The sequence below is a fragment of the Athene cunicularia genome (assembly GCF_003259725.1).
Source record: "Athene cunicularia isolate RWA chromosome 1 unlocalized genomic scaffold, athCun1 chr1_part1, whole genome shotgun sequence".
NCBI classification, from domain to species: Eukaryota; Metazoa; Chordata; class Aves; order Strigiformes; family Strigidae; genus Athene; species Athene cunicularia.
In genome coordinates, this window is record NW_020799091.1 from 91,380,853 (window position 1) to 91,503,110 (window position 122,258).

Sequence of the window (122,258 nt, forward strand, 5' to 3'; positions counted from 1 at the left end):
CCGGGTGAGGAGGGCCGGGTGGCTCCCCGCAGCGCTGCACCCAGCTTTGCCTCCCTGGTTCTCGTTTCCCTTCGCACCGAACGCCATTACTGAGGTGGAGTGATTGGAGCCGTGTAGGCCCGGGCGACGCCTGGAAATAAGGCCCTGCCGAGGCGCTTTTCCTACAGTCTCAATGAAAACCGCCAGCACCAGCTCGTTCACGCCCGCTGTAAACATTATTAACACGTAGGCCCCTCCTCTAGTCTCGGCTTCCAGCAGCTCTATTTCGATGCTCAAAAAGCGTTTGTCGCTTTTTGCATCGTCTTCCTCTAGTTCACCCTGCCCCTTCGCCTCGAAGTTATGTCTCAGGGCTTGTCTGCTGCGATTTATTTTAGGCGATACAACCCGCTCCCCTTGTCCAGGGTGTGCAGCAGGGGCAGTTGCATGCGGTTTGGCCACGTTTATTCTCTGTTATTGTCCTCAAGAAAACGGAGGATTTCACCATTATGGATGGGTTATCGGGGTTGGTGATCACTCTTACTAACGTGTGCTGTCCCACCTTGTGCAGCATTGTTTGTATACAGAGAGCACAAGACTTTGAAAATTATTTATTTTGTTCTTAAGTGACTGTTCTCATAGAAGCATCCAAAAATGTGGAGGTGCTTTTTAAGATGCCATGTTTCATTTTCAGGTTGCTCCCTCGGAAGTCCAGTTATTTTGAAGATGTACAGTAACACCTAACATACAACCCTACAGGAAAAAAAAATTGAGAAATGAATTGTTCTAATTAAATGTTCAAAGGACTCCGAGGCTCACTGTGGACGTACTGTGTCTGTCTCGGCTGTCTTCATGTTCTCTGTGCAACTTGATTCATATTAACAGTTCTGCAGTTGTATTTGTATCGCTGGAGGTTTGAATCGGCCCAAAGACCCTCTGAAGTCACAGGCTCAAAGCTAGCGCAGGGCCCACTTTTGCTGACCTAGTTGCAGAACTGGGGCCTGTATTTTTAAAAAGTTGTTGAATTTAGATATTAATATGCAGTGTTAAGTATACTAGTGGCAACACTTGTTGTGACAGATGGACTAGATAACCTGTGTTTTTCAGCAAGCTTCTCAAATGCCTGACAAATGGATACTAAAATTGTGATGTTTAGGAAGGGACTATTGATGAGTATTTGGAGCGTTGAACTTTATTGATTATGGACTTCAAATGGTGTCTCTAGTAAGTAGGATTTAGGGGCAACTGAAATCTGTAGACAGCTAACTTTATTCTTGATATTTTAAGGTTTTACTTTGGGAAATTGGCAGGGCTCTCCACCATAAATATTTCTGATCAAGTAACATGTTTATTTCAGCAAAATCTTAAGTCATGCATGAGGGTGTTGGGGTTTTTTGTTTTTAATAATGCTTTCGATTCTTTGAGTTGAAGTAATGTTTACTCTGAACCAACAAAGTACAGTAGCTAATACCAAGAATTTTTTGGGAAGCATATAAAACACAGGTATTGATTATTCTGTTGCAATACACTGGACAAGGGTGATACTTAATGATAGCTTTGAATGAAAAACAGTCATAAAGCTGCAGTGGATGAGACTCAAGTTTCAGCATGTTTTTTTTGAGGGAGGGGGAATTGGCTAAAAATAAATGTAAAATTATATCACAGTAAGTTTTTTCTCTCGCTCCAATACCTTTTTTACTTTTGTGTAGGTTTTCTTAATGGTATTTCTTTTGGGTAGCCTCTTGTCTTAATCTTTCCAGACTGCTCCTTCGAGTTTTGCAGAATTTGCCCTTGTGGTGATACATCTGCCCATTGAATTGACAGAAAGACTACATCTGAAGGGTGGTAATCAATAAGGATAGTGGTAGGAAAACTGTTTACTCTTTGTGTATCTGTGGAATGCTGTCACCCTTACATAAACATTTTATTTCCCACATTGTGCTGCTTTTGTACTCAGACCAGTACAACTACTCTCTGTTCTAAATGCATGCTTTTTAGGTTTGTGCATTTTATTAGTATTCTGGAATTCTTACAAGTGAGACTGAGGATAAACAAAAATAGTAAATTAGTGTCCATTCAACAAAATTAAATAGACTTTTAAGAAAGTAAAGGTACCTGTAATACCTTTGTTCCAAGACATCCTATATTTGAAGTGGAAATTAGTTTAGGACTTCCAATATGAATACAACTTTGGGTAATAATGAATAGGAATCCAGTTACCAGTTTGAAGAAATTACTTTTAAATGGCTTTAAAGTTATGTTTCTATCAGGTGTATATTGAAAATACATTGTTTCATGGGAAATACTTCAGTCTTTTTTGTTCTGGCTTAGAAATAGGTTTGGAACTTATTTCAGGTATTTGAATGGCAAGCACTTTTGTGTTAGGCAGTACTCTTGAGTTTTTTGGTGTTTTTTTTTTTTTTTTATGTCCCCAGAAATACTGTTTTATATCTCCAGAGAGATCTAAAAACTCTAGGCATATTTTGAAAACATCCTGAGCAGGATAGCCTCCTTTGTGAAGTAAATGAATCAAAGGCGTCTCTTACTGTTGTTCCCTTAACGTGTTATTTATTTAAAAAAAAACCCAAACAAACCAAACCTGGCAAAACCCTCAAAACTATTACACTTTAATTCTTTTTCTTGTAATCATAAACACTGTTGAATCAAACCAGTAGTCTTTGTTTATCCAGCACTTGCAGAGACCGGTGTGAAGTGGTTGTCTGAAGATATAAGAAACTTTGCTGGGTTTTCTGTTCACTTGAAAGGCTGTACATATGAAGGCTTTTGTGTCCTTTAGAAAATTGTTTCCTGGATGTTAGCATTAGCACTAATATGAACAGTGGACACAGTTTCTCTTGTTCAAGTATCTTAAGTTTTCTTGTAACATGAATGTGTCTCCTCTTGATACTGCAACTGCATCCAGTTTTATTATCTATATCACCCTGGTTTAAAACAGAATTCAAAATTTAAAGCTGTACTTTAGGGTATGTTTTGGGAACATACCCAATATACCCAATAGCTTGATAAGATCTATCTTCTGTTGTAATACCTTGCCTTTCGCACAATGCTGTGTGCTGTTGCTGTGGACTTGTCTTATACACAGTGTTTGTGGAGTATAAATACGTGAGTTTGAGTTTTTTTTTACATAGCTGAGTTTTATTATGCATACTATCTCCCTGACACAAACCTAATGAAAAAGAATTAAAAATTAAGCTACATTGCTATACCTGCCCTTTACCATCAGTGTAGAATGTTCAGCACAACCTCTGTTTTGTCCTGTTTTTCTGAAGAGGTTCTTATTATGCGGTATTGTTCATCAGTAGTGATGAATGTCAGTTGCTTAGCTATCTTGCCAAGTAGTTGTTAAGTTTAGGAAGAGCAGTTTGGTAAACCTTCATATTACAGAATGGAAGTTAAAAGAAACAGTCTTTCCCTAGCAGAGACAAGGGATGGAAACAAGGTCTTTGATTAAGCATATGCTTGCATGCAGTGAGACTTGGATTTTTCTACCTGGGAAGTTTGAGCTACTTGAGATTAATGTGTTTGAAAAATGTCACTGTGTTTTTCTTATATTAAATGTAGTTTTTTGTTCTCTTATTAATGTAGTAACGTTTTAAAGTTCTCACACAGTTATAATGAATTACAATTTCATAATGAGTAACCTTTTTAAAATAGTTATGTTGTATTGGCTGTCTCTGTTATGCTTAAGGCTGTAACATGCCTTGAGAATATGTTTAAGAGTTTCCCTCTGCACTTCATGACAGAGCCGGGTTTTGACTTGGATCTTCTTGTTTAGAGTCTTGAATGGACAGTGGCAGAAAGCTGTTCTGTCATGACTTTGCACCCTCAAAATGTCAACTGCTGCATTTTTGAGACATTACAGTGTCTGCTTGAGCCCATTGGTGCTTTGAGCACTTTTTGTAGATCTGGTTTGGTAAAATCATTTAAAACACTGAGTGTTGGTAAGGTTACAAGAGAGCTGTTAATAACTTTCCCACGATAGAGAAGTGAAGTAAGTAAGGTCTCGAAGTAGGCAGTTGTGACTTAGTGTAAGATCTTTCTGCCGCCTTTTTTTTTGTTGTTTGTTTGTTAAGGGAGCCTTAACAGCACAGCCAGTTCGTTTTGCATTTTCTGTTGTGAATTTTCTGGTATTTGCTGCATTTTATAAGAAGCCATTAGTTACTCATTTTATTTCAGAGCTGAATTCAATCTGCTTGTGATATCAAAGCTTTTTGGTTGCCAGCTATTGATGTGTTTTAAAATAAAAATTAAAATGGTGGGAATAAAACTCCTATGGATACATGTATATTCAGACTTGCTTTCTAAAGGAAACATTACTGATGGTTTTCTTAAAGGATTAGTTAGTATTAACTGCGAGAATGACTTGCCTTTGGTTAATTTATCTGGTGTTAGTACACCTCCAAAAGAGATCTATGAGATGTAGATTTAAGATCTAGTCATGTTTCAGATGCTACTATTTTCAACTTTTTTTCATGAAGTTAAAATGAAGTAATTATGCTCTAGAAGTAATATATGGCTATCAGGAATGTTACTGTGGGAAACTTTTATTTATAGCATCCTCGATCTGCTTAGAAAACCAGTATGTAACCCTGTTTTGAGATTTGTTTTTCTTGCGCATGTAACTAACAAAAGAAAAATGTGATTTTCTTGCATGTAGATCTTTGCATGGACATCTCAGCAAATCATACGGTTTGGTAGTTAATGGTTGGCCATGAATTCACTCATAAGAGGGGAATTCCACATTGCATCATTCCTTAAAGATGTATGTCAGTGAATGGAGAACTCTCACAGAAAGAAACGTTTTCCAATATTTTTTAAAGCTGAGATTCAAAAATATGTTGAAGGCAAGACATGAACATGTGACTCCTTAGTGTTTGCTCATGTCCTCTTCTCTTCTCTGCTATGAAGTGTAAACGGCTTCCCTAGTGTGTATATATATATTTTTTAACAGAAGTGTTGTTCAAATGAGTACTTCAAAATAATGAAAAGTACATGGAGGGAATTTCAGGGCTAACTTCATTAAGCTTTCTTGTAAAATACCCAAACTTCAAGTAATGGAAAATTGTTCCTAGAAGAGCCTTTAAGAGAAGTACCACTTTTTTAAACAGCTTAATATCAACATGGAATGGCACAAAAAATGGACATTATAAATTTCATAGGCTTCACTCCTTAAGTCACTTAATTGCTGCTTAACCTTTTCTCTAGCTTCACCAGGACTAAGTGTGGGAGGAGGAAAAGGTATTGTGTTAGGGTGGTCTTAGCTATAATGCTCTGAAATCGTGAAAGAAGAAAAAGGAGATTTAGAACTGTGTTCAGTGAAGAAAAAAACAGTAGTGATGTGTGCCAGGTAGGATTGCTCTGTTATCAAACAGGGTTTTTGCTTGGAGGGGAGTGTCCTTGATAGCAACGTGGTGTGGGATAGTGGTGACAGGCCTGTATTGGCTGTGGGTGAAACTTAAGTTTTCTTGTCCAGAAATGAAAATTGACAGTGAGAGGAAGAAAAGTCTCCTACTTCTCTAATGTAAGATGAGAATAAACATTATTGTCAAAATATACTGGCATCTCAGTAAATGAGCCTTGTATCTTTTAGTGTTTAATTTTTCTGCTGTCTTAGCAGTGAAGTACTTTGGTATGTTATTGAATGTTTCAACAGAAAAAGTCCATGACTTTGAAAGTTAAGAAGAGTGGATCTGCTTAGCTTAATTTTTAGGTGAATAGATGGTGAAAGACCAAAAATTTGATAAACTAAAAACTTAAGCTATAGTTTAAGCTATATTTTATATTACTTTTTGTTTCTAAATTAGAAATATACAATGTTAATTGCTTGGTGATCCGTGACCTTTCCTTTTAATGCATTTTCCAGAATCCTTTAGCTGTTAGGATTTCCATTATTTTTTATTTAAATTGTGACACAAATTTGACTGAGCTTGGAGGTGAAAACTCCAGTGACTTGTTCTACAGTTTCAGGCTCCAGTTTTGCACAGCCCTCCATGTCTTTCAGACAGTGCTTTATTAATCACAGCGGGAACTTAAAATCCCAGGTGTGTTTCCTGACTGCTTATAATTGTGTGTGTGTACTGGGATATATTTTTTAAGATGATGTACTAACTTTTTCCCTAGGTGAGTAGGTGAGGTTTCTTAAGTGCTTTAAAGCTCTATTGCTGTGTCAGAGTTTCTTCATGATAGTTTTGGTAATTAAGACAGGAAGATAACCACCAGATTGCCTGAAAACTCTTTACTGTTCTTATTCTTGTGGCAGTTTAGTTAGATTGCTGTGGTTGACAATTGTAACGTGTCTAGTGAAGATGTAACTTGAAACATGAATTCCCCTTATGACATTTGAGAAGCCATCATTTCCTATCCTTCCATCTTTTAGGAGTGGGAAAACAGATTTTTTTTTTCATAAAATGAAAAGCTTTGAATCAAAATGAAAAGCTTCATTTTCATTGGTGGCAATGGATGCAGCAAGTAGCAGAGCGGTAGTGAAACTTTGCTGGAAGCTGTGTCTTCAGCCATGGAAGAAAACCCCATATGATCAGTATCAGCCTGATTAGCAGGTGTATGACTGAAGTTTTTCACTTACCTGCACCATCCTAAGAATTCTGACTGGATGAAGGAGTATTTGGTAATGTATCGTGTCAGGAATTTGGTTTTTTTGTATCACTTCCCTGATAATGGAGTGAATATTTAGAACCAGTAGCAACTGGTATGGTGCCTGGAGGCAGCTTGCATGAGGATAGTGAATGACCAACATGGTAGTTTAGTTTTGTTGTTGACAAGTAGTAGCTAACATGAGAGTTTTATTTGGAGATTCAAATGCATTGTATTGTTTGATCCTTAGTTGGTACTTGAGAAGATCACCTTTTTCTAAAATGGAAATTGTACATGACACTTGATGGTGTTTTTAATATTTCTGTAGGTGTGAGGATTGCACAGGAAGATTGAGATGTTGTAGAAGTTGTATACATTATCTAGACCAGCAGCAAGTAACTAACAGTTGAGAGCAGAGAATCAAAATCTCTGCTGTGAGAGCTGCTTCACGCTTTTATGTGCTTATACTATACTACACCTAAAATACAGTTTGAGGGATTTTCAGTGTTGATGAACTACTGTGGTTCTTTATGGGTCTGAAAGTACAATAAATAGTAGTAGTTCACGCTTAGAATGAAGACTAACCCTTTAGTTCTACTTCCAATCATTCTAACAGCTAAATTTTAAATGTGAGTTTATCATTGTATGTCATTTAACTTTTAAATTACAGTTGTCCACTAGAATTCTTTATTCCATACCTCTTTAACATAATCAGCTTCTCCAGTGTATTTGATGAATTTAAATTCTTTTTTTTAGGACTTCTGTGTCAGAAATGGCAGGGGGAGAGGGGAGAAGCCTTAACAACCAAATTGACATTTAAACAGTTCTGCTTCAATAGCTTTTCCATCTATAGGAATTATAAAAACATTATTTTTAGGGTACACCTCTGTAGACTGGTACTGTAGGTATAAAAACCCTGCTTCTTTCACAATCTCTGGAAACGTTTGTTTTCTCTTTAGATACTTCTCATGGTTTTAAAGTTGTTTTCCCTTAATGAGAAATGAGGATTTTCTTTGTTTAGATTTTTGTACTTTTCTCTTACTTGCCTGCTTAGTCTGGTGTTACTAGTCTGCTTTAAAGAAACACTGTGGTGAGATTTTATCAATCTGATAAAAGTAGCATCTCTGCATTTACCTTTTTGCTTTTCCTTCCTGAATATCTTCCATTTAATTCATTCTGAGTTTTCTTGTGCCATTTTTCCTTGAAAATGTTACTTATGATTTCAGAATTTTACTGGATATTCCACTTGTCTTCGTGGATATCTTCCGTTAGACTTCTTTTTAATTTCTCATGCTTGTGGGTAGCTAATGCTTCTGGGTAGCATGTTTTATTTCACCAAAAATGGGGAAGTTAGGTGTATACCTTGGGGAGGCTTTCTTGCTGGGAAGAAGGTGTCTTCTTTACAGACAATTTGTCACAGGGTGTGTATAATCGGTTGGTTTTTTTCTTTGCGTTGCTGAATTTGTAAATACGAGATTGATGTTTGAAGTAGCTTATTTTTGTTCAAATTCTTGATAAATGCAAGTGTTTGTTTTTTCTCGGTTATAGGATATATTATTTCATCAAGACTTGGTATATGTAGTATTTCAGAGTGGATTCCTCAGCAGAACTAAAAGCTTGATTTTTAAAATGCTTCTATTACTCATTTTTCAGTTGAGTTATTAGATGGCTCAGTGAAGTTACTTAAAAATTGTGTGTGGTGAAAAGCAAATGATGCAAAGAGCCTTGGAAAAAAATACACAAGTCATGAACTATTTAAGCATTTCACTAGTTAAGGGGGATATTTTCATTTGAGCCATGGGTAATTTAAGAAGATTTCTCTAAATTTACATAGAAGTGGAAAATAGGGAAATACAAGAATGAAACTTGCCATTAAACCAGTGGGTGTTTTTCCCCACTTTAATTATGAACTCTTCTTCTTATTGGATCCTTGACTCAGTCAGTCTGGAAGATGGATGGAATTGGATTGTCATTCAGTATTTTATCTTTGGAATTCATTCTGTAAAGGCATTTATTACATCAGTCTGAACCCATACTGAGTATTCTGTTAATAAACTTGATAGGTGCTTTTCACTCTTAGGCTGTACATTTCCCAAACATTAACATATATTTCTCACATCACTCTGTAAATAAAAAGGCTTGTGTTGTCTTTTGTTTTATTGATGAAGAATTGAGACAGAGGATGTAAACCTCAAAAGTACTACTGTCATAACTTTTCAGTGGATTTTTGTTAGGTGTTCAGGTGTTGCAGACACAGCTTATATTGGCTAAGTTGCTGTTGTGCTCCCTCGCTCTTCCTCTGTTTTGCCTTTATCTCAGTACCCAGAAAAAATGAGAACAGGATGAAGAGATAAATCTGAAAAATCTATGATTACTCCAGCAATGTATATAAACAAGACACAGAGGTAACTTCTCAGGAGTTCAGTATAGTTGCCTTATAACCCAGAAATTTCACTTTGACTTCTGCAGTTCTGTTTCTTTTCTTTTAAGACATCATTTAACTTCTGTAACAAATAAGGTATGGACAATTTTTCTTCCTGGTGCCTCAGTTGATTACTGTTTACTCAAGGGATTTAATTTGATGGAAATGAAATTACAGTAGAAACCAGATTACTCTGAAAATCCCAAATTATGTAGGAGAAAAATGTCAAATTGAGCCTTTGACAAATTTAGAGAGTATGTTCTGTCTGTCTTGTACAGACAGAAAATTCTTTTATATAAAAATTTTTTCTGCTAAAAAGCAGTGAGACATTGACTGTCACAGTGAATACAGCTGCTGTACTCAGTTACTCACACTTGGTAGTCTCCAATTCCAGGTTTTTGACCTGAATTTCCAGATAATGTTTGAATCATGCAGTCTTGTTTACAGTTTCATAATTCTGGCCTTCTTTTGGCGGGGGGGGGGGATCAGCAGAGTTACTGTTTTTTGCCAGCTTCTGTGTTTTATTTTCATCATTTGCATTACTTGCTGTAGCTTTGTCACTAATTTATGTACTTTTGATCAGTTTATTCACAGTGTTACTGCTAATTTGATTTTCTTGACTCATTGTGACCTGTTAAGTATTCCACTGGCTTTATCATAATTTCCAGGACAAAGTGTTTTTTGCCTTCACCTTCTTAAACTTCTCACACTTAGCCTGATTTGCTCCAGCTACGTAGTATTTCTTTCAGGACTGAACTTGTGCTGTTCGTGAAATACATTCCTGGCATTTATCATACGCTAAACAGCTTTCTCCGTGTGCATTTTCCTGTGATACCCATTATGCTTGAGAAAAATTCTGGTCTTTATGACACTTCTGTGTTGTCAAGACTCATCTCAGCTCTAACGTATGTGAACCTTGGTTGCTGTCATAGCTAAATACGCGCTAACTATAAGTATCCATATTCTGTTTCCTTCTTTTTTCCTCATTCAGGGTGCATTTCATGATAGATTTGCACTGATGGTAAAAGAGTTGGTTCTATCCATGGTTATGTATCCTTCCTGCTCCTTATGCCATTGTTAGTGTTCATACGGCATGTGATGCAGCTGAAAACTAAAATTATTCATTCCTTTCCCCCAGTTACCTTTCGGCCAGGTTGGCTTCTTGATCTGGCTGACTGTGTGGTGACACAAGGGTCTAATACTAGTGGTGAGAAGGTGGTTAGGATGAAAGGGAGCAAGATTGCCCTCCTTCTCTTCTTGTGACAGTGGAGACTCACCTGGTTTCAAACAGACTGTGAAGCTATACCTCAGCTAAGGCTTGTCCACGTGCAGAAATACAATGAAACTTCTGTTCTAAAATTTATCAGGATATAATACTCTTACTGGGGAATAAAGATTGTTGTTTCTCACTGAGATTCCAACAGTGGAATAATCAAAGATCCACATACACACTGTGGTGGCAAAACTACCTTATGAGTGTTCTGTCGCTGTCACTTTGTGCTAGTTTAAGCTCTCTCTGTCCCTAAAAAGAAGAGTTACGACATTCCTCTTGTCTCCCTTGGCCTGCTGGTGGATTCAGCTGAAAACTGGTATGTTTATAGTCTATTTTGTGTACCGAAAGGAGGTGCTCTTTAGCAAGATGATTTATGGGGTTTAGCAGTTAACCATTTTCAGTGCAGGGAGATTAGCAGTATTGGATTGGGGTTTTTTTGTGTGGTGGGTTAATTTTTTTGAATCGCATCTTGGTTTTCAGACAGAGCTGCAACAGTTTTTAAACCCATCCTCAGTCCTTAGGATGTGGTAGTAGTTGATGAATTGCCTCTGGCATTTCTCAGTAAAGGAAGTTATGACATGCTTTTTTATAGGTTTTATAGATACAAGAATATTAAGTTTCTGGGACGGTGGAATCACTTTTTGGTTCTGTGGGGGAGTGGCTATAGTGGAAGTAATTCTCCTGTTTCCAACCCTGCTTTGTTCTTAATGTACTTTCTAGGGGCTTCATTACTTGTTCCTAACCAACTTCCTCTGCTGTTTACCTTTTTGCATTTGTATCAAAATGTTATGTTGTCAGAAGGAGCATTAAGACAGAAGACAGAACTGCTGTTCCTGTTGCCACTTCTTATTTCCCCGTAGAGAGGCCAGGATTTTTCAGGAGAGTTGTTATACAAGTTCTCTGGAGCAGATAGAACGTTTTCAGTGACTTCCTGAGCATTCAGTCTGCTTAGGCAGATGGCTTGTATAAGTTTAGTTGGAATGGAGCATGTTTAAGCCAGACAGTCTTAAAAAAAATTTGCTATCCGCTTATAACATCTCTAGTGAGCTTGTGCAAGCTTGATTTTTCAGAGCAAGTATCTTCTGACTGAGATAGTTTAAGGCAACAGGAAATGGCAAAATGTTTACTTGCGGTTATCTAGCATGGAACTGTACAAAAATCTCCAGACTGAGTTAGGCACTTGGTACATTGAAAACTAGTTGGAAGTTGGGGTAAGTTTGTTAAGCAGTTATGAGGAAGCTTATTGAGACATGAATTTTAATGCTGATAGCTTTCTGATGTATTTGAGACATTTTAAATTATGCTTGACAGTGATGGTAGTGTTGAGTTCCTGTGCTTAGTTTGTACTTTCTAATTGAACATTACATGAAAAGCAGAGTTTTAAAAAAAAGATAGATTAATGCTAGTACAGTAATGGGAATACTCAGATTATTTGCATTTAAAACATTTCAGAATATCTAGGCATTTAACAAAGTTAATTTTGTCATGATTCAAGAATGTGAAATGCTTCCAACTTAATATCTGGTTTAGATGCTGTACCATTCTTTAATTATATGCAGTTAACCAAGCAGTAGGTTGTGTTAATTTTATACTTTGAGAGGAACATTTCTATAACGTGTTGATAATGTCACAGGTTATTAGGAGCATAGATTAGTTAATTAAGTAATGATTTTCGGTAATGTTCAACGTAGTTTAGAGAAGCCCTTAAATTCTCCAAATAAAACATGAAGGGTGTCAGAAGGGTCTATCCTGGATTTTGCAGGCTAACTTTAAACTTAGCTCTTCTAACGGACGCTTTATAGTATAATTGTGGTAGTGACATTGGGTACTGCACACTACAGTGATATGTCAGGTGCTGTGTATAAGCATGATTTAACAAAGAATAGCGTGCAAGTAAAATGTAGAAATAACATTGTAGTGATACCCATAATTCATTGGCTGAATGGCTTTAGACATTATTTCAGATATTTATAGTGTTGAGTTTCATAAATCCTTAAATGCAGTATACTATAAATAATTTTATGTTATAAAGCAACAAGTGGAATGAACCTGGGAAATGCCATTATGCTTCCCTTCAAATACATGAGAAAGAATGAAGGTAGCAAAAGCCGTTCAGCACCTACCAGTAGCCTTGTGGAATGCATGAATCTCATCAGAAATAACGGAAACCATGACATATTTATGTATCTCAGGGGGAAGCCAAGGCTAGGGATGCCACTGAATATGAGAAATGATGATTTGGACATTTGTGCAGTTTGGTGGGATCTCCCAAGGGTGGAATGTTGAAGTGTTAAGTTCCCTTTTTTGCTCTGTTCCCCAGGAAGAATGGAAATGATGAATAGTATTAAATTGTTCTAGTATAGCAGATCAAAGAGAGTGTTTTAATTAAACTTGTTTCATTAATTTCTAGGGTTTTTTTATCTGCAGTTAATGTTACCTGTAATTCTTACGGACTAGATGATCACTGTAGGTCCCTTCCAGCTGGAAAATAATTCTACTCTTAAATATTCTGTATTCTGTTCATTGGAGGAGGAGATGGATACTTCATGGTTTTACCCTCATCAATCCTGCCTAAAAAATTGTGCTAAAAAAATCTGGTGTTTGTTTGTGAGCCCTTCAGAAAAAAAACCCCATGACTTCCAAAGCAGTTTCAAAGATCATCAGAGCCAGAGGATAAAGGTTCTTAACAATTATTCAGGGTTTGAGCCCAACTCCCCAAAACAAGTGAGATACCTTGTGGATGCTTTTTGGAATTTACAAAACTCATGTTCTTCTCTAGTTTACTTTAGGACCTGATTTAGAGAGAAATTCTGGAATGTAATGCAACCTAAAATAACTAAAAACTTCCCACATAAATTGCAGAACTAAAGTTCTGGATATGCGTTGATGGTTTCACTGCTACCCTCACAATATCAGATGCAAACCCCAAATCTTTCATGAAGTTAAAAGTCCAAGGATTTGATCATGAAAGAAGAAAGGAATATCCATTCCTAAAGATGGAAAAGGAGCTTCTAAAGTGGTTAAGAAACTGGAGTTTGCTGTTTGGAAGAAAAGTCTGTAGATGCATGAACATTTGTTTATTTTTGTCAACCCAAATGTGAATATTGTAGACTACTTAGGGCAAATCTGAACAAAGTGATAAAAAACTAGTCTTTGCTGCCAAGTGATGTAATGTCCAAACACAAAATCAAGTAGGCTTAAGTTACTGCAAAGTTTAGGATTAAGTGCAGTCATTTTACAAAGATGAAACAAAATTGAGACTGGCAGCTGTTTGCAAACAGAAATTTTGGCCGTGTTTTAATTTGATTTAGGATTCTAAAACCAGGTGCTGCTCAACACAAAACCATAAATGTATCAGACCATTTTGTTATGTTGACGGAGTTGCTTAAAAAGTTACATGTTAACAGAACCAGATTTGTTTTGTTTGTTTTAACATCACCTTTTGGAAGCTAGTATACTTCTTGGGTTGTATGAATTGACTTTCCTTCTGAGTTTTTGCTTTCAAAAAAACTAGACTTTGGTAAAAATGGTGTTTACTGCTCTTTCTCTGGCATGATTGAAGTCCTTTTAAGAGCCTTTTGCTGAAGTGTTTTTTGGCTTTGTTTTTAAATGCTGAAGGCTTATTGGTATTCTTTCCTGTGCATAGATGGTAGTCATATTTTTATACCCTACTATTACTGATTTTGTTTCAAACCTATTAAACCTAGACCTTTCTTTCCATTTAGTTCTGTATTTTGCTTATATTTTATATCTGTTCTCTGCTTTAATTTCAAATGCAAAACAATAACAATATCATGGCTTAGTTCCTCATATGTTGGAAGGTACAACTCGTAAGCCCTTTCAGTTACTTCATTGTTATTTGGTGTCCTGGGGATTGCATTCAGCATCCTCCCTTGTCACTTGGTATGAAGAGTAGTGTTACTGGATATATTATTCTTCATCATTTATACTTTAAAAGTTATGTTTAAATTTTTTTTCTGTGTATGGACATTACTTTTATTTGAAATTGTAGCTATATATAGTTGCTAGTGATATCAGCTGATCTTCTTAGCTCTGTATGCTATTTCAAACAGCCAAGAAAAGTTTCTTGCATGACTAGCCAAAGATTTAGAAAACACACATTTTGGATGTATTGGTTTTGTTCTGCAAGTCTACTGCTTAAAAGCTCTTAACATTAAATATCTTACTATATTTATAACTTTGGGCTTCAGAACTAAAAAGGAAATGCTATGTCATGTGTAGAAAATTGTGTACCTCTTCTCAAAAGTTGTAGGGAAGTCAGGTCTTCAGTGCTTTTTCTGATTTTGTTTATGTGCTTATTGGGAAATTCCTGCTTTTTTGAAAATAAAATGTCAGTTCCAAATACAGTTCCTATAGGACTTGCCTTCTGGCTTCTTGGTTCTTTTTCTCCTCTGATAGGACTAAAAGTTTAAGAGAGTAGAAGTAGCAGTCTTAAAAGGACATCTTTATTCCCTTACTGCAAAGGAATAAGATAAATAGTAGTTGAAAGCTCCAGAACAACTAGGCTGCCTTGGAAGCGGACTGTCTCTGGTGTTCTGTCCTGTGGCTGGTAATTGTAATGGGTTCAGGTATTTGATTCAGCATGTTGCACTCTCACCTCGCTGGGGTAGCGGATTGGTGTGGAGGGTATCTTTATTGCTATTTTTTTATTTTCCTAGATGTAAAAGGCTATAATTTGCAAGTTTCTTATCAGTTCTGTGACCAAAATTATATACTTCCATTAAAAAGACAACAGTCCTGAGATTTATTCTTGCTACAAACATACAGTTGTGGTGTTTGCATGCAGTTGCTTTTCTAGAATAACCCTGCTTCTAGTCATGATTTCCAATATATACGAAGTTTTCTGTATGTCCTTTTTTTCCTAGGTGAATGACCTGACACTTGGATATGTTAGCGCACATTTTATTGTGCCAAGCTTATCAGATGATCCAGATTGCTCTGTGACATGTTCCTATTGTTTATCACCCCATTAGTTTGTGTGCCATGTGCAAAATTCATTAGTAATTTTACAGTTTTGTCTGTATTACTGGTGACATTGAATAGTATGGGATTGAGAATTGATACATGAAGAGTTTGACAAGGAATGTTATTCCTGTTTGTTAAAATTGTGTTAATAATTCTGGTTTTGATCAGTGGAGATTTTTTTTTTAAGCTTGTTTTGTTTACTGCAAATTTAGTCAGACAAGTGTATAAAAATATGGTACAGAAATTCATGTAGTTTCTAATACCTTTCATGTTTATGATAAAGAAGATTATTAAATTGATCTTCTTTATTAGACTGTAGAGAGTTGCATTAGTGGCTCTGAGTTTTACAAAATGCATTTATGTCCAGAGATGGTAGTTTGATTTCTTTTCTCCCTTCCCGCTACTCCTCCCCCCTTCCTTTCTGTGCTATTTTGGACTATATCCTGTTTGTCAAGATCTAGTAGAAGTTACGTATGTAGGTTTCCCTAGATTCTTGATCATACTGTAAAACTATTAAGTACAGCTTATCTGGGTTTTCTGAATTTAGAATACTTAGTATAAGTTTTAATGTATTACATTATAAATGCTGGAAACTGGATTTTTTTATGACATGGATGTATCTTTTGTGTTCAGATTCAGAGCAGAAATATTACCTATTATGGCAGAAGAGGCTGAGATGTATAACATTTATTTAAATTATTTTATTTTATGGTGGTTGCTAAGTAGTTATTATTTTATGGTGGTTGCTAGGATGTTTTAAATGCATTAATTCTGAATGATAATTGTGTGTGTACTAGAAAATACATAATAGATAAAAATGAGGATAATCAGTTAGAATAAATTTGGAGACCATGTATTAAATGAATTGCACAAAGAAAAAACCCCAACAATTTTTGGATACATCATTCTGTTTTGTTAGTATATTGCAATATGTTTATCCAAAATTAAATTCTGGTTTAAGAGTAAGGAAAAATGAGGTTTTATTTTCTACCTGCACGTATACAAACCTGTATGTTCTGAAACAGCTTTGAAGACTCCTGCTAGGAAACTGAACCTGTTGCTATCACCATCCAGTTATTTTCTGAATCACTGCTAGATACTGTTATAACTAATAAAAAAGAAAATTTTCAATGCCAGTACAGAAGTACAGTTTATATCTGTCTGCTCGTATGAAGAATATTAATTGACAAGAACTGTAGTCTATATTGTGCAGATACTCATTCAAAGAAAACATGGAGATGAGTACTGCTGTGTAAACTTAGGTGTCTGGTCTGTTGTTTCTTTCAGACTTTGTAATACCTGTTCTGTACATTTCCAAAGCCTTTCATTCCCCCTTTACAGTGTGCTTCAGCAGCTAGTAGGAAGCCATTTGATACCTCGGTGCTCAGAAATGAAAACATTTCCTCTATTCCCTAGTGTTTTGCTGTAAACATCTATGTCTTACTGAGAAAAGCCTTTGTCACTTAAGTGAAATTAAGCCTGGTTTTTGCTACCTGTAATACTGAGAATGTGTTTCAATTTCTCCCTTTGACTTTTGAGCATCCAATAATAATGCTCTGTAGCAAAAAGACAGAGAGGTCGAGTTTGAAGTAACATTCAAATCATATCAACTGCAAATGTGTGTATTCTTTTTAATCTAGAACATTATTTAAATGTAAACACTGAATCATGATTTGTCCTTGCTTATAGTGCTCAACTGCTACCTGTGAAGGACTGAGGTTGCACTTGGACCTGAAATACCAACTCAGTCCTAATGGGCTGTATTGCCAAGAGCATATTTTTTGTGTTGCAGAAGGGCAGTCTCTTGCATAAATAAACTAGTATAATTGGAAAAAAGTATAGCATTGTGTTGCTGAGCAGCATGAGTTTGAATCTGACTCTCTGAAATAAATGCACATACTAAAGTTCTTGGATCTGTTTTTTGGTTGGGTTTTTTTGTGTTTTTGGGTTTTTTTTCAATTTTAGTTGTGAGAATGTTTCCTTTCGTAGCTTGTTCTCAATACAAGGTGCAAGGAAATCTTGCCCACTTCTTTGCTTGTTCATTCTGAATTCAAGAAAAGGGCTGCATAGTAAGTGAAAGTCATAGTGCAAAACTTTCAGCAATTTTTAAAGTAGATGTTAGCATTTTCCAGATAGAAGTGACTTACAAGCTTACTTTTCTTAGGTTATAGTGCATGCATTTACTGGTGCTTTTTTTATTCACTTGACTTTGTTCTGTTCTTGAAAGTCTGTTTTGTTTTGCTGTTGTGACCAAAATTCTCATCTCCCAGCATAAAACCCCACATTATCTAACTACTTAGTGCCTTGAATAGATTTTCTTAATCAGTTAGAAATGTTTAAAACAAGAATTCGAGTAATAGAATTGCAGGGGCTACAAATTTTATGTCCCCCCTCCTTCTGTCATTGAAATATATTGAATATCATTGAGGATATAGTTTCGTACCAGTTAAACCAGTGTAACTCCTGCTTTGAAAGCTCCTGAGAATGAGTGAATGCTTGTGCTGGGTGAGAGGCCCAGTCTGGCTCAGCGCTTAGTCCATGCCAGTGGCCTGAAACGTATGCCCACAGAGCATGACAGCACGTCTACAGCTCACTAAAGGGAACACTGTTAATTGTCTTAACATTTGCTGGTTTTGTAGGTAAGGCATTGATTGCTTGTTTTATTGGTGCTGTATCTTTGACATTCTTCTCTATTTACTGTCACATGAGCAAAACACTTCTCCGGAGTAGAAACTGAAATTGACTTTTCTGTTTGGTAACCAGAACTAAGTGTATGATCTGAAGACCTGACCTCTTGGTACACTACCTGGGAAAAAGCATCATGTACCTTAAGTAATCAGTGGTACGCTATCTAACTGTTAAATGCCCCAAGAATTACTGCAAATGAATGTCTTTTTCTAAAAGACACTTGTTGCTGCTGTCTTGTTCCCTTTCAGCACCTGACCTTCATCAATCACTGCCTTGAAGTAATACAGTCCTTCGAATAGTGTAAAGGATTACGTTGGGTTTTTTGAAGTCTTTTGGGAAGTTATTCTGTGTGGAAAGAAGTTAATACGTTTTGAATATGTCAGGTTTTGTTGGCTTGATGTGCAGGGCCAAATATTGCATTCTCAGCCTTAGCCTGAATACACTTTGCTTTGGGTAGAACTTCTTGGGCTCCAAGCTTGGCATTTCAATGAGAATTTTATATTGAGACTGCAAAACTTTTGAGGAAAGGGGGTCATCTTTAGCCAGAGAAGACTGAGGAGAGACTGTGCTTCTAATTGCCTGGAAAGGAAATCTGAGAACCTTAAGTTTAAGTTACCTGTTACACCTGAAACAGTTAAATGTAGTCAGATGCTGCTCTTCATCAGTATGTCTCCAGTCAGGTTACATGAGAAACCAGTACCATTGTCCAGTTTTCTGGGGTTTTTTTTGTTTTGTTTTGGTTTGGTTTTTTTTTTGAAAGACTGAGTAGTCCACTTGATTTCGCAGTAACAGAGCTATATTTAAAAAAACCCCAAAAGTAGTCTTTTCTGTCACTAAGCTGCATATGTCTTGGTCTTTGGGTTTGGTTTTTTTTATAGTGATGGGAGAAATATTGAATTCTTTATCCCCATTCTTGAATTATGCCACATAGGAGTATTTTAATTCTCTTAACACAGGGTGTAAATATGACATTTTCATTTCTTTGGGGTTATTTAAGTTAATTTTCCCCAGATCTCCTTCACATTAAGGCTTCAGTCTTTGAATGTCCTCAGAACTTCAAATTTTCAAACAGACCTCTGCATAAGTTCCCCAGTGCTCTAAAATATGAGCAGAAGACAATAGGATCAGGCTGTCACACATGTAGGTTTATAATACAGGTAATATATTTGTAGCTCAAGGAAGAGGGAACATTGCTTAAAACTAGCATTTCTGCCACATTCCTCTAGAGTGTCTTCAGCATAGAGTGTTGCATAGCTGGTGTTTGAAGATCTGAATGAATTTAGATAACTTGTTTGAGACCGTATGGAGTTGAAAGTTGTGGTCACTCTGCTTTGCTGTTGAGCTGACAGTAAGTTCTTTACTGCTTGTCTAAATTCGTGTAAATGGTAGGTAGGTGTAGGTGCGTCTTGTATGAAGTGAAGTCATGTACCGTTAAGTAGGCGTAGTTTAGCTACACTTAGTTTGTACACTAAGCTTTGAAGTTAAACAAAAATAAAAATCCTGAAAGAACTGAATGAAGTATGTTTCAAAACATCCCTCTATTTTGTCATGTGATACTGTGGGCCAATGGAACTGTATGTTTGCATGGATGTTCCCAATGTTCCAGAAACTTATGCTGCCAAGAGTCTTTAATTTCAGATGTATGATGTGGATCAACGAAAAAGGTTACTTGAAGTAACATATTTTTTTAATAAGAGTAGTGTTAGTTCATAACAATTACAGTAACTCAAAATCCATCTTTTACTGTATTACTTAAAAATTTATTGTTTTGAAATAATGTTGGAGCATGGTGCAGTTACGTTCCATGTACGCTCACATCTTTACCTGGAGAACAAATCTAAATTAATTGTCTGTGTAATACAAACTATTTGGAATAACCTTTTCTGTGACTGCTGCTTATCAGGTATTTTTTAAACATTGAAAGTTAGACACTTTCTGCTTTACTGAATAGTAGCTTTATGACAAGTTTTTCATTAATCATTAAATACATTTCAGTTTTAGTGCATGTCAGTGTTAATGAGCAAATTGCTGGGACCACCAGTTTTCTATTCTGATTATATAAAAAATTTTCTCCTTCCTGAAAGACACAAGGCACAGAGAAGAAAGAAAATTATAAATGTGTGTGGGTGTGTATAGATTTTAACTACTGAATTAGGTCAGTGTTACAGTTTTGGGGGAGGTGTTTCTAGATGAGAAGGCGTTTTGATTTTTTAAAAAAAAAAAAAAAAAGGAATAGGGTAGAAGGTTAGATTCCTAAGTCTAGAATTTTTAGACTAGAATTATGTCATAACCCTTGCGATGAGTCAGTACTCATCATTAGGATTTTAAGAATGCAGTTCCCAGAATCCTATATGAAACAGATCTGTGATACCTTTCAACCTAAAATTCCTATTCCTGCAGTTAAGCTTTTTTGCAGTACAGCACTTACAATGAGAAAGCACATAATCTATGAGATCCTGTTAAGATAGAAACGTCATTCTATAAATAATGCTTAGCATAGTTGTATGATTTTTAGAAAGCTCTGTTGTTATATGTTGAATAGACTAGTATCCTGGCATACATTGTTAGCACAAAGGAAAGTGGCATATATCCTCACTTGTATATAATCAGAAAGCTTTAAAAAAAGGAAAAATAGGTCTGTGTCCCTAGATAGGGCTTAGGTAATGCACATGAATAATAAGTTGTATTTTGAGGTCTGCTACTGTCATCTGTCACCTTGCATTTGTTTTTTTCTGAGAGTATATTATAAAAAGCTTAATTTAGGAGAAAGGCTGTATGTATTGAGGTATTTCAGTTATGTTTGTGGAGAGGTGACTTTGAGAAACTCAGATGAAAGCTGTTCTAAAAGTCAACTGTATTAGAAAATTATGTTCCTTGATCATCATCATGCTAAAATGCCATCCTTTGTATTTGCTGTTACATGTTATTCTGTAACAGAGTAATATGTATGTGTTTGTTTCTTATCTGGCACTTAGCAGGAACCTATGTCTGATGTGATTATCTTGGCTTATAAAAGGTGCTTGATTTCTTTTCTTCCCCAGACCAAATTAACCTGTCTGTCACACAGGTGTGAGGTTGCTGGCTGTGGAAGCTGAAGTGAGGCTCAGATGTGCAACTGGATGCTTGAGCCAGGAAGCAGAGGCCCCTCGCAAAGGGCAGTGTCTGTCCAGCGTCCTCTGTGCAATCTGCTGGTGCCCTCTTGGAATGCTACTTGCAGCGGGTGGTGTTTTCTGAATGGGGAGCATGCGGAGTCAAAAAAAACATAGCTGTCTTTTCCTGGCGTTACTAAAATTACGAGGAGTCGGGTGAAGCAAAAGCTGACTTTCACTTATAATAAGGAGATGGCAAAAGCATGGCAAATCAGAATTTTCTCAGTTGGCAGTCAAAAGGAAATGTTAGTGGGATTCATTTGACTCAGTCTTTGTAGCCTCGCATATTGCTTGATTAACAATGGGGTAGTGAATTTGTCATTTAATAGGCATCTGCCTCCATCTTGATGCTGTATCAAAACACCTTTCAAAGCTTTGGGTAAAGGTGATAATTTTTTTTACATGGCTTAGCGTGTTGAATCTAAAATCAAGAATAGTAGAAATGAAATGTATTAAAAAGTTAATATGGAGTCTTCATTAGAATTCAGCTGGATAACAGGCAGTTTGAATTGTTTCCGTTGGGCTGTCTGTATACTCAAAACCAAGGTGTTGCTGCATCAGTTTACATTTGTTAATAAATAATCAAATTAATTATAAATAGGTGTATGTGCCATTCTTGAGCTGAGCCAAACTGTGCCTTAGTGAGTTTTAACTCTAAGAAATTGAAATTTAATAGTCTGAAATAAAGAAGTGATGGGAATTCAAAATTTCATGGTTAATCAGTTCTAGAGACATTAAAGCAGCAGTGTGTTCTCTGTGGGGCATGCAGTTTGCTGTTTTCTCTAAAATGTGAAGGGTTAAATCGGTGGCTGAAAACAGGACTGGTAAACTACTCCTTTCTAATACTCTTTAAAATCCATAAATTGGATGATGATTTGTGCTTACAAGACCACGTTTGTGTAGTCTGTAATTACAAGGAAAATACCTGAGCAGGGATATCCTTGCAGTTCAGAACAGGCAGATACTACAAGAAACAGTTGGAATATTTATTGGAGATGGAGTGGTTTTAGTTAGCTGCAGCATAACTTGAAATTACTTTTGTATCTCTGAAGACATCACACAGATGAGGGTGGGGAGAGAAGTGGTGAACCCACTTCAGAAGTTGGTCTTGTCTTATGCACATGGCCAAGCCAAGGGAACTTCTCTGGAGGCCCTGGAATACACTTTTCTGGGAATGTAATTTAAGTAAAATACATAGAACATTGTGAGTAGAGTCTTAAGCAAGCAGTCACTAAATAGTAAGAAGAAAAAATATACATTAGTCCTTTATGTAAATGTTCTGTATTTACTAATGTACAAAATACTGTATATTTTTGTTATACAGGTTTTGTTTTACTCTGTGAATCTACAAGATTTTGAGTAAGTTGGTTATTTCAGTAGTTTCTTGTATCTCCTAGATATATTGTCACTTGCCTTGAGCAGAAAGGGATTTAACAGGAATGCTTTGCCCAGACCCTTCAGCTAAGTACAGAGGCAAAAATCCAAGGGTAAATTCATACCTAGTATAAGCCAGTCTAACAGGAGAGCTGCAATTTTGTCCTGGCTCTCTGGCTGGGCTTGGGATGAGTACTCTCTGACCTTGCAGTACATCAGTTCAGATAATTAAGTTGAAAAATATACACAGTCTTTGTAAGTTTGGGATTTTGTTGTTGTTGTTGTTGTTGTTGTTTGGCTTGGGTTTTTTTGGTTTTTTAACCAGTTCCCTTTGGTCCTCTGAACTGGCTTACTTTAAGATAGTTCAGCCAAAAGCATTAGAATAAAAAAAGAGATGAGATTGAAGCAGCTTGCACTTAATGTAAGTTATTGTGGAACCACATCTGCCAGTGGTTGCTTCTTTCTGCAGTTTAAGCCAACCTAGATCAGGATTGCTGCTGAAAGGAACAGTTTCACCCTTTTCCCGTTTCTTTACTACCTCATTTCTTGTGCCAGCACAAGTTTTTGTGTGGCCATATTGTGAATCAAACCTCTTAAGGAAGAATGGTGGTTAAGGAAGGTTTATTGTTGTGGTAGTTGGCTTAGGGCTGTTGTAAAGTACAGTGTAAGTTGGCAGAAGTTTGATTACATTGATTTTTGCAGGTACCTAGAAGTCTCAGTTGGGTGGTGCAGGGGAACTGACTGCATTGAACTGCAGTAGACTGCAGTGTGTGTATGTGTATGTGTGTGTATGTATGTGTATATATATGTATGGCAGGAAACTTGCTAATATACCTCGTGATCTTCCTAAACCTCAATAGAAAATACTTAAATACTCAGGAGGACATTACAAAGGGGCACCAATTAAAGGACAGCAAAGATGATCAGAGGGCTGGAGCACCTCCCCTATGAGGATAGGCTGAGAGAGTTAGGGTTGTTCAGCCTGGAGAAGAGAAGGCTCCGGGGAGACCTGATAGTGGCCTTCCAGCACTTAAAGGGGGCCTACAGATGGGGAGGGACTCTATCAGGGAGTGTAGTGATAGGAGGAGGGGCAACAGTTTTTAGCCTGAATATACCCTCTTTCAGTTTGATATAAGGAAGAAATTATTTTTTGTGAGGGTGGTGAGGCACTGGCACAGGTTGCCCAGAGAAGCTGTGGCTGCCCCCTCCCTGGCAGTGTTCAGGGCCAGGTTGGACGGGGCTTTGAGCAACGTGATCTAGTGGAAGGTGTCCCTGCCCATGTCAGGGGGAGGTGTGTGGAACTGGATGATCTTTAAGGTCCTGACTCAAACCATTCTATGATCCTATGAAAGTGTTTGTTTTTAAAACTACGTTTTAAAATTCAGTTTCTTCCTAAAGAAAATTTGAGTTGGTAATGCCTTTGTTCTGGACTTAGCAGGCTTACTAAGCCCTATGAATATGAATTCTGAAGGGTAGGGATGGATTACAATTGACTGTATTCAAAGAATACAGTTTTGTTCAAAAGTGAACATTATTTTAATTACAATATTGGAGATCTCTAAATTTGTTGGTGCTGTTTATTGGAGACGGGGCAGAGGAGTAGTAGTGTATTCAGTCAAAATTTTTATTGTATATGTAATCGCTTGCAAGTTTGCACAATTTAGGAAAGGATTTTGAAGTGTCTTGGAGAAGGATGACAGCATTGAAAATTAATTTGAGACAAAACACAAATATGCATAGTGTTACAGCAGAAATTTCACTCTAACTTGTTAAACTTGACACTTTTGCTGATCGCATCAGGAACTTAGCATTGCCAAATGAATCTTGCTGAAAGCTCATACAGTTCTTTCTACCACCCTACTTGACTTTTGAACTTTCTGAACACTGTTGTTGATTTATGTGGTGCTTGGAAGTCTGACTTGCTTTGGGAAATGACATTTTGTCTTGTGTGGTTATGCAGTGCCTTGTGGTGTAGAGTGGAATTGCTGTTATAACTTAATGCAACTTTTAATTTCTTTATTTAACACAATGAAGTTGGAATACATAGTGATTGCTGAACTGTTGGTATATCAAGATTACAAGATCAACAAATAAATCTGATATCAGGATTTTCTTCATATAATCCACTAAAATAATTGGTGGGGATGTGATGGGCTTTGTAGTAGGCCAGAAAGGCCAGTGGACCCAGGTGCTCATAGGCACATGCTGGAAGAAGGGAATACAGGTCAAATGCCCTGGGTAAATACCAGTGTTCTAACAGAAGCTTGGCAGCAGGGTCTCTACTAGTCTTAGCTGAGGTAGAATCAATCTCTAACTCACTCTCAAACATCTGCAGTTAGACTGTCAAGAGAAGAGTATCAGAAAAGATGACAAATTTGGCTGTCCCTGCTCTTAACCGGGTCATTTCTATGTAGACCTCGATCAGCACCTTGAATTCAAATTGAAAATCTACTGTAGTGATTCATGTGCAACAAACAGCTACATTTTGGATGTGTGTCAGTTTCTCAGTGGTGTAGAGGTAATTATCAGTGAAACTTTTACTTAAAACATTAAAATCATGTTAAATATTTCAGATGTTACCTTCTTCTGATGTCAGTTGTGCTCAATAAAAATGAATACTAAGTCTAAAATAAAAGATTCTTTACAGCAGCATATTTGGTTTTGTAGTGTTCTTCTCCAAGTATAGATTACTTTTATATGCGTGTGTCAGTATAGCATAATGTCTCTTTTTTTTTTTCCTCCCAGGTTATGCAATGGTCTCTGCAAGATGGCATGTTCTTGAGTTGGAGCTTTTTAAAGCAAGCATATGCTGGTACTTCAACTTTACTAAGTGGACTATAATTTCTTCTCTCACAACAACTACATAAGCAGACAAAATTGCAAAGATCTGCCCTGTGTCGAGTATGACAGCCACGACTCGTGGCTCTCCTGTAGGAGGGAATGATAGCCAGGGCCAGGCTCCTGATGGACAGTCCCAGCCTCCCCTCCAGCAGAATCAGGTAAGATATTAATAATCAAGTTGTCTAAAAATAAAGGGGTTAGTTCTTTAGGAATAGTGTTTCTCAATTGAGTTTCTGTATTCCTAGAGATTTCTAGTTAAGTTAGATACTATTTTGTGTGTGTCTGGAAATCCAGAAAGATTGTGAGAGATGAAGGCAGTGCTCTTGGCAAAGTAGATACAGTTAGAGAGCACTACATTGCAAAAGATTGTCCCTTTTCAGGCAGTGGCATAGTTCGTTCAAGCATGTGTATTTTGAATAAGAAGCCTTCTTGGAATAATATCAGAAGCTTCAACAGGAACCTTATTGTAGACTTACCTGCCACAGATTGGTAAAACTACTCTCAGAGTTCAGTTTATGCTCAGTTCTGCAGAAGCACTTTTTGGATAAAATAGCTTACAAGTGGGTATCAGGTCTTTAAGACGAGCTTCACCTAGGTCTCTGTTCATTGTACTAGACTTTCTGAACAGCTTAACATGTTTCTGTTGAACAGGTTGTCCTGTTCAAATGACAAGCACTTTCAAATACTACATCATAATGTGATGATTACTTTTTGCTGGGGAAAAAATACCAGAAAAAGATGCATTTAAACAGTGCAGCCAAACTCATTTAAAAGGAAAGCCACACTTTGTCATTTAATCAGTGTGAAAATGATACTTGTTTTAATGCCATAAGATTTAGTGGTTCCTGAGAATGAATTGTTCATTGGAACATGTGTGGTGGGCTGACCTTGGCTGCCAGGTAAGCACTCACTCCCTCTCCCTTTGGGATGGGTGAGAGAATTGGAAGGGAAAAGTGAGAAAATATATCGGTTGAGATAAAAGGGGGGGGGGGGGGAGAGCGAGTGGTGCAAATGCAGTCACTCACCACCAGCTGATGAATGCCCAGCTAGTCCTCAAGCAAAAGCTACCTTAGAACACACACACACCCTGACCCCCCTTCTGTTGCTGAACATGACACTATATGGTATGGGGTATCTCTTTGGTCAGTTCAGGTCACCTGTTGCTGCTGTGTCCCTTCCCAGCCTCTTGCCCATCCCCAGCCTACTCACTGCTTAGGGGCAAAGTGAGTAACACCAGTCCTTGAATCTGTGCAAGCACTCTTCATCAACAGCCAAAACACTGATTTGTTATCTATACTGTTTTGGTCATGAATCTAAAACCCAGCACCATACAGGATGCTGTGCAGAAAATTTACTTGAGACTTTGAGCCTCTCTTGTCCTCCTAAATCTTGCTGTTCTAATTTACATTTTTATTATTACCAATTCATATTATTTCTGTATACAAATAAGCGTGCATCTACAAAAATGTATTTTGCATTGGCCATCAAAATGGGCTTAACTAATTAAGTTCTTGGAGGTTGGTTAGTAGCCAATTGTAGTAGTGTGTTATTCATTTGTAAGAACCAGAGCATCCATATAGTCTTTTTTTTCACCTTCTAGACAGGTGGTCTGCTGGAAGTAAATATCTATTACAAAAATCCCCACTTTACTCACTGGGAAACAGCCTAATTTTTAAACTGTTAAGATAGAAAGCATATAGCACATTTAATGCTATATTGATTTTTATTAATAAATCTGAAATCAAATGATTTTATTAGATTTTATGATGACAGGTACTTACTTCAAGTGATTCTTTGAAACTATGAAGGAAAAATGCTAAAATAAGTAGCACATAAGTGCAGACAGTATTTAAAGTGTTTTCCAAACCAATTTTAGACTTCTTCACCTGATTCTTCCAATGAGAACTCCCCAGCTACCCCGCCTGATGAGCAGGGCCAAGGAGATGCTCCACCCCAGCTTGAAGATGAGGAGCCTGCATTTCCACACACAGACCTGGCGAAGTTGGATGACATGATCAACAGGTATTTTCACACTTTATTCAGAGAGTGTAGATTATTTGTGAAAATATCTTGATAGTGGAGTTAGTATTCTTGTATGTTTGCTTCACTGGATTTCTTGAAATACTTTTTTTTTTAGTGGGTTAGAGTTGCAGAGAGAGGCTCAAATCATAAAATCAGAGGGTTTTGTGGTGTGGGGTGTTTTTTTTGGGGGGTGGGGTGGTTGTTGTTTTGTTTTGGTTTTTTAAATGGCGTGCTCAGAGCCTTTAAAAATTTATATTCTTACCCTATATTGAAAGCATTATGAAGGGGCAAGGATTCTTGATTTCTAAGAAGCACAATTGAAATATAATGGTATTTGTTTTGGTTTTGTATATAGGCCTCGATGGGTTGTTCCTGTATTGCCGAAAGGGGAATTAGAAGTTCTTCTAGAAGCTGCTATTGACCTGAGTAAAAAAGGTAAACTGAAAAGACAATCATTATTGGGACAGTGTGTAAAGTCTTTCCTCGTTCTTTTGAATACCTGGTGGAGGCTTAAAAATAATGATTTCTGTTACAGTCTCTTGTCTTTCGGGGTGGTATGCATAACATTCATAGATTAGAAATTTTAGAAAGCTATCAGTGTAGTTAGAAATTAGGTGCCTTAGCATGAGTAGGGAAGTTGAATAAGCTCACAGCAATAAAAATCTTGCAATTCCTGTCATACCTGTTTTCTGTATTCACTTTGATATCAGACCTAGTGGGTTTGGTCCTTATAATAGATATTAAAACTCAAAGAACTCTAGGGTTTTTTTAAAAACAAGTTACTATAATCTGGCTTTCCAAATGTCTTGCCATAAATTTTAATTCAAATTTGGTACATACATACTTTTAAGAATATTAGAGAAAAGTTAGAATTTTAAACAGCATGACTTAGACTAATAATTCTACCATATTGTTTGCTGTGTCTGATTTGCTTGGAATTGGGAGGGTTCTGTAGCAGGACTGTGTATGTGTTTGCTGAATTGTACTAGTCAGATTGTCCAGTTTGTCATGTGTTCTGAAAAGTTCTTTTCTCCTGTGAAGTTGCTTTGGTTTCCTGTTCTGGTCAGTATTTATTGCCATGGTATTTCAGTAATAGCGGAAGTCAGATGAAAATATTTTTCTAGGATATCTGCACTTAGCAGCTAGCTGAGTTTTATAGTGACATACAGAGTGCCTGTTCCTTACTTTTGCAGAGCTGGACCAGGACAACTTCATTTCCATGTTAATAAAGGTTATTCTTATGTGGTTTTAAAAATAAAAAGCTGCTTGTATTCATGAATCTGGGTTATCTTGATTATTTTCTCTAAATCTTTTTTGCTTTGGAGCACTCTCTGGAGAAACAAAAGTTACGGGGCACCCTTGTGATCCAAAACAGGATAATGACATGTTGTTGCCAACACTGATTTATCAACCATAGTTGTGCTTGAAGTTGGCTTCTTTGCATATAGCTAGGTCTGGCAGGAATCCTAAGGTGAGTGTAGAATTTTCAAGTTATCGCATCTGTTCAGGGGCAAAAGAAATGCCAACTAATGGAAAGAAAATGCAGCCATCTATGTGTCTGGGCTGTTGGAAGAGTGCAGTAAAAAATTCTATGCTTGTAATTTGTGAGAGAGGAGATGTATGTGCTGCCAGCTGTTAAGTCATCTTTTTAAAAAAAAAACAAAACAAACCGAAACCCAACAAAACGACAAAAAAACCCCTGTCAATGCAATGAAGTAATAAGAGCAGAATGAGACTTTTTGACTACTCCTAACATCAATGTACCTCTCCAAAGCATGAGATTTAGTTGAAAATTCCCAATCTTTTATCTTTTTCTTTTTTTTCCCCCCTCGCTTGTGAAAAGCAGTGAAAATCTATTCATATGTTTATGCACTTTAATTTTTATTAAGTTGTTGGTGTCCAATTCTGAAAAGAGCTTCTGGGTTGCTATCTCATTATTCTTACTCTTGCCATCTAGATGAATTCCTATTTGTGTACGTGTGCAAGGATTATTGGTTAAGGCGAAAACAAGGAAAGCTGTTGGAAGTAGTTGTTCATTAACTGTGTTATCTTTACAGTTACATCCTAGATTTATTTTTTTTTCCTCACTACTGAGGCTACGTGATGTCTAAGAGGGTTCTTTTTAAAATAACTTCCAGTGTTCAAGGAATATGATAGGGCTCTCACTTGGTGTAACTGACACTGTTTTGGTAGCTCAGAACTGGGCGGACACTGTTTCAGAGCTGTGTATATATAGATAAGCAATATAAATGATTCTGTTACGTACATTTCCTAACAGATCAAAAATGTGTTCCATTATCTCAGCAAGATGTAAAATTGGACATCTTGCTACCTGTCCGTGGGCATTTTTTCTTAATCTGAGAAGTTCTGTCTCAGAAGGGAAGAACTGAAATGAGAAACTGAAAAATAACCAGCTGTTGAATGACATATATTTTATATTGCAGTCTGTAACTCATTTAGATAGTGGATCAACAAAACCTAAAAAGAGCCTGCTCATCTTTTTCTGTCAAGCACCATTTTCTAGTGGCTAGGATTCTTAAGTAGCTTTTATTCCTAACATTGCCAGTGGCCATTGGCATTGGCATTCTGGAATGACTCTAGGGCAACTGCTGTCTTTGTGACCCTGTCTATAAAATAAGGGTGATATTTACATCCTTCTAAAATCTTTTCAGGAACTGAAATTGAAAGGGACATAACTGAACTGAATTGAAAGTACTTGTAAGAATTAAATGTCATCGTTGCCACCTTAAAGTGAAGGTAACAAATTTGACAGAGCAGTATGAATCCTGTCTAGATTGCCAGTCGCATTATTCCTGGCAGATGCATTTATTAATGGAAAATTATCTTAATGTGTAGGCATCAGTTATTCTCCATTAAGTAAGCCATGAGACTATCAAATGATAATGTGGTGTTATTTGCTAATACAAGAAAATCTATTTTAAAAATAGTGTTTAATAGCAAGATGGAAGTTTATCTTCACAATAATTCTGTAATACTTATGCAGTGTTTTGAATAATGATATTTGATCCAGAATTAAATGTCATAGTGAGTTGGATGCTGTAAATTTTAAAGTGAAAAAAAAATGGTTTGTTTTAGGTTTTTGTTTTCTAACAGGCTATTTTCCACTCTTTCTTTCAAAATCCCTTCAACAACTCTGCACTGCTCCACTTTTGTGGATTTTATTGCTCCTAACTTTTATGTTCAGCTTTTAATATGCTGACAGAACTTTCCAGTGTGACACACAGAAACAAGATGTAAGGCAACTTTTAGAAATCATGGCTTATTTAAACTGAGATTTCACTGTGCAACTTAAACCTTCAACCTTGATCCCAAATATTTGGTTCTGAGGAATTATATGAAGGCTTACAGAGTGGGAAAGAGTTGGGGCAGGACCTAGAGAGTCAAAAAAAAAAAAAAAAAAGAAAAGTGTGTGTGCATCCAAAAGCTAGGCAGCCTGATGATGGGAATTGTTTCCAGCATCCTCTGTAAAGATAATGTCTGTCTGGATAATCCATCTATGTTTCTTTGGGACCACTCTTGAGTTCCTTACTGAAGCTGTATCTTCTGCATTTTTCTTGACATTGTTATTTTTAGCCATCTATCTAAAGCAGGGACAGCAGATTTGTGTCGTCATGTTCCAGAGTTTCTTAGCCAGGTATCTGGGCTAGAACAAATTCAGTGAAATGAACTATAGCAGGGTCAGTGCAGTATCTTGATGTAGCAGGACTCTCATACTCCTGATGATTAAGAATTATTGAGAGACTGCCAGACTCTTGAGTGCCATGTGTAGCCACTGTGCCCATGGGCAGCTGAGGGTTTCTTCTGAGCATATTAGCTCCAGGTCACTGTCAGTTCTACAGGGTCTGAGACAGCCTTTGCTAAGACACTGAACAGTTTCTGTGCTGTGCTTCTGAGGCTCCAGGCCTGGCACAGTGCCACACCAGTGTGTGGAGCTAGCTGAGCTCTGGGGTTCCAGTTACAAAGTGATGTAGTCCAAGGTCCTGGAGAAGAGGAGCTGGGTGATTTTGCTTGGGGCCTTGGTGCTTCAACCATATACTGTTGAATACCCCTCAGATGCATTAATTTTTTCATATACAGTTGCATCTGGACTGACAAGTTTTGTGGACCCAGAATGTTTCTGCTCTTGTGTCAGGGTTAACATACTCTGTGTATTTTATCTGCCAAATCGACTGCTTTTAAGCATAAGTTCAGAAATCAAGTGGCCCTCGGTTCTTCCTCTGATCCCCTAACGGCAACTCCCATATACTGTATGTTGCACATCGCCTCTTTCATACTAGTTTTTTCCTCACTGCATAACTCATTTCTCCAACTTTTTTCTAAATACTTAGCTGAGGGCTGCATATACTTACTTATCTCTTGTATTCTTCCTTATCCTTCTCTGCCCTCAGAATTGGGACAACAGAGAAAAATGGCTGCTTGCAGTCTTTCCTAAGAGTTAGTGATACTGAATCTGATTCAAGCATTAGATGCCAGGTGTCTAGTGTAACTGCTGTTTCTCTTGTCACTGTCTTTGGGTTGCTCTTGCTTCTTCTTCCAACCTGCTGTCTTCTAGGACTCCTTTACCTTCCTTTTGATGATACTCCAGTCCTTATAGACAACTAGCCTTGGTTCCTTTCATAGGTGTTATCAGTTGTTTCAGCAGTTTGCAGCACTGTGGGAGAAGGTAGAAGGTTATTGTATATCTAGGAGACATACAAAGGTTCCATCTGCAGAGGTTCTACATCATCCATCTCTTTCCAGTGAAGGACAGTGTGTTTTAAAAGTGTGGTTTGATATTCCTGAACTTTGTTTGAAATGTCTTTCTGACTGAAGCTCTCTAACCATTGTGGGGGGAGATGGTCCAAGAAGTACTTGAAAGCTTGAGAGGTATTTCAGTGCAGTGTACCAGTACTCTGAGGAGCATTAAAATCACTTGAGTGTGCTGGCTTTGAATTTGTATTCAAGAACTAAGTACACTGCTACATTTGGGTTCAGAAAGGAACATTTCCCCTAGGTCAGCCCCCTAGGGTGACCACATTAGATTACCTCCCTTGTCCTCTGTTTCGTATAGGGTGAAGTTGTCATCTTTACCACCTTGAGGATTTAACGAAGTCCTGAGTTTACTGCAAATGCCTAAGCCTTAGGCAGTGTGCATCTCTCTTCTTGTCTTTTGTCATGTTGTCATTGCTGTGGCTTTCAGCCTTGTATTATTGGTCTTAGCACTTACTACGTAGAGTAGGGATGTCAGCTATCCAGACTGCAAGCTACATAGAAAGATAATGAGGAGATTTTTTTATACTTGGCCACATGTACTTCTGGTAGTGGTAAAAAGAGGGTTCACTGGAATAGTTTTCAAGGAGGTGACAGGGGCTCTCCATAGATACCTGCTTTATTGTAGTTGCTTGAGAGCTGCACCCACTGTAAGAGTATAGGCTAGCAAGCCCTGTTACAGGAGTTTGGAAAGTTTGGTATGTACTGGCACGCAGAGCAGATGTTCTGTTACCTCTTTTGAAAGGAACTTCTGTTGTACAGTTGTTTGTGAGAATGAGGAACCTTAATTTGGTAACGCAAATCGATCTTTCTCAAACCAGTGGAAGTTACTGACAGGATGTCTCATTAAGGAGATTGCAGGAGGAGGGAGTGGTGGCAGTGATGTTGGTGAATCTGAAGGCTGTAGGCTTGTTGCATGCTAAGATTCTCTGACTGAAAATTAAACTTGTTCCGTAAAGAAACTATGACAGAGTTTTAAAATAGCTAAGAGAAAATATGGACCATTATTCTTTAATTGTAAACGACATGGTGGCTGTGAAGGTTTACAGCAGTGTTGAGGTGTAAGTGTGTTGGGTCCTGGCAGCGGAATAACGAGAAACTGTACTTGGAGGGAGGGTGAGAGACAGACAGATTCATGTTTATTTTTGCAGGTGAACTGTGTCTAGGAAACTGAGCAGGTATCACCCTTTCTGCTTTTCACTCAGAGTTTTACTGGTAGTAACTAAATAAGAGAGCATAAATACGTGTACACCAGAAGAATGGAAGATAAAGATTGTACTTACTGTTACTTTTGCTACTATATCTTTGAGTGTTACAAGCGTGGGAAAAAAGCGCCCTATCACATGTTTTTAAAGGAGTGCAATTTTTGAGGTGGAGTTACTAGAACATTAATCCATTGTGGTTTTGTCCATTCAAGCTTATGTAAGTTTGCTTCAACTGAGGCTTCTCTTTTTAAAAGAATACTGAAACTTTAAACACCAAACCTTTGAAGTCCAAATCACTGCTTTCAATATTTTTAAGTTCATATAACAACTAATGAAATTGCATCTCTAATAGTCTGGGTTTTTGTTTTCTATTTTAAAATAGGCCTTGATGTCAAAAGTGAAGCGTGCCAGCGATTTTTTCGAGATGGATTAACAATATCTTTCACAAAAATCCTTACAGATGAGGCAGTGAGTGGCTGGAAGTTTGAGATTCACGTGAGTTTTTACCATGTTTCTGAAAAGCATAGTAATGTAAATGAGGAAGGAGACTGCCTTTGTGACTGAGGGGACTGCAGAGACTGAATCTTGTTTTTGAAACTCATCTCAACAGAGAACTTGGAGAACTCTTATACAAATGGCTGGGGAGGGGGTGGGGAGTCATCCTGCTATCATTATTTTGTATTTTTGGCTTTGGTATTTTTGGAAGGAAATAAAACATCAGATGATATGGAGAGGTATGAAACATTGCATGTTCAGTAGTGCAGCTTTTGTTAGGCAGACTGTTTTTGGCCACATGTCTAGAGACCTGCTTATTTTTATGTGCATGCTAGGACGTGAAAACTTGCTTTTTTAGTAACAGCTTTTAACCACCTGCTAACTTCTCAATGTTTGTAGCAGCTGCTTGAATATAAAAACTACCTGTTGGACAGCTAGTCATATGCCAAATGAGAAACTGTAGAGATCTTTATAAGCAAATTAAAATCTGAGAAATGGGTAAAAGAAGGAAAAGTTAATAGTTCAGTGGTGATTCATGAATGTCTCAACCAAAAATACTTGTGTCTTTTTCCTAAATTTAATTTTTAGCTGAAAACAGATAGTTTAAGATTTAAAGCCTTTATTAGAGGAAGTACAAATTAAGGTACAACAGTGTAAAACCCTGCATGCTAGATACAAATTGTTCAGATTTTATAGTTCATATCCATTGTACAGTCACCTGCCACATTTTTGGTGTTTTTTTTTCTTAATAGAGATGTATTATTAACAACACTCATCGACTAGTGGAACTGTGTGTGGCCAAGCTGTCCCAAGACTGGTTTCCACTTCTAGAACTTCTTGCCATGGCCTTAAATCCTCACTGCAAATTCCATCTATACAATGGTACTCGTCCCTCAGAAACAGTTCCTGCAGGAGTCCAGCTTGCTGAAGATGAACTTTACGCCCGTCCTCCTGACCCACGATCACCAAAGGTATGAGAGTGTTTTCAGACCTGTGTTTTTTATTTTATGCAGTGTTACCTAATGACACAGTAGCCATGCAGAAGTGTTTTTAGAGGAGGAAAAAAAACCTCTTCATTCTCTATATCACTAAGATGTTATGGTGATATACATGGACTCTTAACCAATCATGATTTAATGTACATTTCCCCTTCTAACTCTTTCAGTCTTTGGTCCGCAATCAAACTGTGTCATGTGTTTCTGTGGTAAGCTGGCACAACTCTGTTGGAATGTCATTCCTACTCTGTTAATTAGCTTGCTTGTATTTGCCAGTTGATGGATTTACCTTCTCACTCAACATGATTTTGTAGGTGACATGTTTTGAGGAGGGAATTATGTGGTAAAGTAGGAATTTTCTCTCCCTTTTCTTACAGTTCTCAATGATTGCAGAAATTTTTTTAATTGGCCGTTAGGATGCTAGTGTTAGTGTGGTTTGGGAGGCTTTTTTGTTTGTGTTTGGGTTTTTTGGAGTTTGTTGGGGAGTTAGGATTTGTTTTTTGAACTGGCAGTGCAGATTAGTAATCTGTTCTGGTTCTTGCATCTGAATTTTTCAAATTGTGCTCCAAATGGCACTGGTACAATTTCAGGAGGTAATTGAATTAAATTTTTGTTGCTTTCTTACTTTTTGTTGTTGTTGTTGTTGTTGTTGTTGTTGTTGTTTTTAGTAGAACTGCTAGCTATTGATATGTAAGAACCAAAGATAAAGAACTTGGTGTCCCTGGACTTCCTTGCTTTGCTAACTGTGTTTCGAAGAATGTTATTTTGCATTCTTACTGCTTTATATGCAGTATTATCACATCCACACAGCAGAAAAATACCAGACTTGTCATGCTTTCTGTAGTAACTTAGCAGCCAAAGCTGAACATGAAGTGTAGCCATTTTTATTCCTATATATTTGATAAATTTTCTGAACAGCTAATGTGCAGTATCTAGTATCTGTTCTTTGACATGGTAATGGGAAAGGTTGCCTGTTTCTAAGTATTTCCTTAAAACTGAATATTTAAACTACATAGGCAAGTTCACTGTCAGTTCTTTTACCTTCTCACACTTATTGTGTAAGGACTTTGTTACTAACAGGTACTTGAAAGTATTTCTAAATGGTAATCTGTAAATGTCAGAGAATAACTTTTATTATATTGCAGGGTTGGCTAGTAGATCTTATCAACAAGTTTGGCACATTAAATGGATTTCAGATCTTGCATGATCGCTTCATGAGTGGATCAGCGTTGAATGTTCAGATAATTGCAGCTCTCATCAAGTAAGCTTTTTTTAAAATAGTAATTTACATATATGGAAAAGTTGGACTAAGTATGAAATACTACATTATCACAAAGCTTAGTCTTTTCTTGACAGAATTCCTCTCGCTCTCTCTCTTAACTAGTTGTGTTTGCCTTCAACATTTCATGTACTTGCAAATAGACTTGAGTTTCTTGAATTAATTGCTCCTTACCATCTAATATCACACAACTACTGATTACGGCACTTTGATCCCCCTTTTCTTTCTTTTTAGGCCATTTGGACAATGTTATGAATTTTTAACATTACATACAGTGAAGAAATACTTCCTTCCAATTATAGAAATGGTTCCACAATTTTTAGAAAATTTAACAGATGATGAACTGAAAAAAGAAGCAAAGAATGAAGCCAAAAATGATGCTCTGTCAATGATAATCAAATCTCTAAAGAACCTAGCTTCAAGAGTTCCGGGACAAGAAGAAACTGTAAAAAACTTAGAAATATTCAGGTTAAAAATGATACTTAGGTAAGATGCTACTCCTAGCATGATATGCTACTGCTGACATTTTTTGCACGCTTCTTACATTTAATTTCTCTTACAGGTTGTTGCAAATTTCTTCATTCAATGGTAAAATGAATGCACTAAATGAAGTTAACAAAGTAATATCCAGTGTGTCATATTATACTCATCGGCATGGTAATCCGGAAGAAGAAGAATGGCTTACGGCTGAAAGAATGGCAGTAAGTTCTCCTCTTCATCAAAATTAATTGAATAGATTTTCTTCCTTGGTATTATGTTAATGGTAGAAGTAGATGTATGTTATAGATTCTGCACACACTACTACACATATCTACGATTATAAACAGTAGGTATCATGTCATGGTAGTAAGTCATTTCAGTAATACTTTTTCTGTGAAAAAATGCTGTATTTGTTTCAAAGCTGCCATTGAGAGTTATTTTCAGTGCTCAAAACATGCCTTAAAAAGGGATCCTTGCATAGTATGGTTTTTATATAGTGTTTAAAAAAATAAATAAACCTAGATAAAAAGGTGTGATTCTTTTGAAACTTTAGTGCTACTGTACCTAAAAACTGAATGTTCATTTAAATAAGTATATAGTCTGGCGTCTTTGCTTCAAGTAAGTTTTTCTCATTAGAGTTCTAAGTGACTACTCTGCTTTCCACATTTCAGAAGCTGGATTCTTTGGTACAGAAAGTTTTAGATGTCACACATTTATTTAATATTTACATATTTGAATACAGTTTCATGCTTAAGTCCATATGTAGGGAACTTATTAAAATGAGAATCTGTAAAATTAAGGACAAATTTTTCTTCACCTTTGAAATTTGTGTTAAGTGATTTTTGCATTGTTCCGCCCTTTGTGATTGCCTACCTGTTGTGAAGTTTATAATCTGCAAAAAGACTGCTGACAAAAAAGAATGACTGCAGTTTGACTTCTTAAAGCGATAGGAGGAAATAGGTCTCTTTTTTACATACTCTGTATAGTTTGACATCTCAGATGAGCCTCTATTTTGAAATGCTAGGTTCTAGATAGCAGTATTCCATGAGACTAGCTTGAATACTCTTAAGTCTGTAATCAAAGAAACTGTTGTAAGGTATGATGCTGTGTATGTTTGGGGTTTTTTTTCAGTACTTGAAGCAGACACTCCTTTGCTTCAGTAGGAACAAAAAATACAGGACACCATGTCAATGACACCACTGGAAAAACTGCATCTACTTAAATATGGTTGAATATTGGCCTCTAATTCAATTAGAAACATTTAAAAAAAACGCCAAAGTGACAGTACTTAAATAATCTGACTTTTTTATGTTTCAGTCCTTGCTTATGCCCTTTTTATGTGATATGCTGTAGTCATACCAGTAAAACTAGAAGTGTCTTAAGCAACCTTGGTTTGATATTTAATGATCGTGAATTGGAAGAGAAAAATTTTGCTCCTTCAATAGAAGAGCTAACTGTTGCTCCCTTTGGCTTTTTACGTTTGAAGTCATTTGAACCCAAAGCATAAAAATGTTCCTAATTTAATGTCTGAAAAAACTTTTCCTCTTGAGATATCACAGTGACTAGCATATTGGATTGCTTAAAATGCTGATTTTTAAAGAGGAAATGAAAGTTAGAGATAAATACCTTCCTCTTGTGCTGCATCTTTCTCACCTCTCCCAGTCAGAATATTGTATATAAAATCATTAATCTGTAACAGGTTGATATTTTTTTTCTCTTAACTATCAGTAACAGCACTTCAGTAATTTGAGATGGCACTACTTTCTTTTTATATTCAGGAATGGATCCAGCAGAATAATATTTTATCAATTGTGTTGAGAGATAGTCTTCATCAACCTCAGTATGTAGAGAAGTTAGAGAAAATTCTCCGTTTTGTCATCAAAGAAAAAGCCCTCACTTTGCAGGATCTTGACAACATTTGGGCCGCACAGGTAAAGAATTCAACTGCTTGTGTGCTGCTGTACAGGAGGGATCTTGTTGTATGTCATGTATTGAGAAGATGACTTTTGTGCTTCTTCTGCTTGGTGTTAGTCAAAAGCAAAGAAAAATTTGAAATTAAATGGTGTTCTTTTCTGGGGTCCTGGATCTCAAAATTGTCTTCTCAAGTGTCCTCGATGGAAGGGGTCAACTACACATATATGTAAAGTCTAAAGGAACAGTTCAGAACATGGTGCAAAGTTATCCTTTTTAAGTATTAAGGAACCCTCAACATTGGTGAAAGTCTAGATTATGAAAGAACATGCTATGTAATGACTTAATATTTTAAAATGCATTAAGAATACGTATTGCTAATATCTGAGTTCACAGTTATATAAATTTTTCTTGGGCAGAGTGCTATTAATAAAGCTTATGATAATGACTGTTCTAGAAGGTATTTAACAGCAAACTCTTTCCTTTGTGTTGTAATGATTATTTTTGAAAAATTATACATTTTGCAGTATTGGCTTGTTCACGTAAGTGATCGGTGAAGCTGGGCTTCCTTCCTACCTGTGGGCTGCATGAGTTTACCACACATAATGGGCAGCTGAAGAGAGACAATCATTATAAATTATTGAGTAGACAGAAAATATAAGGTCATTTTAGGATAGAGACAAGCATGAGTACATATATCCTTGTTCATAAGTAATGGGTAGTAAAACTGTAACTTAATTGTACAAGTAAGCCCTTAGGCTAGTTTTTCAAGTGCAGGAAGGCTAAATCCGGTTTCCAAGATAGAGCGTTGTACTGGTTTTGGCAGGGATAGAGTTAAATTTCTTCATACTGGCTTATATGGAGCTATGCAGGTAAAGCAAAAGTTTTACCTGTTGAACTCTATGTCAACCCACAAGTTCTCTCACTTTTATTCTTCTGCTTCTCTCCCTCATCTCACTGTGGGGGTAGAGAATGAGCAGCTGTGTAGTGCTTAGTTGCCAGCTGGGGTTATACCATGACAAGGGCTAATACAGGAACTGGGTAGTATTATATCCCTAATTATGTGTGTTCATGCACTTCTGAAACTGTTTGCCTTGAGTAGACGTATCTAGGTGTCCCTATTTTCAGGTTACATTTAAAACACTTTTGGACTACAGGTGATGTAATAGAGGGTTGACTTGAAACCTCTGGTGTTTCAACTAACTTTATAATCTCTAGACTTCAATTCCAACATGATAGTAATTGCACAGGCTGAACTAAAATTTTCTCCTTATCCTAAAGTCCTGTTTAGAGAATTGCATTGTGTAACAGAGCAATACACAGATTACTTGAGTCCATGATCATACTGTTAGTTTTCAACTTGTGGTCTGTGGACTTCTCCAGACTGTAAGAAGTTGGGGGAGTGTGGGGAAGACTTTGAGAAGTTAGTTCCCTGTTATTAGGCTTGTATTAACTACATTAGAGCCTCACCTTTTATAAGGACAAAAAAAGCATCTGATATTTTGAAAAAAGTCTTTCAAGAAATTCTATTACTCCTGGCAGCTGGAAATGGAATGTGTGGATAAACTAGTTTAAGCCAAACTTTTTACCCTTCCAGAAAAATGTGAACGAGTGGTGCAACCCTGAGAAAATAGGCATAGTCCACCCCAACAGTTGCAAAACAAATTTAGGAATAAATTTCCCATGCCCTCAGTTACCCAGCTTACTCAGCTCACTTCGTATGCTTTCAGTTAGGTAGTTGCCGCAGTGCACTTCCTGCAGTTTTGCCCTGTTTTTTGTTTTTGTGTGGAAGTTGAAATTTAGTGAGTCTTGTTCGCGTAGATTGTTTCACCGTGGCTTTAGTCATGGAATTAAAATAGACTAAAAGGTAAGAACACCAGAATTGATAATACAAAATGATTTTTACCTACTTGACTACTCCCTGTGCTTAGTAGTTTTTAGAAGTTCTTATTAAATGACTGCTTCTGAGAGCAGCTGGAGCATGAAATTCAGTAGTGAGGAATTGATTTACTGTGTAGCTTTATATAACAGGCAGGCTATTTTAGCTCTGGCTCAGTGCAGCAATGGTGTGGTTTTGCTTTCAGGCTAGAGCTGTTATGTTGCTGCCTGGGTTTAGAGGCAGCAACAAATTTACAGTTGACAGTATTAGAAGTGCCCTGAGAATCTCAGTATAAAGCTAGAATAAAAGTAAGTAGTTTATGAAAATTAATATTATCATGCTGGTTTTGCCTTTGTAAAGCAACATAAGTTTTAAGTTTTATTGAAGGTCTTACAGAGGCAGTGGTCACAATATAGAAGTGTATTTGATCCAAGGAATAATACTGGAAGTCTCTAAAGACAAGCATTGAGCTGCAGTTGGTTGAGTTGCAAGGCAAGCTCAAGCTGGACAAGAAATAAAATTGCAGAGATTAGTGTTGGAGTCTCATTACTTCCATTCTGGAGCGTTTAAATAGAATTTTACAGGTGCTTCCCTGTTTCTGCACAGCAAGCTGACAGTCCGCACACCATGTTCCATTCCTTCTCCTATTGTCTTGTACTGCTTTCCCAGCCTTTTCTGTTCTTAAGGGCTTCCCTATGTCTGTTGAAAACCTCTCAAGACAAGATTGTTATATGCCTTATTCTTACTCTTTTTGACTTGCCCCCCCCAGCAGCTGTGCATGCTGCTTCTTTTATGTGCTACATTTTAAATGTTCCTTCTGCCCTGTAAGCTCTCAGTTTTTCTTTCTATTCAGGAAATGGTCTGACAAGAGAAAAAAATTCTACTATGTTTTGCAAAATCAAGTGGGATAAGTGGTTTCATAATTCCTTCTCTCATAATCTGACCCATAACATGAAAATGAATGTTTCTACTTAATTTTTCTTTTTAAAAAGTAAATTTTATGGCACGCTGTAAAGAATTTATGGCACAGCATGTAACAAAGCTATTAGTCTCTTTTTTTGTCTTTAAATGAACTACTGATGCAAACTTTTAGAAGGAAATTAATTTTAAAACTGTTCATGCATGCATTTTTAATACTGTACAAAATTAATTACAATTAGTTTGTTTTCTAGATATTTGTTTTACATTATTTATTCTATGCTTACAGGAAATTTTTCTGCAGTAAATCAGCTATTGATTCACATGGTCCAAAAGTACTGGTTTTGAGTGCAGATTTAAAGTATGGGATGTACTTTCCAGCCTGGGCATGTAGGAAGGAAATTTTCTTCTCGCCCAGTTAAAATGAAGCTAGATGTTTTCTTCTTACTCTTTTCCTCCTTAAATGTCAAAACAGTAATATACACCAAACTTTTACTTAAAATCGTGTCCAGTATGTAACTCAACATCTTGCCATTAGTTGTTTGATTGTTAGACTTTATAAGCTGCTGGACTTGAAAATGTTCTTTGACAACAAATTGTTTGTAATAGAAAGAAATAGTTGTCCGTGAATCCACTAGCATGAAGGAAGTACTTCAGCCTGATAAACAATGTGGGAGTCCTGAAATTGTTTTACAGCTTAAAACACCACAATGAAATTCACTGAGGAAGTGGATTTTGAGTCCTTAAAAAAAAAAAACCCCACAAAACTAAAACAAAATAACAAACCAACCCAAACCAAAACAACATTAAAATAAAATACTGATTTGTAAGTTAAAATATACTTTTAGACTTTATTGTTTACTGTCCCAGCATGATTGGTAAAAAAGTAAATATTGTGATAATGTAGTATTTATATTCAAAATAAATACTTGTGTACACACACAGAGTGCACACTTAAATACTTATCCAAGGGAAAACCTAATACTGTGACTTACCAGTGAAGTAAGCATTCAGTTTGCCCCGCTGCTCCCACAGCATCAGCTTCTTTTGCTGGCCACCTCAAACACTCTTTTTGTAAAAATCATGTAGGATGCCTTGCTCATTGACTTAATATGGATTGCTACAAATGTTGGTGCATTCTTTTTGTCTTCTTAACAGGCAGGAAAACATGAAGCCATTGTAAAAAATGTACATGATCTCCTTGCAAAATTAGCTTGGGATTTCTCTCCTGAACAGCTTGATCACCTGTTTGATTGTTTTAAGGTAACTATGCATGTTTTGACTGTATTCAGGAAATGGCTTGTGAAGTTGAATATACATTTGTGACTCTTTCAACATCTACTTTGAACTTATTTTAGGTACAGGTAGTTTCTTTGTGTTAAGAGACTTCTGAATGGTGACAGCAATCCTAGGGGTGTTGAATTTTTCAAATAAAATAAGCTATTTATCTTACATAGTGGTTTTTATTTCTTCAAAATTATTAACTGTTGGTGATTTAGTAAATAACGTTTTGCTTCTAGCATTCGAGTAGTTTTCATCATGTTTACCAGGCACTGCTGCTTTCGATCTTTAAGTAGAGGAGATCAAGGACTTCCGTTCCCTGCTCCCCCAACTTCCTCTCTATCATGTAGTAATTTTTCTCTGGTTAACACAGATACAGAATGAAACAGTCTTGGGAAGATAATGTTGAAGGTTTATAAACATGTAATGATTTGGCTGAAATCACAAAACAACTTGCTTCTGAAAGTTTGTTATTCACTGGCTTTTTATGTATGCTAATATTAACACTCGTAGCTTCCAGTAGTGGTGCTGTCTGGCTTGTTCTACTGTTATGCTTTTAGGACGTGATCTGCTGTACTAGAAAATGCAAGCCAGCTGTGTAGACTCTTGTTTTCTGTTTTTAGATAAATGCATTATAGTCACATTTGGCTTATATGCCATTTCTGCTCTGATTAATGGAGGTCCTGTAGTTTGGTGGATATGGGTCTAATGTTCTATAACCCAGATACTGAACTAAATGCTCAGAAATTCTCTATGTTGTGTCTGACCTTGAAGTAGATATGGAGTAATGTTATATTGGAAACTTATTCAGAAAAACGTTAACAATGTGGAGGACTTTGTTTCAGTTAGATTCAGAGGTAGAAGTGATATTAAAATTTTACTCATCTAGTGATTTTTAAATTAAGAAGTCATTTAAGTATAAGCACAGGAGTTTTGAGGAAGCATTTGCAAGGAACAGCTGAGTCTGCTCTATTTTGACTGTTGGTGGACTTGTCCGTGGTAATGTTAACTTCTACAAGCACATCTGTGATCTTTATTTAAAGATCCTTTAAGTTGAATACACTTTAGTTGTAAACACTAGAAGAGCTATTCAATTGAGTCTGACACATCTAATGTGCTATTTATTTTTAATGAAAGAAATTAAGGAGAAAGTTCTTTATATAGTTGCATCACTTTATTGTTGCATCATTTGTAATGGTGCAGGTTGTATGTGGAATTCAAGTCTGCTTTTCATGTCAAAATATTTTCTTAGGCAAGTTGGACAAATGCAAGCAAAAAACAGCGTGAGAAACTACTTGAGTTAATTCGTCGTCTTGCAGAGGATGACAAGGATGGGGTGATGGCACACAAAGTGCTGAACCTTTTGTGGAATTTGGCTCATAGTGATGATGTACCAGTTGATATCATGGACCAGGCTCTTAGTGCCCATATTAAAATTTTAGATTACAGCTGTTCACAGGTGAGTAATCTGGTATATTCTGTTGTGAAATCAGTTACTGACAGTTTCCCTCTATCCCCCATGAAAATATCAAGTGATTTGATAATTTAACAAAAGTGTTATCATAGATCTCTATTAATCTACCAACATCCATGTACTTTTAAAATGTTCTGGGGCATACTTTAAATAACAGAGTTCATGCTTTAATTGGAAAGAGTGAAATATATCAGTATGCTTGTCTTGTTACAATTGGTGATACAGTAATGACAGCATAGGGTGGAGTGGAGAAGAATGCTACCAGAGTAAACAGGGAGAAAGGAAAAGCAGCCCTGCTCCTGTCTTTGTTTTTTTCTGAACTTGATTATGCTAATTTGTTCAGGTGAATTGTTTTTTTTCAATAAGTCCTTATTTGTCTTGTATAATATTAGAAAGGATCTAGCAAAGGACAGTGAAAACTGTTACATGCTCTCCTTCCCCACCCAAACTTCTGTGTAAGTCTGCCAGAATAATAATTCATTGTGGTTCAGAATGAATCCATTACATCTCTTGACAACTGCTGGCAGGTTTTGTTTCTTAGTTGTTAAGAAACAGTTTCTCATTGTTTCTTGGTATTTCATAGCAATTTACTCTTGAGTACCAGTGAGTAGAAATAAATGAAAGAAGCACAAGAGCAAATTATTTAGACACAGTGATCCTCTCTAGCTACAGATTTTCTTATGCTGAATGCTTGGGTGCTTGAAGGCGGAGAGTTTCTAACACACTGATGGCTTCTGCCAACATGTAGTGATGCTCAGATACTTTTCTTATGCTTGTATGTTGCAGAGATCAGTTGATTTAGTGTTTGTGTGGCTTTGTATGTTCTGTTCCATCTTGGAAACAAAAGTAAGGGAATGATGATAGTTTCTGCAGTATTCTTGATTTTGATTATAAATGCTTGTTCTTTAAGGATCGAGATACACAAAAAATCCAGTGGATAGATCGTTTTATAGAAGAGCTTCGCACAAATGACAAATGGGTCATTCCTGCACTGAAACAGATTAGAGAAATTTGCAGTTTGTTTGGTGAAGCACCACAAAACTTGAGGTAAGAATGGAATGCAGATAAAATTTTGTCTGTTAAAAGTTGAATGGGTTGGAATGAGACTATAAATTTTTTTTTAAAGAGGCAAAGAAAGCTTAGGTAAAACCTTAACCTGTGTTTGAAGATGTTGAGTTTGTTTTAATGTGTATAAATAGTATTTAAATTCAGACATCTAGGTTCAGTAAGAGAGCATTAACTGTTTCCTCAAATATGTTTTTATTAACTTATAAAATATTAGTCTGATTTCTGGAAAATCTGGGTTTGTTTTTCTATTATACATGGACTGCCCTGCCTAACAATGGAATTGGTTTACAAAATAGAAATATATTTTATATGAATATATGTACACAGAAATACTCGCCCATCCCTGTTCTTTGATGACAAATTTATACAGGTCATCTAGTTTTTATACTTGAAATCAAAGATGACTTTTTTTGTCTGGGAAAAATACTGATGATGTCGTGAATGGAAGAGATTACAAATGTGTTGGGTTTGTTTTAATTTTTTTTTTTTCCCCTTGGTTAGGGGTGGGAGGAGGTTGGTTGGCTTGTTTCTCAAAGGCAGGAAAAAAGAAAAGGCATTGTCTCTTTGGACTTGTTAAAATATATGTGCTTGTTTTTCATTGTTTTAAAAGTCTTCTCACTACAGAAATATTTGAAGTTCTGTGCCCCTAGCAGTTTTTGTATCCACATCAGAATTTTTACAAACTCAAAAAAAAATGTTGTTTGATTATCAGTGTGGCATATTTGTTTTAATTCTTGTAAGCAGATAAAGTATTAAAATCAATGTTGCTATTACAGTCTGTTTACAAGAAGGATCAAGAGAAGAAGAGTTGAAGAAAATAAGCCTTCTGTTTACATAACACTATTTTCTTACTGATACCATTTTAAGGAGCTTCAATAATAGGGCGTTCCTGGCTTTAGTAGGTTTCTTTATTAATTTAGTTTGCAGCATCTTTCTCAATTTTCATGACATTTTAATCCTTTACAGTCTAACATTAATGATTGTTGGAGATTTTTTCCAACAAGGTCACAAAGTTACCTGCCTATTAGCAGATAAGTTTGTTTCCGTGTCTTGGGGTCCTTAACCTTTTACATGCTGTAAGATCTAGGTGACTGTAGATACCTGGTTGTTCGTGGTAGTTCAAGTTGAACAGTTAGGCCAATGCCTTAACAAAGAGGCTTTGCTTTAAGTACTTATTGAATCAGAATTCATTCAAGGCACTAATTAGGTTTCTGCTCTGTGAATTTATTTTGGGAGGAATCTAACTTCTTTTGATTGTGGAAATTTAGGTTCCCTGTATGGCATATGTAGAGTGTGTGTGTGTGTGTGTGTGTGTATTATGTTTTGTCAGACTCTTTCATTCCTCATTTTTATGCAGAATTTGAAAACACATATGGCAAGAAAGTAAACTTTGAGTTAAAGATTTTAATCAAGGGACTTCACCTCTTCCTGTGGAGAAGCTTTTATGAACAAGTTACTGTTGAGGAAGTTTTTTTAGTCAAGTAGTATTACTGCCCAGGTGACTGGAAAACCTAGTGAGTGAAAACATCATTTTGAAATATTTGGTGACTTGCTAGTCCTTGTAGTTTTCTGATAACTCTTAACTTTCTATACAGTTTGGAAATTGTAAAGCATGCATCCAATACCTGTTCCTATTAATTTTCCTTATTTGACTTCAGACTTTAATTAACATCCTTCTGGAATTTGGATCAAAAATCAATCAAAACAGATGTTTGTGGCAACTGCTTCAAAAACATTTCACAGAGCTTTCTGTGTGCAACATTAATCCCATAATCTATATACTACTCCCTTGGGGTGGTTCAGTTGATTGGCACTGGCAATTAAAAGCTCGGTCCAGAACAATTTAGGCTGCTGATTCTTGGCAAAAAGTAGTATACATTATCTTATGCCAGTGGCACTGTAGAGACTCTTTTGAGGAGGAGGATTTAATTGTTGCTAGTTATTCATGCAGTTGAGCAAAGTGACGAATTGGTTATACAATTTCTGTGGCAAAATTTAACTCCTGACCGCAAAGAAATGCCGCATATTTCAGGAAGTTTCGCTTAACTAGAATTGCAACAGCATAAGAAAAGAATTCTTACTTGGGTACAAGGATTCTTACTAATATTAAGGAATAGTCAACTTTATTACTCTACATATGACCTTCAGTGTACTGTTTGTGTTGGCTGATGGACCAGTTTCAAGCACCTAAATTTGACCTATATCTATCTACTCAAGCAGTATAAGGCTAGTCTCCTAAATTATTTGCTGAGAAGAATCAACTGAGCATTGAGAGGCCATTCTGTAAGAATTAAGAGTTTTGTTAGTGCTTTAAAGGAAACAATGATGCTAGCTTCAAGTCACTTTTTAGTCTAAGTAGCAGAATTTGTTGGGTTTGGTCACTGCTATTTGGTTTTTAATGTCTGCTTTTAATAGTACGTAGCATTTGCTCATCTAGTAGAAGAATTTTCAGCTTCAAAAGCTGAGTTACATGTGTAGTAGTATGTTGGGCAAGTTATGTGTGCAGATGAATAATTTATTTTAAATCTGCTGTCATGGATTGAGCCCAGAGGGCAGCTGAGTGCCACACAGCTGTTCACTTACCCCTTCCCACCCCCCCCAGTGCTGGGAAGGAGAAAATGAAGCAAAAGGCTCAGGAATTGAAATAAAGACAGAGAGGGGTGGGTCACCTATTACAGTTATGGGCAAAAGGTAGACTTGTTAGGGGAAGAAAAAGAACATCAAAACACTAACAACAACACCAACACTTAAAAGACACACTGGGACAGTGAGAAGCATTACTATATGTTAAAAACACCTCCTTTCCACCCCTCCCTCCTTCCAGGCTCAGTTGTGTTCCTGATATCTCCACCTCCTCCCCACCAACAGGGCAGGGGACAGGGGGTGCAGTCAGTCTGCTGCTCCTTCCTGTAAGTGGTAGGGAGCACTCTTCTGCTTTCTTGACCCTGCTTCACATGGTATCTCATGGGAGACAGTTCTCTATTGAACTTGATCTGTCGTGACTCCTTCCCAGTGTATTCATTCTTCTCAAGATGCTCTGGTGTGGGTCATCCCTGTGTGTTGCAGTTGTCCCAGCACCAAACTACAGCAGCAGGGACTTCTGCCCACAGAGTTCTGGCCTTCTTCAGGTGCAGCTGCCCTCTCCAGTGCGGGGTCCTCCACATGCCACAGGTGAATCTCTGCTCCCACAGTGACCATCATGGGTGGCAGGGGGGCAGCCGTGTGTCTCACCATGGGATACAGGGGGGATCTCTGCTCCAGCACACACACCTCCCACTGCCCCCACCCCCCCTTCTTTCTCCATCCTTCCACTGACCTTGATGTTTGCATAGATGTCCTTCTCCTAATTTCTCCTTACAAGTCCCAACACTCCCCTAGGTTCTCTTTCTTAAATATATGGCAGGGGTGCAGTCACTGTTGCTAATGGACTAAGCTTTGGCCAGAGGCAGGTTTAACATGGAGCCAGGGGAGCTTTTGAGAAGCTTCTCACACTGAGCCACCTCTGTAGCCCTCTCCCCTGTTACCGAAAACCCTGCCATGCACACCCAGCACATCCATTTAAATTAAGTTGTTTGGAATTTTGCTTTTGTCAGTTTGCCAGTATTTTTCTACTATATAAACATGGATTCTAACTATACTCTTTTTAGTATTTGCGGTGTATTTCAGCATCCATTTCAGAATGTTAAATTGTCCTGTTATACTTGGGTTTTGATACCCATTTAGTAGAAGCACAATGAAAAGATGAGTTTTGCCGTTAACTTCATTTTTTCACTCTTCAGTTACTGCTGAAGGAATATGTCCCAATGGCAACATCATCATACAGTCTAACTTAGATGCCTAAGGAGTGATTCTATAGTTGCCTGTGGAGTTTGCTTTAATTCTAGAAAATCTTGCCAGATCAGATTTTTTTCGTGCCCAAAGACAATCGTCTTGCCTTTGACTCCATCCTAGCAGATGATCAAAATAACATCTTAAATGTGAGTTGTTACACAGTACTGGTGAACAAAACTTGTTCATAACTCCAGTTATCACAGTTATTCAACTGCTATAAGTAGTTGCTAACCAATATGAATCCATCTGTCCAAATTTGCTGTTTGTGCATGTTATCGAGAAAGGAGAAAAGTAAAAAATGTCTAGTGCAGAAGGTTTAGTCTTCTGCTGATAAAGCTTTCTTTTCGCTGTACTTTGTAAGACTGATACAAATGCATAATATTATGAGTATATAAATACATACTCCAATAGCTTGATTCTGCAAAATACCCCCATCTTGCTTCTGCTTGTTCCTTTAGTTGTTTCATCATATGTACTTCTCAAATAGTCAGTGTTCTTATTTACTGGTACCCTTTGTAAATACATCTTTCTATCTAGAGGTAACATCTTGGGTAGCCACTAGAGAAATCCAGTCTTCTGCTGGTTTTGCTGCTGATTTATGCTGAGCAAGGAGGGTTGGCAAAGATGGAATGAAGAGCAATTGGAAAGTTTCTCAAAGTGAAAACTATGAATGTTCTTTCTGGGTGTATGAAGTCCTGTATATTTTCTTCCTTCATACTTCCATCCATTTTGCTTCCTCTCTGACAAATGTCTGAATCTCTTTTTTTTTATCACAATTTGTGTTTTAAGTGCCTCTTTCAAGCTGTTTTGCAAAGCTCTGCATATTACAAAATTAAATCTTCTGAAGACCTTTGTACTTAGAGCAGGCCAAACTGTTGGTTGTAGACAACAAAATTAATGGAAGGATGTTGATAGCGTCTCTTTTAAACCCAGATAAGACCCAGATCTTTGGTCCAGTGAATCAGTTTATCTGCTTTTGTTACATCTGGAGTGAAAGGTGGTTGTCAGCTGCAAGATCATTATCAGCAGGTGTTGGAACTGGGATTTCTTGCCTTCTCCACTGTTTTCAAAAGTGTGGTGACAGAGTGCTGTAGGTCATGTAATATGGAGACCCTGTTTCCTAGGAAGGATGAGAATTCCTACCTGTAGTCCATTCAGCTAATTCTGGGGTCTACTTTCTTAAGTGTTGAAGGAAAGGAATTCTGAAATCACATTTTTATTTCTTCATGGCAGGCTACTGGATCAGCTGAGTGGCAGTACAATGAGGAGGGCTTCTCCTATCTCCCCTCACCCTTGCTTTTTTCCTTTTTTTCCTCTCTTTACCATGGAAGAGCAATGCAAGTTTACATTGTTTATGCAGCTGAGATCAGTGGTCTGATCTACAGAAGTTGGGGCATTTTGAGACTGTTCCGCAGAGGTGATTAGCCCCTAAGTTTTAGAATTCAGTAATGTTCATGGCATGTGGATTTTGGACCCAGGCTCTGTATTTTCTCTTGCCGTTTGCTTTTGTAATCTAAATATGTCTAGTATTTAAAACCAGCATTTTTTGTCAGATCTTGATAATAGACTTAAATGATCATCTAATTAATTATTTGGGGTATTTCTTTTCTGTTTCTTCTTAGACTGTATGCTCTGTGTAACTATGCTTTTTTATGTTTGTACCACCATTTTTTCAGATAGATACTGTTAGAAAAACAGTTCAGAGTTACACAGTTTTTTTAAGTATTGAAAGAATTGGTGTGATATTGGCTAGTGTTCTTTCGCGATAGTTTTAAGACCATGAGCTTTGGTTTTGAAAATTGACCTAGTTTTACTTAGTGTTTTAATATTAAATTTAGAAAATAATATCAGATGGATGTGGAAGAAACTGATTATGCATACTGTAGTTAATTACAGTTGAGGGTCTCTGTCTTTACTGTGCAGTTTGTGGGCAGGTATTTCTATTCCTGTCTTGCTGCAGATATTCTCCCTCCAGCATACTGAGCTGCTCGGATTGCTTTGATATTTTTCATACATACTGTAAGTGTATAATCCTCATAAATTAGCTTCACTTAATAACTGGTAAGAGTTGTTGGTGCATCAGAATGGAAAAAAAAAAGTATTGTCAGAGGCCTAATGTGCTTTCTGTTAGAGGTCTTTTAGGAAAATTTGGAACATGCATCAAAGATATTCTTAAACTGATTTCTGAACTGCTAGGTGCAAGACTTCTCTGCTTTTCTTACAACACCTGTATTTTAATTTCAGTCAAACTCAGCGAAGTCCCCATGTGTTTTACCGACATGACTTAATCAATCAACTTCAGCACAATCATGCCCTAGTTACATTGGTTGCAGAAAATCTCTCTGCCTATATGGAAAGCATGAGACAGTATGCTAAAGGTAAGTTTTAAAATAAAAGTTGGCTCATGAATAGAGTGTATGAAAACTCCAGGTGAAAATGGAGTTAAAAATAAATTCTCATAATGAAATAACTAAGTTTATTTGTTTAATTTTCAAGCAGTTGTGGGGTTGATAGTCTTTGTGGTATCTAATCGGGCAAGAAGAGCATAAAATGTAGACATTTTGTTTCATAATTGAAAATGTGGTGTGTTTTACAGCAGAGTATGGGGAAGTAGCAGCACTTGTTTATCTGTGGATTGATAAACATCATCTTGCCCTACTTAGGCTAGGGTGGTTATTTTTGTGGAAAGTCCTAATAATAATCTTGGATTTTGTCCCACTTCTAGTTTTGAATTTTTGCAGGCTCCTTTGAGAAGTCCTTTTTATCACCTGAATTTGAAGCCAGTGTTTAGCATTTTGTCAGGGAGACAGGACTTCAAACCACAGGGATAGTGTTTCTTTTTACCATGCAAGTCCCATTTCCATTTAGTTGCTTTCTCTCTGCATTTGTTATCAGCAACACTTTGGCACATCATGTTAGTATTTATATATTTCAGGCTACACTCAAGCCTTTGCTGATGAATTTACACTCCAGAATTTACACTCCTGTTCTGGATGAGCTTTCTAGCTACTGAGGGTAGAAGTAGGGAACTGAAGGAGAATGATGGACCGGGAAACTCCTTGTTACCGTGGACCACAGTACTTTATATATTGAATTAAGCCAACACAATTGTGAGGAGGAGATTTACATGCCCCCCTTCCTTCCCCTGTATACTGACTGGAACTAGGAACCATTCTACCCTGGAATCATCACATCCTACCAACTTTCCAGTTATATCTCAAAAGTGACACAGTATGTTATGGAGACATTCAGTGTAGATTGTTTAGAGAGGACAGGGTATTTGCACATTGTTCAGAGAGGACAGGCATTTGCATGTGTGTATGTGTCTTCCAGTGCTTGGGTAAGTTCGCTTAGACATCTTTAAATTGGGGAATTAATTTAATTTTGGAGTCCTTGGTAGAAGATATCCAAAATACATCCTCGAGGACTTGTTTGAATAGTGGTGCTATATGAAGAGTCCTGAGTGGCATTCCTCAGGCGTCGGTATTGGGACTGGTGCTGTTTAACATCTTCGTTGGCAACATGGACAGTGGGACTGAGTGCACCCTCAGCAGGTTTGCTGACAACATCAATCTGTGTGATGGAGTTGACACGATGGAGGGAAGGGATGTGCCATCCAGAGGGACCTTGACAGGCTTGAGTGGTGGGCCTGTGTGAACCTCATGAAGTTAAACAAGGCCAAGTGCAAGGTCCTACAAATGGGTCTGGGGAGGTCCCATTGGACTGGAGGGTGGCAAATGTGACACCCACCTACAGGAAAGGCAGGAAGGATGTTCCAGGAAACTATAGACCTGTCAGTCTGACCTCGGTGCCAGGGAAGGTCATGGAGCAGGTCATCTTGGGTGCTATTAAAAGTCATATAGTGGACAACCAGGGGATCAGGCCTAGTCAGCATGGGCTCATGAAAGGCAGATCTTGCCTGACAAACATGATCTCCTTCTACGACAGGGTGATCTGCTTACTGGATGAGCGAAAGGCTGTGGATGTTGTTTACATTGACTTCAATAAGTCCTTTGACACCGTTCCCCACAGCATTCTCCTGGCGAAACTGGCTGCTCGTGGCTTGGATGGGCACACACTTTGCTGGGTAAAATCTGGCTGGATGGCCGGGCCCAGAAAGTTGTGGTGAACGGAGTTAAATCCAGTTGGCGGCCGGTCACAAGTGGTGTCCCCCAGGGCTCTGTGTTGGGGCCACTCCTGTTTAACATCTTTATTGATGATCTAGACGAGGGGATCGAGTGTACCCTCAGTCAGTTTGCAGATGACACCAGGTGGGTGGGAGTGTTGATGTGCTCGAGGGTAGGGAGGCTCTGCAGAGAGACCTGGACAGGCTGGAGCCATGGGCTGAGGCCAACTGGAGGAGTTTCCATAAGGCCAAATGCCGGGGGCTGCCCTTGGGCCACAACAACCCCCAGCAGCGCTACAGGCTTGGGGAGGAGTGGCTGGAGAGCTGCCAGTCAGAGGGACCTGGGGGTGTTGATTGACAGCTGGCTGAACAGGAGCCAGCAGTGTGCCCAGGTGGCCAAGAAGGCCAGTGAAATCCTGGCTTGTGTCAGCACTAGCGTGGCCAGCAGGGACAGGGAAGGGATCTGACCCCTGTACTCAGCACTGGTGAGGCTGCACCTCGATTCCTGTGTTCAGTTTTGGGCCCCTCACTACAAAAAGGACATTGAATGACTCGAGCGTGTCCAGAGAAGGGCAACGGAGCTGGTGAAGGGTCTGGAGCACAGGTCGTACGGGGAGCGGCTGAGGGAACTGGGGGTGTTTAGTCTGGAGAAGAGGAGGCTGAAGGGAGACCTCATCGCCCTCTACAGCTCCCTGAAAGGAGGTTGCAGAGAGCTGGGGAGGAGCCTCTTTAACCAAGTAATAAGCAGTAAGATGAGGTAATGGCCTCACATTGCGCCAGGGAAGGTTTAGACTAGATGTCAGGAAGCATTTCTTTCCAGAAGGGGTTGTTAGGCGTTGGAATGGGCTGCCCAGGGAGGTGGTGGAGTCCCCATCCCTGGAGGTGTTTAAGAGTAGTATTGACTTAGTGCTTAGGAATATGGTATAGTTGGGAACTGTCAGTGTTAGGTCAGTGGTTGGACTGGAGGATCTTCAAGGTCTTTTCCAACCTAGACAATTCTGTGATTCAGGGCAATCCCAAGCACAAATACAGGCTGGGCAGTGAGTGGATTGAGAGCAGCCCTGCAGGAAAGGACTTGGGGGTATTAATGGATGGAAAACTGACTATGAGACAGCAATGTGCACTCGCAGCCCGGAAAATCAACTGTATCCTGGGGTGCATCAAGAGAAGTGTGACCAGCAGGTCAAGAGAGGTGATTCTCTCCCTCTACTCCACTCTCCTGAGACCCTACCTGCAGTGCTGTGTCCAGCTGCAGAGTCCCCAACACAAGACAGACATGGACTTGATTGAGTGAGTCCAGAGGAGGCCACGAAGATGATCAGGGGGCTGGAGCACCTCCCCTGTGAGAAGAGGCTGAGAGAGTTGGGGTTGTTCAGCTTGGAGAACAGAAGGCCCCAGGGAGACCTTAACTGTGGCCTTCCTTAACTGTGGCCTTCCAGTGCTTAAAGTGGGCCTACAGAAAAGATGGGGAGGGACTCTATCAGGGAGTGTAGTGATAGGATTTGGGGTAAAGGCTTTAAACTGAAAGAGGGTAGATTTAGATGAGATAGAAGGAAGAAATTCTTTTCTGTAAGTGTGGTGAGTCACTGGCACAGGTTGCCCAGAGAAGCTGTGGCTGCCCCCTCCCTGGCAGTGTTCCAAGACCAGGTTGGACGGGGCTTTGAGCAACCTGGTCTAGTGGAAGGTGTCCCTGCCCATGGCAGGGGCGTTGGAGCTTGATGATCTTTAAGGTCCCTTCTGACCCAAACCATTCTGTGATTCAACCAGGTATAGATCAATGAGAACACCATTTAAACTGAATCTGTGCGCTGCAGCTATATTTCTCTATTCAGGAATACATGAGGGGGGTTACCCTAATTCAAGTTCCTCAATGATAATATTGAACTAATTAATGTTAGAATAATACTAAATGCTTTGTTCTGTTAAAAAGCCTGTGTTAGGCTTAGACTTCTCCAGGATGGTGGATTAGAAAAAGTGCTATTTCATCTAACTTATGTAAACTGTTGGAGTACTCTTTAACTTTGCTGAAGTGATACAAAAATGCAGTTTCATTTATAATGAACTTTGCATCTTAATTATATCTATGATTCTACGAGTCTGTCTTTCTCTTGGACTTTGGCCAGCTATGAAATCTGGTGTTTGGCCTCATGGTTAGGTAGGAAACATGATTGGCAACTATATTCTAATGCAATGTTGTCTTTGTCCAAAAATAGCCTACACGTACTATTAATGTATGAACTATTATTCATTAATTTCAATTAGTTTTGAATTCTGAAGCCAAAAGGTCGTTTTGACAATATTGTTTACCTATCAAATTGTTGATCAACTTGTCATAAAAATTAAATATCCTTCTTGATTGTTTTCTTGTGCCAAAAAAACATGTCCCATTGCCTTGCCCCTCCTCACCTGTAATGACTCGGTGAAGCAATAATATAAACACCTTCAGCATGATAGGAATTACAGGTGTGCAAAGAGTTTAAATTTAATTTAATTACAAAGTAATTAAACGTGTGCTTTCTTGAACTGAAGCTGCTGCAGAACTTATACTTGTTTGCATCAGAGTATGAAAACACATGAACAATGGATTGGATTTTTTTTTATTAGATGCTTTATTACTTGATTAAGGGCAGCCAGAAAATACCTCCTAATGTTCCAGATACTGTACTAAGACTGTGATACACAGATCCTATGCAATTTCAGTTTCGGCTTTATATACTAAATAGAGCAGAACATAGAGCGCTGTGAAGTTTGTCTTCCATGCCCTCCTGGAGGAGGAGAAAAGATGCAGGGGACAGGAATAATTGAAAGGAGAAGGAGGCAGATTATGATTGTGAAGGCAAAAAGAAAGAACTGAACAGCTGTAGAATTAAGCTTAGCTGGGGAAGGTAAATGAGATGGAGAAAATTTAAGGCAAACATCACAGGTCAAATAAATGCCTCAGAAAAAAAAAATCTAGTTGCCCATGGATCTTTCTGTCAGTTAACACCACAATTACTTTGTGATATTTTTTGCATTTAATTTTGAGTTTGGTGTATCTTTATTTTCCTTAAAGGCTTCCATGGTTGTGTTCTGTGATGAAGACCAGTGTTCTCGTTCTCCTGTTACTCACTAATGCATATTTTTTTCTATCACACTCCCTTTTATATGTTTTCCGTTTGAAGTTTAAAGAAAAGCCTAATCTATGATTCAGAATTTTTTCCATGATCTATGACTTTCTCTTCTACTGAACCTTACCCTTTCCCCCAACTCTGCAAAGTCCTTCATGAGATGAGACAACTGCTACTGCATTGTGTAGTCCTGAAGGAAGAGGTCACAGTTTCATCTTTCTGACTATTTATCAAAGACATTTTTAAAATTTTAAGATTGCTAGCAAGTTCCCTTTTAGCTTCTGTTTTTCTGAAGTAATAAAAAACCCTCAAAGTGTTAATGATATGTAATTATTTGTAGAAATAGTGCCATATGATTTTCCATGTGTGTTTATCACTAATTATGCTTAAATTTTGAACCAGACATTTTTTATCTGTAATTTCTGTTCATTCTTCTGGTACTGTATGTAGAAGACATTTTAAAGGGAATCATACCTGGACTTGCTGTGGGATGTACAGTGTAGAAAATAAATCAGGCAAATGTACAAAGAAGTAGAGATGGAGAATATTTAGGGAGACTGAATGTTTTTGTAGTTCGGAGTTTTTCAGAATTTTTTAAGTACATACATACTGCCTTTGAGCAACTAACTGGCCTTGAGTTCTTCTGTTATTGCCACTACTGACACTTGTGTCTTGTGAATTAATCTCTATTCAGGGAAAAAAAAGCCCAGGTAGTCCCCATAGTTAAAACAAGAAAACAACACCACCACCACTTTCCCCCCACAGCAAAACAAAAAAAAAACCCACCCAAAACACCAAACACTTGAAGTAATTAGTTTTAATTTCTCTGCAATATGATTATCTACCATAATTTTTTCTTCTGCTAGACCCACAGCATAATTTTCAAGTTTTCTCCTTCTAATACTTAAAAGCATTTTTGTTCTGCTACTTTTAATAGTCTTTCTTTGGAATTTTTTTCACATTTCTTCCTTTATGCTCATTTATGCTCACTTCATTAGTATAATAATTTAAATTTAATAATAATTGTAATAATTCAATAATAATTATTATTGTGTTGTCATAATTTACGATTTGGAAGGATTTCTGGTGAACATAATATCTCCAGTTACATAGACATCAGTTAACTACAGTTGATTTTTTAAGCTAATATGCTTTTTGCACATTGTAGAAAGCAGTATTTATGACAGTTATTCTTCTCTAATTTTAAAATACTGATGACGCACTTCAGCTGTTAAACTTGTTTGTTTTGTTTTGGGGGTTTTTCCTCCCTCCTTGATATAATAGTAGATAGTGATTTTCAGTTCTGAAGATAAATTTTACTATGAGTCTGAATGTTATCATGACAGAGTTTCCCACAGCTGGGTCATCTTAGTTAAATGCTGTCTGTACATCTTTGCAAACAAGAAATGTAGCATTAATTCATTAATCAGTTTATAATCGAACTGTCATAATGGATGTGTCATGATGAAATATTACTGGTACATATCAAGGTAGTGCAAGTAGGGATCTAAATTGTGTCTCTAACTTCAAACAGACAAAAAAACCCAAACACTAAACAAAATCAAGTTCATGTGAAGCAAACAGTTGTTAGTTACACAAAATATTATGCTGAGATTTGGTAAAATGCAGCTGAAAGTTTGGCTTCTTGTCTTGCTTTCAATTACTCAACTTCTGCTTCAAGTTTGTCAGTATTATAGGCATTTGGGTTTTGTGCTTGAAACTTGCAGTAAATAAAGTGATGTCACACAGCTACTTATAAAAGTGTTAAAGAATTGGAATTGTGATTTCCTCTGGAGAGGAAAAACCCTAAAAATGGAAAACTGGAATTTTGGAAGAGATGCTCTCTAATGAAACTAAAGCACCTTCAGAATTATATGCTTGGTATACTTTTATTCTGACTGACTTCTAACTTCAAACTGACTACTTGAAATAAGGAAAAATTGATTTGAGTAAGCGGAATGCAGTTTCTTAATTGTTCTGTAATGCTTTTATTATACTGAATGATGAGCACATGTATCTTCACATAATTGTTGATTTGATTGTAGACCTCAGTAGTCTTTGCCTATACTCATTTTAATTTAGGATGAAATACAAACTGGTAGCAGGCTGCTGAAAATTTATCTTCATACGCCTTACAGAAAACATACAGGGGTTTGAGTGGTTTTAAGTATACTGAGACTAACAAGTCTTCAAATATGCTGATTCTAAAAGACAGGACATATCTTTTCTGAATGTATTGTCTTACTAAACTTTTTATATTTGCAGAGCATGGTGAATATGATCCTCAAACTGTAAGACCAGGAAGCAGATACAGTCATGTGCAGGAAGTACAGGAGCGACTTAATTTCTTACGGTTAGTTTTAGCTTGATCATTTGTTTAACTGTTAAAAAATACTTTAAATATTTCTAAAAAAACTCAAACCACAATTCAGTACCTTTTTCTCTATCTTTAAGTTGCTGTGTGAACTTCTTTCAAAACTCAGATGCAAAAATGCACCAAATGTTCTTGTTTTGTTGGTTTTGTTCTTTTCCCAGAGGGCTTCTATGCTAGTATTCAAATATTCTAATAAAGCTTATTAGGGTCTTTGCAATTTGTAGGCTCTGAATCTTCACTAAGATTTATATCGGCTTTTTCTGTCTGCTTGCAGAACTCTATTGACTTGAATATAATGTGCATGTGCATACAGTTACATACATATTGGGGTAACTTAGCTGAAAATTTAAAATATTCCATGTAGGGGTATGTCCATATGTCATTTGTTGTATCACACCCTATTTAATTCCATGATCATAAACTGACATACATGTTCTTCAGACACTGATGTTAGGATATCAACAACTGAGTCTTAGAAAGCAGTTGGAATAAAAAATTTATTTGGAATACTTTTGACCAGCTGCTGTTTGAGTAAAATGAGAAAACAAAGGATCTCTGCTCATCACAGAGCTGGAGTATGTTGATGCTTTTTAGGCTGTGCCTCTCTTGGCTTTTTCTTCCTTGGTTTAAACCTTTTTTTAGACAAGTAAAAATATGTGAACTGTTAGTTCTGAAGTATTTTTTTACTTGTTTTCTAAGGGAGATTTTTTACTTTTGAAAATTTTACCAAGAATTTTTATGAATTAAACTGTTAAATGTATGGATATCAGACTTATTTATCACTCCTGCATGTTAAGAATTGTAACTTCCTTAAATTTAAGTTCACTAGTTGTTAATGTAAAGGAATTCATTAAATCCCATGGCTGTCAAATATAGAATATGTAGTTAGCAATTTCTGAAAAGCAGTGCCATAACTTAGTCCCTGATTTCTTTCACGTAGAAAATATTTTGCATCAGAAAACTGATTCTGAATAACTTTGATTATCATTTGTTCTTCCTGAAACATTCTTAGTATTAGTTTTCAGAATTGAAGTTCTTAATTCTTTAATAATAATTTAACACAACTGAAAAAGTTATTTAAATAAAAGGAGAAAAATCCATTTCATTGACCTCTGCTTCTGGCTATATTCCATAGGATTGATACCTTATTTTGTGATTTGGCTAAAGTGAGTGCTAAAACATAGTGAGTGATTGCAGAAGTAATGTAATCTCTTCTGGTTTGACCTGACTTTTAAAGAAAATAGTTTATACTAGGAGTTCTGCATTTGTTTGTCTATAATATGTAAACAATGCTCGGTGGTTTTGTGTAAAATATTTTTTGCTGAATTTTATTTCTTTTTTGTTTTGACTATAAGGTCTTGATCCATTCAAACTTACTAAGAAATCATGGGACTAATGATGAATGGACTGATAAAAGTTTTTTATATACATGTTTAATGTGCATATTCACCTTTTTGCCTGTACTTTTTACTGAATTGTAACTCTAGATGTCTATTAGACAGTGCTGTTAATTGTCTTTTTGTTTTGCTCAAGATTTTTATTGAAGGATGGTCAGCTGTGGCTCTGTGCCCCTCAGGCGAAGCAAATATGGAAGTGTTTAGCTGAAAATGCGGTTTATCTTTGTGATCGTGAAGCCTGTTTTAAATGGTATTCCAAACTAATGGGGGATGAACCAGACTTAGACCCTGACATTAATAAGGACTTCTTTGAAAATAATGTGCTTCAGCTGGATCCTTCCCTATTAACAGAAAATGGAATGAAATGTTTTGAACGTTTCTTCAAAGCTGTGAACTGTCGAGAAGGAAAGCTAGTAGCAAAGAGACGAGCCTATATGATGGATGATCTGGAATTAATAGGATTAGACTACCTTTGGAGGGTGAGTTAATTGGAGGAAACATCTGAAAGGTTAACAGCTAAGTTTTTCTCAGTCTCTTTTCGTATTTTTAAGAATGTGTAATTTATTAGTTATAGACTGAAATTACAAAAAGCTACTTTTTCAAACTAAATGCATGGATATTGACTCTTACCATCTTCCCAGCAAGTATGCAAGTTGATAAATTTGCAGACTGGTGTTTAATGGACAGTTATGTGAAACACCAAGTATTTTTGTGTATGCACATGAGATTAAAATTTTGCCTACACTATTGAAGAAGAGATCTGTCCAGATGAATTATCTGTAGGTTTCTCTCTCACACATGCACATTAGAATTAAACTTTGTTTTGTACACTTCATAAGCTAGTTCATGTCTTTGATTCTAGTGTGGTAAACTGGAGTGATTCTAGATTAGACCAAGTGATTACTGGTCTGATTCTTTCTATGATATCTACAGTGTTTTGCCTAAATATGGTATAGTTTTTCAAAAAGGAAGATTGTAGCTTTCTGAGACTTGCCAAATCTATTGGTGATACATCAGTATCCAACTTGATACTTAATTTTTTCAGAGTATTTCTAGTTTTCAAGAGCTGCATTAGAACCCACAGTAGTGCACTGTGGTGTGATTATCTGTGGCTGTGTTTTGTGACACATGCCATATATAAAGCAACAGTCTTCAGTAATTCTGATAGCAGCTTGTTGAAAGGTTAGGTATTTTAATCATGGTGATAATAGTTAAAACCAAAGTAGTTCTCAGTTTTTATGCTAATAAGTTTCCACACAGTGTTTATGTACAAAGCACCCACATAATGCTAGCATGTTTTACTTGTGGGAATCAACTTACTTGGATGTGCTCTGCTGTTTGGAAGCATGACATAACTTGTGAAGCTTCAGCTCAGTATTCTGCAGGGGTTGTCTGTAAGGGCTGCTTTCAGACCTGGTGGCTAGTAATTGAAATTTAGATTATCGGGTTAGAAATAAAACTCATTTTCCTGTCCACCTTCCACCCACTCACAGCCATTTGAATACTTTAAAATTCTGGTTTTAAATCTGTGATGATGTAGACTGTTCAAGCATCTGAAAAAATAGTTGTCTTATTCTCTGAAACTAGTGAAAATGGAAATGTGATGAATACATAAACACTTATGTTTATAAAGCATCAGGTTTTTTTGCTAACTCTGAACTCCTTTAATTCATGATTTTGAGTCTTAGATAATTAATTTTAGTGTAATTTGTATTGACTGTATTTTGTAACTAAGCATTTTAGTCACTTCCATCTCTTAAAATAATTCGATGTACTGTTGTGTCAAGATACTTATGTATTAGTTTTGGTTTTAAATTTTATGCCAGAAAGGTTGAAGATGTTCTAATGCTTTTTTTTATTATGCTAGGTTGTGATTCAGGGAAATGATGACATCGCAAACAGAGCAATAGATCTTCTTAAAGAGATCTATACTAATCTTGGCCCAAGGTTACAAGTTAATCAGGTAAAAAAAAAAAAAAAAAGGCAACAAGAAAACTGGAATGGAATATGATAAGAAACAGTGATAAAATTCAATTTGGTGATATTTTTGTATTTGAAAGCTTTGAAACCAAGAGTTTTCATGTTTTGGAGAGTATACTCTGGAGTCTGTTCCGGTCAGATGCAGAATTAAGAGTGTTTTCTGATATTTGCAGACTGAGCTCTGATCAGTTTTTCATATTAAACTGATCTGTCATATTTGCTCTTTCTACTCAGAAAACAGTTCATATCCTATACTTAGGTCAGCCTTTTGTTGAACTTGCAATTGTGGTACTTATTTGTACTAGGATTTTTGCTGGATGGGTCTGTTGAGTGTTGTCACAAGCTAATCTAATCTTTTTTGATGTCATGTCCCTTACGAAGGGTCACAGAGTTTCCATATAGTGGTCAAGCTGAGCTCTAGCAAATCGGATATTATCTTCCTACGTTAATATTTGCTGGGAGCTGTGTTTCAATGGACAGAGAGAAGAGATAATGAGTTTCTGAAGGGTCAGAGGAAGTGAACTGTTGGGATTTCACAATTTTGGGGGGCAATATTGTCCTCCAGACAATCTCTGGCTGGTAGCCTGCCAGTTGTATTTCTTAAAACTCCAATTTTCATACTTGTCCTCAAAAACACTTTTTATAGTCTTTAGAGCTGCCAGTCTGCTAGATACAGTACAGCTGCTCTAGGTGGTGCATTTCCAGCCATTCAAGCTATGTCTTCCTGTAGTGGCAGATGGGCTGTATGCTGCTTTCTTGTTCTAGGTCTGGGTTTACTACACATGCACAGATCTGTCCATCTGCACATGGTTAGATACGACACTTCCAGGAAGCTTTGGATTTACTTAATATGCACCCAAGTATTTTGTTTCAGTGTGCTTGGTAACTCCTCTGCTCCTGAGCTGGTGCTAAGAAAAGTGGCTGCTGGGCTGTGGTTTACTGCCATAGCTATGACTATTAATGTTTCTATGGCAGACTACCTGGAGACACTGCAGACTTTTTACAGTGATACTATAGGTTATATGTCAGTCTAGGTCAGGAGCAGGAAGATGCTAGGTATCGGGCAGAAGGAAGAGATTTGCTGCAGCTACCACTATACTGAATCTAGCTCAAAATCCATTTCTGAGTTCATGCAAAAGAGTATCTGGAACTGGGTTGTGTGATTTTGGGTGAGGAATGGATAGTTTTTCCAGTGGTCTGTAAATGTTCTGCGTTTACTCTTAGTGTAAAGTAAGTTAACCTGTACCAAATTGTCAGCTAGTTTTTTTAACATAGTCTGAGGAAATGAAGGGAAAGTCCAATTTAGTGTTCTCTGTGCAAATGTTCACTTCAGAGTTTATTCTAAAGTTGAACAAAATAGCTTTATATACTAAGGTACCTGGTTTTGTTTTGTTGCGTTTTTTTTAATTCTACCATTGGATTATCCTGTTGAAAAGATGGTTTTTAATATTTCTTGTAATTGCACTGATTTTTCAATGTAATTAGGTAGTGATCCATGAAGACTTCATTCAGTCCTGTTTTGATCGTCTAAAAGCTTCCTATGATACATTGTGTGTGTTGGATGGAGATAAAGACAGTATCAATTGTGCAAGACAAGAAGCAATACGAATGGTGAGAGTGTTGACTGTTTTAAGAGAGTATATAAATGAATGTGACAGTGATTACCATGAAGAGAGAACTATTCTACCTATGTCAAGGTATGTGTGAAAATGTACTACTGTGATTTTAATTTCTTTTAACTAAAATACTGCTAATATCTTTGATTTTTACTTTCTAAAGGGTTTCTGGTTTAGAGTTTCAAAATTCCATTTTCTCTGCTAATACATGAAACTCTGATCTGTAGTAAAACAAAAGTAAATTCAAAATATCAGGCAAATACAGGCATATATAAAAGGGACAGCATACCTGATAATAAACTTTTTACCTGGTGTTCTGTTCTGTAACTAGCACAATGTACCCTGTGGCTAGATTGTTTAGGATGTGTTTCTTCTTTGCATATAATTATTTAAAAGCAATACCATTCTTTTAAGTTAGCATGGGCAAAATTTCTTTGTTTTTCATAGTCCTATTATACAAGAAACATGTTAATATGTATCTTCATCTTCCAGAGTTGTTCACAGAGATGCTAATCCTACTTTGCAGTTTAAATATAGGATTATCTCTAAGTTAAATATTCTGTGTAAGTTCCTCATAAAAAGAGGAAGAGAACAGTATATTTTCTCTGTACCTTTACTCTTCTTGTCCTTGTCTTTGAGTAAGAACTTAAATCCTAGCTGCTCCTTCTTTAACTCTGCCTTTTGTACAGAGAAAAAGGAGACACTTAAATCCAATGTTGTGTAGATGTTTTCACAAACAAAATACTTCATTTTGTAAGAGGAAGGCCAAAGAGAAAACTACTTAAATATTCCAATGTTAGTAGCTGCTTTCTGTGGGAAGAAAGTCTCAAAAATACAGAAGGAATACACCGAGATTGCTATGGAGTTATGATGCAGCCTAACACATTTTTAGACATGGTGGGAGTTTGTTGTTCCGTTATTTTATATGCTCATTTTGTCAAGAAAATAGTAGAGATTACTGTTTCTTCCTAATAGAATTTGTAATTTGCAGTGCTTCTACAGCATTTTTATTGTATATATTGATTGATTAGTCCTGACTAAGTTCTCTTGTTGATTGCAAGTGCATCCTTTTTTATATGGGCTGCTTGTTTGATTAGACTGACTTTTGCTCAAGTCTTGTTAACAAGGAGCTTTTAATGAGGAATTTTTACTGCCTTTTGTTGCATGGAATTAGTTTGGGCTTATCTGGTGACATCTTTCCTAATGAGTTCCCTGCCATTGTGCGAAGTGTGAAAACATTTTTTCTTTTTTTTACCTCTGAATTTTTTTTTAAGCATGCTGATTTCTTAAATTTGGATTCTAATGTAAAACTTTTTAACAGTTTTTGACATAAGGCATTAAGACTTGATGACTTGATGGCTTTTTCTGATCTTGGTATATTTAAAACTGAGTTGTTCTGCTAAAAGAGTAAAACACAGTTGCCAGTCTGATTGAGCTTTATTTGTACATTTTGATCAGGAAATTACAAGCAAGAGAAAAGATCTAAAACCTCATAAGAGACTTTGAAAAATTCTGTCAGTGTTATAACCTGAATGTAAAGTTGACCATATGTTTAATGCACTTGTGTGAAGTGTGGCTTCTTGAAAGCTTTTGTGTGTTATGTTTGCATAATTGCAGGGGCTTTCATAAAATAATCTCATGCTGGAATGTATTGCCATATGTAAATATGTGATGTTGAAATATATGTGGCACAAAATACAGAAGGAAAAAGACTTTATTTCATGAGAGCAGAAATAACTTTATCTGTTTATCTTACTTATTTTCAGAGCTTTCCGTGGTAAACATATCACGCTGGTAGTTCGTTTTCCAAACCAAGGCCGCCAGGTGGAAGATTTGGATATTTGGTCTCATACAAATGACACAATTGGCCAAGTACGGCGTTGTATTCTCAATCGTATTAAAGCCAATAGTGCACACACAAAAGTAGAACTGTTCATTGGTGGTGAGCTGGTGGACCCTGCAGATGATAGAAAATTAATTGGGCAGTTGAATCTCAAAGATAAAACGGTAAGTGTTGCAGGTTGATTAATTTATGTTGGTTCAGATGTTGCTTCCCTCTTGTAAATGTTTGAAAAATACCATGCATGGGATCACTTAATCTTGTGAAATAGTTTCCTTCTTCCTCCTTGTATTAATGCCATTAACATTATATCACATGCTTATTTAGTAAAGAATTTTCATTTTTTCATAGTATTAAAACTATGATTGTGTTTTTCAGCTAATTACGGCTAAGCTTACACAGATAAATTCCAATATGCCCTCAAGTCCAGATAGTTCTTCTGACTCTTCAACTGGTTCTCCGGGCAACCATGGCAATCACTACAGCGATGGTCCAAATCCAGAAGTTGAAAGCTGTTTGCCTGGAGTGGTAAGCATATTCTGAAATGAACAGTATAAAAGCATTTTTTCCCTATACTTTGTCTTTAATTAACAATTTTAATGGGTTTTTTATTTGCTTATTTTAAGATCATGTCACTGCATCCTCGATATATCTCTTTTCTTTGGCAAGTTGCAGACTTGGGCAGTAGCCTAAATATGCCACCTCTTCGAGATGGAGCACGTGTTCTTATGAAGCTCATGCCACCAGGTGAAACTTAATTTTATCCTGTTTTATTTTGTAATGTCCTAGATAATAATTTCTTACCTGTTACATAAAAATTAAGTTAGGGGACTGTTTTTTACTTTCTAGTAATTTATTGATATTTTAATTCACGACTGTTACTATAATTTGGCTTGTAAATGTATTTCCCATATAGTTATTTCTTATTTGTTACTGGGGTTCAGTACCACAGAGCAGTGAGAATAGGGAGAAGCATTGTATTTACAAGTGGTTTTGTAGCGCTGCTTTAATGGGATCACTTTTGTACTGATAAAAATAATTACTGCAGTACACTTCAGAGTCTGATCTTGTGTGTCAGTTACATTTTTTGCAACTTTTCTGATAGAATTTTTCAGATTTATAATTGTAAATACTACTGTTCTGGAGCACTTTTGTTACAATATGTTTATAAGTTGTATTTTTATTGCAGATAACACTACAGTTGAGAAACTAAGAGCTATTTGTTTAGATCATGCAAAGCTTGGGGAAAGCAGCCTTAGTCCATCCCTTGATTCTCTATTCTTTGGTCCTTCTGCCTCACAAGTGCTGTATCTAACAGAGGTTTGTGAAGCTTTGTGTGTTCTTTAAAAGTCTTAACTCTCTCTTTTGGAAATCATTTCTGTAACATTATGGAAGCCCAAGATCAAATTCTGGTTTGAAATTAACATTTGAAAACACTCGAACAGTTTACTGGAATAAACTGGTGTATGGCCAGTGCTGTCAAAGCATTGCTTAAGTAGCATTCCAACATAGTCTCATATTCAATCATCTACACTCAAGCTAGTGCATTTCTGTTCGTTAACTCTGTATTTTGTTCTACAGGTAGTTTATGCCTTGTTAATGCCTGCCAGTGCACCTCTGGGAGAAGATGCCAGTGACTTCCAATACAACTTCTTAAAAAGTGGTGGTTTGCCTCTTGTACTGAGCATGCTGACTAGAAATAACTTCCTGCCAAATGCAGATATGGAAACTCGAAGGGGTGCCTACCTTAATGCTCTAAAAATAGCCAAATTATTGCTAACGGCAATTGGATATGGCCATGTTCGAGCTGTGGCAGAAGCTTGTCAACCAGTTGTGGAAGGCACAAGTACAATTTCACCGGTAATATAAATCGTCCTTGCTCCAAATAGCAATGTACTCTGTTTTTTACATTGTCTGCAACATCTGTCTAGTCTCCCTTGACAATCTCTTTGAGTGAGTTGCATGTGAAGAACTCACAGTGCATCCAGATAATGTTGTCTGATGATTCTGAAAAAAGAGATAAACTTACTAAATAAGTCCTGTTTCTTTCAGACTGTAGAAAAGTTAGGTGTGAGATCCACTTGCTCTGTATGAGATTTTCAATGGTTTGCATGATTGTCAGTACGAGTAACTTTCCACTTTCAAGTATATCTATCCCATAAATGCGAATCGAATTCTGATTCTTTTGAGCCTATTGAAGCATATGCTTCTGAATTTCCTGTGTCTCCTAATTATGATTAGAGCATGAAACAACAGAACTGATGTTGGGTCGTACCAGCCCTTTTTCTACACAAAAATAAATCCTGAGCTTGCTAGATTCCTAATTATTGTTTGTAGAAAATTTTTGCTGAGAACAGCTAGGTACATTGCAAAGTTTACATATTGATAGTTGAAAGGTGTCCTACCCTAAGATTTCTCTAAGTTGCAAAGTGAAAGTGTAATACAGGTGTTCTAAACTGTGCTCTCATGTGTCTGTAGTAGTAGATTTTATGCACATTTAATGTGACTATTAGTTTTTCTACATCTGGAGAAATATGTTGTGGGTCAAGATTTTATTTCTGCCTTCTTACAGCAGACATACAACATAGAGCCCAAAACCAGAAATTTGCTGTTGTCCTTCGAGGACATTTTCTTCCAGGTATTCAAGCTATCTTTTTTTTTCTTTTGTGACATTTGGTCCTGAAGAGTTGTTTGAGCCATCAGCCTGTACTCAAGAATACATAGAGCGGCCCACTTCAGAATACTTTCTTCCATAATATTTACCAAGATCCATCTCTGAAGCAGAGAATTACCTTCCCCTTAAGTCTAAAAAGTAAATATCTGTTCTTATCAGATGCATCTGTTGGAAGATACCAAATTCATTCTTTTTCAAGGAAATCAAAACTCTTGATGATTACAAGGAGGTGAAGATCCCTTTTCGTGTCTCATGTTAGACTGTAAATAGAAACATCTTAAAGAAAACATGCTTGCCACACTATCCTGTGTCTAATTAAAATGAGTAAATTTTACTGCCCTATTTTCTTACATTGATTATTCAAAAAGCAGTTTGGAACACAAATAACATCAGCTGTCTTGAAGTACTGTTCGAAACAGATTTATGCTGACCGCTTAGGAGGTAGTAACCTTTGTCCATGACTGCTGACATTCACTGTTTAAATATCTAACTTTATTATTAATTGATTTATTGGAAAAAAACAGTTATACTTGCTGTCATCATCATCCTGTTTGAAGGATTTTGGTCTTGACTTTTTATGCTGCAGCATCAATAAGCTTAAACTTCAGGATGGAGGTGAGATTTGTAAATACCTTTAATCTGTTTTATCTAAAGCGTTAGTACCATATCATAACTTTGTCTTGGCTTTCCATCGGTACTTAAGAGAATGAAGTAACCAATATTATGTGTCTGCAGTCTTCCAGTTAACAGTCTGCTGCTGTCACTTCAGCCTTTTACATTTTTATTTTCTTCCTTGCTTTCATAGGAAGTTGAATCAATAATGTTGTTAAACATAGTATTCTGGTACATAGATCGTGATTTGCTCCCACATATAGTGTGTTTGATCACTTAGAGCCCACTTCCAATAGCTAATTGACTGTGCAAGTTCTCTTATTTTTCAGTGGAGTTCTGTAATTTTGTTCCCCGAACCAGGTATCAGTCAAACTGGCAAAGCGAAGGGATATGACCAGTGCCAGGTGTTACAGAACAACTCACCATGGGTCTTTTGAGCAGCATTTGAGACAGGTTTTTTGGATAAAATGGTAGTAGAAAATGTAGAAGCTCTTTTGTACAATAAGTTTTAACTTGTAACCACAGCACAGTCTTTTCAAGCAAGTTTGAGAAGGAAACAAACATTTCAGATTTGAACTGTCAAAACTGTGAAGCTCTGTCAGCCCAAGGAGAAGGAACTATACAGAAAAGAGAAATACTTGTCTTGCTGCCATTTCTGTTGTGAAAATATCATAAAGAACAGGAAGGATAATTCAGAACAGAATTCTTCAATAGTGCTCTAATTCAAATGTTTAAAGTGTACTTAACCATAATGAACACTGCAGCCATATTCTCTCTGAACAGTTAGTTAATCCAGAGGGAAACCCATTGTTCTACCAAACCCCTTTTTTCCTACATCACCAGAAAAGGAAGGAGGCAGTGTGATTCTGAACATGGTGTTAACTTGAAATAATCTGTTCAGTAAACAAACTCCCAAACCGAAGTAGTTTTCAGCAAGTGCATCTCCTCTTAACTACTTGTGCTCTGTGATCATATCACTCTGACATACAGAGTCTTCAGATGTGATGGTATCTATTTGAAAATGAGGGGGGTTATTTTTCTTGGTGTTCACAGTTTCTGTAAGTAGCTTCCTTCCAACATCTTATCTACTTCTACCAAACCTATCTAAGTAATTTGTATTTTCATATCTTCTTGCTTTCTTTTATCCATGTAAAAATAAGTATAAGAAATGCTTTCTTCCAGATAAACCAGGCTACACATGACCAGGCAGTGGTGCTACAAAATGCCCTACAAAACATTCCTAATCCAACTTCAGAATGCATGCTAAGAAATGTAGCAATACGTCTTGCACAGCAAATATCTGATGAGGTTAGTGAATTCCTTTCTGTGTCACTTTTTTTCCCTTTAATATCTTTTTTTTTTTAATCCTTAAATTTACTGCTTTGTAAGATATAGATTTTCTGTCTAAAATTTCACAAAACCTTTTAGGTAACGTTCATATGGCTCATAAATTGTTAACTAACTAGACATATTTTAACTAATTGTTTCCATACGTAATTAAAAAATTCAGTGTCTTAATTGCATAAACGGGTTTAACTGAACTAGACAGATTCTGTACAAGCTCTTCAGTGGATTGTGTATATTGTTACACTTAGAGCAGAACTTCAGAAACTTGATGTAATAGATTTAAAGAAGTTAATGGATATTTTTAAAACATTTTTGTGATACTTTCTTCTTTTTTTGGTCTTAGTTGTTTTGATTTCTGAGTAACATTCTCTTCTCGAAGAGAAACACAGAAAAGGAGAGAATTTTTAAATATTGAGTGTGGCTTTAAATGTTGAAAGAGAAGAGTCTTAAATTGTTACCAGTGTCTCTTTATATATTGGAAATTCATTAATGCAACAAGTGAAAAAAAAGTATTGTGGAGCTCGGTAGGATTAAACTATGTCCTTTGCAAATATAATAGTCTTATCTGTATGATATGACCAAAGCCCATTTGGATTTGGAATTATGAGTCATGTTAGTGAATACATTAGTGAATTCTGCTGAATTCAGCAGAAGCTAAAATTGGAAGTACCGTAACTTCCTCTTCCACAGTGAATCAGCATCCCTCAGTTTCCAGTGTGGAAGCAGTGAATATTGTTTTTCTATACTGTATAGAATCTCTGCAAATTATCTCCAAAACATTTCTGGGCTATCTAAATAAAAGTGGTCTTGTATTACCATCTTCATGTTGAAAAGTACACTATTTCTTCTGAATAAAGAGCAGTGTCTAAAGAAAGCACAGTGTACTAGACTGCAAGACTGAACCATCTGCTGTCCATTAGTGGTGGTATTGCATCCATAGGTGATTGTATGAGTAAAATCAGGGAGCTGAACTCTGATTTAATTAACTTCTTTCCACGGAAAAAGTGGAGGTGGGGTATGAGGAAAGGCTTTTAATGCTGCCTTCGTTCTTTTCAGAGGACTTCTAATAAATAATTATTTTTCTTTCACTGGGCACATCAGAGCAAACAAAATCTGAATCTCTTCTGTAAGAAGCGACAGAATATTGCTGTTTAAATATTGACTATAATACTCTGAAATTACGAAAACTGCTGTCGATCTAAATTTCATATGTATTGTAGTTTGCCTTTGAAAGATTTTTTTTTCTTTTAATGTTTTGATGGTCAAATACTTTCTTCACCTGACTTCACAGTTTAAAAAAAAAAAAAAAAATTGACATGGTTTCCATAGGCCAGACAGACTACAGCACAGAAAGAAATCTTTCACAATGAGATTAAAACCCAAAAAGTTCTTTTTCTGTCTGACAAATTTTTCTTGTGGTGCTGTTACTCTTAAGGTTGCTTTGCTTGACAAAGGTGAAATACCTGTTCTTCTAACTATTGTTGAGGTCCGTATCAGTAGCAAGAATGCACATTGTTGAGGTTTCCTGATGCAACTAGCTTACTAGTACAGCTTCTTAGAGTTTCCTTTTTTATTAAGTCTGAGCATTAGAAAAATAAAATTTGAGATCTTTGAGAACTGTCTGCCATCTGTTTTTAAAGTTTGCCTATTTTTGGAGAGTTCTACTTTTGATTATACACTCCAGCTAGATTCAGGGGTTTTTTTTGAAAGTTGATAAAAGCATAAATTAATGGCAGTTGTAGTATGTTTTGTGATGTATGTATATCAAGTAGAATCTATTGGTTGTTAACTCAGACTGTGCCCAAAATGCTGAAGAGTGATTCTTCATTCATAAGTTACATGATCTGTGTTCTTAATAATTTTAAACCCTGTATAACCTGAATATAGAACAGTCCATGTGTATTAATCATGTACATGATAAGTGTTAGTTTGTCTAGACGTCAGCTAGCCCAAGAAGTATCATGGAAGGAACTAACCCTAAAATAACTTCAACTTGTTAATTAAGAGGCTAGTTGCCTTCCAGATGCATGCTTGGTGGTTTGTTGTTTATTTTTTTTTTCCCCCCAAATTAAGAATGTGCTTTAGCATTGAAGTTGTTAGTTGCTGCTAAATCTTACTCAGAATCAAAAAGTTGCTGGTTATTTATCAAAGATGTTTACTTTCTTGTAATTACTGATACTTGCAGCATTATGATTTAAGATTCTGTAACATATGCTACTTTATATTAAAAAATGAAATATTGCATAAGTACAAATGCTTTTCAAGATACATATTTTCTATTGAAGGAAAAAATGCTTGTTAAATTGTAGAATTTGTAAATTTTTAAAATTTTAAATTTGTATATTTATATGAAATACATTATGAGAATTTAGAATCCAATGTAGTGTTACTTGCAACTGCATTTTAGTATTTGTTTCTCTTTTTCAGGCTTCAAAATACATCCCTGATATCTGTGTTATTAGGGCAGTACAAAAAATTGTTTGGGCATCAGGTTGTGGGTCAGTTCAGTTGGTTTTCAGCTCGAATGAGGAAATTAGTAAAATCTATGAAAAGGTAAGAATTCCTAAGCAACTTCTTTTCTTTATAACTGTTCTTTTGTTTACAGAAGGGACAGTGTTAACCAGGCCAGGCTTAGAGTGTGATGGGCATTTAAGTAGGTATCTTTGTGATGACGTATTTTGGAATCTAGTATGTCAGTTGTCATACAACAGTTTAATTTTCTATTTCAGATTCCTTTTCTCAGGAACTATTAATTGCGGCTTGAAACTGGTGTCAGTTCAAAAATGCACCAGTCCTGTAAGCTGCTGTAACATGTTTTTACCCCAGTTAGATTCTGCATCTAAATAAGGAATAAGCATTTCTTGCAATGCTGATGTTTCCAGTCTTCAGACTTTAAAAGGTCTGTTCTACAGAAGCTGATTTAAAGCGTATGTGCAGTCTAGAATGAGAAACAAGAGCTAACTGATTTGAAGTTAGAACTGAAGCACTAGTAAAACAAAATAATTGCTAATCCTGTATTTTTTTTCCTCCTGTTATGTAGATATGTAAAAGCATCTTCATGACTTCACATGTAGTTTGCATAAATACTTTGGAGCTGGAGGTTATATATCAGTATGTTATCACATACCTTGTGTTTTAACGAATGTTGCTGAAAGATATTGGAAACAGTGATCTGCATTTGGACAGTGAAGAATATTTTCTTTTCTAAACATTTTCTCTTGCTTGTCTTATAAAAAAAATCAAGTTTAGTACTCATCAATTACTGCCTGAGAGTAAAAGGGAAAGAAATACCAGGAATAAAACCTCCTTAAATATATTGGCTGTTGCGCTTAAATGATGAATTAAGGGAAGAGTATTTACTTCAACAAAATGCAGCACCTATCCATTTAGGTTACATAGTGGTATAATGGCATCTGCTTCTATTGCTGTGAGAATGACTTGATGAAATAAGCTGGGGTTTTTGGTGGTGTGGGGGGTGGATTCTTAGTTTGTTTTGGGGTGAGTGGGGTTTTTTTTGTGGGTGATAAACTAGCATATCAAACGTGGTTTAGTTAGCATAACAGTCCAGGCACATGATGTGCTCTTATATCTATACATGAGATTTTTTAAGAGCAGTAGTGTATGAGAGAAAATACACCTAAGGGAAAATATACCTAAGTTGTCTTTTCTGACATTTTTCTGGGTGGAAATTGTACAGTTAAATTCTGTAAAAATACTTTCAAACAACTGAAATTTTAAAATAGATGAAATCAAAACTATTCATTACCAGTCCTCCTTCAAAGATTTTTTTTGTGCAGTGGTGATTTTTATTCTTACTGACATTTACATGGACATTTGTAATAAATGACAACTGCATTTAGTTTATGCTAAGCAAGAGGGAAATAAAAATTGAAAGGGAAATTGGAAATTAAAGAGAGTAAGAAATTGCAGAAGTCATAAGGGGGAGTAAAGTACTCTGTTAAAATAACGTTAAAAGGGGGGAAAGTATTGCAGAAATAGAGGAATATGATGCAAGACACGTTCTTAAATTAAGAGAATTGCATTTGGTTGTACATGAGAAGAAGTAACTCCTATGGTAGTTTTACAAAGATTTCGAATATAGCAGTGACTGGCAAACACTGGCTTAGATGAAAAAATATTTTAAGAAAATGGTTTTAATTTTCTAAGTTGACCTCTAAACCTTAGACCTCATAGATTGTAGGAGCATTGCTAAGTCTGGGGGTAGAGATTTATCATTCAATATTAGTTTAAGAAGAAAAGCAGACTTATTTTTGTGGAATCAGGAATGACATGTCAGGATTCTTAAAAACATCAAAGGCAACTATAGTGAATGCGGGGGTTTTTTTAAGAGGCACTTCAGAATTCATACTTGATGGGACTACTCTGAAAGAATGTTGTGAGCACTTTAAGAATCTTCTGAACTTAACTGGTAAATTCAATTAAACTTTGAAGACAAGATAAATTATTTTCAAAGCATAACTCTGTGGAGTCTTTCTACCTTCTGCCTCAAAAAATTCTGGTAGGGGAGTATGCTCAGAGGTTGAAGAAGACTGTGTGCAACTTTTGGTGGTGTCAAACCAGTATTTCTTTATTAGCTGTGAGAAGGCCCATACCAACCTGAAATACTGAAAGCGTGCTGCTTGTTGTACAGACCCATCAGCTCTTAGTCACCGATTATAGTGAAGTACTTTGTTGAGTATAAAATGCACTTTGCCTTTCTACTACATCGCTGCACCCATGCAGAAATAACTTTCTTTTCTAAACATGTCTTCAAGGGCAGAACAGGTACAGCCCTGGACTTGCTGAAAGCATTCTGCTTTTGGTTTTGTATCTTGAGATGTGTCGGAATTACCACATTCTCCCACTGCAGTGGTAGTGACTCTGATTTTTAGCTCTTGTGCAAAGACAAAATAGTGTCTTGCCAGACTGAGTTATACTTTGTCCTCTTCTGCTGCTGTTTACAATTAATTACCTCTTCTGCATTGTAATCCCTTCTTTCTACCTACCGAGTCTTGATACCTTTCCATATATAAACTTACTTTATGCCCCTAGTTAATGTTGCTAACATGCAGCCATGATTACTGATTAATTAGGACTGGAACCTGCTCACATTCAGTTTCTTCAGAACTTCTTCAAGCTAATTAATTTTGGCTTAGATGGAAGAGAGGGTTTGCTTTTATTGTCAAAGTATTTACTTTGGAAAAATGTACCAAGTTCAGCTCACTTGATTTAACTGAAAAACTAACCTGTGTACCAATTAGAAATACTACCCTATTTCAAAAATCACCACAGCAACTATGTTTGAAATTTGGTTCAGCTGTTTCATGATTCTGAAAAATAGTGAAGTGCTGAAGAAATTCTAATGGTATTAAGAAGCTTTTGGTCAAATAAGTTTTGAGTATCAAAGCTTTGAAAACTGGACTTCTTTATGGTTTATACAGCATTATAGCCTTTTTCTATTTAAGTAGTAACTGTTTCCAAAGCTTTAAACTCCAGGTTCTGAGTAGTAAAGAAAAACGTATTATTTAAAAATCAAACAAAACCCAAATACAAACCAACAAAAAAAATCCAACAGTACTAACTGATGTAACTTTTGTATATAAGCCTTCCTATTTAACTTCTGGCTCCTTAAGTTCATGCTTGGAATCCTCCTTTGAGAAGCACAGTACTGGAAGTTCAAATCATCCCACATAGTGCTTTGAATCACATTTGAGTGGAGCTTATAAAATACTTGGCACAAATAATCACTTAGAATACAAATTTGTGGTTTGTGTTTGTATTTAGTGCATATACCTTGGAGCCAGTTGGGTTTCTCAGGATTTTTTTCTATACCCACTTTGTGCTCTCTTGTTTATTTTCACAGACAAATGCAGGAAATGAACCAGACATGGAAGATGAACAAGTTTGCTGTGAAGCATTGGAGGTGATGACCCTGTGTTTTGCTTTGATTCCAACGGCTCTGGATGCACTCAGTAAAGAAAAAGCATGGCAGACGTTTATCATTGATTTGCTATTGCACTGTCACAGCAAGTAAGTTGTGGTGGTGGGGTTTTTTTTTAACTGCATGTATTATTTTACAATTCAAAATCAATATAAAGCCTAAAGGCAGAGCAGTGATCTGTAATTTAAATGATTTTTTTTTTCTCTGCCGTCATCTTCCTTTATTGTTTAGCAATATATATATCTGTAATTGTCTTTGTACTCATAAGGAGGTTATTGTCAAGCCAGATGGATGCCTTGTAATATGCTACTGATGGCGTTAGAACAACTTATTTAGAATAAAATAAAGGTACTTTATTTTTTTCAGAACTTATGTGAATACTTGCCACAGTATATAAGTGTCTTAGGTATAGAAGAACTTTCCTATACTTTTTCTGCAAAGTAAAGACAAGATACAGTACTAGCAGTTTGAGGAGAGGGGGAAGTTAAGATTTAATCCTGTGGTTTTCTTGCATTAGAGTGCTAGACAAGACTCTTCATGTGACTCACGTATAGAGCTGTCACCTGATGCATTAATAGTGTCTTGGAGGAACCCTTAGCACTGTTGGGGAACAGACGAATAGGGAAAACCACCAGGAGCTGCCAAGAGCAGTGTGTGGTTCAGTTGCCTTGCAGTCCTGCCATAGAGTTCAGGCATCTCTTGTTATCTCAGAGTTATTCCTACAGATCTCCCTAGACGACAACTTCACAACACCGCATCTGCGTGATGTGTGTTTTGTGACTTTTAGCCCATCTGAATTTATGATGTGAAGTATTGGGATGGTTATTTTTAGAAATCATCCAAGTGGAAAATTTTTGTATGTTGTTACTAAACTTAGTGATTTGAACTGTTCCTAAAGATCTAATTCTAGTTTTGTAAGATACCTCCACTCTTGTTCCACGAATACTTAAACTGTTCTTTGAGAAATGACAGAGATCAGAAGTTAGTGAAGTTGTCTAAGCCTTTCAGTACATTTTAAGTGGAGTCAGACTGGCACTCTCAGGTGAATAGGGTCAGAATTTCAGCACTGTGTTTTTGGTTTTTTACTTCTGTGGATAAAACAGGTTAAAAGGTTTTATGTTCAGGAATATTCACCATGACAAAAGGACCAGTAGTATCATCAGTGTCTCTTTACAATGAACTATTTGCAGACATTGGTGAAACTGGAGTGTTGTTATCAGAATCCTACAAGCTTTATTAGTTTGTAACCTGTGTTATAGGATGTTGAATTTTCAGCTTCACTGAAGTGTGTTATTATCAGTTTTAGAGCAGTTTAACAAAACATGTTGACAAATGTTTGTTGTCATTTTACATGTTAAATGAAACAAGCTGTCTTCCACTATTTTTGGTAACTTTCAAGGCTGATGAGTAAGAAATCACTAAATGTTATTATTAAAACTCTCAACAGTTGATATCAAGTTACTATTTTGACATTAAGTGTACCTTGGCCACATGTTAAATTCAGAGTACCAGTACAGCTGAATAGCATGTGTTGCCCTATTCTTTGATTTATTTATTTATTTTTTATGTGGGTCTGAAGATTTATCAGATTTGTGGCTTTTTTCCATTATCTTAATTGTACAAATATAAGTAATGGGTGATAGTTTTTATAATAGATTTCACTGTAGTTACCTGGCTTTCTGGCATTATATTTGGAATTTAAGTGACATTTCTCAAGTGTTCACTGGCATTTGTTTATATTTCAGTTAGGCTTTGGTATTAAGACTTGTTATCACTCTTTTGGTCTTTGAAAACTGCAGATGCTCTTTGTGAGGATTTTTCTGTTCTGGTCATATTTCCTTAAGGAATTGAACTATTGGTTCAAATCAGGAGCCTCTGCATCTATAAATCTTAAACATTTTGGTTTGAGTTTCATTATGCAGATTGTAAACACAGTTCATGATGGAGGCAGAATGTCTTTTCAACAAAACCTACAGTCTTGATTTACAGATGAGAATATCAGTCATGGTTTTGCCAGTCTCTTCCAGTGATTATTCTTGCTGATATGGGCTTTGTTGACTGAACTTGAATCTCAACTATTTCATATTGTTATGCCTAGTGAATAGTTGACTGTTGTACTTTTCTTCCTAAAATACTGGCAGAAACTAGATGTGTCTGCAAGCTGGAGCTTCTCTTTCCACATGTTTTGTTAGCATGTCAGCCTAAGTCTGAACAGCACTGGCTTAATTCCCCAGCTGTGTTAGCTTTTTGCCCTTTAAAATAAGAATAGTATTAATGGGTGGGATTTGTTTGGGTTTTTTTGTCAGAGGGGATAAAATTTTCAAGGACTTATCCAAGTGGACTGCTGTTCAGCTCCTTTTCTCAGCTTTATTTCTCCACCAGACACTGTCAGTACAAGCAGCTAACCATTGACCTCTTTCCTCTCATGTTTGTAAAATTTCTGATATATATGATAATCTCACTTAGAATGCAACTATTCATTATTATATGATAGAACAACATAAACATGAGTAGAAACAAAGGCTGCTTTGAAAATAAGGTGAAGTTGAACTAAGCTGAAAAAGAAGTTCCTCTCCTGAATTAATCTGGAAGCAAATTAGTGTTTACAGTGCAGAGAAAGTTTAGCAAATACCAGACAGAATTCTGAATATCTTTCCATTTTCAGCTATTGTTCTCTAATCTCCTCTCCTCAATCAGAGAACAATGTGAGCAAAAATATGCATGTGAGAAAATGTTTTTGGTTCACCATAAAAGACAAGGAAGATGATCAAGTTCAGATTTCACAAATACGATCTCTCTGGAAAAAATTAGATGGCTTGGTGGGTTTTGTTTGTTTCTTTCAGAGGTTGATGGAACTTCTGCAGTTTCCTCATAGCATAACCATGCTACCTATAAATTGAGAAACAGAATGCAACATGTTTAATACTAAATACTAGAGCAGTTCTTATTACCCAAGGTAATTGATTTTATAGTGGTGACCTCTGAATACAAGACTGGCTTAGTCAACAGCATATAGCTGAACAGTTAGTCCTAAATGATGCTGGAACCCAGAAATATTCTGCTGATGGCTGCAAAGTGTTTGGTGGCCACACATGTGGCCCATATAAATAAAAATTCTTACTGCCTGTGTAAAGAAGTGGCACTTACACCCATTAAAGAGGTTGACTTCTGTTAACTAAACAGCATTCTGTATCCTGGAGCTGTCAGTAGGAGGGGATTCAGGTTGCCTGCCTTAGTGGAGGCATTTGGCCTCCAGCTGTTTCATCATGGGAGTGTGAGTTAATCGTGAGACTTGTGTCCTATCTGCTATCTCTGTCATGGTGTCTAACATGGCACTGGATTCCTGTGTTCAGGCAGCTGCATTCCTCCTATGGTTCCTTAAGAGCTCTTACATTATTATAACCTCATGAAAGTATAATACTTTTGTTCAAATACTGCATACTACTTAGAGACATGACAGTGTGAATTATGTGTTTCCTTGGTCACACTTTCTCACTTTAGGAAAAGACCACCTTTATCTATTTCATTCTGCCTTTAAGTGTATGAACCCAAGGAGTGTCTGTGTGATGTGTCCCAAGTAGTTGAAGGGTTGTATCTTAAATTTCTGGGAGAAGTTTTATGAAAACATTGGCTCAGCAATCAGATCCCATAAAATGTCAATTATTATTAAGAACCAAATAGATCCCCTCCACCCCACAGTCTTCTGCAACTCAAAGCAGTGTGGTAGAACTTGCAAAGATCAGAGAAGGGTGACAAGAGAGATCAAAACTCTGAAATTACTTCCATTTGAGGAACAGCTGAATAGCTTGGGGCACTTCATACTAGAGAAGAGATAAATGATGGGAGGAGAATACCACAGAGACCTTTAAAATCAGAAGTAGCAAAGGGAGAATAAATAGAGAACAGTGTTTCTTTGTCAAGAACTTCTTGAGCATAACATTTAAGCAGTGTAAACCTTCAGTTTGGAAATAGTTTGAGGGGTTCTTTCATGAATTTGTCCAGTGAGAGCTATGAAATACTGCTTTTGGTAGTCTTCCTGAACCACAAATTGTTAGAAGCTGAGAGAACATTCTGGAAAAGTGTCACTGCCTGCTTCCTTCTTGTGCGCTTTCCTAGGTGTCTAACAGAGGTGGGGTGCTCAGCTAGGTGCATCTTTGCTCAGTCTTCATGGTCATTCTTGCATGTGATTGAATCACAGTTAACCACATATGAAAGAACTCTGAAGGGAATAGGATTCTTTCCTATGCTTTCCACAGTGACCTCATGGGCAGAAAACAATGACAGCCACACCAAAAAGACCCTGTGAAATTCAGTTTCTTATATGTTGAGATATTTTCATAAAGCACAGCATTCGTTTGTATTGTTTCCCCACCCAAGCAGAGTTGTTTCTAACAGTTTTTACAATATATAGTGCTCAGATAATTAGTCTTACAACTTCAAAGAATAGATTTTGACTTTTTTTTTTCCTTAAGCTTATCCATTTCCACAGTTCTTACATGGAAAATTTCCTTTAATTCTAGCCACTTGAATTTTTAGGGGGTCATCTTTTCTCATTTCTTATTGATGATAAATTTTGATCACTTCATAGATGTTCAGCAAACTGCTGTAGTAAGAGCGGTATTATTGGGGTAGTTCTGTTTTGTGTTTCAAGCCCAACTGGGGCTTAATTACAAAAAACCAACATTTTTAGGGTTGCAAATTGCTTGTATTGTGCAGTATTTGCTGGCAGTTGTGAAGGTTTAGTGGTTACGTGCTGACAAGTTTCTTTTTTTTACCTTTAAATATTTGAGTTATGAAACAGGTTTGTAATAGTAATTCATGTGTCTAAAATTTCACTGCAAGGAGAAACAATGTGATGTGTAGTGAATAATTAAAAGTATTCCCATTTCTTATGTGTAGTTTTAGAAAATGACATTAAGCAGATAAGCACAATTTTTATTTTTTTTTTTATAATGTCCTATTTGGATAGGGAGATTGAATTTAATGATTCTATTAAATGATTTCCAGAACTGTTCGTCAGATGGCACAGGAGCAGTTCTTTTTAATGGCTACCAGGTGTTGCATGGGACAGAGACCTCTCCTTTTCTTCATTACCCTGCTGTTTACAGTTCTAGGGGTAAGTTTTTAGAGGTAGAGGCTTGTACAGTGTGAATTTCTGTGAAAAGTAATCTGCAGATTACAAAACATCTGCAAGAAAAGGCAAATTGCTATTAACAACAGTCATTAAAATATGGATTCCTTTTGACCTATAGGCAAGCAGCACAGTTGATTTCCATTTGAGTTTAGATGAGAGTGAAAGGGACTTTTTTACGTTTCTGATAAGAACATGAGCAATAAACTTTAATGTATGCATTTGATCTTCAGTGAATGCTAACCTTCAAGTGAAAATCGTGAACAGATGACATAGATACCTCCAGTTATTGTCTTTTACTGGGCCTGCCAGAGGTTTTCAATTCTTCATCCTTGTGGTTCTCTTTGAACATTTGATCGCTTCACTGTTTTCCATTCAGGTATAGAAATAGCTACTAAAATAGTTCAGAAGTCATTAATTAACAACTGAATACAATTGTAAACTTCTAAAAGGGTAAAAATTACTTTACATTTCTTTCATATTTACTGTCAGTTTTAGGTAAAGTATGTTGTTGGCACTGTAAGTAAAAGCGTGTATGAATTCCTTATCATTTGTTTTTGGTTTACGTAGAGTACTGCAAGAGAGCGAGCTAAGCATTCTGGAGACTACTTCACACTCTTAAGACATCTTCTTAACTATGCTTACAACAGTAATATTAATGTACCCAATGCTGAAGTTCTTCTCAATAATGAAATTGACTGGCTTAAGAGGATTAGGGTAAGTTTTAGGATCAATTTATTTCTGATAATCAGCTTTTTGCTGCTTTGTTTTACAGTTTTAAGCTTTCTAAATGTATATTATTTAGAGTATTCTAACTTTCTCTTAAACGGCAGGATGAAGTAAAAAGAACAGGGGAAACGGGTGTCGAAGAAACGATCTTGGAGGGTCACCTTGGAGTAACAAAAGAGTTGTTAGCATTCCAGACACCTGAGAAGAAATACCACATTGGTTGTGAAAAAGGAGGTGCTAATCTTATTAAAGTAAGTCCAAGATTTTTGACCTATGGAGGGTGTTTTTTTTAGTTTTTTGGTTTCTTTTACTATAAATAGGTAAAAAGAAGCTTCGCACCTTGTGGTCTGTAACCATTAAAAGGTCCCTTGTTTGACAAGGACTTCTAATTGGAGTGTTAATGTGTTCTTTAGAATTTTATTTTTTTTTAAGTTACACATTTTATTTATAAGAGTACTTAACATTCCCATTCTTTGGAACCACTGTGTATGGAGTTGCTGTAACTTCATGAGCTGTTCTTCCAAGACTCTGCAAACAGCACACAAGGATAGTGAGCTAGATACAGCATAATCCTGTACAGGACTGCTTTCTTTCATTATCCCTCTATTGTCTTTTCTCCACATGTTCTTAATTAGTGCTGTTAATGGCAGGTTTGAACAAATGCATTACATCTGAGTGTCTCTATAATCAGACATGTTTTCTTTGTACCTCTAATATTATACAGCAGGAATGTTGTTAGCTTTTTCAACATTAATTGATAAAGAGCTTTGTAGATAATACTGGTTTAGCAAAAGAAAATTTTTACCAATCAAGAATAATACAGATTTATTTTTAATTTGCGGGGGGGTGGGTTGCAGGGAACCACTTCAGAATGGAGTTATTCTGTTTTAAATTTAAAAGCTCATTATGGTGTTGCTCTCAGTTTTAATTCTTGGGTTTTTTAAGTACTCCTCTGGTTCTCAGATATTAATTTATGTAATAACTCTTATTCTGTTACAAAATGGTGTGCATTTCTATGGTAACAGATTTTTTTTTTTTTTCCCTTCTCAGGAGTTGATAGATGATTTCATCTTTCCGGCATCCAATGTTTATCTACAATACATGAGAAATGGAGAATTGCCTGCTGAGCAGGCCATACCAGTCTGTAGTTCACCAGCTACTATTAATGCTGGCTTTGAGCTACTAGTTGCACTAGCAGTTGGATGTGTGCGAAATCTCAAACAGATAGTAGACACCTTGACTGAAATGTATTACATAGGTACAGCAATCACTAGTATGTAATATTTTTAATTACCTATTTTCTACTTTTTAATGTATATAATGTGTAGGTTTTGCTTATATTATCAGCTGAACTAGATACTGAGTTTTTTAGTTTGTGGTTTGCTTGTGGCTGCTTTTAATGTTTCAAAATCAGGCTGTGAAAATACAGGAAAGTTTGTCAGTGTAGTCTTCATTTGTTCTTCTTTATGCAGTAAATGTACTGACTTGCATTACATGGTTGCATCCAAGTTCCAGCCTGTCACTTACACAGTCTGACCCTTCCTACCCCTATTTCTGGCTACTCCCCTTTGTCCATACCAGCTCTCAGGAACCTCATTCTGTTTGTATCTTCTACTTTTGTCTCATCGTTTCAGGCTCTGCCTAACCAATCCCAGAACCTCATCAGGTATCTTTGGCTTAGTTTTAGTGCCAGTCTCTTGGTTGCTCACCTAATTTGTCATTGTTGTCCACACACAGACACAGGTCCACTGTCCTGTTTCCCTTTTTAGTTCTGTATTCATTCTCTGCTTGTCATAGTCCTTTCTCAATGTTTGTTCTCTCAGTTTTGGCCTTGTCTCAGCACAGCTGCACACTTTAAAGAATTTCCCCCTTCTCAATGGAGAAAGATTATAGCAACTTGTAAATGTTAGTGTTTAAAAAACCTGATAGTCAGATGAAACCTGGGCGTATTTTCACAAGGATGGCACAAGGCTCGTACGTAACACAAATTCTGTTATCAATAAAAAGCATCTAAGACTTTCTTAAAAATGAATGAACAGGAGCATATCTTCTGTAACCCTAAATGGGATAGCTAAACCATTTTGGCCATAATATTAACAAGGGCGGAGAATGGAATGCAAGAAAAAAAACCAACCCAAGCTCATATGGAAAGAAAGACTTGGAGAGTTGGGGTTGTTCACCCTGGAGAAAGGGTTTCTGGGGAGACCCTATCATGGCCTTTCAATACTTGAAGGGGTCTTATAAGAAAAACATAGAAAACTTTTTACCAGGGCCTGTAGTGATGCGACAAGGGACAGTGATCTTAAACTGAAAGAGTTTAGGTTTAGATTGGATGAGACACTGGCACAGGTTGTCCAGAGAAGCTGTGGCTGCCCCCTCCCTGCCAGTGTTCAGGTCTAGGTTGGACGGGGCTTTGAGCAACCTGGTCTAGTGGAAGGTGTCCCTGCCCATGGCAGGGGTTTGAACTGGATGATCTTTAAAGGTCCCTTCCAGCCCAAACTGTTCTATGATTTAAAAGAATGTGTAAACTTACAGAGTTTAGCAAAACTATAAGCAACTAGAAAAATAGTATTCAGTAGTGGGAATTGTCTACTGCCTCTCACAGTGGCTGTGCTACTTGCCCAGTTGGTGGTATCAGTGAGTCATTTGAGGTTTCTGTTTGGTTCCATCTCAAAGGAACAAATGAAAAGGGAAGCTTTATGGTTTTCCCCTCTGCCTCATCCTTTTTTTCTTCACCCTTTTCTATTGGGAAGTAGTGTATTTATCACTTCACATTTAGAAGGAATTTATGGCATTTCCTTCCACTCAAGTATTTGATAAGCACAATAGAACACCAGGTATGTCAGACAGAAGAGAGAACACATGTATGAACTGTGCATGCTGTGTGTTTCATACACCAGGTAAAGCTTGCTTGTTAATATGCATGCTCTCTTATTTTTTACATCAGAGTTTTTTGTGTTAGAACCACAGAACAACAGGTTAGCCTAGGAAGCCTATGATTGTAAATGTATTCTGAAGACATGTGAGAAGTCTGAGTGAGAAGGCTCAGGAGAAAAAAGTCTTTCAGAAATCATAGAGATAGCATTATCTAAAGCTGTTTCCCATCCTGTCAAGGAAAAATGAGACATAGATGAAATATTGTAATTTTAAAAGTATTATAAATTTATGAAAGGCTTATAAATTGGTTATATATTGTAGGTTCATTCAACTAAATTCTTTGGCTAAGAAACTTACTGGTATTGGGAAGACTTCTGTTTGATACATAAATGGACTGAATTGTCTGGCCACCTTTTTAGTTAAGCAATAGTAGAAAATGCTGTCATGTTAAGGTTACAGATAGAACTGTCTTTCATAGAAGTTGTGTTGATTTTAGCAATTAGGTTTTCTGGTGGAACATTTGTTTTATTACACTGCAGTGTGGGACAGACTAATACTATTTTATGCAACTGCCCTTTGTACTGCATTGAAGGTCTAATTCTTCTATAACAAAATAGCTTCCTAATCAATATTCTGCCTTTTTTTTTTTTTTTTTCTTTTTTAGCTTGTGAAGCGCTTACAGAATGGGAATATCTACCACCTGTTGGGCCTCGACCACCAAAGGGATTTGTAGGACTAAAAAATGCTGGTGCCACTTGTTATATGAATTCTGTTATTCAGCAGCTATACATGATTCCAGCCATCAGGAATGGGATTCTTGCAATTGAAGGCACAGGCAGTGATGTAGATGATGACATGTCTGGGGATGAAAAGCAAGACAATGAGGTAAATTACATAGAAATTGCTTATCTTGAAAATAGAGTTATTTTTTATGAAGAGGTTCTAACAAATTTAGGTTGCTAGTCACTTTGCTTTCCACTGCTAGCAGTGGGGACAATAGCACAATATTTCTTATTTGAATAGGCTCGCTCCTAGAGAGGCAGTTCTAAAGATCCCAAGCAGCAGGGTTTGCAGACTTCCTTCTCATGGATTTGTACTTGAAAACACCATACACCACTATATAATGGACTTTGTATACCATGCATACAAAGATATCGCTTGTTTCTTCAGATGAGAATATGGAACACCTTAGATTGTTAAACAAGGGATACAACTAGCTATGAAACAGCTACATATCAAAGTTAATTGCACAGATTTTCTTCTGCTTTTCAGAGCAATGTTGACCCGCGAGATGATGTGTTTGGTTATCCACATCAGTATGAAGACAAACCAGCACTGAGTAAAACAGAAGATAGAAAAGAGTACAATATTGGAGTTCTGAGGCATCTCCAAGTAATTTTTGGTCATTTAGCAGCTTCCAGGCTACAGTACTATGTACCAAGAGGGTTTTGGAAACAATTTAGGTAAATAAAAGATTTAATATTGATGTCTGTTCACTGGACCACTGAAATGCAACAAAATAATAGTATTATAAGAAAGGATAGTGATGTTAAATGTAAATTAGCATAACTTGTGTAACACTGTATCTGTTATCCTGCCTATTCACCATTCTACTGAAGTCTGTTAATATACCCAAGTTTACATCAAGATGATTATTTTGAATTCTAGCAGTTGTTGACCTTGATATTGAGACTCTGAACTAAGTATGAAGTTATACACAAAAGCTTGTTTTTACTTATCAGTCGATAAGTGTCAGGGACAGAGTAACAGGTGGTATACAACATCACAAACAAATATAGTTTTGCTCCATATGAAAGAGGGATTAATAGCTTGTATAGTATTTTTAGAAAATAAATTGTTGGAGAACAAACCAAAAAGCACTTAACAAGAACATGCTTTTATTTTCAGACTGTGGGGTGAACCTGTAAATCTACGTGAGCAGCACGATGCTTTAGAATTTTTTAATTCCTTGGTGGACAGTTTAGATGAAGCTTTAAAAGCTTTGGGCCATCCAGCAATGTTAAGTAAAGTTTTAGGAGGGTCCTTTGCTGATCAGAAGATTTGTCAAGGATGCCCACATCGGTAAGTGCTTAAGATTCTTCTTTCTTACAGAAAAAAAACCTGTGTATTTTTGTGAAAGTGACTCAACAGTCAAGAGTGGGGGTTTGTGTTGATTGTTTTGTTGGTTTTTTTTAAAGATAATAGAATGTGCCACTGTGTTTTTTCTACGCCTTAACATTAATTTGTCTTCATGTGCCTTGAAATACTTGACTATTAATGCTTCTACGTAGCAGATTGTATGTGAAACATTTTGTGTTGATCAGAGGAAGAAAAGATACAGGTTTTTCATGTTAAAAGTAAAAACAACTTATGGACCAAATGTATAAAATGTTAAGACATGGCTAACAACTTGCCATGTTGTTGGTTTTTATAGTTAAAAACAAATTGCTGATTTTTATAGTGTGTGGATAGAGCTGACCCAAGTATCAGTCTTTAATTCCAATGAATTAAATTCATGAATTAATTAAATTCACAATTTTAATATTTTAATAATGTTGTAGAAGGTTTATAGTTTTCTTAAGGTTTCTGCTGCATTTTTAACTAACTTAAAATGTGAATACTGAAATTCAGCTTCATGTAGGGTATGTAAAAAAGCATCCATACCAAATCAGGCTGAAAGTCTGTAGCTCACTGTCTTGATGATGGTGATCAATGACAAATGCTTAGTGAAGGAGTAGAGCTATAGGCATTTTTCAGTTGTACTTATCTAGACTTCTTTTCTGTATCCCTTTTGAGGTAGGTGATTAAAAATTTCGTGCAAGATTTCAAGCTGGCCTAATGATTGACTTGTTCTTTTTAAAAGCTGGCTTTTTATTACTGTGTTAAATTGTCTATCACTAACAGCTAGCCTTCTTACTGTTCTATACCTTTCAGATCATGTGTGATTCTTAAATGATACAGATCTCTCTGCACATTACTATTGCACATTCTCTTTATTATAAAGGTTGACCATTTTCTGTTATCATTTAGTTTGCAATTAAAATACAGGAAAAAATAATTATACAAACTGATTTTATTGTGGCAAATTTTCAACTTCAGTTGATCTCATGTATGAAATAGAAGAACTTTTAACTGGAACCTCTTTAAGTTTCATGGGTTAAAATGTGTGACCAGAAGTAAGTTGAAATATTGCAAGATAAAATGAAAGCACTGATTTTACTTTATATGCAATGGGTAATTAAACAGAAGATACAGATGTGAAGCAACGAGAGTTACAATTCGTTCCTGATCCTATGTACTACCCTGAGGTATTACATCTGTTTTGTGTCTTAACTGGTTGTGTCTCAAGTATTGCTGATTCATTGATAGGTATTTGTTTGAAGGTTTTATCAGAACACTGTGTAAGTCAAAGCCAGTCGTAAATACACAAAGTGATTTTACAAAGACAGCTATTCTGGTTTTTTGAGATAGAAAAGTAAAAATGTCCTTTTTTAAAAAATTGGAATCTGTTTTGAACTGTTGTCTTTAGGTATGATACAGTATTTGTGTTTATCAGTCTAATACCTGACTGTAAAGGTCAGCAATGGAAGAGGTACTTTGCTGTTCTATCTGTGCCTCTCTGCTATCTGTGCTTCTCCTAGTAGCTGAAGTTAGCCAATAATCTCTTACGCTACTTTAGCTGCTTTAAAAACAGGATGTGCTAAAAGATTCAACTTCCACAACCTTTTCAGTGAACTTGAAACATACAAGTAATTTCTATGATCTTCATAAAATAACTATAGTTAGTGCAGATCAGAAAATACATCATGCAGATACTATAATGTAATTGTAGGAAGACTGCAATAAAAAAGAGTTCAGTTCTTTTTTTACTGCTTAACTCCTTTTGCCAGAAGCTTACACCAAATCCTAAATAAAACTTTTGCAGTAGGGTGCATAGCACCTGTAAAACATAAAAGTTGAACACATTTCTGCCTTTCTCTTACGTCTGTCTGTTCATTGGTAGGTACGAATGTGAGGAATCCTTCACAACTCTGAATGTAGATATAAGAAATCACCAAAACCTTCTTGATTCTTTGGAACAGTATGTCAAAGGAGATTTATTGGAAGGTGCAAATGCATATCATTGTGAAAAATGCAACAAAAAGGTAATGATTCCTTATATGTTTAATTTGTGTACAACTGTGTTGTTATAGCCATACTAAGTCTTAGCCATACTAAGTTTTAGCCATACTAAGTCTTAGTTCATGATCAGGGAAAAAAAGTTATCCTTTAATTACTGAATTTGGTTGTTGTAAGAGTATGTGAATTGAAACTTAAGAACTAATAACTGTTCATGTCCTTTTTTAGGTTGATACAGTGAAACGCTTGTTGATTAAGAAGTTGCCTCCAGTTCTTGCAATCCAGTTGAAACGATTTGATTATGACTGGGAAAGGGAATGTGCAATCAAGTTCAATGATTATTTTGAATTTCCACGAGAGCTGGACATGGAGCCTTACACAGTGGCAGGTGTAGCTAAATTGGAAGGAGATGATGTAAATCCTGAAAATCAGATAATACAAAATGAACAGTCTGAAAATGAACACTCTGGGAGCACAAAATACAGGCTTGTTGGTGTACTTGTACACAGTGGGCAAGCCAGTGGTGGACATTATTACTCTTATATTATCCAGAGGAATGGTGGAGATGGTGAGAAGAATCGGTGGTATAAATTTGATGATGGAGATGTGACAGAGTGTAAAATGGATGATGATGAAGAAATGAAAAATCAGTGTTTTGGTGGAGAATACATGGGAGAAGTATTTGATCACATGATGAAGCGTATGTCCTACAGACGCCAGAAGAGGTGGTGGAATGCTTATATTCTTTTTTATGAACGTATGGACACTATAGACAAAGACAATGAACTAATAAAATATATCTCAGAACTCGCTATCACCACTAAACCTCATCAGATAAAAATGCCATCAGCCATTGAACGAAGCGTTCGGAAGCAGAATGTGCAGTTCATGCATAATCGTATGCAGTACAGCCTAGAATATTTCCAGTTCATAAAGAAGTTGCTTACCTGTAATAGTGTCTACTTAAATCCTCCTCCAGGTTAGTATGTTAGTGCAATAATTATGGATTAATTTCTTGCAAGATGTTTTGATTTTTGTTGTCAGAAATTTGGCTAGCCAGTGAAAATTTTGTGCATTCTGCTTTCCATACTCTGTCTTTCTCGACTTCTCCAGTTAAACATCTGTTGCTGAGTTGTTTATCAGTGATAACATTCCAGAATATTTAGCAAAAAATACTTTGAACTATCAACTATTATTCAGCTTATTGTACTAAGTCATGTTAAAATACTTAAGTTTGTGGGCTGTCCTGAAGACAGTTCTCAAAGGTAAGATGCTGAATTTCTAAAATCAGACATGCTTGACTCCAAGTGGCTGTCTTAAAGCTTACATTTTCAAATGATACATTATAGAAGCTAGAGGCTGTTTTGATCCAAGTTTCTTGTTAAAATTGCAACACAATGTCAGACAAAACATTGATCTGGAAACAGTTAAATTATTTAAACTAAATTGTTTTTGCTTTGTCTACATGTGAGTATTTTGATTTTTCTTTAGGACAAGATCATCTGTTGCCTGAAGCAGAAGAAATAACTATGATTAGTATTCAGCTTGCTGCTAGATTTCTCTTCACCACAGGATTTCATACAAAGAAAATAGTCCGTGGCCCTGCTAGCGATTGGTATCTTGTCTTTTAACAACAATTAACAGTTTTGGAAGTTTGATGTCTGTTAAAAGATCCCAGTTATATACATATGACAACAAAAGGTGTTAGTGGCCTGTCCCATTTTCCCCTCTCCCACAAATACATGGTCATGGTGCACATGAAAAGGGGGGCGAAATTTGAACAGAAGATACTGGGAAGAAACTGAGCTTTAAAATAAGCTGCTCAGCTGAACAGCTTCAAAGTTAATTTTCAGACAGCTTAAATCTATCTTCTGTGTATCTTTTTAGAAGGAGTAGAATCTTATCGCACAAAACTAATAGGTTATGTATTCTAATCCAAAATGGTTCGTTCATGGTTTGAGTAGTTTTAAACAAAGTTCTTTTCAACCCATTTTTGCAGCTTATATTTTACTCTATTTCTGAAACATGTATATAGTCTTTTAGACTCTTACTATCAGACTGTTTTATGTACATTGCTACAGGGCCCATAATTCAGATCTGTAGTATAACAAACTGTACAATCTTACTCTTAGCACCACAGCATTTTAGTCTTTAAACTAGTTTATTATGTATGGGGGAGAGGAGTGTAATTTACTACTGGTAGAACTACAGAGAAAATCTAGTATTCATGATGACCAGTACTTTACCAGTTTACCAGTAAGTAGTTGTGTAATATATGGAAAAAACATACCTCAAGTTTTATTTCTAATAGCAACTTTCAGAGTAGCTAAGTTGCTCATGTTATTTTAAGAGATCAAGAGGAGTTCAAATACCTGCTGCGGGAAGGAGGACATAGTCACACAAGACCCTCTCTGGAACAGATATTTTACTCTTTGGGTGTTACTGTTTTGGTTCTGGAGGGGTTTTTAGGTCTGTAAATAAGAATATAAATTCCTGATAGGTTACATATTTAGTTACCTGTATTACATAGAGCTCATGAAATGTACCTCACATGTTTTCTGCTGCTCACCCTCTCCCCCAGTTCCAGTTCAGAGGGAATGATTGCTGCTAATTTAGGACCTGCTTTGTGTAGTAGTTTGGGAGTTGGGGAATATAATCCTGTCTCAGTTCTTCCAAGTGATAGAAGTAAAATGCTACGGTTAATGTTAGTTTTTAAATTGAAATATCTTTTTAATTTGTGATTGCTAGTAATAGAGTATCTCTATGGGAGCTACAGTTTATTTGATTGTATGCATTTTGTGAGCAAAAATGTTTGTGGATCACCTTTAACATGTATTTTCTTCAAATTCTGCAAAAGGATACATCTGCTAAAATTAATTGTCTACATTTGGTCGTAATCTCTCAGTTGTGTCATCTTCTATTTCAGGTATGATGCATTATGCATCCTTCTTCGTCACAGCAAGAATGTACGCTTTTGGTTTGCACACAATGTCCTTTTTAATGTTTCAAACCGCTTCTCGGAATATCTTTTGGAATGCCCTAGTGCAGAAGTGAGGGGTGCATTTGCAAAACTTATAGTATTTATTGCACATTTTTCATTGCAAGATGGACCATGTCCTTCACCTTTTGCCTCTCCTGGACCTTCCAGTCAGGTATTTCATTTTCTAATTAAAAGCTTTTGAAACATAGTCTTACTTCTTTGTTATAAGTATTTAATGTAAAGTAAATTTTGGAGTATATGCGTCAGTGTTATCAGGAAAGCTGTACAGTCCATTTTTCAATACATAATATGATGTAACTCAAACAGTTTGTGAGAGTTGCTGTCGGGTTCAGTTTCCCCTCATTTGTAAATCTCTGTGAAGATTGAGTGGTGAGAACTTTGAGAGTGAAATCTGCAAAATAAAAGTAGTGGCTTATAAAAAAGTGATGTGTAGGGGAGTCAACCCTGGTTTTTCTTTTAGAATTTAAAAAAACAACCAACCAGCCAAAAAGACACAAACAAAACCCACGAAAACACACAGGAGTTCCCTAAGTTTTCATCCCCTGTATCCCGCAAGATTGAAATTGTCAAAAACTTTAACTCTGTGTAGGAGTAGACAGTGAGTGGCCTAATTTTATACAAATAGAACTGACCAAAAAAACCCAACCCCCCCCCAAAAAATCTTAATGTAATACTTTGCCATAATGGTGTTTGTGTTTGGACTGTATTAAAATTTAAAATATCGACCTTTTTGAACCTTTGATTTGTCATGTTTTTCATGTTTACAGCAAAACACTTTATATTGTTCCACTTACCTCCTCAGAATGTTTTTACTACTGTATCCAGCAAAAGAATTTGTATTAAGTTAAAGTTACATACGCTTTGACAGTGTTTTGTTTCATGAGGTATTTGAGATACAACTGTAGTGGTGATTTGGTTGTCTGTTCTAGCATATAAAATTCACAGTGGAACTGCATGTGCTTTTCTGAGTATTTAAGCCTAGCTGTTACTGGAGAAAAAACACAATTAAAAGCTTCTGTACTTGCATAATTTCTTGGACTTACATGGTATTTAGTGATGGGAGTCTTGTTCCCTGTATGTCTGTCTGTCTTTGAGATACAGAAGTCTAACCACTGCTAGTATTTTGGAGCTTGTATGAATCCCATACCTTTTAACAATTCTCTTTTCTGCCATGATAGAAAGTGTAAACTAAATAAAGATCTGATAGGTTCAATCACTAATATTAAAACTTTTTTTTTATAGGCTTATGATAACTTAAGTTTAAGTGATCACTTACTGAGAGCGGTACTAAATCTTCTAAGAAGGGAAGTATCTGAACATGGGCGCCATTTGCAGCAGTATTTCAATCTGTTTGTGATGTATGCCAATCTAGGTAAGCAAATTACAAACGCTTTTAGTGATGACGCTGTAATATACAGGTTTTTATTAATGATCCTGTTATACAAGTAACAGCAAGAGAATCCAGTTTTTTAGCCTTAGAGAGATTGTTGTCATCCCATGTTATATAAATGCCCTCTAGAGCATCTCTGTTACTCCAGTTTGGAGTTTGAGGCTTTACTTTTCAGGCCATCCTTGGAAGATTAACACAAGAAGCTTGGAGCAATAAGACTGTGTCCTTCTGAGAGGGTGTGGTGGTGAAAAAATGGCAAGAGAGATGATGCTTTGTTCAGGGCTTATTTGCAGGGAGGTCATGAAACCCAAGAAGCCTGTGGGGCTCTCAACTGGTTTGAGACTGAAGAAATTGAGGAAGATAAAAGCTCAAAAAAGAGAGATGCATTACTCTCCTTTATGGAAATGTCAGTACAGATGGTCATGCTTTGTCTATACACTCCAACTGTGCCATTTCAATATTAATTTCTTTAGTTCACCTTTGAACTTCATAGCTATGAATGCAAAACACTGATTCTGTATATATATTCCCTTTAAAGACTCTTTGGGAGGCTGAAGTAATAGCTCAATCTGTGTATGTTCTTAGACATCATAGCTTGCCAGAATGGTTTCACCATAGACATCATATAACATAAAAGAATGCAAGAATAGGGAAGTCCCACTATAAATTTATCAGATATTGTAGTTCCTCCAGGATAAGCCGTAAAGAAAAGCCAGTGGTTTTGCAATATAGGAAAGTTCTTCCAAGCTTGAGAGAGTGACTCTTCTCATCAGGACTAAAAGTCCTAAATTTTTAGATGAAAAATTAAATTATAGAATATGATCACAAATTAATATTTATTTCTAGCATCTTTCAATGCAAGACGAGTAGGACTACCTGTATATGCAGGTGCTACACTTCAGACCCATTATACACATGCTATATTATAATTGAGATGAGGTAGATATCAATTTTGTGGTGATGAGCATGAAATACTGGCTGCAGTACTTCTAGCATCACCCATTTTTCTTCAGGATCTTAATTGTGTCCAGCATTATGAAAATTGAAGTCAATATAGATTTAGAAGGATACAAAAACTTATATTAAATTTTGGATTTTGTAGGTTCTTTGCTTAGAAAGTCACTAGCCTATATACTAATAAAAGAATAAAATAATACTAATAGTGTCTGAAGTAATCATTCCAAACAAAAATAATTTTTGCAGTTAAACCAAGATCAATCCTGTTCACATTCAAATGAACAGCTGTAATCATGCTTTCTCTTAGCATTGCCAGCATTCTGAAAATCAGTTGATGATTGATTGAATAAACAATTTCTCAGGTAGGTTAATCCATTGCTGCTTTATATATTTGCCCTAAGGAAGAGCAATTATGAGTAATAAAGTGCAAGTCGAATAAAGGATTGTTTCTGCACTTTCAGGTTGATCAGGGTAGTCACAGGTTCCTATCTAGTGAATTGTCACAGAGCTCTATATTCTTATATTCCCCAGTTGTTAGGGTCTTCTGTTGGTGGTCCATTTCTTTCACATGTTGTAGCCTAAGTGACAAAGCATCTTCCTTTACAGAAAGTTCTAAACAAGATATGATATTCTTATGTAGTGATAGGCTATTACACTCTGCCTCTTCTCTAATACAAGGTATTTTCATCTTTTTATATAAAGTAGTATGAAGCTAGGAGATCCAGTTCCCTTGGAAATGTTACAAAATGCCCATAATACTGAGCAGCTCAGCCATTGCTGGTTATTGACTCATGCAGGCAAGTTACAAATGGGAGTGTCTGTTAGATTACTTTGTGGCTAAAGTGATAAGCAGGTTTATCAGTCCAAATGGAGTTATTTCAGTATTTCCACGTAGAATTCACACACACACATGGAGTTCTGGAAGCTCTTTCTTGTGGGTAGACAATTTTAAAGGAATTTAATTTCCTATCTGTACAATTAATCAAGGCAATTGTGATAATTTAATTTCACCTATATGTATATTGCTTTCAGATACTTTTGTCTACCAAAACGTTCTGTCAGGCAGGGTTCTGTCATGACCCCCAGCATGGACTTAATGTTATTACGGAGAAGGGAGATGCAGTTCATCTGCTCTAAGTTATCTTTTCTTCTCTATCACGTTTTCGTAGTCAGTCAGTGCAGTTGAAGCCTCTGACTAGGAAAGCACTCGGAAGCCAGATGGGGAAGTATAACTAAATTTTATTTGTGGGTCTGATCATTATCACAATCTACCCTACAAAGATAAACATAGAAATATTACGCAGTTGTGCTTGTCTTACTACTGTTAACTGAAGGCTTCTGTATGGATGTATTTATTCAACAAAAGCCACAATACATCGTTCCTGCAGCACCCCAGATTCTGTGAAAAAGATTAAATTGTCTGACACTTTGAGAAATCAAATAATACATTGTTGACATTGAAGGAAGTGAGAGATCAGTTCTACAAAGGATGTAACTACAAAACTAACCTAATCAGAAAGATACTGTAAAAGAGCTCTAATAAGGTGCTATCTGGATTCCTCCTTATCAGAAAAATGGTAGGTGAGGTCCAGTTGTATTTCAGAATAAGAAAAATCTTGGAAATGTATGAAAAATCAGGACTTTTAACTAAATTGAGAAACAGAATACAAGATCAGAAGGGACATACCGAATTTACTGGTAAGTACATGTGTAGTATGTGCAAGGTATTCTTGCAGTGAAAATAGCTGTATGTTTGGATTGGTTGATTGGTTGGGGTTTTGGTTAGTTTTGGAGGTTTTCTCATTTTTTGTTTTTTCTTAATCTATTTTGTCACTCTTATTTGCACTTACTGCATAGTATGGCACAGTTGGAAATGTCTTAGATTTGTGATTATTGTATTTAGGATGTGATGGAAAAACATCAAAATACCCTGTGGGAGGTGTTCATCCTATCCTGGGCCTCACAATAAAGAGTAATGCTTTGTCCAAAAGACTTCTCAGACTTTGCTATTAACACAGATGCTAGTTACTTAGTTAAGTGCTAATGAGCACTGTTAAGAAAATGTAGTAATTTACAACTCTCCATATTTTTTTTTTCAGCTGAGGTTAATTTTCTTATGCATTGTTACTGATTTGATTATTTTTTCACTCAGAAAGCATAAGTGATGGTTGTAATAAAACCAGCAACTGAAAAGTTAAGAATCATGTAAACAGTAGTTACTTTTCTTTTTTTTTTTTAAATAATATTGTCAGTGCCAGAAACAAGGTATGTCTTTATTTTTGTCCCCCTGTAAAGGTGTAGCAGAGAAGACACAACTTCTGAAACTAAATGTTCCTGCAACCTTCATGCTTGTGGCTCTGGATGAAGGTCCAGGTCCTCCAATTAAATACCAGTATGCTGAACTGGGGAAACTATACACTGTTGTGTCACAACTGATCCGTTGTTGCAATGTGTCATCACGGATGCAGTCTTCTATCAATGGTATAGTGAATTTTAAGCTTTCCTTTAATTAATTGAATATATCAGTAAATGTCTCTTGTGCATATTTAGCTATTATGTGTAAAATGTATTAGCTGTAAAAATGTTTGCTTTCTAAGTTTAGAAACTCCTTTTGTTTAAAGACAGAAATATTTTTAAACAAAACTGATTTGCTATACTAAAAAGCACAAGACCTTTCCATCTGTTCCCTGTTTTATGTTTTGTGGCTTGCTTCTTCAAGATACAGGAAAACAACTGAGTAGAAATGTAGTAGTTTGTTGATTACAGAATGGTAATGATTTTAGAATAGTTTAAGCTCATTGTAAAGGGTTGCATAAAGATCTTTTGATTCTGAGTAGGGAATAAAATAATAGATTACTTTTATGTTATCAGTACAAAGTAATCTGTACAGGAAAAATACTATAACAGGCTCTAAAATAGCTAATACTGCTTATCAGTAAAGAGACCTTGCACTTTGTTAGATAGCTCTAGGAAATTATTTGGTGTTTGTTCACAGTCAAGATGACAAACAGAAGCCAGCACTTTAATTTATAAAAGATAAAGAATCTGCTAGAAATTGGTCAGCCACAGTGTAAATCATTAATATCTCCAGTAGTTGAATAGAGTGCAGTTATTTTTGATAAATGGCGACGGAATATTGGGCTACTTCGACTTTATAGCCTGTATATGTACATGTTCTATTAAGCATATTTTAGAAAACCTAATTAGGAATTTGTAGCAAAGCTATTTAATGGCAAACTCATTACAGCTTGATGTGTCAGGCTATAAAGTCAATAGGCTAGAATGTACTATAGGAAGATTAATGAACTGAAAATTTTACTGTGCTATAATAAGCTTCGGAACCATTTGGCAATTTTGATTTGGTTTTGTTTTCAGTGCATTACTTGAGTCTTACACTGAACATATATTCTACCTAAGAAAAATAATTACGTATTCATAATGTTGTACTAAAAAATACTTTGTATGTACATTATTCTGCCTACCAATTACGATTACTCTTTGCGGAGTAACGTTATTTTTGCTTCAGCATATTAAGCTAGAAAAGTTTTCCCTTGGACTTCTGGGCATCTTCAAACATCTCAAAACACTGCTAAATTTAGAAATATCAGGAACAAATCAACAGTCTTTCCTTACGCAAAATGAAGCTTACTAAATAAGATACATTAATATTTATTCTTTCAAGAGTATATTACTTCTCTCTACAGTCTAGAGATTCAAGCAAGACTCTTCTGACATCGATGTTTTCTGAACCCTTTCCCATTGCCTAGTAAAGTAAATAGACCTTGTATCCAGAAATACGATAGATTTGGGCTGTGTGATACAAGCAGTGTAGCAGATAAATTCAGGAGATAAGAGGATTTCACTGAGGAAACTCTCAGTAATTTCTCCTCTTGGATATGAACATGTCTCCAGCTGTTTTGATTGTCACTGCATAATCTTATCTGAGAAGGAGAAGTAGCTCTCTAAGGCAGCATGTGTCAAGCTTCACAATCAGAAAATTTAGTTATTTCATACCATAGTATTTTTCAAAGAAAATCAGCTATTAGGGAGGGGTTGGGTTTTTTTCTCCATGTGCTGTTTTTTGATGAGTTACACCAGTATATATTGTTGTGTCTACACTGAAAGTACTTCAGTACCTTTTCATCTGTAATAACTGTTCTAGGTAATCCCCCACTTGCCAACCCTTATGGTGATCCTAATTTATCTCAACCTATAATGGCACTTCAGCAGAACGTAGCAGACATTTTGTTTGTGAGAACTAGTTATGTGAAGAAAATTATTGAAGATTGCAGCAACTCTGAAGAGACCATCAAGTTGCTTCGTTTCTGCTGTTGGGAGAATCCTCAGTTCTCTTCCACTGTCCTCAGTGAACTTCTTTGGCAGGTAAAAATAAAAACCTTAGGAGAAAGGCAGGAATATGAATGTCTATGGTGCAAGGTTCTATATTTATGTATAGGAATGTTGTATTAAATACTGGACAGGTGCTTGATAGATAAACTTACCTTAAGATGGCATCCTCTGTCAATATTTACATTTAGGTCTATACATAATGTTAGAATACTACAAGAAGTTGTTTTGTGAGTTTAGCAAAGTAGTCAACCTTTCATGAGTTGGAAATGCTGTGTTAAGAATGGTAAGTAGACTAAGGTGGTCTTTATGTATTGCAAGAGCATTTCCTAAAGCTTCTCTATTGTTATCCATAAAAGAGCTGGTACATTGCATGAAAGTTAGATTCTTTTTCTAAGATCTCTCTTGTATTTCTTTTGAGTGTGTTCCTAAGGTTCTTTTACGCAAGTCTGCAGAACGTACTTGGCTTCAGACTCATGAAAGATTTTTTGGGACTGTCTTGTTTTTCCTTTCTAATCTCTGTAAGGATAGTCATGCTTTTCCATTAAAAAAAAAAAAAATTCTACTTCTGTTAGCTCATCTTTATAGTCTCCCCCCCTTTTTTCCCCCCCATGTAAACATCACATTTTTCTATGTCCTTTTGTTTGGCCCTTGAAAGAATCATAATGAAAATCACTTTACTGATATTTTGTTAGCCATGTATTTTACATTTTAGGATAACCTTTGAAGATGAGCTTTGAATGTAATGTCTAAAAGTAGCACTATCAGTGAAAAATACCGTTTTGTAATTTTACTTTTCTAAAGGTACTTTTTCAATGTAGCCTTTTCAGTATTTCATACTTGGGGCTTCAGATCAGTTGTATTAGAAACTCATGAGGAAATGTTTTGTCCTTTACAAAATCTACTATATTGTAAAAACAAAACCCCAGTGAAACCACAACCCCCAGAAAACCCCAGCATAATCAACATTTTTAAAAAAAAAACAACCCTGAGCATTGTATCTTGAAATATCCTTTAAATTACAGTAGATGTCACTTCAAATCAGTTCTGTTCTTCTATTGCACTATGTAATTTGCATGCTTCAGGGAATACTTTCTTAGATTCTCTGCATTTTAACTTTTTAAGGTTGCATATTCATATACGTACGAGCTTCGACCTTATTTGGATCTGCTTCTGCAAATCCTATTAATTGAGGACTCATGGCAAACTCACAGGTTAGTATTTACCTGTCTTTTTATAATTCAGGATTATTATGTTTTTTACAGCTTGTTTTCCAGGGGTTCTATTGCTAATCCTTTCATTAATTTTGCTTTAAATATATATTAAATCAAAATACAGGAATAAAGCATTTTTTCCCACTTCTGCCTCAGTTTTTGTGATAAATCTACAATTTTTCACCTTGACTTCCCTTACCATTGAGAAATTTGCTGCCTAGTCCTGTAAACCCAAGATACTTTGCATACAAGAAAATTTGACATTTAGGCTAAACTTTCTGGTATATACTGTCAGGTGCTGAGATGGATTCTTAGTAAGACCAGGCTATCAGTGGTCTCTGTTGAATGAGATGTTTTCAAGAAGCATGTCAGTTGTAGTTGTGACACCAAGACATGCATAAAGTGTGAACTTGGGAGAAAAGTATATTTGATACATAAGTAGTGTCTGTGTGATTGCATTTCAAGATAATTTTAACTTCAGTATATTAAATATCCAGTTTCAAACCTAATTTTTATATGTCTGCAGAATAAGGCTTTTGAAAGTGGAGATTAAACCCATGTAATTAGTGCAAATACTGACTATTTGCAAGAATAGTCTATTTTTCAGAAATTTTATATAGTAATAGGTGAGGTAACACAAAATATGTTATCAACATGCTACCTCTCAATATTTCGAAATGTCACTGTTTCATACTAAGTGACTGCAGGTGGTACTGGATGTACTGATTCATTTGCAGCCATGTCTCATACAACATTTAAAATATTTTGAGTAAGAGCACACTTGCGTGCAGTATGGGCATTGGACTGAACTCATGTACTTAACCTGTAGAAATAGCCTGCACTCTTCAGATTTTATCAGCTGCATAGTCTTACTTTAGGAGATACTGTAAGAGGATATGGTGGTCTGACTTAACAACACTCCAAAACATGAAGACTGAGTTGGAGGGATTTCTTTTTTTTTAATAGGAATTACAGCTTAATTAAAGCAGGAGAATATCCTTTATACATTGGGTTTTCGGTTTTGCATGCATATGTGTGATGCATATATAATACAATTTGTTTGTATTTTCTTCCTGATAAGCAAATACTTCCATAAGATGTCTTCTATTTCCACAGAATGCTGGAGGATGGGCATACTGTAGTAGATGTGAAGTAAAAGAATGTTTTAGGGTGGAAACGCATATGAGAAATCACGGAAGTGGTTGTTTGGGATAGTGCTGTGTTTGGAATAACGGGCTGTGAAGGAGGTTGAATGTTGTATTATTGCTTTCACTATACTTGGAGATGTACATCACTTCATGTTCAAGGTTGCAGACTCAGAAATAGCAGTGTTTGTTGGAATTGTGTTAGGCTTCAGCAGAGGGGTACTAAGTGGCCAGCTGGTTTCTTGCAGCACCTTCTGGCAGTAGCTTGAAGTAATGGTCTCTGTCCTGTCTTGGTTTTGCTGTGATAATTGCAGAGTTTCAATGATCTTTGTCTTCTCTTTTTAAAAGAAATAAAAAACCCACCCAAATAGCATAACTGTCCATAGTCAGTGGTAATATCTTCAAATGGTAATATCTTCAAACTTTTAGAAAACAAACATCATCTGATCTCAGGCAGTGTGCATCCTTCAGTGCTCTTGTATTCTTGTACTGTGAGATAGCTGCTGCTGTTTTTCAGCATCAGACCTGATCATAAATTTCTCTTGACTTGACAAGTTCAAGTGCCAAGTTTGGAGTAATAGTGTTCCAAGTACCATTAAGTTAAATCAGCTGAAGTAAAGCTCATGATGGAGCCTAGGTTCCCAGCTGCCTGGAGTCTATTCGCTTACTGTTGCCAGAGCTATAAGGAAAGGGAGCAATTGCTCTTCCTACAATAGGTGTAGCTCTTGAAGACATCAGTGTAGGTCTGTGCCCTCTTCCGACTTTTTTTTTCCAAAGTGAAAAGTGTGTCAATTCTCAGTCCTTGTGCCGTTTCAAGGTGGCAATTAATTCCTCTACCCCTTGTTCAAGAGCAGAAGGCACAGAAAGTGGGCTTAGTTCCAGAGAATGCCCAAGTCCCTTATCCCCATGCACAAATATGTACCCTTCATTACACTTCAGAGGAACTGCATCTAAAAGAATGTATCTTTGACAAGCATAAATGTAACGTAAGTAACCGTTCTATTAAGAATTAACTGTTCCAATTCTGTAAGGACCTATTGGGTTAACAGGTGTATTTTGTAAATGTAGTTGATTTTAGGAACAAGTAATAAAAATTAACCAGTTAAAGTTGTTTGCTGTGATTAGCATTAATGATACTTACATGTTTATATATCTTATTCAAAGAGTTTAAATATTTCCAAACGTGCTAAAGTTATAAATTACGTATATGATGTGGCCAAGTTAGTTTTCCGATTTAAAAAAAAACCTCTTCACTAAACCCAGAAGTCAGAATATGAGCTATCTCTTTTATAATTACATTGTAAGTGAAGCCTTAATTCGAATACTAAAATTCTAACACTTGAAGTATTGGGTTTTGGTTGTGTTTTGTTTGTTGGTTGTTGTTCGGTTTTTTTTTTTTTTAGGATTCACAATGCACTTAAGGGAATCCCGGATGACAGGGATGGACTATTTGACACCATTCAGCGCTCTAAGAATCATTATCAGAAAAGAGCTTACCAGTGTATAAAGTGCATGGTAGCTCTATTCAGCAACTGTCCTGTAGCCTACCAGATCCTTCAGGTGATACCTTTCATTCTGTTTCTTACTGCTTTTTTTCCAGCTCTGAAAAAAATACCCAAACACACATAAATGAACCACCATTATTCAGTTTTCATCACGTTGGTGAAATTACAACTTCTAAGTACAACTCATTTGAACCTTCCTATATCAGATATTCAGTATATGGGATTGAGAGCAATTTGGGTAAACTTGCACTCATGATTCTGTCATGCAGCTGCAAATCCACAGACTTCATTTCAAATTTGAAGTTTTCTTTGTGCAAAAAATTATATTTCAGGGAGTCTTAAACAGCAGCATACGTGTTGGTAATCTGTTCTCTGATAGCTGATGTATTGGAAGCTGAAAATATTTCTATTTTGAAGAAAATAATTCTGAACTGTTAATTTTTCATCTGCAGAGCAATGGAGATTTGAAGAGAAAATGGACCTGGGCAGTAGAGTGGCTTGGAGACGAGCTTGAGCGTAGACCGTACACTGGCAATCCCCAATACACCTACAATAATTGGTCTCCACCAATACAAAGCAATGAAACATCAAATGGCTACTTCCTAGAGAGATCACACAGTGCTAGAATGACTCTTGCAAAAGCTTGTGAACTCTGTCCAGAGGAGGTAAAGAATTAATTTGACTTCTGGTAAAAAATTTGAGTAAAGTGCTTGTGTAAGTAATTAACCTTAGCAGCAGTCTCCAGTCATTATAGAGGTAACACATTTTATAAATTTCTGGTTTTGTTGGCTTCAGTTACATACTCCTGTGCATTTTTGCACTTTTATTACTGTTTCTGTGGACATCTGTCACTTAAAGAATTGGCCATATAGAATTGAAATTGACCATTTAAAGTAGATTATAAATGAGTCTGTTTTTCCAATAATACATGGATGCTGGGAAATTTTATGTAGTACAGTAAAAGTTATGGGTGACAGAGTGGGGTAAAATTTTTTTTCCAGGCGTGACTGAAACAATCACTTGCATGTAGGATTGGTTCCGAATAGAAAAATTATGATATGTTTTACCTAAGTAAATTAAATACTTTTTCACACTTTAGGAACCAGACGATCCTGATGCCCCAGATGAACATGAGTCTTCTCCACCTGAAGATGCTCCACTGTATCCCCATTCACCTGGTTCCCAGTATCAACAGGTAAAAAGCTCAGTTGAACCATTTATTCGTAGTTCCAGGTTAGCTTTTTTTAGCATTTATGGTGATTTTAATTATAGTAATTTAACAAGAAGCATGTTATTGTCAAATATCACACTCAGAGGAATAAAGATAAAGATATCCCTCCATTTTGCTAGGAAGCGTTTCACCCTTAGAGTTTCAGGTGAGACTTGTAATGTTACCAGATCAGGGATTAATCATCCGTAGAAAGAGCAGGGATACAGATGTCATCAGAGTCTAGTGTACACTGAATTTGATTCTGTCATCTTTGTTGACATTGATAATATTTTGTGAGTTGCTTTCTTGTTTTTTAATACAAAATCAAGCCTCGAGGCCTGAATTTCAGTTTCAGTAATTGGAAGGCTCTCAGAAAAACACAGATGGCTTTGTTACATACAATTAGTACTGTAAATGCTGATCTCTAAATCTTCAGTACATATAAAATCTAAACCGGTTCTTACGTCAAATGGCTGTTTCGTTAATACCTTTCAGTGGAAAGCCAGATCTGAAAGAAATCATAACCAGTTATTTTAGTGAGTTGACTAAATTAGTGGAACCCCCACTTAGTTGCCATTTTTTGTTCCAATTAATTTTATATATTCCAAATCTGCTAATTGAATTTCCTTTCCTGCCCAAACCCGTTCTCCCTCCATCTTGCTTTCCTTACTTGATGTTCTCAGCAGAGCAGTTGGTAAGTCATGCAGATCTTCCCACTCTGTTCTGAGCTCCTGAGTCCAGGCACATACAGTAACCTCACCATTACCTGTGTGATGTTTTCACTTTCTTGCAAGAAATGGCATTTCTCACTAACACACACAATCCTCATACTCCTAGTTTCTCCACAGTTGGCTGAACTCTGCAAAGCAGTAGATAGATGTTTGTGTATGCCTTTAAATTGAGGCAGAGTGTGCAGAAAACTACTGGTCTAGATTTCATTCGGTTTCGTAATGTTAAAGTTTTCCCTCTTAAAAGTTAAAGTATGCAGTATAAATACAGGTATGCTTTTTCCATTGTCTTAGGAAAAGAATTGAAGCTGGTTTAATCTGTTGATAACATGTGTGCACTGTTTAATGTCTGCAGCACAGAGGCAGCCTCTTTTCGTCTCTTTTTTTCTTTTTTCTTGCTGCTTTTGCTTTGCATGTAACTGTTATTCAACAGCTGAGATTACTATTTCAACTAAACCTTTTATCTTTACAAGTTGAAATTTTGTTTATCTTCTGCGTAAGTTAAAAAGGTAAGTGAAAGATGTGATTCAGAGGAATGAAGAAACTGTGATGTGTCTTTATACACGAGAAGTTCAGTATGCTTGAGGATACTTTTCAGTAGTCTGAATTTAAAGGGGAAGAAAGCAAGTAACTAGTCAGGAAACAGCCCACAGGTTTAATGTCCCTTTAAAATGTTTATGGTTTATTACAGAATAACCACGTGCATGGACAGCCATATACAGGCCCGGCAGCACATCATATGAACAACCCTCAGCGAACTGGCCAACGAGCACAAGAAAATTATGAAGGCAGTGAAGAAGTTTCCCCGCCTCAGACAAAAGATTAGTGAAATGCACATAATCAGTTAACTTGCTCCATCAAGACTGTGCACCCAGGCCTTACAGTCCAACCTTTCTCTGTGTCTGGCTAATATTTAAAACTAGAAAAACTATTCCTAATCAACATGGAGTGGAGAGTCTATTCACTGTCTTATCTGCAGAAAATTGCTGTCAATATATAACCCGCCTGCAGTGGAAAGTGTATAGTGTTTTGTAATAAATGGCCTGATGCTAATGTGTAAATGGCAAAGGTGTATATAGTATATTAATGTTTGACTGTTAATTCTTGAGCAAGAAACTTTTTTTTTTGTCTTGATGAGACTCACAGATCTACAAAAACAAAAAAATAATTTCTTGATATATCTGCTGCGCTCTGCAACCAGTGTTGCCTGCCTCATGGCAGTCGGATCAACTCCTTTATGAAAAAGCCTATCCATGTCAACCACAAAAATAGTTTCATGTTAATTCTTTGCCACTGGAGTCGATTTTACTATGAGCAAAGTAATGGCTGGTAACCTTTTAATTATTTGGTTGATGTGGAAAATTGGTGATGTAACATTGTTTCTAGATCTTTTTTCATTGCCTTTTTCATTCTGGTATTAGGTTAATCACTTTGAAGCTATAGTTATGCTGTAACATTTAGCATGGCTTCACACCAATTTAGTGTAGCCAATGAGGGGGGGGAAAAAAAAGTGACAGCAGTTGTCCCAATGTGACAACTGTATTGCTCAGAACTTTTTCTTACACCTAGACTATAAAATGGGGAGGGGAAAATGTGACAAACAAGTGGTTTTCAGTTTCACATATGTTCCTCACATCTGATGTTTGACAGTTCTGTCTCTGGGTGGGATAAAGAACACTTAGTTTTCAGTAATAGGATTTAAAAGATTTAAAACAAATATGCAAAAATTTGCTATGCCAGGATGCCTGGAGCATAATAGACTGTATTTGGTGTGCTTGTTTTGTTTCTTTGGTAGAGCTTATTAGATAAACTTCTAACACTTTCCTTCTACTGCATCCCAGTGAAGTGGAAGTCAACAAAATCACACAGTACTTTTGAGTGCCACTGCACCAAGTTAACTTGCTGGTTTTCTGCTCGTTCACAGTTCTACTTGAAAGCAAGAATTGTCTTAGCTCTTTACCCATTATACAGGAAATCTTAACATTAGAAGCAGGGTTTAATTATAAAAGAAACTACTGGTTAGTCAAATACAATTCTGAGGTATCTCTATTCCAGAATAAACATTTGTTTAAAGACTTCAAGAAACGCATCAGTAAATACTGTATTTAAATGAAAATTGGTAACTTGAATGTGTGTAATTTTTTTGGAACCTGTCTAAAAACCAAATACCCCTGCAAAACAGATACAGCCCACCCTATACTATTTAAATATTTTGCTGTTTTATTTTATAGAAATTATTTTGCTGAATTCACAAATAGAATTTGATTTAAGAAGAATGTTTTGTCCTGTGGTGTGTGTTGTTTTGGGTTGGTTTTTTTTTTTTAATGGACTTCACAGAAAGGTGAATTCTGTGCAGTGGCACTATGCTGAATTCTGGAACAACAGTCACATTCAGATTCTGTGCACAAAAAAATTTGGCCCTTAAGAATAAAATAATCAGGACAATTACACTGTAAAAGTTTCTTAATGTGATTTATCTTGTACTTTTTGTATGTTTTTATATATACATATATATATTTAATGAGCACAAGCTTGATGGTGTTTTTTACAAATGAGTTGATAGAAACAAAGCTGCTTATCAAATTAAAGGTCTGTAGTTTTGAAATGAACAAAGGAAAATTCAGTCACAAGTGCATTCTTATGCATTTAGTATAATAAGGAAGGAACGCAGAAGATTTTTGAATACGCTGTGTAGCAGTGATCATTTTTATGCTTCCATGTTTTCCCTAGTGCTCAAGTTAATTCAGATTTTTTCATAGTTTTTTAGTAATACCATTTTATCTGGACTTAGTAAATTTGGATAAAGTGTTCCCATCTGTGTTTGGGAATGCTTGTTGGAGGTTTTAACTCAAAAATTCTACCCTGAGTACTCCAGTTGAAATAGTTCATATTTATTTGGAACAGTAATTGTTAAACAAGCTATCTCAGAGGTGATTATTATTTATTTTTTACTATATAGGTAAAATATATAATGTGCTAGTTCAGCCTTGCCAAATGTATTTGCTTTTAATAGTGCAATGATTGTAGAGGCATGTCAAACCTGTGACACTTCAAGGCTCTGACTCTCTTCAGTCATATGCGCCCCTGTCCCTGAATTGAGAATGACTGCCATGACAGTTGATTTTTAGGTGGCAAATTGAGAATACTGTGCATCTTTGACTTTGAAGAAGGATAGCCTGTATTGTTTGTTGCAGCTGCTGCTTTAAACAGATAGCTACAGAAAAAGATGCAATGTTTTCTTTACTCTGGGCAAAACAGTTTTAAATTGTACTTAACAAATATTGTACAAGCAAAAAGTTTCATATGCATGTTACTGTCACCGCATTTTGGCAATGTTAATTTTCAGGCGATACACAGTACCTCATTGTTGGTGGCACACTTTAAAATAGTAGTCCTCAAAGTGCCTAAAGATTTAATTCCCCCATCACTAGTTTCAGTCCTGTTTTCTGTTTAGAACAGTTACTAGGGAATCTCTGGTCTTCCATAAAATAAGCCAATAAATAGTAAAGCAATTGCTCGTGTTCCTGACAATGTAACATCAAATACGTAGAAATTGAAAATTCATCGGTGATGTTATATGGTGGTCAATGTGTACTTTGACCTAGGGGGAAATCCGTAACCTTACTACGCAGAATTTCTCCCCCTTGTGCATTTGGATTGTGGTTGTTTAATGACTAAAATAAGCTTTTTACACTTGCTGCTGCTAGTGTTAAAAAATCAGTACAGCCATACATAAAAGGAATTCAGTTACTGTTTGTATATCAGTAAATGTACTAAGTTTTGGTCACAAAGTTGGTCACCTACACCTGTGTTATCCTATTGACAACCATAAGATTGGACAGAGTTCAGTCAAAGCTTATTTGCTGTGTAGAACCTGATTTTGTGGTGATGCACAAGCAGAAAAGGACTCTGCTGGACTTGGAATTCCTTTTCAGATTATTTTCCCTGATAACTACCAGCTCTGAAAATTTAAGTTCTCTATTTTTAAAGCTACTGTATCGTGCTGAAATCAAACCAGAAGGAAATTAAATTCCACAAGGAGATTTCTTTTTTTTTTTTCTTCAGAGTGAAGCTTTACTTTAGATGACATGAGAAAATTGGTACAGCAATTGCTATTACGCCTTCTAAGCCACTTTGTTGTGCCTAGCTTGTGTATTTTAGCATATGTATCATGAAGAAGCACTTACAGTTCCAAAACTTTATATGTATTTCCTAAGTTCCAGAAGAAAACGAGATCAGCCATTCTGCCAAAGTGGGCAAAAGTTGGCTGCTGTAGCAATTTACTTCATTTTTTGTTCAAAAAATTTTGTCTACCTCCAAATCTTTTGCCAGATACGAATAGGCCGATAAACTTACGGCAAGGCAAAGTGGCTCAACAGTGTTGGCATGTGTTTTGGTTACTAGGCGTTGCAGTGAGGCTTTCAGTGCAATGGATTTAACTTCAAATGAAAGTTGAAGACAGAACTAAATTAGAGGAAGAAGTGGCATGTTAGGAAATTTGCAGAGTAACCAATTAAATGTTTAAATATCTTAGTTAAACCTTGTTAGTCCACACTTGCAAGTCCACACTGAAAACAGATTCCCTTTCTGGCGAAAGACACACACCTTAATTTTTGGGAGGGTGAGATGCTGATGCTGACCTTGCATTTCTTAAGACAGGTGTGGAAGTTTCACGTTTGTGGCCCTACTCCAGCACAGGTTAATCAGGACAACAGTAATGTTGGCTCCCTCTCTCCTTATATCCTGTGCTCTCCATGTTTGTGATACTGCTTTTCTCACAGAGCCGAGGTCTTTGGAATAAAGTCTAAACCTGCCTGTTATGTAGAGCAGGAACAAGGCTTTCTGGGGGAGGAACTGTCTTTTAAATAGTGCAAGCTGCACAGTGGTACTACAGTAAACAGAAAGCAAGGTGAAAGAAACCCAGGTACATCCTTCTGTGTGATTTATGTCCCTCTTGCAAGTGGCCTCCTGAGGAAGGTGACAGCAAACAGCTATTTAAAGCTCAGTGCATTTTCTTTCTGGCTTGTGGCTAGAACGAGTCTATGCTAGTGCAGTAAAGATCACTGTGCAGCTGCAGCACAAGCAACATGCCCTATATATCCCTCCATATAGTTCCAGGGTGTTCATTACACGTTCCTTCCTTTGGTCTATTGGGGATTGTCATGTTAATGCACTCATTTACACACCCAACATTACAGACTAGACAGCTCTACTGCACTAGAAGGGCTTTAACCCAATCTGAGCACTGTCACTTTTTAGGCTATAACTTCTTAAGGTTCATACTGTAAATGTCCTTTTATTTCTCAAGTACAAAAATTTCCCTTGGATTAACTGTTTTAGAATGTCAAATAGATAGTCTTCTGTCCTTTTTTTTTTTTTTACAAGAGCAAGTGTTCAGTCCTGCCCCTGCAGTGTCACGGTAGGCTGTTCACAGAAGTGTGTTGACAGATTCCATGACTTAAATTGAGATCCTCATCCTGTAATCTGATCTTTCAGTACAAGCTGTGTTGGATTCATGGGTTTCAATGGAATTTCTTTGAGTCCTGTTGATTTCAGCACCATAAGAGTTGAAGATGTTGATGTGTTGCAGGGGTCAAGCCAGATAAGTCAGTGGTTGGCACAAAAGACAGCTCTCTTACTCTTGCAGACAAATCCAAACAAGCATGGGAGAACCAGTTTCTGAAGGAGGAAAACACTCCTGATTAAGGGCTAACTTTTCATCAGATTTTGAATACCCAACTCTGGATTTTTTTAGCTTTAGAATTCCTTAAAGCCACTTTTGATAACAGAACTGACCTACAGGCTGTTTCCTTGGAAGAATTTAATATAGCCTTAATTGCATCAGCAAAATTCTGAAATGACACTGTCATTCTTCAGTGGTCAAAATAACGTGCAAAAGTCTTCTAGTTTTTAAACAATGAGCTAATAGTGAATAATGAAAATAGGAGAAAAAAGGAAACCAGTTCTATGAATTCATCCAAAATCTAACTACAGAAAAACATGCAATGTCTGATAATGTTAATTTTTTTAAAATTTTATTGCTCTTCAGTATCTTGGTTTATATTGCCCTAAGCAGTGTCAGCTGTGTAGTTTGCAGCTTCCTGATACATTTGCAATTATGTCCCCTTTAGCACGTACCAGAGCAAAATCTTTAAATGTTTGTTTTTCCCATCTAAGCCAGTTCCCTAACCCACATTTCCATTTTCATTGTCGTGATGTGCTGTTCCTGTTTTCGTGAAATGACCAGGACTGGATGAATGCTTTCCAAGTGTGGTTTCACCTGAGCCATTAAGCAAGCAGTTATATTCTTTTTCTGTAATGATACCTCTTGTGGATGCAGTTTATAAAGGTATTGGCCTTCTTTGTAGCTTTATTTATTGAAATGCTGCTCAGTTCTTGTCCATCACTCCTAAATTCCTGTCCATCATTTCTTATGATTCTTTCTTAATAATTTTCTCACTCTGGATTGCCAGAATCATTTTCTATTTAATATTTTTGTATTTTCTTGGAATTGAGTCCCTTCACTTATCTCTTTTTCTACCTACCCTTGCCGTTCTGCTGTTAGCTGCTACAAAAGAACCCTGTTTGCCAGGCAGCCTAGTTCTCCAAACTGGAGCCTTTTACAGTGCAGTAGCAGCAGCCATGGCCTTGACCAGGTGGGCTTTGTCATTTCTTAAACCTTCTCAGAATTTATGTGGGATATGAAAGCTTCATGCTACCGATGGCAGGCTTGAATTCAAATAGCTTGTAGCTCACTGGGTTTTGGTTGGGTCAGCTTTGGACTTTCTTCATTTTCTATTTCTATCGGTGAATAAAAGTGGTAGGTCTCGCTGGAATCTACTTTGGAAAAGAAGGCTGATTGGAAAATTGGACACTTAATATACTTGATTGTATATCTGGTAGGTGTTTTAGAGTCCTTAGAAAGTCTTCTGGAAGCAAGTTCAAAAGCTTAGAAACACAAAGGCTAGGTCTTCAAGATATAATAATACTCAAAAATGCCTGTTCTGCTGTGTGATTTAAGGACAGGTGAAATGGCAGAAATGGAAATATTTCACTGCAGGGGGGAGAGGTCATACTATGTGGAATCCTGTGGGAACTGGAAATGCTGAGTGTGCTTTGCCTGGGCTCACACACACCACTGGTGGCAGCCGAGTGTGAGCCCTGCCAGTGTGAATTTTTCTGAACCACAGGTTTCCCCAGGCACTGAAGAATTGATTTCTAGTAGGAAGTTAAGATTAAGTAGTGTATAAAGCATTTTCTATTAATTTGTTTTTTCTTTAAGATCTATACTGGGTTGAATCCTCTTAGCAAATAAAGACAGGGAGTGGGCTGAGCGAGAGGCTTTGCAAGTTTGTTCTGTTAATACTTTCTACCTCTTGACATCCATTGCCGAGCCACTGCAAGTGGATACACTGGTAAGTGGCTTCAGCAACTACTTCTGGGTCAGGCAGGTGCAGAAATACTTGGGCAGGCTGTCTGCTGGGCAGGCACAAGGCAGCCCCTGCCTCCCTCGGGGATGTTTGAAACCATTTAAATCATGACTCCCAAGAGTAGGTACGTATGTATCAGAATGAAGGAACTGGCATTTTCCAGGTGGCACCATGTGGACTCATAAACACTTCTGCTCAGTCTTGTGCTACCTCCTTACCCATGTGAAGTAGCATAAAATCTTTTTGCAACTGATGTTCAAATTAGACAACTGCAGGGAGGTATATCGGTTTCTAGCTATGTTGATATGGTGAGGGTTTGAAAAGGGAGAGATGTTAGAATGTGAAAAGCCAGTATTCTGCAGGTCAACCCAGGTGTTTAGAAAGAAATGTTCCTGATTTCTACCATGGTTGTATGTAAGACTGAAATGCTGAAAGAGAACTGTGTAACCCTCCCACTTCAAGTCTGAGAGAGACCTGGCACTGGCTTTCTGAACACTTCTGCAACCTGAACCAAAAACTGCTGTGGGAATGTAGACTTACCATATAGCTGTGGAAGAAAACTTCAATCGTGTCACTTCTCTCGATCTTCAGAGCAGTCAACATGATTTTGATGTAGGTTTTAGATAATGTATATATAAATCTGATTGAAGTACCAACAGCAAACCGTAAATAAAATGTGGACTTAACTGAAGAATGGGCTAGTGGAGGACTCTTGTGTTGAATTTATTAAAATACGATACAACAAAGTTGATGGAAGAAAGAGATTTGCTGTGGTGAAGACAGGGAAATAAAGCTGGGGTGTCCTCAATTCGGTGAAGGTAGCAAGGTTCGCTGTTGCTTTCGAATCTATCATAGCACATAAGGACTGACTCAATTGTGCTGTAGTCACTGGAGCAGAGTTGGCTGGATGGGACTGTTCCGTGGGCTCACTCCACCTTCACACCTGCTGAGGGCCAAAGGCTTCAGTAACTGCTTGCCTCTCCTCACCACTAAGTGGTTGTTCCAGGGACAGGTGTTCTTCCACATTCCAGGCTGTCAGAAGCCAATGGGGGCTGCTGGATAGCTGCTGTTACCTGTGTTTCCTCAGGTTGCATTACCCACTTGCTTTGCTCTGCCAGAGCAAGGGCCATCATAAAATGAATTTGAAGTGGGTGTAACGGAGAGCTAATGGAAACCTCTGGTTTACTACGTTTGCTCTTGGCACTGACTTTGAAGACATGTAAATGAAAATACAAAACAATGGCAAATTACCGGGGATTTGTAGTACTGACATTAAATAAAAACCAATTAAACAAGACATTCATGGAAGCAGGTAACACCCGAGTTTGCTGTAGTTCTGTTCAGTTGATGTAATCCATCTGATTGGACGTGCCTGTGCATTCTCTGGACATTGACATGTTAGAAAAAATAATGCAAGGTAAATTTTTGATATATCCCAATAGATCATTACCAGTTGGGGGTTGCTATAAACTAGGAGAACAACTTTTTTGATGAAGATGGCAAAAACAAAGCAGCTCCCACAAATGTGTTCTGTTCTCACATTTCTCTCAGAATTCATTAATGCCACAGGACAAAAAAAAGCCAATTTTTAATTTAACATCTATGGAGACTGTGAAATATAAAATGATTTATCAATTTATATGAATATAATCAGTGAATAGGTAATGATTTATCAATCACCCAACTCACTGAGACATTTTAGAATTTGAGCTCCTATGTTTCTTCTTAGCTGATAATATGGCCCAAAGCATTTCTCTTGATTTTGATATGCACTTACATGGTAACTTCAGCATAACAGTCAGCATTGTAATTTTGTTGCTGAAGCTTGTTTCCCTCTCTTCTTTCTGCAAAAACTCTCGGGATGGATTTCCTCTGACCTTTAGCTACCATACATGGTTTCCTTGCATCTTCCTTTGTATTTCCTCCTTCCCTGCACCGGTGTGTAGCAGGGTATGGATCCTCCAGAAATGAACCCCACTTCTGATTTATCAAGGGCAGGCAGTTAAGTTTGTGGGTGTCCCAGCAGAACTGGGAGATGGTGCTGTGGAAAGCACTGGAGAGGTGACCCTTGCCCACCTCTGCGTGAACTTGCGCTTCTGCCATGTGCGTCTCAACACAAGTTAGAATTGTGAGCTGTCTGTGCAACAGCCATCAGGCTGCTGGGAGATCGGTGGAGCGGTAAATTGGAAAGGGACAATTGTGAGGGTGTTTTGATGAAAGACTTTGTGATACATGTCAGTGCTTTAGGTAGGGCTTGGTGTTTCTCAATATACCCTTAAGAAAGTGTAAAGAAAATGCTGTTTGGTCTTTCAATAGGTGGAAATTTGAAGCCCTTCTCAAGGAAGACGTGCTTCACTGGTATGTATCTTTTTTTTTTTTTTCCTTCTTTTATCAAATAAAGCCTTATACTGGAAATAACCACCAAAATTCCTAAATGAACACTTAACATTTTCCTTTAAACCAGTTTGCTATATTTCAAAATTTCTGATGTCCTTGCAGCCATCCTAACATTTATGGGAGATTTTTAATGATTATTTTAATAATAAGCATGGCTGTGGTTTTTGAAGTTTGACTAGACATATAGTAGCTCATGTCCTCCATGCAGCATTAGGGCTGGGAACTGAGACACTCCTCCATGAAGTGAGTATCCTGGGTATAAACTGTATAAGCAAATCACCTCTGTAGTCTATCATGCCAATAAGAACAGCTGGTTTGAGCAACAGGTTCCTGAATATGATATACATTAAAATACAGTTACTAGAAGTTAATATAAAAGCATATAATGAGTTATAGGGTGTAGGAGAAGCAGAGGACCGTGCAAGGATACTGTGTTTTCTATTAAATGTGGTTTATGTTTATTTTGCTAACATGTTCAAAAGTGTTTTTGTATTAAAGCTTCTTTAGTAAAGCTAGGAGCTCAGAAGCCCCTCTGCTTCACCACCAGGTTAGCAGCTTGCTTTCCTGCTGTCTGTGGTCAGCGACTTCTCACCAGAAAGGGGGGGTTTATTGCTGGGGGTGGAGGGACCACGCTGCTGGCAGGGAATGGGTGCCTCCTGCAGGCGCAGGGGAAGGCAGCAGAAGGGGGATGCTTGAGCTTTAATTTTTTCCGCTGGCACTTCACGGCTTTAGCGGTACCTGAGCTGTGGAACGCTGGAGCACAGCAGGCACCTGCGTGCTGGGCGATGGAGGCGGCACCAACCAAGGCTGGAAATAAGGGGGGCTGTTTCCAATCAGTTTACTACACTGTATGGTAAATCTCTCACCTGTGAGTCCCAGGACCAGCCACAGATCATGGTTAAATACACTAGATCCCGGTGACAAAGTGCTCTTGATGTATTGATTGTCCAAATACTGTCCCACTTGGTACTGCTGTGTTTGCACCACATTTTTGTTGTTTAAAAGCAGTAAGCCTACACCGAGTATCTTTTCAGCCAAGATGAAAAAGGATGACACTTGGCTCTTTGCAGTGTCCCTGTCTTGTTTAATTTCCAATTTCTACAGCGTAAATTCAGAAGCTACTACCCTGCTCAGCTGAACCTCCTGCCCACCGCAGGCAGCTGACACTCCATTCAGCTCGCGCTGAGGCCAGTGACTGACGTTATTTCAGTACCTTTTTTCATCTTCCATTCAGTGCTTTCACAGATCCTCCCAGGCTGAAGTAAGCTTGTTAGTGACTCAGCAGTACACTTTTATGATTTTGGGGGGGTGGTGTTGTCTTTTTGGTTTTGGTTGTTTGTTTGGTTTTTTAATTATTGTCACATTATTAGTTCTCTTAATCTCCCCTATTGTGTAATCTGCTGGAGTTCACTCTCTATTCTACATCTTAAATTATACCTTCAGTTTGGAAAACATATTTCAGTTTATTGAAATTGTTCAATAAATTGAATGGGTCTTTTAGAGCCTCTGATTTTTCAGTCATTTGCTTTAATTCCCTCTCCCCTCCCATTTCTTTTCATATTTTTAGCACCCACAGTGCTAGTGCTGGAGGGAGCATTTTGCCCCTGGAGAATATTTGTCTGGTGCTGTGGTCGCTTGCTAATATCACTGTGGCTTTCTAAATTTAATTTACTTGTTACTGGACTTAAAGCTTCTAGAGTAAGTTCCCTTCTGAAAGAATTGAGTTCTGATATTGCTCTTCTGTAACCTGTTAGATCGTGTAGCAGCCCGGCTGTAGGTACCCACTGTTTCACTAACCTGCTGCTCCTTCCCTGCCTCTCCATGCTGCACCAAAGGGCTTGACACACCACCACCACAACTGAGGACCCTTGTGGATCCTTCAGCATACTCCTGGTGTGGTTCCACCAGTGTGGGGGTTCCTGCAGCCTGATGCTTGCAATCATAAATTCTGCTCTGTATGCATACACACACATGGGCTCCCCACAATTTTTTCAAGCATCATGCATAAAATTCCACCTTCCGGCTTCATCTGCTCTTCTCGTACAGTCTGCCTTACAGCTCTGAAATGTGCATTTCCCCAGGGACTGCTTTATTACCTAGTCACACACTTCAAGCTTTTTCATGTGTGGACAGATGCACATCCTTAGTTGACTGGCATTAACGCCCTGTTTAGCACAGTTATGGGGTAATGTTAGGAATGTGCTCTAGTTAATTTTTCACAACCCTGACTTTCATTTCCAGGTAGTCTTTCCAAAGGAGCAGTTAGAATGTGTTGTGCACATTCAGGCCTTTAGGAAGCAAACATAAACAATAAGCCTCCAATTTGTAGCAAACTTCATAATAAAAGACTGTACTTTAATAATAGTTACTTGTAACAAAAGCAGTTATCACTCAGTTTGGAGAATGGACTCAGATCTTCAAAATCCTACTACTACTGTATGAATTTAAAGAGACTTTTAGCATTGCATCCCGTGTATTTACATTAAATGTGTTTGTAGCTGCCTTCAGTGCTATAATATGGTACTTATTTGTGCAATTATTACATACAGATTTAGTGCACTGATACTCCAGCTGTTGGCAGTCTGTGAGCTGCCTGTCAGAGCCCAAGATCAGCAACAAAGGTGGCAATAGATGTCTGCAAGAATCTTCCCCCTTCCCTAGAAAGTATATGGAGTCCACAAATCCAAGCCTGATTGGAAACCATGGTTTCTGCAAGTCCTTTAGGTGCATTTATTGCAAATTGTGCTGCAAGTTCTTTGTACCAACAGCTTGAAAGTACAGCTCTCCTGTGAGGAAACTTCTACTGTATTTGATGTATTGTGAAATCTTTCTTAACTCGGCTCTTGTCAAGGCAGTCATTTCAACATTAAATACTGCAACTGTTCTTCTGATAGTGTTGGGAGAGTGTTCCATTTAGATCCATGTCAGAATATGGGCACCTAAACAATAGCAAAACCATGAGACGTGAACTTTCACAAACTTTGACGGTATCAAGGGTATAAATAAAACTTGACCAACTGCTTTTTAGGTTTTTCCCCAAGTGTGATCTGGTGCCTTTTCTCAAGGTGTAGGGTTGCTTTTTTAATTATCTTTTCCTCTCTAGACATGTGTGGCCAGCTACAGTATTATTTTTGCCGGTGGATATAGAGAATTTTCTTCTTGCTGTGCATTCCACTGGATTCCTATCAATGTAAGGTCACACTTGTATGTGGACGTGTGGCAAAGGCATTTCAGGATCCATGGTATTATTTGGAATCCTGCAGGTGAACTACCCTGCACCTTAAGGGAAAGCATCTTCTGCTCTGAAGAGCAAAGATGTTTTTGCATTTCCTGTATCCTCCTGTCACATCTTCCAGAGGATCATCACTGTTTTTGGGAACGTGTGGCCCTTAAAGGAATCCACATCTATTCTGGTAGTGCTTCCAGCTGTGCAGGAGTTAATCACAAGACTGAATGATGTGATGAAAGGAAGTCCGCACAAGTGCCTCAGCTTTCAAAGCTTGGACCTGACCCCTCCCTCTGCTGCTGCCTTGCAGCAGTGTCGATCCAGCGGCCCAGGCCTGGGCACCCTGCTGACACTACAACAGGCTGGGACTGTACTTGGGCCTGGATGCCACTTTGTTTTGCTGCAGCAGGTACACGTATGCCTGGGCACCCCCCCACAGCAGGAGGCAAACATGAGTATGCTGTCAGCCATGGCACACACTGGGTGCAGTCCCAGCTGAGCTGCAGGGGTGCTGCTGTGGCAGCCTTGGCACTGCGCATCTCCAGCAAAAACAAAGGTGCTGTAGAACAAGGAACAGGAGTCCTTGCTCCAGAGTGTAACCTGAGCTCCAGCTTAGCTTTTCCAAAGGCCAGATGGAGGAGGCTGTGAGTTACTGCAAAATAGCTTCAACAGTCATGAGTTCTAACTCATTCCCCATCCCCCTCAGAAGTTGGCTTTTCACAAGACAGCTCTTCTTTTGAGAATACAGCTTTGTGGTGCAAGGCATTAGCACCATTTACCTGTTATTACAGTACCAAGCACTACCCAGTTATGAAAAGCTGGACCCCACTCTGATGAACAGCCTGCAAAGATCGCAGATAATTTTGAGGCTTGTTTTGCCCTGTCTCAACACTGACAAGTAAAGGTGGCAGGCTTTTTGATACTTCAAACTTTTGAGTCTGTGCTCAGATGGAAGTCCCTTCATTTGTTTGAAGTTCAGAAAGCAAGCCTGAACTTGACAGCAAAAGTACACTTCCTCTGTAAGGAGTTCCACTCTTCTCACAAGCTTTTCCTCCAAAGAAACACAGCAGATAGACAGAAACAGAAAACAATCTATGAACTTAGAAAATTGAGCACCCTTTAACCATTTCAGCTAGATTCCCAAGTTAAACCAGGTAACCGAGGGATTACTTGATCGGTCTGTAATGCTTTCTCAGGCCTAAGCAACCATGTAACTAGACCAGTGTTAACATCACATCTGGCCACAAGAGCATCTACACCAAGTGTTATTCCAGCCTGTAGAACCAGTTTACAGAGTGGAAGAGCTGGCTGAAAGAATTCCTGCTCCTCAAGGCAGGGAAAAATCCCTCATCTCCACTCACAACTTCCCCTGTTGGAAGCTGAATATTATCCCTAGTTTAGCCACACTTCAGCAACAGATAACTTGAACTTCACACAAGCTCTGTTTTAAAAATTTATTCTGTAAACTCCATACTGGGTCTTTAGTTCTCCTTTTCCTGCACAGTCTTTGTTCCACGCAGTCTACCCGTGCGACGGGCAGCAATGAGACCAACTTTGCGCCCAGCAGGAGCATCTCTCCTGATGGTTGAAGGCTTGCCAATGTGCTGATGGTTACCACCACCGAAGGGATGTTCTACAGGCTGTGGAAAAGGAAAACAAGTCATCAACAACTGAAATCAGTATCGATAAATGCAATTATAATAACAGTAAACTTATTAAGGAAACAAAAGATTTTAAAGCTTCATTTTTCATATAGTGGGACAAATATCAAGTGCTGCTAACTACCCTAATTAAGCATGCAATTACAGGGTGATCCATAAAGCTTTCTTTACAGATATATGCCAGACTCCTCCCTGTATCAAGCCAATCCTTTCTAAACCATAAAAAAGTGAAAACTCTGAATTAAAGAGACTCACATTCATGGCCACACCACGGACACGTGGCCAGCAGTTTCTCTTGGCCTTGTATTTGTGATAGGCACGGCCAGCCTTCAGGATGGGCTTGTCAATACGACCTCCACCAGCAACAATTCCTGAAAAAAAATAACCACACAGGAATGGTAACACGCAAATGTAACAGACAAGAGTGCAAAAGGAAGCACTTTACGGACAAGACTACCTCCTAGTAATTGTTTAGTTCTAAGAACGAGCTTCTAAAGAATCTCAAATCCCAGCCGTATATTCAAACCAGTATTTTCCAGCCAACACAGACTGGACTCAAGCTACCAGCCACACACTGACTGGTCTGAAAGGGGACAAATACTTTAATTACTGTTTTTCAATCCACACATACAAGATTGAGTTTAATGCTCTGTAAAGCATTACCAGTTTTATTTGCTAAAATTTCTTGGGTAACGTTAAGAATAGTTTTTCAACTAAAAAAAGAGCTCAGGGGACTTTCAAAAAATTTAAGGTTTAAGACCTAGCTTATTACATTACTTATTTAGACCATTTTACTGGAGTTAACAGACCACAGATTTATTCAGTTCCTGTTATCAAAATTAATGCATGCAGAATACAGAAGTTAGGCACCTGTGCACTGACTGTACTCGTGCATAATTCCGGGTCCAGCCTGTAAATTGTTCTATTTTATAGACAGTATTGGGAACTGGGACCCTGTTTGAAAGCTTGCTTAGCAGTACATACTCAATGATAAATTTACAGTTGTCACTCCTTACCAACAACAGCCCTGTTTGCAGAAGAAATCACTTTCTTAGATCCAGAAGGCAGCTTCACTCTGGTTTTCTTTGTTTCAGGGTTATGAGAGATCACGGTGGCATAGTTCCCGGAAGCACGGGCCAGCTTTCCACGGTCACCAGGTTTCTCCTCAAGGCAGCACACGATGGTACCTTCCGGCATGGTGCCAACCGGCAGAACATTGCCAATGTTCAGCTGAGCTGCAACAAGCAATCAGAGCATCAACAGCTTCATTCAGGCTCCTGTAACTGAACTACAATCCCATTTAACCTGGGCCTCTGTGCATAGAAGGGCAGCACTGCATTAATGCTTCAGTACCAACAGGCAGTGGCACTGTCTGACTTGAAACCCCAGTTTCATGTTCAAATGTAACAGGAAGGCAGGCAAAATGGAACTCTAGACAGAACAATCCAAACAAACACATGACAAAAACTGCAGTTAGGTTTGTTAATCGAAACAGGCTGCATGAGGGGATGATCTCCAAGAAGGAAATCTAGGTCTGCTTAAAGCTACTGCTTTGTGATGGCTTACAACTGCACTTAAACATCCCAAACTTCACATATTCAGACATCTGCTTCGGCCTTCTGGAACTGCCCAGGTAACACACTTTCTACTTAACTCACCTTTCTTGCCGCAGTAAACAAACTGACCAGTGTGAATACCCTCAGCAGCAATGAACAGCTCGGTTCTCTTCTTAAACCTGTATGGGTCACGGAAGGCAATCTTGGCAAGGGGAGCGCCTCGGCCAGGATCGTGAATGATGTCCTGTTGGAACAGAGATGTCCTTTAGAACAGGTTACGGCATTTATCATGGGTTCTCCAGAAATCAAAGAACTAGAAACACTAGAGATGATTACTATTGTGGTAATTTTCACTAGGATCCCCCCCTCCTCCTGATGCGAGTTGAGGGTCCACATTTGGAAGCATACAACCTCAAGTACCTGTATCACAAAATGACAACTCTGGTTAAGTGTGCTGCTTAAAACTCATTGCATCTGAACTGGTTTACTCCCAACATTCTGCTGGTAACAGAACTCTCCATACTAAGAAATTCACTAGCTGCCCAACCACCTTTGGCAGAGACAAAAGCTGGACACAGGCAGCAGTTTCTGCAAGTGCTTTCTTGGAATTAAAGTGTTTTTGATCTTCTGATACCTGAAGTCATATAAGCCCCCAAATGAGGAAGCAGAGACTTACTGTTTTTCTCTTGGAAAAGTATATGTCAGTTCTGTTCATAAAATACAGAGATCACAATACACAGCCATATATTTAGACCACAGCTAGGGGATTAAAGGACTTTAAGAGGTGTCTATTCTCTAGAAAATCTCAGGTATTGCTGGTGTCCACTATTGTTTTTTCTGCTATTTTCAACTCTGTTGGGACACACTCCCCTCAAGTATTACATAAATTTAAGTCAAACCTACCTACCCTTTTATCATCAGTTATGGTGAGTGGCAAGTTCTTTCCACAGCCTGAAGATGACTTTGCAAGATGACTTCTACAAGGCCGAAGGGACAGCTAGATGTTCAGAGCACCCAGCTAGATACCCAGTGGCAGTCTTAAGTCACCAACACCCAAAAAATACCTAAAGCACACCTGAAACTGTGTATCATACCCCAAATAAAAGCACTACCTTGACCCAATGTTCAGAACTAGAATGACACACACTACTTGCTGTTTACAAAGACTGTTGGGTTTTTTTAAAAGATTCAATCGACTATGCAGACAACTCTCCCCCCCCCTGTTTCACGAGGTACAGGCAGTTCTTGGCCAATATAAAAGCACGCTGATATTCTCCCACCAGCGGGGCTCAGACAACCGTACTTCTGCCAGCTTCTCTGTTTAAATGCTGTCATAAATCCAAGGCAGTTTAACACTTCGAGGAACGTAACTTAATTTAACAGAATGTGAGAGGCCTGAATGAGGAACGGCCAAGTGGCTCCCTGCACGGCCGGCGGGACCTCGGCGGCCTTATACAAGGGAGGTGTGGGGAGACAGGTGCACCAGGGCCCCCCGAGCGCCGGGGCTCAGACACCCGCCCCTACCTTGACGATGCCCTTGATGTACCCGTGCCTCTCGGCGAAGTCCACGGCGCGGAGCTTGGCCGGACCCTTCCTATGCTTCACGTGGGCGCGGAAGACGGAGCCCGCGCCCTTCCTCTGGCCCCGGATCACGCGTCCCATGGCGCCCTACGGGCAGAAGGTACCGCGACG

At 37.1% G+C, this 122,258-nt stretch overlaps 2 protein-coding genes across 5 annotated transcripts; one reads left to right on the forward strand and one right to left on the reverse strand.

Moving 5' to 3' along the window:
• The first annotated feature begins 25,207 nt into the window (after positions 1-25,207).
• USP9X (ubiquitin specific peptidase 9 X-linked) lies at positions 25,208-108,588 on the forward strand. 4 transcript variants are annotated; one of them, XM_026857798.1, is made up of 45 exons: positions 25,208-25,479; positions 27,198-27,343; positions 27,699-27,778; positions 33,701-33,813; positions 34,566-34,784; positions 35,954-36,069; positions 36,322-36,573; positions 36,650-36,788; positions 38,346-38,498; positions 42,434-42,538; positions 43,809-44,015; positions 44,941-45,077; positions 51,174-51,307; positions 58,428-58,515; positions 60,070-60,412; positions 61,801-61,896; positions 63,399-63,610; positions 65,296-65,536; positions 65,748-65,897; positions 65,996-66,116; positions 66,559-66,689; positions 66,951-67,229; positions 69,838-69,963; positions 72,430-72,555; positions 75,866-76,032; positions 80,951-81,059; positions 81,645-81,791; positions 81,908-82,054; positions 82,854-83,076; positions 85,345-85,565; positions 85,953-86,143; positions 86,589-86,762; positions 88,684-88,825; positions 89,028-89,778; positions 90,291-90,414; positions 91,726-91,951; positions 93,043-93,172; positions 96,443-96,628; positions 98,310-98,530; positions 99,620-99,708; positions 102,257-102,413; positions 102,811-103,023; positions 103,458-103,553; positions 104,252-104,262; positions 104,988-105,101. In XM_026857798.1, coding segments are annotated over exons 1-45 (7,536 nt in total). In that variant the 5' UTR covers positions 25,208-25,383; the 3' UTR covers positions 104,989-105,101. The 4 variants fall into 4 exon arrangements, with proteins under 4 accessions (XP_026713599.1, XP_026713679.1, XP_026713420.1 ...); XM_026857878.1 differs by having other exon boundaries at positions 104,255-104,262; XM_026857619.1 differs by lacking the exon at positions 104,252-104,262 and having other exon boundaries at positions 104,988-108,588.
• A 10,201-nt stretch (positions 108,589-118,789) lies between these two features.
• RPL8 (ribosomal protein L8) lies at positions 118,790-122,252 on the reverse strand. Its single transcript, XM_026858006.1, has 5 exons — positions 122,091-122,252; positions 120,669-120,810; positions 120,027-120,245; positions 119,266-119,381; positions 118,790-118,989 (listed from the first exon to the last, which is right to left on the reverse strand). Exons 1-5 carry the CDS (start codon positions 122,226-122,228, stop codon positions 118,831-118,833), a joined length of 774 nt encoding a protein of 257 aa, XP_026713807.1. The 5' UTR covers positions 122,229-122,252; the 3' UTR covers positions 118,790-118,830.
• Between the last annotated feature and the right edge of the window lie 6 nt (positions 122,253-122,258).

Coding starts and splice junctions, on each gene's coding strand:
- USP9X (XM_026857619.1), top strand. CDS start 25,384: ATGACAGCCACGACTCGTGGCTCTCCTGTAGGAGGGAATGATAGCCAG. Junction 27,344..27,698: donor TTGGATGACATGATCAACAG/GTATTTTCACAC, acceptor TTTTGTATATAG/GCCTCGATGGGTTGTTCCTG. Junction 82,055..82,853: donor GAGGTGCTAATCTTATTAAA/GTAAGTCCAAGA, acceptor TTCCCTTCTCAG/GAGTTGATAGATGATTTCAT.
- RPL8 (XM_026858006.1), bottom strand. CDS start 122,228: ATGGGACGCGTGATCCGGGGCCAGAGGAAGGGCGCGGGCTCCGTCTTC. Junction 120,811..122,090: donor ACATCAAGGGCATCGTCAAG/GTAGGGGCGGGT, acceptor CTGTTCCAACAG/GACATCATTCACGATCCTGG. Junction 119,382..120,026: donor TGCAAACAGGGCTGTTGTTG/GTAAGGAGTGAC, acceptor ATTTTTTTTCAG/GAATTGTTGCTGGTGGAGGT.